Source organism: Astyanax mexicanus, chromosome 11 (assembly GCF_023375975.1).
Source record: "Astyanax mexicanus isolate ESR-SI-001 chromosome 11, AstMex3_surface, whole genome shotgun sequence".
NCBI classification, from domain to species: domain Eukaryota; kingdom Metazoa; phylum Chordata; class Actinopteri; order Characiformes; family Acestrorhamphidae; genus Astyanax; species Astyanax mexicanus.
Genome location: NC_064418.1, coordinates 17,073,601 through 17,217,779, shown reverse-complemented (window position 1 = coordinate 17,217,779; position 144,179 = coordinate 17,073,601). Strand labels below are relative to the sequence as shown.

The 144,179-nt window shown below is 39.2% G+C and overlaps 1 protein-coding gene across 5 annotated transcripts; it reads right to left on the bottom strand.

Annotated features, from left to right (window-relative positions):
• Positions 1 to 29,649: 29,649 nt before the first annotated feature.
• gypc (glycophorin C (Gerbich blood group)) lies at positions 29,650 to 127,151 on the bottom strand. Of its 5 annotated transcripts, XM_007230037.4 has the most exons (8): positions 126,889 to 127,150; positions 104,211 to 104,290; positions 103,946 to 104,061; positions 48,107 to 48,139; positions 45,932 to 45,964; positions 44,098 to 44,130; positions 38,244 to 38,273; positions 29,650 to 33,681 (listed from the first exon to the last, which is right to left on the bottom strand). In XM_007230037.4, the coding sequence occupies exons 3-8, from the start codon at positions 104,022 to 104,024 to the stop codon at positions 33,485 to 33,487; spliced, it is 405 nt and encodes a 134-aa protein (XP_007230099.2). In that variant the 5' UTR covers positions 104,025 to 104,061; positions 104,211 to 104,290; positions 126,889 to 127,150; the 3' UTR covers positions 29,650 to 33,484. The 5 variants fall into 5 exon arrangements, with proteins under 5 accessions (XP_007230099.2, XP_049340707.1, XP_007230098.2 ...); XM_049484750.1 differs by lacking the exon at positions 104,211 to 104,290 and having other exon boundaries at positions 103,946 to 104,120; XM_007230036.4 differs by lacking the exon at positions 104,211 to 104,290 and having other exon boundaries at positions 126,889 to 127,149.
• Between the last annotated feature and the right edge of the window lie 17,028 nt (positions 127,152 to 144,179).

Genomic DNA, 144,179 nt, shown 5'->3' with positions numbered 1-144,179 from the left:
AATTGAGTGAATCAAGAGATCAAGCTGATCTTATGAGAAAACGTCGCTGCTCACATTCTGCCTTCCCACTGCTTTCTGTAATGACTACACTAATAACACAGTACTGCACTTCAGTACTACATTTTACTATAAACTTCTTGCAAAACCTAAGTACAAAAAATGTTAAATACTTTCATACTTCCATCTAAGTGTGTTGCTTAAAGAACACTTCAACTTCTACTCAAAGTCACTTTTTTGATAGAGCACTTGTACTTTTACTCAAGTCTGAGTCTCTACTACTTTATACATACATATTTGTTCAGATACTTTTAAGATATAGTCCACATTCTGTGGTAATCATTTAGTGAAATCTTTGACCAGTTTGCTCTATCACACAGCTACCTCCTTCCATTTGAAAAAAAAAAGGTAAAAGAAAAGATTGCCACCTTGTTATTGGCATGGCCTAAAGGTTCCGCCGTCTTCAACTTATTCTACCACTGGATCACCTCCTGAAGAACAGTTTTAATTTATATGGCTGTTTTCTTACTTTTAAAACAACTTTGGAAAAAATAAGAGACCACTTAAAAATTCTGAGTTTCTTTGATTTCACCAAATTGAAAACCTCTGGAGTATAAGAGAAAAGATGATCACAAGCCATCAAACCAAGCTGAGCTGCTTGTATTTTGCACCTGGAGAGCCACTGGTTTAAAGGGCATTAAAAGCACTCATATTGGGCTTATTTTAGATGCTGTTCCAAAGATAGTTTTATTCTGTGTAAATCTGACTGCAAATACTGATACTGAGTCATTGTTAAAAAAACGGTCACTGGCTCTGGTGTAAAGGTACTGTCTGATATGTTACAGCCTCTGGAGCATGACGTTCCTCAGCACTGCATCTTCGGTAGGGGCCTTGGGCACACAGCCAGTTCAAAGCAATTTCCAGCTAAATATGGTTCTGATATGGATACTAAAAGGGCAGCGGATAAGCAGTCCAGAGCCACTTGTCTTCCACAGGCTGCTTCCCCCTCTAATGAAAGGATTCAGTGCTCAATGGTCCGTCGGTGGCCGAAGTGATGGCTCGCCGTGATTTGGAGAAAACATTGCCGCTCCTGAGATTTATGCCATCACTGCGCTCATTGTTACAGGCTCTAAGAGAGCCTCCCACACAAGAGAAAGCATGGATAAGACTCACTGCTGCTTCCTGCTGCCATAACCTGAGGGCTTATGATGGTAAAACATTGGTATTTAACACTTTGCACAATGAGTGATTTACAAATGTTAAATATTTACTGGATGCTGTCCCTGATAATGAAATCATCAATTTATGTGTGGCCTATTTCATTGCAATTGTATGAAAGAATCAGACCCAAACTCAGACTACGCTTCTCTCAATTAAGGGATGAGAGTACCTATAAATTCAGCATTACAAAAATAAATTAAACCAAAGAACGTGGAGCTATCCCAAAAGGATTGTTTAACTAAATGAACAGCAGATGGAGTGTGAGGTTAAAAAAAATAATAAATTTCAACAAAAACAGAAACAAAAAAATAAAGAAAAGGAAAGAGGTTTTATTGTAATTTGGAGGTTTAGAATTTCAGCTGTACCTAATAATGAGAAAGCTTTAACAAGTTTATAACATTGTGCATCAGACACACTCCATAAGTACTCCAAATAAAGAATGAAAAAAAATCACAGCAAACAAATATCAACCAATATGCATTTCCATCTATCTACTAGTAGAACTCAAACTCTCTTCTCTTGGGACAGCACTGAAGACATGACACTTTGATACAATGTAAAGTATTCAGTGTACAGCTTATATAACAATGCAAATCTGCTGTGCCCTCGAAATAACTCAACACACAGCCATCAATGTCTAAACTGCTGTCAACAAGTTAGTACGGCCTCTAACTGAAAATGGCCAAATTGTGTCCATTTAGTCATTTTTCTTTTCTGGTGACTCATTACTGTTACAAGGTGTAAGGTGTGAATGGGGAGCAGAGCTGTTAAATTTGATGTTTTAGGTACAACTCTCTCATACTGACCACTGGACATGTAACATGGCACCTCATGGCCAAGAACTCTCTGAGAAAGTGAGAACCAAGCAGTTTTCCAGAAGAACAGGCCTCACCAGGATCGACCAAAAAAGTTTAGAAGTGTTCAGAATAATATACAGAGATAATAATATACAGGCTTTAAAAAATAGACCCACAAGTACTGCCAGCATTGCAGCAGAGTTTGAAGAAGTGGAAGGTCAGCCTGCAGTGCTCAGACCACACAACACACACTGCATCAACTCTGCACGTCTGCATGGCACTCTCCTAGAAGGAGGCCTCTTCTGAAGCTGATGCATAAGAAACCCTGCAAAGAGTTTGCATAAGCAGTCCAAAAGCATAGATTACTGGAACCATGTCCTGCGGTCTGAGGAGACCAAGATAAACTTGTTTGGCTTAGATGGTGTCTTGCAGTGGTGGTGGTAGCATCATGGTCTTGTATGAGTGCTTTTGGCATTGAGGAGCTGAATGTACTTTGACTTTGACAGTCCCAACATAATTACCTCAAACAAAACTTTAAAATGACAACTGCCTTGCAGAGGAAGCTAAAGATAAAGGTAATGGACTGAAAAGTTTGTCTTCAGACCTAAATCCAATTAAAAAGCTCTGAGGCATCTTCAAGCTCCATGGTGTTGTCATGGAGAAGTGGATGAGTATTCCAGTAGCAACCTTTGAAGCGCTAATGAGTTAAGACAGTGCTGGAAAATGTTGGTGGCCACAAAAATATAGACACTTTGGGTACAACTTGGCAATAGTTCTGGTAATGCCTGTACATCTTACATAGCTCAAATTGTACAAAATGCATGTACTAATTATTTTAAATAATCATGGCTGTGTTTTGGGCGTAAAATTTAATAACTCAATCAGTGCGTCACTTAACTTTCACAGCAAGGTGCGCTCTGACTTTGGCAGATTGCTATATTAGGGGCGCAGCTATTGTGTCTGATGCTTCTCAGCAGAGGAAACTGACATCAGATTCATCAGAAGTTCACATCAGATTCACAATGTGTTTATAAAGTGCAGAACTGTTCACAGCTTGTATGCATGTATACTGATGGTTCCCACTGTTCTTATGAAAATAAATAATATCACACAAAACATAGACAGACGCATAAAGGCACCAGTTATATCAGAGGCGGATGACAGACACACAAATTCATCAGTTAGATGCGGCGAGAGACAGAAGATGAATTCCCCAACTGCGCTATATTATCACAAGGATATTAATTACAGAAACATCGATTTGTCATGCACGTTCACCAACCCCAAAAGGGTTAAGAGCCAATTTAATTACAGATTATATGTTTAGTCATGCTGTATGATAAAATGGTTATTCTAGTCCTGACTTTACATTATATATTAAAGTTATTTCTGTATTTTACTATCTGTGCTAATACGCATATTCTTGGAAGTTCATTAAAGTTACAGCAGTAGCTGTAAAATGCTGCGAGCAGCTCCCATCTCAGTTTCCTGTTCTAGATTTTTGAAATCACTGTTGGTAAAACTGATGGACCCCTTATAAAAGCTACCACAAAGTGTTCTGTGAGTACAATTTGCCACAATTTGGACATGTTCTGAAATTTGTTGGGATATTTGACAATAATAACCTTCATACTTCATTATGAAATTGACAAAATCAGCCTTTCATAAATATGATAAAACATTAAGAGCTAATGCTAATTATAGCTATCATATTTACCAATAAATGCATGCTGTGAAATACTGTGCCCTCAGGCATGAATACTGCATATATAAGTCAAAAGTTTGGACATCTACACTGAAAGTTAATAGTGGATGATACCTTTACAACATAAGGAATCATGTAGTAATTTAAAAGTGTTAAAGAAACCAAAACTCTGTGAAACATTTACAGTAGGTGCTCTTATCTGGGGAGCTGTTAACTTTTGGATTCTGAGGCTGATAACTCTGAAGAGTATATCCTGTGCAACAGAGGCGTGCAGACATAGACATCAGCACCACCAACTCTGCCCTTTATCAACCAAAGTGCCCTTTTGAAAAAAAAAATATATATATACAGTATATATATATTATTAAGATTTTACTGAGGCCGGTTTGAAATGATGTTTTGAAAACCTGAGCGATTAAAAACGAGTGAAAACAGAATGCCCTGAAATCAGCTCGCACACACCCGACCTCTCTCTTCCTCTGTCACGTGACCCCGCGCGGTCGCGGCAAGGCACACTAGATGCGCTGCAGCAGCAGTTCAGTTCAGCGAGTCTTCAGCACAGCACACACTGCAACAGATAGGCTTCTTCTCCCCGTGTCCCACCAGCCAGGTAACATACACATCAAGTAAAGTCCTACTGTTTGCCCTCTAAACCCAGCCTGAAATCAGTTTGTTGTGCAGTAAAATGTCTCATACATCACCAAACTACTAAGCATCTTTAGCCGACTGGTCACCAGATAAACTAGCCGCTCTAGCCCAAATCAATGATAGATAACGTGAGGACGACCACATACAGCCCCGGTTCTGGACTGATTTGCTCTGAAATGTCTGTGCACGCCACTGCTTTGCAACAAAGGTAACTCTCGCTCTTTCTTGCCCAGGGCAGTCCTGATAAGAGCCAGTTTCAGAATCATTTCTGTAATTTATAGCATATAATAAAACTCTGAGATAAGGAGAAGCTCTGAATATGTATTAATTAGCTAACCAGCTCCCATTTCAACATTGAATCAATGTTGAATTTGGTGTTGATTTTGAAAAGTGAATCAACATTGATTTGGCAATGTTGTTTCAACATCGTATGTTGAACCTTTAACAAACCATAACTCACATTTGGGATGCTCAGAATTGTATGGAAAAGGGGTAAAAACTGTATGCCATGATGAAAAATTAACATTTAAAAAATTATCTCTCTCTAAATATACATCTCTGAAAAGTAGGATGCCAAATTAATAAACAATTACTGCAACTGGATAAAGAGAGTTATCTGGGTAGGGTTTTTTTTTTGACCGATGAGAAGCCGGAATGAAAACAAGATGAAATGAAATAGGAGTAACGAGGCTAATTTTAAAATACAAGGAGTAGAACGTTCAGAAAATTATGTGAAAATATAAGGAGTAGAATTAAAAATCATTTTGAAAAAGAATTACTTCAGTAACTTATAGATATCTAAAATTTCACCTTAAGTGAAGTTATTTTATTCCTCTGCTCTGAGTGCTACACCTAGTCTACACAGGTACAGAATAACTGTCTCTTGGTCCCTCGTGACCTTTGGACAGAGTGTGGGGGCTTGGCTGTGTTTGGAGGTGAAGCTGCTGGAGAGGGCAGGCTGTGGTGTCCTGCTGCATTACTGAGGGCATCAGGGTCTTCTCATGTCATGGTCACCTTCCAGATGAACAACCTTGCTGTGAGGATCTAAATATAATCAGTAGTAGAGTTCTGATGGTGTGGTCCAGCACACCCCACTGCGTCCAGATGTCCACCTCTGTGCCACTGCACTGACCCCTCCTCACACAGCTGGAGCAGTGGACAGTGAGTGGCTGAGGCTGGGCGTGTGCTGCAGGTCGCACTGATGAACACTGTTCTGGATTTCTGTAAGAGGAGGGGATGGTGGCTAAACCAAAAACTAGAGACAGAAAACTGGGTTAATAGAAACAGCCTCTCTCTGTATTTCTCTCTCTTTCTCTCTCTCTTTCTCTATTTCTTTATAGTGGGTTTCCCATTAATTACATTTTGTCGCTGTCCAATGAAAAACACTTATCCCCAAAAATAGCAACTTTACAGGTGAGAGAAAAAACCTTGTAAACTTTCAATTAAAGTCAATGTAAAAAGAGTTTGTTTCAGGTAATTTTGAAGTGTTTCTATTGGTCCGTTCATCAAGAAATCTTAGCACAGTGTAAGGGAGAGTTTGTCTGTTCAAATTATGTAGTAAACAAAAATCGACAAAAATGGACAGTGACGATTTGTGCTAATTTTGAAAAAAAAAAGATATTTTGTCTATTATATTTATATTATAAGACTTCAGACTACAAATAAATATTTACCACCTTAATCACTTTTTCAGGCAGAGTTCTTGTGTGTGAAAACAAACCAGACCAATAATGCAATAATGAGCTCCTCCAACAAATGAAACCAGCATTGGTCCTGGGTGTAAATTTTTTGAAAACCAAAATGTTTTCCAGTAAAGTAATTTTTGGAGTGAAGATAATGTTTCATGTAAATGATATTTACATCAGAGGAAATCAGGGCTTGGAATTTGCAAATAGTAATATACTGTATGTTAATGAAGAACTGGTGCACGGTTAATTGTTTTAATGCACAGGAGCTGATCCATCTACTGGATTAAAACCTCCATTCGTGTTGATGCTGTTCCACAGTTTCCTGAATCAGACGTGCAGCAGTTCGTACATTCTTCCGCTCGCTCCAATTTGCAATTGTTTGTGTGTAACTTTGATGAATCAAGGCAATAATAATTCTCTCTCTCTCTCTCAAACCCGCACTGTTCACTCGCCCAGAAATGAAGACTTATGCTTTCATCATCATGCAGTTCCTAACTGGATTTACTGGCGAGGGAATTGAATCCAGCCCGGGCTGCGGTTCTGCTGGCAGCTGCTTAGCCAGTTGTTCTTCTCTCTGAGTGCATTTCATTATGGAAATGTAGTATAGAAACAATAGGACAGAGCAGGGTAATGGGTGCTGCGCTTCAAAATGAAACGAAACAGGCACTGTGTAATAGAATGGCATGCTGGGTACGTTGGGTATGTTTGGTCTGTGGAGGACTGTGATCTTTTCCTCTTTCCCATCACAAGACAACTGATAGTATTGATACTCACACGTAAGATGTATGTACTGTATGTACTGTCACTATAATGATTTTTGTTTATAGATTATAGATTAATTTTGTTATTTTGGGATAATTTTGATAAACTTTCTATGTCACTGATATATTGACCATAGAAAATAATAATAATTCAAATAGAGTCTTTTAAAAAGCAATGGGCATTTGGTAAATCAGAATATTATAAATACATAAGACAAAATACATTTTATTTTATTTATGTTATTTTTAAATGCATTCTGCATTGTTGGTTAATACTAAAGTCATCCAAACCATTAAGAAAAATATATGAATATATGTTAAACAAACAAGAATATGTTTTATATTTCAGATTCTTCAAAGTAGCACCTCTTGCTTAGATGATCAGATTGCACATCTTGTCATTTTCTCAGAAGGCTTTATGAGATAGAGTCACCTGGAATGGTTTTCATTTACCAGCTGTGTTTAATGTGTTTGAGAGCATCAGTTGTAAAGTAGTGTCACGCCTGGCCCTGTTTCCTGTCTGTCCTCGTGCCTGTGTTGTCCCACGTGACCCGTGCCCCTGTGTTCTGCCTGTGATTTTCCATTACCTCATGTCTCATTTGTAGCTCCACCCCTTCCCCAGGTGTTTCCACTCCCAGTGTGTTTCCTGTTATGTTAAAAAGACTTCCTCTGTTACTTGTCCTCTGTCGGTCTATGCACTGTCCCCCGTTGTCTGTCCCTCTGCGTTTCTCTGTCTCTCTCTGTGTTTCATAGCCTTAGCCCGAGTCCCTTGTTTTTTGTTTATCTTCTTGTGTAACTCTTGTTTTGTACAGTTCTGTTTTGTTTGTCTAGCTTTAGTTATTAGTTTATTTCTGTGTTCCCTAGTCACCTAGTGTTTAGTCTTTTAGTAGTTTATTCCCTATATTTATATATCTCTGCCTTGTTTAGTTTTGTATTTATTCAGTTCTTCGTTTATTGCTTTGTTTATCTACACCCGCTTTGTTTGTTAGTGATTATCTATCTAGTTTAGTTCCTTATTGTTTTCCTCGTTTGTTTTTGTCAGCCTCCCTAGTTGTTTGTAGTTTATATTTATCTTCCTGTTTATTCTGTTATTTTCTAGTTCCCTGTGTTTTCCCTAGTTTATTCCCTTGCCCTGTTTTAGTTTATCCTGCCTAGTTTTATAGTCTCCCCGTTTGTTTATCTTTAGTACCTCTTGTTTGTTTGTTAGTTTTAGCTCGCCTCTCTTTCTTGTTTTTCTTTGTTTCTTGTTTACTTGTCTCTTTGTTTAATAAATTCGCCATACCTGCACATACGTCCGCCTCCTCGTCTCTCTGCCTGGGTCAAACCCTGACAAGTAGTGAGGAGGTAGAGTTGGTATACAGTGAATAACTCTATTTGAGTAATGTTGTAATCCATATTATGGTGAGAACTACTCAAAGAAAAAAGAACAAAAACTTTGAGAAATGAGGGTCAGTCAATCTGAAAAAGTTTAAGAACTTTGCACTTGAAGGGAATACCTTTAAAGACCATCAAAAAGATTATGATGAAACTGGCTCTCATCAGGACCACCCCAAGACAGAAAGACAAGAGTTTCTTCTGCTGCACAGGATAATTTTATCAGTTATCAGCCTCAGAAACCACAAGTTAACAATACCCCAGATAAAAGAACACCTAATAGTATTTTGGTTTGTTTTACACTTTTAAGTTACTACATGATTCCCTATGTGTTTCTTGTAGTCTGGGTGACTTCAGTATTCATTAACAATGTAGAAAAAAAATGAAAAGATGAATAGTGTAAATTTTTAACCTGTACTGTATATATATAGTATATAATATAACTGAGGTGTTTAAAAACTCCAGCAGCACTGCTCTGTGTGATCCACTTATATAAACACACCTCCACCATGGCAGTGTCACTGCAATGCACTGCAGTGCCACCCTAATAATAGCTGCTCTGTGGTTTCTCTCCTGTGGGGTCCTGAGAATTAAAGAAGAGGATTAAGGAAAAGATAATAATAAACTACAGTGTGTAATTATATAATTACAAAGTGTCCTATATAATCAGTGGAGCTGATAAGAAGGATTATAGGTGTTCATAATATTATGCTTGATCAGTCTGTATATTAAATACATTATATATTATTTCTCAGAGCCCTTGTATAAATCATGTAAGTATTAGTGACTCATGGGATTTTGTTGTTACCATTCACACAGACAGTGTGTGATGGTGATATGGATTATTATTGTAGTCCAGGAGGCTCTGAGCACCATGATATGTGCATGCTGCCACAGTTTATCCCCTACTGCCACACAGCCAGCTCCCTGGTTCACCATTCAGGATAATTCTGCCTTCCAGCTCTCTCACCTTTATTTCAAGGGTAAAAAATTTGGAAAAGGAAATAAAACTCAAAAATCTCTGGTTTGTGTACACCCCTCAAATAGTATATGTTACTGACAATGTTGGCAAAACATACATAGAACTGTTGTGCCAGTTCACATTTCAAATGAACTAGTTCAAAGTTCAGTTCTGAATAATTTAAATTAACTAGTTCACATTCATATTTCATAAAAAATATGCACAGTTAAAAAAAAAGTTAATTTGTTTTTTTTTCCTCTATTGCTAATCTTTTTCAATAGAATCCATTTCCACACATCAATTACCATCCAAAATCATTGCTACCCAAAATTAAAATATATCATATACTGCGCTGATTTGTACTGATTTGGTACTCATTTCCTCAACACAGAACCATATCAATAACAAGTTTCACCACAGCATATTTTTTAAAGCTATTAAACTCCAGTTATAAACCTTTATAACCCATCAGAATCAGCTCACAGTAACAGTTATTCTTTGCACCTTTACAGCCTAAAACATATCTGTAGAAAAAAACTAAATATACCTGAAATATACAGATATGTTTTCCTTGCTGTTTAGCAGATAGCACAATTCTGCTTTCCAAAATTTAAAGGAATATCCTGGTTAAGTGGTTAGTTTCTATTTTTAGTTTTTAATTCAGCTACATTCACCCCTATACAGTGTAATAAAAGATTTGGGTACCCCTAAAAATTGTCATGATTTTTCTTTATAAATTATTGGTTGTTAGAATCAGCAATTTCAGTTGGATATATCATATAGTAGATGAACACAGTGATATTTGAAAAGTGAAATGAAGTTTATAGGATTTACAGAAAGGGTGCAATAATTATTTTAACTAAATTAAAAATTAAATGCCTTTACTATTAATTAGTAAACAAAATTAGTTTCTGAAGCTCATTGGCCCTTGACCTACATACAAACCAAATAAAATCAAATTTATTTGTATAGCGCTTTTAACAACTGATGAGGCAAGGAAAAACTCCCTCAGAGCTGTAGGAGGACCAAGACTCACATATACGGGGGGACCATCCTACCACTGGTCTTTATACATCCACATAGATCTTATATATTCAGGTGTATAGCAGCGCCAGTAATGTAAGCAGTTAGAGTTCATACACAGGTGTATCCAATTATAAGAAAGGGTTAAAGTGGCCAATTGCAAGTTTTTCTCCTCTTTGCATTTTATCTAAAGAGTGGAAACATTGGAGCCTGAAAACACAACTCTTATATGACCTGAAAACAAATATTGTTGAATATCATGGTTTAGGGGAAGTATACAAAAAGCTATTTCAGAGATTTCAGGTGTCAGTTTCCACTGAGAGAAACATAGTGAGGAAATGGAAGATCACAGACACAGTTCTAGTTGAGGCCTAAAATGGCAGAACAAGAAAGTAATCAGATAATCAGAGGAGAAGGATGGTAAGAACAGTCATAGTCAACCCACAGACCAGCTCCAAACACCTACAACATCATCTTGCTGCAGATGAGTCACTGTGCATCATTCAGCTATTCAGTGCATTTTACACAAGGAGAGGCTGTGCAAAAGAAGCCTTTTCTGAGCACACGCCACAAACAGAGTCACTTGAGGTATGTAGTGTTGTACTCTGAAAGTAAGCGGATAGTGTATTTTATAGAGCTGACTGTTCCGTTTGAAGACGAGGTAGATGGAGCTTATGAAAGGAAAAGGCTGAAGTATACAGACTTGGTGGCTGAGGTGAGAGAGCGTGGGTGGCAAGCGTATATTAGACCGGTAGAGGTAGGTACTAGAGGCTTTGTTGCGAAGTCTGCCACAAGACTGCTGTCTGAATTCGGAATTAGAGGTCGTGTGCTAAGGACTGTAGTGAAGGAGTTGTCAGATGTAGCTGAAAGATCTAGTCAGTGGTTGTGGTTCAGAAGGGCTGAGGCTGTGTGGGGAAGGGAGTGAGTTTGTGCTTCTACGTCAAGCTTGGAGGGGGGTGGGTCTGGGACGCCAGACTTCACTGTTGAGCCTTCTGGAGGTGTCGTGGGCCTAATTCAGCGAAACACTGACGAAGGAAGGTGCCTACCTGATGACCCCTGAGAAGAGCTTGCACTGAAGTTTGTGTTGGAGTTGTTAGATGTAGCTGAAAGATCTAGTCAGTGGTTGTGGTTCAGAAGGGCTGAGGCTACGTGGGGAAGGGAATGAGTTTGTGCTTCTACAGCAGGCTTGGAGGGGGGTGGGTCTGGGACGCCAGACTTCACTGTTGAGCCTTCTGGAGGTGTCGTGGGCCTAATTCAGCGAAACACTGACGAAGGAAGGTGCCTGCCTGATGACCCCTGAGAAGAGCTTGCACTGAAGTTTGTGTTAGAGTTTGGATGAAGGGGATTGGTGTGGTCCTGCTCTTGTAATAATTTGTCTCATGAGTTTTTGTAGACGTCTGAGTACTTGGCAGTTGAGGCACGGACCATGAACATAGTTCGCTATGCTTCTGGATTCTTGTCGAGCCAGTATCGGATGGTAGTGGTTGCTGTGTTCTGCTCACGCAACTTATAATGTGATTTATTGTGTGTGATTGTGCTTAGGTAAGTGTGTTGTTGCCATAGTTAAAGGAAGTGAGCTTAGATTAAGGAGGGATTCTGTGTGTTCATAGGTTATTTTTTGGTAGGTCTGTTACTTGGCAGTTGAGGCAATGGACCATGAACATAGTGTTAGGCTGTGCTTCTGGATTCTTGTCGAGCCAGTATCAGATTGTGGTGGCTTTGCTATTATTGTTAGTTGAGTGAGTAGTAGATCCTGGCTGAGCCCTATGCATAACCCCAGCTGTTAGGTGCAGGATTTGTCAATTTCCTGTATTATATTACTTGATATCTAGTTAAGCTAGTGACTGCTGTGAAGAGAACAGTTGACAACAGAGGAAAGACCCTGTGACAGCATGGAAAGACAGCTGACAAGAGGGAATAGACCCTAACGGTGCTGCCATGGGCTGGCAATCCATGGTAGCAGCCACCATGGTTAACCATGTGTGTGCAACCAAGCAAGCTACATTGAAAAAGAAAAAAGCAATACCCCAGGAGTCAGCGAGAGCAGGGGTGGAAGATGACTCACAGGCGGATAACATGGTTACGGACTCTGGAACGGACATGACTACGAGAAGTGGGTTAAGCATAGAGGCAGGTGGGATGGTAAGTGGAAAGGAGTTGCTGACCTGTGTGTGTGGGTGGAGCAAGGTCACATCAGTGAGAGGGCTGAGGATACACCAAGGAAAGATGAGGTGCTTGAGTGAAGGAGTGCAGGGGCCCCGCATTGAACAATACTTTGAACAGAATTGTTTGAGTCAGTCGGCTGAAGTCCAGCGGCAGGTTACGTGCCACAGTCCGCAGGATATCAATACCTTTGATACTAGGGAGGCTAACTTAAGCACAGAAGGAGTGGAGGATGAAGGAGGTGTTGATAGGTCAAAGGCTAAGGGAAAGCAGATGGGTAGGGAGAAAGGAATCGGTCAAAGATCCAAAGTTAAATGGCCAGGCACAGGAGACAAGATGGCATGGAGGAGTATTAATGATGATTTGAAAGGTATGCTTGAGGGTTTGAAGGGAACAGCAGAGAGTAAATTGAACAGGCTAGGTAAAGTCATTTATGATTATGGAATGGCAAGATTTGGTGTTGTGCAGAGGAACGTAAAGTGTCAAGATGTAGTTAAATCAAGGCGGCAGGTAGAAATAGAAAAACTGGTTAAGGAATCAAGGTTACTCAGAAAGAAGTGGAAGAAGGGGAATGAGGCAGAAAGAGAGGGCATTGAGTTATTGCAGGAGGAGTTGAGAAGTAAGTTGGTAAAATTGCGGAGAGCAGAGGCTATGAGGAAAAGGAGGAAGAAGAAGGAGCGTGCTAGGATAGAGTTCTTTAGAGATCCATTTAGGTTTGTTAAGAGTCTGTTTAGTAAGGAGAAATCAGGAAATCTAAAGGTCGGAAAGAGGGAGTTGGAGGAGCACTTTAAGAGTGTTTACACAGAGAAGGAAAGGTCTACCGACCTGGACCTACCAGAAGACATGCCGCCGTTAGGTGATATAGAGTGGAAAATGGATGTTAACCCCCCTAGGTGGAGTGAGGTTCAGGAGGTGGTGAAGGCTGCAAAGGCAGGTTCTGCCCCAGGGCCAAATGGGGTTCCATATAGATTATATAAAAGTGCACCAGATGTTTTGAAGTTTCTATGGAAACTAATGGCTATAGTGTGGAAGAAGGGGATTATTCCAAAGGAGTGGCGCAGAGCAGGTGGTGTTCTTATCCCAAAAGAAAAGGATTCTGTGGCTATTGATCAGTTCCGTCCCATAAGCTTGTTGAATGTGGAGGGTAAGATCTTCTTTAGTGTGGTTGCACGTAGACTAGCAACGTACCTGAAAAGAAATAATTTAATTGATACGTCTGTACAAAAGGCAGGAATTGCAGGTTTTTCTGGTTGCATAGAGCATAATAGTATGATTTGGCATCAGATTCAAACAGCAAGAGCCGAGAAAAAGGATCTACATGTGGTGTTTTTAGATCTGGCTAATGCTTTTGGTTCGGTACCGCATGCATTGTTGTGGAAGGCATTCAATTTTTTTAGGGTTCCAGAAGAGATTTCAAGGTTAGTTAAAGCCTATTTTGAAGACATACAGTTTTGCTTTAGTGTAGGGGAGTGTGTCACATCTTGGCAACGACTGGAAATAGGTATAATGGCAGGTTGTACAATTTCACCGCTAGCGTTTACGATGGCAATGGAGGTGATTATTAGGGCTTCTAAGTGGGTCGTAGGCGGGGAGAGGCTGCATGATGGCACCCGGCTCCCACCAGTTAGGGCGTTTATGGACGATATGACAACATTAACGACCACGGTGCCATGTACCCGGCGACTGCTAGGGAAGTTAAATGATAATCTTAGGCTGGCTAGGATGAAAGTTAAACCAAGCAAGTCTAGGAGTGTATCAATCGTTAAAGGGAAATTGATACAAGAAAGGTTTATGATGGAGGGAGAAGTCATACCATCTATATTGGAAAAGCCAGTTAAGAGTTTAGGTAGGTGGTATACTGCAGCACTGAATGATAAAGAGCAGGTGGAAGGGTTGAGGACAGAAATGGTGGAGGCCATTAATAGAATTGATAAGTCTTTTCTGCCAGGTAAATTAAAATTGTGGTGTCTGCAGTTTGGTTTGTTGCCTCGTCTAAGGTGGCCACTTACAGTTTATGATATTCCGATTTCTGAGGTTGAGAGGTTAGAAAGGGTTATGAGCAAGGCTATAAGGACATGGTTGGGGGTGCCGCGTTGCCTTAGTAGTGTGGCGTGGTGTGGGAGAGGGATGCTGGAACTGCCGTTGACGAGCTTGGTTGAGGAGTTCAAATGTGCTAAGGTAGGACGTGAAATGCAGTTGTTAGGGTCAAAAGACGGGCTGGTTAAAGCAACAGCACCAGTGACTAGGTCTGGGAGAAAGTGGAATGCTCGAGAAGCTACTCAAGCCGCAAGGAGGGCACTGGAGCACAGGGATGTTGTGGGGCAGGTGCAAAATGGGAGGGCAGGATTAGGTTTAGGTGATTCTTGGAAAGCATTCGGCAAGGCCACATCACCTGAGAAAAGGCGTATGGTTACAGGGTTTATTCGTGAGCAGGAGGAGGAAGCAAGGAGGGCAAAAGCAGCAGGGCAGAGTAAACAGGGGCAGTGGATGAGATGGGAAAGTGTAGAGAAGCGGAGAATCACCTGGCGAGAGTTATGGGGATTGGATACAGGCCGTATAAAGTTTCTTTTGGGAGCTACATATGATGTTCTGCCAACGCCACAAAACCTTGCTCAGTGGGTGGGTGAGGATCCAAGTTGTAAGCTATGTGCAGGAAGTTATTAGTGGATGTAGGTAGTAAACTGCAGATCCCAGAGTGCATTCTGGTTACAACCTTGAGGCCGGATGTAGTGTTGTACTCTGAAAGTAAGCGGATAGTGTATTTTATAGAGCTGACTGTTCCGTTTGAAGACGAGGTAGATGGAGCTTATGAAAGGAAAAGGCTGAAGTATACAGACTTGGTGGCTGAGGTGAGAGAGCGTGGGTGGCAAGCGTATATTAGACCGGTAGAGGTAGGTACTAGAGGCTTTGTTGCGAAGTCTGCCACAAGACTGCTGTCTGAATTCGGAATTAGAGGTCGTGTGCTAAGGACTGTAGTGAAGGAGTTGTCAGATGTAGCTGAAAGATCTAGTCAGTGGTTGTGGTTCAGAAGGGCTGAGGCTGTGTGGGGAAGGGAGTGAGTTTGTGCTTCTACGTCAAGCTTGGAGGGGGGTGGGTCTGGGACGCCAGACTTCACTGTTGAGCCTTCTGGAGGTGTCGTGGGCCTAATTCAGCGAAACACTGACGAAGGAAGGTGCCTACCTGATGACCCCTGAGAAGAGCTTGCACTGAAGTTTGTGTTGGAGTTGTTAGATGTAGCTGAAAGATCTAGTCAGTGGTTGTGGTTCAGAAGGGCTGAGGCTACGTGGGGAAGGGAATGAGTTTGTGCTTCTACAGCAGGCTTGGAGGGGGGTGGGTCTGGGACGCCAGACTTCACTGTTGAGCCTTCTGGAGGTGTCGTGGGCCTAATTCAGCGAAACACTGACGAAGGAAGGTGCCTGCCTGATGACCCCTGAGAAGAGCTTGCACTGAAGTTTGTGTTAGAGTTTGGATGAAGGGGATTGGTGTGGTCCTGCTCTTGTAATAATTTGTCTCATGAGTTTTTGTAGACGTCTGAGTACTTGGCAGTTGAGGCACGGACCATGAACATAGTTCGCTATGCTTCTGGATTCTTGTCGAGCCAGTATCGGATGGTAGTGGTTGCTGTGTTCTGCTCACGCAACTTATAATGTGATTTATTGTGTGTGATTGTGCTTAGGTAAGTGTGTTGTTGCCATAGTTAAAGGAAGTGAGCTTAGATTAAGGAGGGATTCTGTGTGTTCATAGGTTATTTTTTGGTAGGTCTGTTACTTGGCAGTTGAGGCAATGGACCATGAACATAGTGTTAGGCTGTGCTTCTGGATTCTTGTCGAGCCAGTATCAGATTGTGGTGGCTTTGCTATTATTGTTAGTTGAGTGAGTAGTAGATCCTGGCTGAGCCCTATGCATAACCCCAGCTGTTAGGTGCAGGATTTGTCAATTTCCTGTATTATATTACTTACTTGAAAATTATGGGGGGTGCCCATTTTTTTCATATTACTGTATATGTATTCAGCAAAGAATATAGCTTGTTATCAGTGCACAGTTCAAAAGCCTGCATTTCTGATAGTTTAGATAGCATTAGTGCTTATGGTATGGACAGCTAACACTCTTGGTAAGGCTCTATCAAAGCTGAACAAAACTATAAATGTTTTAAAACAACATATGCTCCTATCTAGACAATTCTTACTTCAGGAAAATTCTTATTATTATTAATATTATTATTTAAGCAGGACAGTGCCAAACCAGGAGTCCAGGTTAAAATTCTCCAATTTTACAGTTCATTTTGAAACTGTAAAAGGCGGACATCAATAAATAATCTTGTATAAATTAATAAAGAAATGTGTCATCTTAAACTAAGATCAGTTTATTTTCTACTCACTTAACTATGCACACTAACAGAAATTTTGATCAGTGGTACCCAGACTTTTGCATGCCTCTTCTTAGATATAACAAATATCTGTAAAAATGTCAATAAGCAGCTGACAGCAGGTCGTCCTCTTGTTTGTAAAATGACTCTATTCACCTGTAGTGTCTCTGGGTAAACACTGTGCCAGTCCCCGAGCTCTTCCCGCTCCTTCATTGGCGATTCAGCGTGGAGCTACACAAGTCATTATTTTCAGCAGGGGTCAGAGAACAGATCACCCAACGTAAAGCCTGCACTCCTCCTGGCATCCTGCCCGTGCCCTCCCATTTCTCCAGGCGACGACATCCATTAAGATTGAGCATTGGCAATCTCTTTTGAGATTCCGTGGAGCGTCGCGCCACACGCTAAAGACAAATTGCTTTCTTGAAGTTTATGTCAATGTTTCTAAACCCTCCCCTCACCCCCCTCAGAAATAAAAACGGGGTTTGTGATGTGCGTTAAGGACGGGTGGAAGCTAAATGTGCTGAAATGTTTGGCCTTTGTGTTGAATGCTCAGTGAGCTGTTTGATTTGCACAAGTGCTCTTCAGTGACACGGCATGCTGGTTATTGGCATATGAAAGGCAGGCATCTGCGGAGAGGTGTTTACGCTTTCCAAGCTCATTTTATAAGTTGATCTCCGTGGCAAAACATTACAGAATGCAAAAAAGATTTATCTTGAAGAAGAAATATTTAGGTAGATGTCACAGGATACCCTTTTATTTCAGAAACGAAATGGAAATTAAATGAAAGGAAAATGATGTGCAGTATCTGAATACATCAGCAAGTAATGGGTGAGGGGGCCAATACAGGGTTTGTACAATGAAACTAAAACACCTGGTTTTAGACCACAATAATTTATTGTATCGACGGACAGTTCTGGTGGGAACAGGAGAGTTGAGGTGCACATTGAATTCTGCAGTGATTTGAGCAGCCGTGGTTTTATGTTTTTTGAATGCAATCTGGGTTAGCGTCCGAACATCCCTTTCAGAGAGCTTCCTCTTGCGTCCACAGTTAATCCTGTTGGATGTGGTCCGTCCTTCTTGGTGGTATGCTGACATTACCCGGGATACTGTGGCTCTTGATACATCACAAAGATTTGCTGTCTTGGTCACAGATGCGCCAGCAAGACATGCACCAACAATCTGTCCTCTTTTGAACTCTGGTATGTCATAATGTTGTGTGCATTGCAATATTTTGAGCAAAACTGTGCTCTTACGTTGCTAATTGAACCTTTACACCATAGGTCGGCAATAGGCGGCCCGCGGGCCAGATGCGGCCCGCAAGCAAGAAACATCTGGCCCGTGAGGTTGAACTATAATGAAAAAAAAAATCGGACTGTCCGTCTCAAAAATGCTCTTTATTTAGAAACTTAATTTTCCAAAACAGAAAAATTTATTAAAGATTTTTTGATAGAGCCACGGGCTGTTAGATAACTGCTAGCTTCTTTATTCTGTTATTTTTTTTTTATTCGTTTGTTTTTTTTTATTTAACAAACAGGTATATCATTAATAGCGCCCCCAATGGTCAGTCCACAGATTTCACCCACATCAGCCCCGCCAAGTGCTTGTGGCCCGCCATGTAATGGCTTGGAAAAAATCTGGCCCGCGGCCAAACTTAATTGCCGACCCCTGCTTTACACTCTGCTCTTACTGGTGCAATGTGCGATTAATGAAGATTGGCCACCAGGCTGATCCAATTTAGCCATAAAACCTCCCACATTAAAATGGCAGGTGTTTTAGTTTCATTGTCCAACCCCTGTATATATAAACTACATTGGACTCAAAAAATACATTGGATATCAAAAAATACTCCTTGCACAGATCGAAACACTCAAAAGGCATGTAATAATTATTTTAATTAATAAATGGGTATGTTTTGAGCGTAACATGAAATAAAATAATCAGTATGTCACTTGCAATTCCTTTTAGGAGCCCGGTGCACTCTGACTTTGGTGGATTGCTATTTTAACAGTGCATTGCTTTTCAGCTAGAATTTCCCCTTGGGAGTCAATAAAGTATCTATCTATCTAGCTTCTCAGCAGATTGAAACTGACCTGCTCTTCTACTCTGTGAAGGTGCATGAGCAGGTCATTTACAGGAACTGCAATGGTATTTTGTGTTTTGTTCTGTTTATTGTTGATGTTCGGGGGGTGTATGCGCATTAAGCATGAGCGGTGCATCTGCAGTGCCAAGATAGCAATGAATGTCAGACGGGTGACTGTTTTCAGGGCTCCGAAATGTCAGTGGTGCACCTGTGTTTTCTGTTGCCAAGATGGCAATACGCCAGAAATTTAAGTGAACACACCTCATTTCCAGACCACCAAGTTCTGGTTGCTAAATACTGTTGCTATTTAAATGATTCAGGCAGAAGGTGTGAAAAATAAACTGTTGGCGGAGTTTAAGATAGCAATGAGCATCTTGGCATGCTTTGCGCTGGGTGTAAGAGTAAGAGTAAGAGTCCTCAGTGTCACTGATGGATTGCATCCTGTGGGGACCATCCTGTTCCTACTGATAAAGGACTAGATGATGACCAACTCAAACTGTGCAGCAACAGATTCAGAGCTTCTGTCTCTGACTTTACTTTATCTACAAGGTGGAGCAGATATGGGTAGGAGTGTCTAATAGAGTAAAGGACAGTAAGTGGACACAGTATTTAAAAATCAGTATTACAGAAATTAGTCATTCATTTGGGTTTTTTATTCTATTAATGGCAAGAAAATAATTTCTTCCACAGTCAGAAATTCTACCCACTATGCCTCTGCCTTATGCACATAACCTATAATCACCCAGCATCACATCAGGATTTAAACAGCCCCTTTCACCACGCGGCACTCTGGAGCGAACTGTATGTCGCACTAGATCACTCTACAATTTCCTGCCGGTAATCAAGAGCAGTGTGAGAGGTGGGAAAGAGGGGTGGAGCTCTGGGGCACTGAAAGATATGCCTGACGCACATTTTAACATCATCCTGGTGAATCTGTAAACATTAAAGCAGCATTACCCTAGTTTTTGCACTATAATAATAAATCCTTTAATTTTCCCAAAAATCATCAGCCTGTTTTATAATTCGTTGTCAGGTTGTAAGGAGCAGTAAAGCCACTCTGCTGAAGTACAGCTTAATACAGGAGTTTCAGTTTAGTTCTTCAGCACCGAGACTCGAGAATGGAGCAGTGTTAACATTAGTCGCTAACTGTGCTAAGTGAGGTGAGTATTATTGGCCTGTAGCTTGCTGCTAACCACAGCTAGCATTGCTGAAGCAGCATTGGCATTACCTGCTAACCCCACTTAGTGCTAGCTCTTGTACCATTCAGAGATGAGCATTATCGGCCAGCAACCTGCTGCCAACCCTGGCTAGCACTGCTGGAGCAGCATTAGCATTATTCCCTAACCGCGCTAAGTGCTAGCTCTTTTGCCATTCAGGAGTGAGTATTATTGGCCTGTAGCCTGCTGCTAACCCTGGCTAGCACTGCTAGCTCTTTACTCACCCAAATAAACAGTTTCAGGAATGAAATTTGTGTAGATTAAAATTCAGCGCTTAATTGACTGTTACAGTTTTGTTTACTTACCTTAGCTTAGCTTTACAGGTCTGTACTAAATTAGATGGAAATCATGGCAATGCCCCTCTTTCTTACTAGTGTCGCATAACATGCCTTATAATACTGAAAATAGACGTTCACTTATAGTGCGCCTTATAATCCAGTGCGCCTTATAGTGCGAAAAATACGTCATATACCATTTTTACCTTACACGAAACCTAGCTCATTGGCATCAGCAGGCGGAGTCCGAGGCCACAATTGGCCATGCTCTCTCCCAGTGGGTAGATGGCGCTCTCTCCCCACTTCAAAGGTGAACCTTTGTTAGCACAGGTGTCAGAGCCATGAATCAGAGGAAGCACTTGGAGGCTAGTGATCATTTAAGTTAAACCTTTAAGTAAAAAAAATTGTGAAAATGTAACACTCAGTGGCCTCAGGGGGCTTTTGTCAATTTATAAATTTTTTTTGTAAGTGTATGTGCGAAAGTCATACCTGTTTTCACCGGGAAACTATCGTATTTTACCCCTCTTTCCTGCCGTCTTCACAGATTTTTCCACTCATTCTTAACCCTCCTAAGTAAAGAATGAGCTTAAGAACTACGTAGTTTACGAAGTTTTTCAAAAATGCTTCTTTGTAAGTATACAGTTACGAAGTTCTAAGCCTTAAGAACATTTGGGGAAACGTACTCCAGACTCCAGGGCAGGCAGCTCCCAGAGTTCCCAAAGTATGTAACACCAACCTGTTTCAGACCAGACATGGCGCTGGCATCTACTTTGTCTAAGCAAGTCCTACTATTGGAATTAACAGTGCCCTGGGAGATGCCAGGTCAGATGCTGGAAATCCTGCTGTGAGCCAGTAGAGGTGGGATATCGAGACTTTCTGGCCCACTCCCTGTGCAAGATCTACATGACAAAGAGTCATCAGGTCCACCACAAAGGCTGCAGAGAGAGCTACTATGTGGATGTGGATTAAAATGTCTAACTGGGTTCCTTGAGATAGAATGTCTGATGTTGAAACACCCGAGGATCTCAGAAAACATCCCTGATGATGTCTCCCAGTGCATTAACATATGTATCTGTACACAATTTTATTCCACGTTATTTTGGATCATGCTTTAGTATCTAATACTGTTGGAAAGGTGATATATGGAGGCAGTGTTATAAGCAGATAATAATAAGCTGTCATGAATGAGAAAACTGTCTGCTAATTCATCTCAACAATCAACCTGCCAGTTTCCAATCATTAATGTTCTGGCGTCAGTTTAGCTCTGACAGATGGTTACCAAAAACAAGAACAGACTCTATAGTCCCATTTATTAATGGGACTCAAACCAAGATTCATATCTCATAATTGTGAACAGATGGTTTAATAAACAGATGTTTTAGCTGGGGTTACTTTTTTCAATATTTAGATATCTTACAACTGCGATGACTTACCGTGACAAAGGACATGCACACCTTTGTTTGGGGAAAACCATTAGCTTTGAAGGAATAAAAGTCTAAATTTCATGCAATATGTTATCAATGAGTTTTGTGTCATTGGTTTCAAACAGTCAGTAGGAAGTTTTAAAGCTTTAAAGAAGAATACAGAGTTATAATCAATCAGAGCTATAGATGACATTGTATTACATTATTACATTGCATTTATTTTTATACATTCTTGTTCTCAATTCATAGTCACATATTATGATCACCTCCTTGTTTCTACACCCTTTATCCATTTTATCAGCTCCACTGATTTTATAGGACACTTTATAGTTGTATAATTACAGACTGTAGACTGTAATTACAGACGTCTGTTTCTCTACATACTTCATTATCCTCTTTTCACCCTGTTCTTCAGTGGTCATGACCTCACAGGAGAGAGCACTACAGAGCAGCTAGTATTATTTGAGTCTAACAGGTGTTCAAAGGCACTCTGCTAGACTGTAAAAGGGTATTTGAGTATTAGTTGAAGTAATGTATGTAGAACAATGTTGTTGTCAGTGGGGTACATACGTTTTTTGTGTGTTTCTTCTTCCCTTTTCTCTCTCATCTCTCTTTACTATATTTTCTACAGGTTGTGTTAACCTAAGGAATACTGCATTGCGGTTTATCTGTGCCTACCGTCCAATTAAAATTGCTGTTGGTTGCTAAGTGGCATTCTTTGGTGGTGGTTTTACTAGTGAGATTGTTCTAGCGCTCCGGCTTTTAGTTTTCTTTTTTTTTATCTCACATTTTATTGACCCACAGCGATGGTGGACAGGTTAGACTGGGTGTGCATGTACACAACACAAAGATAATTATTTGTTAGACACACCAGGTAAGGGGCAAGTGCCATTGCTTGTATTTGTATTTCTTGGTTAGGTTAGTCCCAGCTAGGTCCGTTGTCCGCCTTCGCCAGGCGGAGAGTAGTTTATTTATGTGCAGACCATAATATGTCCATTCTTCCTCAAGCAATCAAATCATGCATAGCTTTTTCGCTGTACATTGTATCCATGTCTCTATCAATTTACTGGCAGACACCCGTCATTAAAAATATTAAAATAACATTGTTTAGAGCTGTAATTACTTTTATCCTGGTCCATCCCTTCCATCCACCACCACACACCTTATGTTACTCCCCTCTACCCCTAGTTACATCTGAGAGGAACTTAACATTTGGGGGCTCATCTGGGTACCTCTCATATGTTTTTTGACTCTGCTGCATTTCAGTTTAGAGTTGCTCAGCTTTAAGTGAGAGAGAAAATGGATAAGTTTAGTTGAAAATATATTATAATATACAAACTTACAAAAAAAAAACACACACGCCCCACTGACAGGTAACAATTGTACAATTGAATTGCCCTACTTCTTGAATCAATTAAGTTGTGATAACTTACTACTAGAGACATTTGGGATCACTTAACATGATTAGACCAGACTCAAACTCAAACTCAAAAATGTATAGCTAAGATACACAATTTACAGTTCTTTTCTATAAGATCAGTGTTTTGACATGTTTTTTATGAGTTAAGGTGGGTTGATTCACTTGAGTTGTACTGACTGCTGTGATTCATTTCAATGAAATAAGGTGTCTCTTATGTTTGTGTAGTCTATTAATGCATTAATGAGTAAAGCACCATTCCCATTGGCTCCTGCGACCATCTGTTTGCATACTGGGCATAGCCTTTACCTTTACTCACCTTCCATTAGCAGTGATTCCCCCAGGCTACCTTCTCTTATGTGGTCTATTTAAGTATATAAGGTGGTAGAGCAGCCTGGCCTCAGGGTTGAAGGCTGTAAGAGCCAGTACATTATTTCTTAGCCTTATGTTGGATAAAGATGTTCTTTTTCTAAAATTCATTTTCATTCATTCTTTTGTCTTGTCAGTCTGCAAAGTCCTGGGAATCATCAAGATTTTTTTTTTTTTGGTCAGCAGTGGTTTTCACCTTGGAACTTCTTCATGAAGGCCATTTTCAACCAGCCTCTTTCTTATTATTAGATCATTAACACTGACCTTAACTGAGATGGTGAAGCCTGCAGTTCTTCAGATGTTGTTTTGGGTTCTTTTGTGACCTCCTGGATGAGTTGTCCATGCCCTTTTGAGGTCATTTTGTTAGGCCTGTCACCCCTGTTCCTGTTCCATGTTTTCTCCATTTGTGAATAATAGCTCACACTGTGGTCCACTGGAGTCCCAATGCTTTAGAAATGACTTTCAAACATTTTCCAGATTGTCCAACAATTCTCTTTTTTCACTGTACAACAAAACTAAGGATCAAAACTGGATCAAAACTTTTAAAGCTGATCCCTGATCCCTGATTTACCGGCTTGGAAATGGGGCATCCCTACCTTATAAAAAAAAAGAAAACACAAATAATTGAACCTAAGGTTCTAATTAAAACCCATCTGTTATCACTGGCCTTGCAATATATCAGCACACCCATTCTGTAACATGGCTTATAGTGAATGTTTCACCCTCAAGGCAAAAAATAGAAAGTCATGGGACTTTACCACCCCCACCATCCACTCTGCAGGCTGCACTTGTGACCCAGGATACTCAGTAGCATTCGGACATCCATTTACACAATTTTATTTCTGTCTTTCCCCGAGTCGGGCATGATGCCTGTCTCAGATGGAATATTTATTATTTGCTTTTAGTTTAAATTACCTCTCTGCAATGAATAAATAAATCATTTGGGCATCTGAATGATGCGGTGACATTAATTTTTCAGATGTTGGAGCACATATGTGATAAAAGGTACTTGGAGATGGCTCCATTAGAGTGAGGTCCGAATGTGCTGAAGAAAACACTTTCTACTTAAAGTTGGGACTTTAGGATTTTAATGGTTGTAGTGATGTTTTGTTGACTGTGTGCTGGAGCTGAGCTGCTGGAACTTTCCTCTTAGTAATATGACTCAACTGTACTGAGAAGACCTGAGAACATCCTACTGGGGGAAAGATATATACAGACCTATCCCTCGTATATTTTGTGTGTTTTTCATAAAATACAGCAAATGATCTTAACTATGATGGTGCATGCGCTTAATAACTGATTTAATGAGGTGCCTGTCCCAGCCTATCAAAAATGCTTTACATGGTTCATGTGCTAAAATCAAATGCTTCAGTATAGCTTGTGTGCTGTTATTAACCCCCAGCAATAAATCATCTGGGCATGTTAATTGTAATCTGGACAAACTACGTGCAGGTACACCCTAAAAACAGTACTTTTCATCCTTCATCCTACATTTTATGATAACTCACTTTTTCACAAATTAGGTTTTGTGATTTTAACTAGAGTTCATGTGTTGTCAGACTTTTTTTAAGTCAGGTTTTTAAGTTAGTTCAATAAAGTGGACATTTGGAATGAGTTAAACTTTAAATTGTTAATGAACTTTATGTCACCGGGGAAAAGACGCACAACAAATGACAAAATACTTTTTCGGGTATTTTATTCTGATAGATCCCACTCTAGGGATTTTTATGAAATATTGAATATAAAATGTATATGAATTATAAAACAATAGGAAATAAACAAACAAAAATAAATCACTGGCTTCTTACAGACAACGAGCCTCAAATATGAAATAAAAGCAAAATAAAGACAATCAGCACTTGCTGATTAGAAATATTAGTCTCAATGCACAACAACACTGCACCACCTATCTTTGACTTTCTGCAACTGCAGTGTACAGATTTATAGACTTTTATCAGAGCTGATTAAATTGTTCTCAAAATAACAAAAATAAAATGAATACACTGTAAAAACCCTAACTTAGAACACAGCACAGTATTTGGTAGTGGCACTAATTACAGAAAATAGATAAATAACATTAATACCACATTAATACCATTAACAGAGCTCTTTTTATATTTGTTTTTAAGCTCACCTCGATTTACTCAACAAGATTTGAGCATTTCATCAAGAGAACTTGGACAAACAGCTTCTTATATTTCATTAGGATGGCTCTGGATGGATCCTAAAATGGAGCACCACCATTCACTGCAGCTTGAGCCTCCTTCTCTACCATGCTCTTAGCTCCTCCCTTTCCTCTCTCAGGGTGACAACACTTCTGATTGTGTTTCTTAAAGTTACAGACACACATTTTAAAGGTGTATTCTCAATTCACCACCTGGCTACATTTAAACTAGTTTTAGTTCTGTCTCTGTGTAAAAACTTATTCATATAAATTGTCAATAAACTATTTTGAGTTAGGTGAACAATTTGTCATTTGACAATTCTTCTAAATGAATTAACTCGTAATATGAATTTAATGGTTTATCACTGGCAACTGGACAGTGAATAGCTCAGGCACGCATAAAAAAAAAACACAAAACCACAAAAACAATGTACTGATCCCATCATTAACATAAAATACTTGATTTTTCCATACTGGGTGTTACATTCCCCATCTTCACTCACTATCAGTGTGTAGCAATTTCTCCCAGGCTACTTTATACTGTGTATTCTAATTTATTTTATACTATGTTTGGTTGCCTGTCCTCAGTTTTAAGGGCTGTAGGAGCAACTTAACATTTCACCCACTTTAGAAGTGATGTGTGGTTTTAACTCTAGGTGTTAAATGTTTTTCATGGATTTAACTTGAAATAACATATTTTTAACCCCGGTGTAAGGGAGGGGTGGGCATAAGGCGTTCCCTGTTTTCATACAGTATGCTGAGGACGTGTATCAGGCAAACACCTGCTCTCTGATTGGACAGACGCATCCCATTGGACGGATTCATTTGCATAAAGTTCAGCTCGGCTTAAAGGCACCGTAAAGGTGCTTGCACACTGCACGCGGTAAGTGCACTGTTGTATGCTATCCCCCATTGGATTAAATTGTTTCTGCCATTGAGCGGTGTGAAATAGCGGTGCATTTCCACACCTATAACCATGCCTCCGCCGTACTACCGCTCACCATGGTCAAAATTGTGGCAAGCGGTACCGCAGCAAAAACGTGTGATGTGAACTCATGCGACCAGGGAAAAATTGTAGTCCAACCAACAAAAAAACACGGATGAGAGACTGATATTAACAATCAGTGAATCCCCTCAGCTTTACAGCACTTCCCTACACTTATATAGAGATAATAGGAGGAAGAGCAGAATCAGAGCTTTATTCTGACGTTGAGAGACAGATACAGCTGTACAGAACTCCAAAACCCTCCTCGCAGATGTAATGAGTTTTAGAAAACCCTGCCTAATGCCAGCAGGCAACTGGCCAGCATCCAAATAACTAGAACAAGTTAATAGAAGTAATTTTAGGAAGTTCTTTGTACTGTAAACTTGGATAGCTAAGTTAAAACAACATGTACTGTGTAATCAAATAAACTTGCCCAAAGTCCAAAGCAAGTCTAGACATAGAATCATGAGTTAAAGTAAATTTATTTTGATTTAACATAAAACTTTAAGGCAGCAGGTGAACTTAAGTTTCTAAGTTTTACAGTGTACTTTGTCTGTATATATTGCTTTACGCAGTGTTGTGCCAGTTCACAGCTTTTCTGAACTAGTTCAAGTTCAGTTCATACATGCTCAAAGTGAACAGTTCACGTTCCAAGTTCACAATTTTAATTCTGAACTAGTTCAAAGTTCAGTTCATTTTACTTTTTTCGTGAGATATTCAAATAAATACTTTTTTTCACACTACAAGCTAGAAATCACTATACGTTCTTTGAAACTGCTCATTGTAGACATTTGCTCATGACACTGCAATTGTGGGTTTCTTACCAGGTGATGAAAATGTGCCTTCACTTCCACTAGCCATTTTTTTTTAAATTGCAGCGCTTTCTTTCACTCTCTGCTTCTCTCTCTCTCTCTCTCTCTCTCTCTGTATCTGTCTCTCTCTCTCGCCCTCGTGCTCTCCAATCTCCTCGTCGTTGCTCCTCTCTCTCTCTCTCTCTCTCTCTCTCTGTATCTGTCTCTCTCGCCCTCGCACTCTCCGCGTCGTTGCTCCTCTGTCTCTCTCTTTCTATCTCTCTCTCTTTCTCTCTCTCTCTCTCTCTCTCCTTCGCGCTCCGCGCTCTCCGCGTCGTTGCTCCTCTCTCTCTCTGTTTCTATCTCTCTCTCTCTTCTCTCTGTTTCTATCTCTCGCTCTCTCTCTCTCTCGCGCTCCGCGCTCTCCGCGTCGTTGCTCCTCTCTCTCTCTGTTTCTATCTCTCTCTCTCTCTCTCCCTCGCGCTCCGCGCTCTCCGCGTCGTTGCTCCTCTCTCTCTCTGTTTCTATCTCTCTCTCTCTCTCTCCCTCGCGCTCCGCGCTCTCCGCGTCGTTGCTCCGCGTCGTTGCTAGTATGTCATTAACCAGCCAACGTTCATTTACAGTGATGTCTGCCGTTCATGACACACACTGTGAACTAATTCACGTTCAATTTCTTTATTAAAAAATGTGTTCAGTTCAACCTTCACGAAAAAATGAGCATGTTCAATGAACGCGTTCTTTTGAACTTGTTCACGCACAAAACTGGCTTTAGGTACTATATTCTTGCATACAGAGTATGTACAGTTTACATGTTCAAGCATATGTAAAGCAGCGTTGTATAAAAGCATTTTACAAAGGACATGCTGTACACATGCATTTATGGACAAGCTGAGAGAAACAGAACTGGCACTGAAAGAAATGAAAGAAATATGTGGAGGCAGAATACTATTACAGGCTAAACAGTGTTGTGGAATGAATCTTTGTTATTTCATGCTTGTTTCACTTCAAGCTCCCTTTGTGTAACTGATTTCTGAAGGCTGAGTTCCCCTTCCGGGAGCAGTTTAGCTGGGATGAAAGAGAGGATACAGGATACAGAGGAGACCAGAGGCCACTGGCGAGGCGATAATTGCGTCGTCTTGTTCGTCTGGTTTCTCTTTTCAGAGAGGTTAATCATGAAGGTGTCAGCTTGTGTTAGCAGGACTCAAGTGATGACAAGTAACCTAGATGATGCTCAACAGGCAGAGCTGGGCTTTCTCCTCCTTCCTTTTATTTTTAATATATAAAAAAATAACCGAAAGCAAAGGAGATTTAGTAAAGCGGGCTGGATAATAAGGGGCAGAGGTCAGTAAGGTGAACTGTGAACTCCAGCTTTGGGCTTATTTTCATCCTGTATCCCTGAGGCGGTGAATTAATCACAGGGAAAAAGCAGTCATGACTCATTTTGGGTTTGTAAGATGTAGTTTTGCTGACTTTGTGTGTGTGTGTGTCTTGCAACAGTTTAGTCGCATAGAAAATAAGAAATAAGCATTTATTTGTACTCCAGTTAAGCTGCTCGTAAAGACATCCTCACATGACTCGCATCAGCATCACATGAGATGCATCATGAGATGATTTGCTATGCTGTTCAGTAGGAGCTGGAGCTGTGTTGAGTCTGTAGATCCTTTAGGCAGTACGATCAGCAACCCATTGTTTAGAAATTTTAACCATCTGACCCCAATTGAATATTGTAGCACTCATTCTCCCTCTCTCTCTCTTTCTCTCTCTCTCTCTTTCTCTCTCTCTCTCTCTCTCTCTCTCTCTCTCTCTCTCTCTCCTAGATAGTCTGTTTATGTGTGCCATCAGATACTTCCAACTCATCCAGAATGCAGCAGCATGACTCGTCTTTAATCCTTACTCATGCCACTCCATTGCTGAGTACTCTTCTCTTAATTTAAAGCAATGATGCTCACAGACTGTAGATCATTAGCAAGTCTTTACATCTGGATGTGATACACATTTCAGTAGATGCCACCTTCTGTCTAAAACCACCAATTTTTCTTGTGGGCAATTCTGAAGTATTTGCCATAGGCAATACAACCATTTGGAATGTCCTGAAGAAGAAAGTCATCACTGGTATACTAGTTAAATGGTATCGAACAGATAGATAAAGGAAAACAACAGAGAAATTGTGACAGAAACATTGTGAGTGTTAGAGGCACCAGTAAAACCTCCAGAGGGCAGAAGTGAAGGTATCACAATCTACTGTTTATAGAACACTTCATAAACAAAAGTACTGAAATTTGCCAGGAAATTCAAAGAGCAGTCTTTATCAAAGATTAACCTTATCTATTGTGATGGAAGGTTTGAAGAAAAAAGGATTTGCTCATTATCCCAAACATACCAGCATATATGTGCAACAAGGTGGAGGTAATGTCATGACTTGGGCTTGCATTGTTTCTCCTTTTTGTCTGTCAATTTAAAGAAAGATGCAGCAGGATAATGACCCTAAACCCACTGCCTGGAAAAGCCTCATAAAAAAAAGAATCAAAGGGTTAAGTGAAGTCAATGGGTCACAGATTGATGCTGTTTTTGCAAGCAAAGATTGAAAGATAAAAAAAGATGAAATTAACTAAATATTAAATATTATTCACTTTAATTTACTTTGGATTATCTGTTCCAATAATTTTTCTGTCAGGAAAAATCAGTGGGTGAAGATAAAAGATGATATATTTTGAACTGTGTATAAGATCCAGATGCAAATACCTGGAAATAAAAGCTAAAATGTAGATATTTTGTCTCATACTCAGCTTTTAGGATGCTATCCTACACCCTGCGCATGTCAGCAGTCTATTTTCATCCCTTGCGCCCGTGCTATTAAAAGGAATATAAGTTTAGGAATATATCTGCACTGATGTCTATATTTAATAAGTTTAGGGATATATCTGCACTGATAGGTGTAGTGATCTGGAAGTAAGGTGTGGTCACATGACACCCCTTAAATCAAGCTGCGCAATGTGCAATTGACCTGTGCGCTACAGATTGTGAAAATAATGTCGGTAACACTTTACTTGGATGGTCCATTTTATGGCCTTGTTGATGCTCAACTGACATTCATCTAACACTGAATTGAATGTCCATTAAATTTAACTTAACCCTATGTTGAATGTAAATGATTCAAAATAGAACCTAACCGTACACCTAACCCTAACCTTAAGCCTTAATCAACCATAAATTAGAAACCTACACCTAACCCTAACCTTAACCTAAGCCTAAAATCTAAACCTAAACCCAATCCTAAAATATTAAGATAAGCGTTTGGGTTAGAGTTGAATGTAGGGTTATATTCAATAGAGAATCATTTACTTTCACCTTTCAGTTCATTTGCATTTAATAGACATGTAGTTGATCATGTTAATTGAATGTCAGTTGAGCATCAAAGAGGCCATCAAATGGACCATCCAAGAAAAGTGTTACCGAAATGTCAAACCCAAATGTTTCCAGTTTACAGCAGAAATAAAGGGATTGGCCTCACTGGTCCACTACTTTTATAGGATACTGTATACAGGTATAAGTGTCTTCAAGCCATGCCCTGTGGCAACACTTCATGATTGATTTACATAGTGATGTCCCATGACATTTGGCATGTCTGTGTATACTTCGCACACCTCAGAACTCAGTAGGTGGTTCTCTGCATCGCTGCAAGGCAATGAACAAACATTCTGCCAAAGCTACAACAGTCTTTTATTTGGAATGTCTCTGACCGTTAAAGTCCATGACCCAACTTGACCTCGACTAATCCAAATGAAGGCTGGGAGAAGGTGGAAATGAACATGTCCGCAGGTCTGTTAACACTTGATCAGGGAAGATACTCCACATCTAGTCAGATTCTTAGATCTCAGTAGATTTCAGACAGCTTCAACTGTTTAGCAACCAAATCATGTGATTATAATCAAACAAGATATTAGACACACAGATAACGCTTTACATTAAGGGTACAATCATCACAAGTACTTTTGATAGAACGTTCCAACTAATTATTTATTGACACGTATTAGGATTGTATTAAACATTAAAAAATTTTAACTATTGTCTCACTATTATTTACAACACTCTTTAAAATGTAGTTTTAATTAATTAAATGTCAATTAAAGAGGACAATTATAACTGATTGTACACAGGTTAGAATAGGTCTATGGGTTACACAAAACATGTTCATTAAGTTATTTGCACAAAATCACTCTCACATAAAGAGATCTCACCAGCTCTATTCTTACCAGTTTCAGTCCTTTTCAGAATGAGCCATTTAAGGGCTTTGTTGGTGTTATGCAAGTATGCTACTGCTGGCCACGCCATGTATACAAACATGTAAAACAAACTAGTTTGTGCTTAACTGTGAAAAAAACACTAAACTCATGAATTGAAAGGACTTACATCTCCCTCATCTGCTGACTTGCTATGGACAGTAGGTACAGATCCCTCCCTCAGACGATCCCTCCTCTCAACCAGCAGACAGAACTGGTGAATCTTCAACTGATCTAGGCTGCATCCAGAAACCCCAAAAGTGTCTCCTCTTTTCTACTGATCCTCCTCCTCTACTCGGTGACCCGGAAATTGATTTTGTGACGCCATCTTGCCACCTGTCCCAATACCGTAGGAGATGAAAGAAGCCGCTTAAAATCCTCCTGTAGTAGGCTTCCAATGGACGGTACATAAAAGCATCCTACTCCGGAAGACTTTTAAGGATTGTTTAATAACATCACTGCATCCACGCCCACAGAACACGCAGAAATGGAGAAGGCAACGCCCAGATATACGTCATAAATGTATTAATTAACTAGGTTCTTATCTAATTAAACAGCCAGTGAAGCAGAAATATAATTTATAGTTTAGATAAGCTGTATGCTCAGTAAAACTATATTAATGACCCTATTTGTAACATGATATACATATAAATACATATATTATTTATACATATATATATACTTTTAATTTATCTATTTATATATAAATTTTTTACTGATGAGGGACTGATGAGGAAACTGAAACCCTCATAAGGCTGAGGTCAGACAGGGCTGCATGCTTCACTGGCCGGAGATGCGGCCAAAAATGGATGTTGGGTGTTGCCAAGGTGGTTCTAGGAAGGTTTCCTTGTAGTGACACATATGGAATTGCATTTAATATAGTATTAAATATTACATTTACATGTAAAACATCATAAAAAGAAAGAAAACACATTGAAGAGGCGTTTACAGGGTTAATTACACTTACAGAAAGTGGCACATCTACAATCCAGTTTTACAACTTGATAAATGTGAATGGTGAATATATTTGGTATTGTATTAAGATCATAAAACACATTACACACAATCAGCTGGGTAATTAATAATGTAATTATACTTGAGTAGTATAGCAAAATGAGTCCCAGTGTCTGCAGGTTCGTAAATCCTGTGTGCTGGGCTTTCAATTTAATACAGACTCTTATATTTGGTTTAATTTCAAGGCGAGACAACACTTGTTGTCCTGTCAGCAATAACCATCATAAACAACAACAACAGCAAACGTCTTATTTGCATTAGAAGGACGTCAGATCCTCTCTGTAACCCTGCCGGTGTGTAGCTCCTCCTTCTCCCCTGCTGGTTTTTTTTGTACGATTGTGTCCCGCAGAGCTATTTGACAGTCATTTCATGCTTTGGCCTGGCCGTAGAGCTCTTCACACTCGTACGGCTGATTCGTGTCAAATAAGTGCGGTTCCTCTCTTTGGGTTTGGGTTAACTGGTTTGGCGCCTGCTGGTGTTGTTCAATTCCTTTCTAAAAAAAAAAAACAAGCGGTGTCCGTTTCTGACCGTCTGGGCTCTCACACAGAACACAGTCTGCAGGTTAGCATGTAATACAGTAGAGATACAGGCACATATAGGCTTCAGGGATGAACCGAACCATGTGAAATGGTCTAAATGACAGTGAGATAGTCATTCCAGGCTTCCGTCTGCCGTGACAAACAGGATGCACGCTGTTCTCCATGGCTGGGGATCCAGGTTCTGTACAGAAAGGCCTGGAGATTGTGTGGCAGTGTGACAGTGAATCAAATGAAGTATTCTTTCTTGTTCTCGTCCATGGCATCCTGCAGCGCCGGGTCGCTCCGGAGGGCAGCGTCGGCCGTCTCCGCAAACTCCGTGCCCTTGGCCTCGTTGGTGTGGTAGGTGCCCTTGTACCGGTACATGTAGCGGATAATGACCACAAACAGGCAGATGAAGACCAGGACCACCACAGCAATGACAGCTGAGGAGGAAATGGAGAGACAGTGTTTATTCCACATTAACCCTTTAACAGGCCAGGATTTTTGTCAATTTTCTGTCTGACCTTACATCCCTAAATCTCGAGAATTTCTATTCAAGCATTACATAAAAGCTTTCATGTTTGATAAGGAACGTTACTGAAAGTCATAATTAGGGTTCAAGCACCGAAGGTGCGTAGAACCCTATTGTTTCTGCTAAGATTTTTCTTCTTATTATTAGGGTTCAAGCACCGAAGGTGCGTAGAACCCTATTGTTTTTGCTAAGATTTTTCTTCTTCTTCTTCTTCTTCTTATTATTATTATTCTTTTTCTCCTGTAAAAACAGTTGTGCAGCCTAAACCGTAAGTCATAGAGAAATGAAACTTGGTAGGTAGATTGACATCTAATTGTTTTTGCCATATTTAGTACAGTGGCTCTGACAAATTTCTCAATACAACTATGTTTAAAAAGTGCTTTGTTCATTCATAATTGCTAATTGTTTGAAAATAGCTATATTGAAACTACTCTCTGGATATTTGGCCTATCACCTCCATTTCAGTCTTGCTGCACACTGTAGAGTCTCTAGGTAAATGTTCATTAAAAACATTTGTGAAAATTTCACATACAATACTCTCCAGGCATCAAGCAATCTGTGCGTCCTTGGAATTTCTAACCTAAATTGCTGTAACTCTGCAGTATTTGCTGTAATCTCACAATGTTAAAGACCTCTGTACAATATCACTCTGATGAAGCGCCATTTAATACAGAACTAGATTTAGAATAACTTTGTAATTACATGTCATGTCAGAACATTCACTCCTTTGTGCCTCTTCTCAACATTAATAACAGGTGAAAGACTTTTGATCATTTTAAATGTGACAGAATGTCTCCAATTGTGTTAGACCTTCTTACACATCACCATCCTATGCTCTAGTAGACACCATTGTGCTAGTTGGTGCTTGATGAAGCGCCATTTAATTCAGAACTAGATTTATAATAACTTCGTAATTACATGTCATATCAGAACATTCACTCCTTTGTGTTAATTTAAACTTGTTTGGTCAAACATTTCAGCTTGTTCTGCAAAGGTTCAAAGGTCAATCTGAATACCACTTTGTGAACATTCTGGTTGAAGCCACCTGATCAATACCAATAACATGTAGACACCTTTTGACTAGTTCTAACTCACTTAATGAATATCCTACAAAGTTCACTAGATTTACATGTGAATTTAAGCACTGATCAGGTTGAAAGGCCTCTGCTCAACATTAATAACAGGTGAAAAACTTGATAATTTCTAAATGTGACAGGGCATCTCCAATCATATTAGACCTTCTTACACATCACCATTCAATGCTCCAGTAGGCACCATTGTGCAAGTTGGTGCTTGAACCCGATGATTGCCGCTTGCGGCTATATTTGTAATTGTAATAGAAAGTATAGAAAGATATTCAAGTAAATCTGCAACTGTCAAAATATAACGATTAAAATCAAATAAAATCAAATAAAATTGGCTCTTTCCGTAACTTCATTTGGAAATACAAAGCAAACATTTAATTTCCCCTAAACCTTTAATTTCGTTATGTTTGTCTAGTTCTTACATCAATTTTCAAACATGAAGAATTTAAGTTGAATTCTCAATTGAAGTACAGAGAAAACAGGCAGCTTTTGCAAGTGTCCTGTAGGAGATTTTAATGGCCCTTAAAATTTCAGAGTGTATATGACTTTATTTAATGCGGAAAAGAAGGGATTGTGATGTTAATATGTTTAACCATGTTTAAAGGTCAGTGTATTATTTATCCTTTAAATTTTCAGACTGTTTGAGCATCACAGCGTGGTTTGGGCTGGGTTTTAGAGAAGGCTGTAAAAAATATTTTTTTTTCCATTTAGTATAATAAAGAAGAAGTTTTTTATTTCTGCCGTTGGCATATTTCACGAAAAAATCAGTAAATCAGTTCATCTTTATTTGTTTTTCAGATTTAAAAATGTGTACACTAAAAATCTGATTGTATAATCCAAGTTAAATTCGTTATAATATGCAAAAAAGGAGAAATCAGAAAATTGAGAAAATATTATTTATTTTTATTTTTTCTAAAATTCTAATTAACCAAGAGGTACCAAGATGAAAAAGTGCTAATCAGTCCTAAAATGAAGGACCCTTGAACAATGAACAATCCCCACAGTTGGTGTTATTTCTTAGAGTTCACCTTCAACTCTCTTACCAGATCAAAATAAAGTTTAAAGTTCCCTCTCTTACGTAACAATGACGTTGTACAATGTCTCACTTTCCAGATCTGATAGGTGATGTTCTATTGTAAATAAAATATGGCTCCATGAAATTTGTAAATCATTGCATTCTGTTTTTTTTTTTATTTACTTTTATTTACATTTTGCACAGCGTTCAAACTTTTTGGGAATTGGGGTTGTACATCAGTTATTAATCAGCAGCAAAATCAGCTCTGCCAATCCAGGGGTGAGCTTCCCAGAAATGAAGTTCTTTGGGAAACACTCCCAGAAATGGCTCGTTATTGTTGTAGGTCATGCGTTAGTTCACTCATTGTTATTCACTAAGATTGATTGTTTTCCTTAAACCCAACCTAGAACTGAAAACCCTAAATATTAAAACACTATTACTGCAACTAATGACACATTCTGGAGCTACAGTGTTGGACTTTCTGAATGAGTGACTCCTGAGTGTATATTCTCCTTGTTCAATTTAGCATTAGCGTCTTTCCTATAAACCGATAGCCTTAAGGAAGTTTTGTAGAGCACAGTTCCGCTGATACTCTGCTGATGTTTACTATATCTGCTATATTATAATACCTCCAGTACAAGCTACACATCCACTTACTGAACATTCTTATCTACTGTAGATAGAGACTGGAGTCTCACATTGACGCTAATTCTAATGCAAACGCAAATCTTCCACCTTCTGTAACCTCCAGCATGGGCTAGAACTTTACTGAAGCTTCTTGTTCACAAAAGACTTTAACTTCCTGGCAGCAGCCCAAGCTCTACTGCAGCAGCAACATAACCACAAGTGCTCAGCGGAAAATTGGACGCGTTAGGTCAGGACGGATCACGCCCAGAGTCAAGCACCTTAATGTTCTGGCACGCAGACACGGCCTTTATGAGTTTCTTCATCAGAGAGTGACAGCATTTTATACTGCCTCTCGGACTTCATAACTCTGCAGTATCTACTATAATAGCGCTGTAATATCCCAATCTGGAGCAATCTGACTGAGCAGCTGTGCTCAAAAACAAACATATCTGCATACCTCCATAATTCATAATGATCCATCATGCTGCTGTAATAAATCTGTGATTTAATGCACTTAGACACCAACAACAACAACAACATTCTTGTTAATAAAGCCATTTTTATATAAATCTGTATTGTATTTTTTTATTTTGTTTCTTTCACAAGGTTTAGGAGTGTGTTTATGGGATTTTTTAAACCATTTTTTCGAAGGTCAGACACTGATGTGGAGTAGGCCTGGCTCACAGTCTACACTTTAATTTATTCTAAAGGTGCTCTTTTATGTTCACGTCAGGACTCTTACACCAAAATCACTCATTCATGTCTTTATTGATCTTGCTTTGTCATTTTTACAAAAAGTGGCCATCCCCAAACTGTTCTCACAAAGTTGGGAGCATAACATTGTCCAAATCTCTTGGTATGTTGAAGCATTTAGAGTTCCTTTCACTGGAACTAAGGGGTTGAGCCCAACTCCTGAAAAACAACCACCATAATCCCCCCTCCACCAAATCCCCCCTCCACCAAACTTTACATTAGGCACAATGCAGTCAGAAAAGCACTGTTCTCCTGGCAACCAAAACCAAACCTAGAGTCGTCCCTCGGATTCCCAGACAAATAAGTGTGATCATCTTCACTGCTCCATAGTCCAGTGGCAACTTTGCATTGTGCTTGGTGATGAAATGCTTAGATTGCAACTTCATGGTCATGGAAATCCATTCCATGAAGCTCTTGCTTAAGTTTGAAGGTCTGTAGCGAAAGTTGATGACCTTTGCACCTTGTGACCTTCTCTGTCATTGTGCATGGTCTCCAACTTTGTGAGTTGCTGTCATTTCTAATAACTTTTATTTTGTTATAATATCACTGACAGTTGACTGTGGAATATTCAGTAGTGAGAAAATGTACCGACTGGATTTTTTCCATGAGTTAAATCCTATCATGGTACTAAGTGGGAATTCACTGAGCTCCGGAGGGCAACCCATTCTATCAATAATGTTTCTAGAAACATTATTAAATAAATTGTGTGAGAATTTTTTAAGCTGCGTGGGTTGGACTATTAAGGGGAGGACACCATTAAGAACCTCTACAGCTCCATGCTGAGAGGTCTGGTATGTTGCAGCATTACACATGGGTTACACACTATTTCTATATATGTAGCACAATACTGTTGTAATATTGTAATATTGTACATATTGATATTGATGTTCAATAATTTATTGTTCCGGGTAACATTTCTTTGGGTGCAGCTATGTATTTTTTAAGAAGATGAGTGTAATTTTTGGCATTAATTATAACTATATTGTAACTTACCAGCAATTATGGCTGTAAAGAATCCATCATCTATAAAAAAACATAGAAAAAAGACTATTAATACATAATTAATGAAGAATGACCTGTCAGTGTATCAGTTATCACCCCACTGTTGTGCTCTCAGTCCCAGATTTTATAGCTTAGGACACTCGTCTCTTGTTTACCCCTCAGCCTTCATAAAAACACCTGTGGGCCCAATCTGGACCAATCAGAATAAGTGTAAAGCAGGGATTCGACAATGTTCTTCCGCCTGATCACCTCCCCACTCCCAAAACGCTGCACTCGCCGCGGCCTAACCCCTATTAAATATTTACTTTCCTCTGACTTTGTTATTATAACACGGGTGAATCTTTCATAAGGCTTTTGTTTTTACAGACAGCTGTCTCCGCGGCGCTGTGCCTCATTGTCTCCGTCACCGTTGGGACAAAAACCTCGTTAAAGGAGGCGATTGAAGATAATCATGAATTATTGCGCGGGTAACATCTGCCCGCCTCCACTCGACTTTCGCTGAAGGACGAAAGGGAAAGGAAGCCCATCGCTCTCCGCAGCGGGACAGGGCTTGGGATAAAAAAAAAGCCTTTAACCCCTTAAAACCCTGATCTGGCCCAAATCCAGAATCATGCAGTTTATTCTTTACTCCTGATTACAGCCAATCAGGACGCGTTTGGATCAAATATTGGAATTAATGATCGTATAATAGACACAACTCTATCTGTACTTGGCATTTACATGTGTTCTGGGTGATCTGATCATAGACGCACCTAATCACATTATTACTGTAGTGTAAACACAACAAAACAAAGTAGTGGCTCAATGCATCCCAGACAGTAAAGCACAACCCACATTAACAGCAACCTACACTTTGTATAAGCTGTGTCACAATGCTCATTGCTATCTTATACCAACATGCCAACAGCCTGCGTTGTTTTAATAACAATGGTACATGTGAATATATCTACACTGGTGGTCTGAAAATGGAGTGTGTTCAGTGAGGTTTGTTCCTCTGGTGTGTTGCTATCTTGGCAACTGAAAATACAGTTGCACCACTGACAGAAAACAACCTATACAGACATCAAAAATCAGAGGTTCATTGCTATCTTGCCAGTTAATTTTCAACATAGATGCATCCCCAATGCACATACAGCTTCCTGACCCAGGTCAGTTTCCTCCGCTGAGAAGCGTTGGACATGTCCAAATAGCTGTGCCCCTGAAATAGCAATCCGCCAAAATCAGAATGCACCTGACTCTTAAAGGGAATGGCAAATGACATGCTGATAGGTTAACTGCATGATGTCATGTCGTTAAACACAAGTGTATTGTAATTTAGGCATGCAGCTGGTGTGATGCTAATTGCTAAGGTTGTCCACATCGCCTTGTTTCTCGTGGTGTGTTCCATTTGAATTAGAATGTTGTGATTTGTATGTTCAGAAAGTAGGACATTTTAACTGTAATGTCCCATGGGTCAGATTTCCTACTAGGGAAGTCAAGAGAGCATCAAAAACCTTGAAGTCAAAATCCAAGAATGTTTATATGGAACTTGGTCAACTGAGGTGTGACCTACAATACCAGTACACTTTTATTTGTTCTTCATTATTTTGAAATATTTTACATTGTAGATTAATACTGAAGTCATTAAAACGGCGAAGAAAAATGTGTAAATTATTTAGTAAACAAAAAAGTGTTAAACAAACCAGAATACATTTATATTTTAGATTCTTCAGAGTAGCATCTCATGCTTAGATGACATCTTTACAGATTTTGGCTGGATTTTCTTATGAGGTAGAGTCACCTGAAATGGTTTTCAGTTAACAGCTGTGCTGAACTTATCAAGAGTTAATTACTTAATTTTTTTCTACTCTTAATGTTAGTTTGAGAGCATCAGTTGTAAAGTTGTGAAGAGGTAGAGCTGGTATACAGTGAATATCCCTATTTGAGTAATGTTCTAATCCATATTATGGATATTAAGTTACACATTACTATATAAAATAAGGGTTAGTCAATGCAGAACATTTCAAGAACTTTAAAAATATCTTCCAGTGCAGTCACAAACAACATCAAAAACGTTATGATGAAACTGGCTCTCATCAGTAACACCCCAGGGAAGAAAGACAAGAGTTGCCTCTGTTGCACAGGATAAGTTTATCAGAGTTACCAGCCTCAAAACCTACAAGTTAACAGCACCCCAGATAAGAGCACCTAAATGCTTCACAGAGTATTTTGGTTTGATTAACACTTTTTCGTATGTGTTCCTTCATAGTCTGGATGATTTTAGTATTAATTTACTAATTTTTGTAAGACAAAAAATAAAAAACTTTTAATAAAAGGTGTGTCCACACTTTTTACTGGTACTGTATTTTTTTAGAGGTAAATGGAATGCAGCATTAGATGGTTGTACTAATAATTCTGTAAAATCAACAGTATATATACTATGCATAAACTGCATTGGCTTTTTAGCCTGTGTCCCGTTCTGGTTTGTAAATACACCCACTTCTTACTACAGGCATTTCATATTTTAAACACACCCACACTAATTTCTGGTTTTAGCCACACCCATTTGTGAAACCACAACCTTATTTCTGCTTTAAGCCACACCCACTCTTAACACTTGAGACTCAAATTCTAGTTTTGGCCACACCCACTCTTTGCATCTCACATTCATTTCTGCTATAAGACAAACCCAATGCCAGTTAAAGAGCCTTCACTGTATAATAACTATGGGGTAGAAAAATGTAAAAAAAAAATACACTGTAAATTTATATAAAAAGTATTTAAACTGTGGACTATTAGAAGAGCGCATCATTAGTGTCTAATCACCTGTAAAGTTGAGCTGCATCGGCCATCGTTAAAAGCTCATCAGACTGCAGTGTTTACAGTGTGACACAATTAAACACACATTACTGAACATGATCAGTAGGGAGAGGGTGGAGGCCAGTGAGGGCATGAGGGTTAGTTTATGGTATCTCAGCCTGTCCTATAGTGTTTTTTAAAGTGTGAATTGCACTTCCTGACTGCAGGGGGAGCCCAAGAGCCAGAAATGTTCTTTTTTTCTTTTTTCATAATTTTTTTTTTTACCCAAATTTTCTCCCAGTTTTAGCAGAGCCGGTAAATCCACCCACTCTTTCACTCTCTCATCACTTGCAATGCTCCCAACACTAGGAGGGTAAGGACGAGTGCACGCCTCCTACAAAATATGTGAAGTCAGACCCTGCCCCTTTTCCAACCAGTGGAATCCAGTTAGTCTAGTTCTGGACTAGTATCCAGAAAGCACCGGATCCCCAGCTATAAGGGGATACACACTTCCTGTGTTGCAGTTTGAGATGGCTGCCTCTTCAGGAGCTTCCTTTGGCATGAACCTGGGCTCTGTTAACAGTGGCAGAGAAGAAGACTATGGACAAACTACTGAACATTACGGACGCTGCTCGTCATCCTCTGCACACCATCATCAGCAACCAGTGCAGTCTCTTCAGTTAACTTCTGCTCCTTCCCAAATGCAGAACCAACAGATATAAAAACTTCTTTTTTCCTTCATGCAAATATACAACTCTTTTTTCCAGGGAGGGGGGGTCACAGGAGGACAGAGAATGGGATGAAGCAGTAGACTGAGTAGACTGAAAGTAATATGACTATATAACTGGACTTAAATAACATGGAACAAAGTGAAATAATAATGTTCAATACCTCTCCTACTGGACTTTTTAGATTTTTGTGTATTGGAATATTTAATTATATACTTTCCCTCTGTTCCTTGTGCGTGGGACCTTAATTTCGCTGAGGGAAATCTATCTGTCTGATCTTTATTCATCCCCTCTATTTATTCCCTATCTATCTATCCATCCATCCATCCATCCATCCATCCACCCATGAATAATCAGCCAACAGCCAACAATGGGTGTGATGAAGGAGGAGAGAGTGCCACCTACTGTACCCACCCAAAGAGAGCATGACCAATTGTTCTGTAACACTTTATAATAACTTTCATTAATATACCATTAACTAATAATTAATACGTTAATAAGTTATTTTTCACATTTTTAGAAACTAAAACTCTGCTGTCATTTGTAAATACTAATGAATGCATTGGCAACATGACTGAACTGCAATTTATAAACATTAAAACTAAGCAAAGACCCTGTTATGTTTTCTGTTCTCTTTTATCTTGCATCTTCACCAGCTCTCTTTTGTTCTTTGGTTTAATAAAGACAGACTTTGCCCCATTCTAATATCTCCATGTTTGCAGTAGTTCTTGTAGTAGTGCCGTTAGCAGTGCCACTGTTGGTCAGATAGACAGCACAAGCTGTTGTTGCCAGAAAAAAAGCTCTTGGGACCTACCAGACACCCTGTATTTAGAATTAATAAATGTGGCTTTGCAGGAATGGTAGCAGAAGCACACTGATGCCATTTATTGTAATAATTTGTCCTCTCCCCAAACAGGAACCCTAAAATCTACTAAATGACTACTGCTTTAAGAAAAGTGTAAATGCTTCCCTCATTTTCCCTGACCTTAATGCCCAAATCAGACTACACGATTTTAGCCCGATTTTGACCCGATTTTTTTACGGAAAGACTAGCACGTCAGAATTTTTTGTATTTTATTGCCTAGTTTGACATGCTCTGCGACCTGCTCCCTGGCTCTGACCAATAGGAAGCCAGAGCTTTCTGTGGTGCACAGATGTAAACACGGGAAAAGAAAGCGGGGTGGTGCTCCTGCAGTTCTCTGGACCAGAGAAACAGAAGAATAATCTAATAATCATCTAATAATCTACTTCATCCATGAGATATTCTATTTACAGGCACTGAAACCTAAGTAGCTACATTTTTACCATACCTCAAATTCTCTCTGGAGTACAAAAAAGCATGTAATGTCCATTTGGGTCACCCAAAAAATGAGCCCCCAGTCGCTTTCCCCCTTTTTTTAGTTTCTTTAGCACAAAAGCACTTCTATCACGCAAAGGGCTTCTTTAGCCGTGATTCTCAGATTCTATGCTTCTCCCCCACGATGACCAACGAACTCATGCGAGGACGCGGACGATGATTGGTCGGTGACTAACGTGTAGTGTTGCCAGTCCTCCGAGAACGACGCAAAACGAAATAATTGCTTAATCTGACATACTGAACATTGTGAGGGACAAAAATGTTGTGTAGTCTGAGCTTGGCAAAATGCAGATTGATACATTCACACTGAGTCCAGGGTGTAGTCTTTAAGAGTGTTGTATACAGATATTCTGTTTCCCTTTGCAGTTTAACCGTGAAGGTGGAAATATCCTTACAATCAAGCAGAGAAAAAAAGCAAAACAAAGTTTCCTCTATTCAATTTGTGATGCATTCTTTATTCCAGCCCCCCTCGTTGGTTTTATAGCCCCTCAAACCTACAAATATATACTAATATTTCAAATGATACCACTAATATAAATATAATTACACATTTTATGATTCTACATTTCTTTCATTCATTCTCTTATTTTAATTTCCACTATAAAACTTCTGTCTTAAGAAAAACAAATGCAGTTAATCACAGAATCCTGTTGCGATTAATCTGATTACATTTTTTTGATCACCACTAGTAGTTACATTTCTGGGAAGGCTATGGAATATGGTACGTAGCTAAACTAAACACAGGGTATGTGTATACAACAGGGCAGGTGCAACATAGAAGCATATATGGGCCTTTAGAGTGACATACAGTAGCTGGGATTATAAGGGGTTAAACAAGGTTGTGGGCCTGTGGCACAAGGTTACATACACTGTTAGGAAGATGGTACATATGATGGCCCCTGGGTTCTTGTTAAAGTGAGGGATTCACCACCAGAACCTGGAATACAAATTCCCTGATATGTAGAACAAACATAGAACTTACCAGCTCTGGTCGTCTCAGTGCTGTGGATTGTACCTGAGAAGAGAAAAACAATGCATTGTTAATTTAGGATTAGGGCTACACAATTGTACAAGATTTACTTAGCACAGTACTGCACACATATTTGTAGCTAAATATATCTGTATTATTGTGCAATAAGAGTTTTAGCAGCAGTGAGATCGACTATGTAGCATTTAACCATTTAGCTTGAAGGTTTCTACAAAAATCCAGCTCAAAAGCAGATTTAGCTGGTTACTGGTCTTTGGTAACCATGGTAACGATGGTTGGCAGCTCTTAACCAGCATGGTATGTGTTCATTTGATTTTAGTTATGCTGGTCTTGCTGTATGACCAGACAACCATCTTAACAATGGTGGTGGTCAGGTGGGTTATATCTGTAGATTAGCTAAACCTTCAGATTTAAACAAACACATACTAATTTATGCTAAACTTGTGTAAATTAAAAATTTCAACCATCTGTCTAATATTGTGTAATATTGTGTATGTATATGTGATCCCCATCAATTCATCAAAACACTTGTGACCCATACATACAAAGACTCTGAAGGCGTTCTGTGGTATCTAGCAACAAGACCCATACTAGCAGGTGTGGCCCTTGGGGGCCCTTGACCCTGCCACTGACTATTGCATACCAGTATCCAGCTAACAACTTTTGTTTAGTGGAACATTTTCTGAATGTAACTATCAAAATGTTGCTAAACGTTCTTATATCATTCTCTGATAGCTTCAGATAATTGAGCACTATTTTAAAGCGTTCCCTAAAAATGGTTTGAAAACCACTTATCAATGTTTTTTCTGAGTCTAAATCAAATATGTTCTATTTTCTTATTACTTTATGTCCCTTTTTTTGCATTGTCCCAGGTTAGCATTGTTAGCAATACCAGTTGGTACTGCTAACAACTGATTTAACGAAACACCAATTTAGCAGTAATAAACCGTATAATACAGAGGTATCAGGTAATAAAGTGCAAACATTTTTGTCTTACTTAAGTGGAAATTTTGATTATCTATTCGTTACTGGAGTAATTTTTTTGATGACGTTTTACTTCTACTTCTTACATTACATACTTTCACACAGTTATCTGAACTTTCTACTCCTTACATTTTAAAAACAGCCTTGTTACTCCTATTTCATGCAGCTGAAACAGGAGGCCTAGTGCATCCCAAATTGATCAACATTAACATTTTATAGTCACTATGGCTTTTAGAAAAATGTTTTGGGGAGTGGATTAAGTGCACTGTAGGCTCTTGTGCTGTGGCCTAAACTTTTGTCCTTAATGGCAATTTTTCCCCAATACATTATTTTTACTTTTGTACTTTAAGTAGTGTTGAAACTTTTGTACTTTTACACTTCTACTTGAGTAAAAAACTTTGAAGAAGTTGATACCTCAACCTCTACTGAAGTATTTTAATCTCTACTATCTATACTTCTACATTAGAAATTAATGTGTATAATTTTTTACACCTTTGGTATAAAACTACTGTGTTTACTACTGTTGATGTGTGGTCAGCCATCTTGGATTCTGAACTCAGGGTTGGGAAGTTCAAGTTGAACAATAGTACTTGGTACTAGGAAACGCTGACATATGACCTGAGTTTAAATGGAATGCAGCATAACAGTGTGTGTGTTTAAAGTGCAAGCTTCAGTAAATAAATGCATAAAACATTGCAGACTACATTCATTCCTGTTGTTAAGAGACCAGTTCGACCTGCGGATCTGCTGAGTTCGGTCTCTGGGTTCTTGTTAAAGTGAGTGATACACAGTCGCGAAGCCGAAGGCCAAATCCCAGGTGACCCAGTACAAGCACACAACTTACCAACAATGCTTCCTACAGGGGTTTGGGCTGTACCTGAGAAGACAGGAACACAAACACAGCGTTAGCTTAGCAACCTCAGCGATTCAAGGACAAAAGCAGGCCTTTTTTTATTCACATGCTTTTTTTTTTGTCCTTCGCAAAGTAAATGGGGCTTTCAGCTGGGAACTGTTGGAGGCAGGCGATGTGTAACGAGAAGAAGATTTAGACATCGTCTTGTGATTTGGATGAAAAATGCACTTTGTCTTATGTTCATTCTCTATGTTCAAAAACTGTGTGGAGGAACGCTGCAAGGCTCAGGAGGATCATACAAGTTTGCGTTGCACCTGTGCGGTTATTTAGTCACTTTATACGCTTATGTAATTTTAATGGCATGAGGAAATTAGAAACTGTGCAAACAGTAAAAACTATGTTAGGCCTAACTGCAGTATAATTGCAGTATACAGTGGTGCTTGAAAGTTTGTGAACCCTTAAGAATTTTATATATTTCTATATAAATATGATGTAAAATTATACTTGCTCATTTATTTATTGAGATCCAACATAACGTATGTGAGTCAGATGTTTTTGTTCAATGGTATGATGATCAGGTGTGAGTAGACAGATTCTTCTTTTATTTAAAGAACAGAGATCTATCTAGTCTTAGTCTGCTCTTCACAACACGTTTATGGAAGTGTATCATGGCATGAAAAAAGAAGAGGACCTCAGAAATTGAGTTGTTGATGCTCATCAGGCTGGAATAGGTTACAAAACTATCTCTAAAGAGTCAGACAGTCAGACAAATATTGAAGTGTACAAATGGAAGAAATTCAAGTCCTTTTTCTCCATCCCCAAGAGTGGTCAACGAGCAAAGATCACTTCAAGAGCAAGGCATTTAATAGTCAACAAGGTCTCAAAAGGCCCAAGGGGAACTTCTAAGCAACTGAAGGCCTCTCTCACATGGGCTAATGTTTAGGAGTCCATAACCATCAGTTGAACTCTAAACAATAATGGTATGCAAGGAAGGGTTGCAAGGATAACGTCACTGCTCTCCAAAATTAACATTGCTGCTCGTCTGCAGTTTGCTAAAGATCACATGGACAAGCCAGAAGACTATTGAAAGAATATTTTGTGGACTGACCAAAATAGAAAACTTTGATTTAAATAAAAAGAAGAGTTATGTTTGGAGAGAGATAAACACTGAATTCAAGAATAAGGGCTCATCCCATCTGTGAAACATGGTGGTGATAGTGTCATGGTTTTGACCTCTTTGGCTGCATCTGGAAAAAAAAAATAATAGCATCAATGAATTCTGAATTATATTAGAGAATTGAAAAGGAAAATATCAGGATATCTGTCCATGAGCTGAATCTTAGGAGAAGATGGGTCATGCAGCAAGACAATGACCCTAAGCACACAAGTCGTTCTACCAAAGAATAATTAAGTCATATTTTTGATCTTAATCCAATAGAAATGTTGTGGACGGACCTGAAATGAGCAGTTAATGTAAGGAAACCCACCAGAATCCCAGATCTTCCCACAATCTTCTGTAAAAAGTAATGGGCCAAAATTCCTCCAAGCCGGTGTGCAGGACTTATCAACAAAAAAGTTTAGTTGCAGTTATTGCTGCAAAGGGGGGATGGGTTGCAGAGTTACACCAGATTATAAAAGCAAAGATTCACATACTTTTGACACTCACAAATATATCATATTGAATGATTTTGCTTGATAAATAAATGATCTTTTTTTTTTAACTGGGTTTTTTGTATTTTGTTTTATCTACTTTAATACCATGTGATATTTATGCAGAAATCGAGAAAAAATCTAAATCATTTACAACCTTTCAAGCACAACTGTATATTGTGCAACCTGATTGGTATTTCATTGTCAGTTCCAAAAAAGAAAAGAAAAGTGACGAGTATAAATATCTTTTTGATGATGGATCAGAGACGTTCACAGCACACAAGAAACTGTACAGAGTAAATATTACATACACATATATGGTAAGTGTAGCATAACAATAGTAATGAATAAAGTTACACTTATTTAGCACACATGCCACCACCATGCTTCACGGTGGGGATCTGCAGTGTTTGGTGTATTCCAAACAAAGCATCTAATGTTATAGTCTCATTAGACCAAAAAATCTTCCTCCAGTTGACCTCAAAGTCTGATATGTAGTAAAAACACAAAACTTACTAGCCATGGCCATCTTAGCGGTCTGGATTGTACCTAAGAAGAGAAAAAAACACCACATTGTTAGCTTAGCATTAGGGATACATAATTATACCAGATTTACTTAGAATAGCACAGTACTACATGCTGAAATTTAGCAAAAACATATGTCTATTCAGGGGGAATAACAGTTTTAGCAGCATTGAGAATTACTAAAGTAGTATTTAGCCATTTATCCTCAAAAAATCAATCTTAAAACCAGATTTAGCTGATAGCTGGTCTTTGATGGTAACAATGGTTGAAAGGCTGGTCATCTAGGTGACAACATACCTTACACTGGTGGGATAAGCATGTCTTAACCAGCATACTGTAGTGTTTGTTGCTTTTGATTATTAATGCTGGTGTTGCTGGATGACCAGATTATTTATGCTGGTGTTGCTGGGTGACCAGATTGTTTATCTTCTTCCAGTTGACCCTAGAGTCTCCCACATGCCTGTATAATATATTGATGTCCATTGAAAAACAACTCCATTTTTCATTTTTAGTTTACTAATATCATTGCGAGACCGGGACTCAGACACGAGGGTGGTCAAACAAGCAGATCAAAATCAACAGCCCATATCCAAGGGCAGGCAAAAATCAGGGTAGAGGTACACAGAAAAAAGCAGTCATACATGAGATTAAACAAGAGCAGGGGAAAACCGCTTTGTAATGCAGGACCAACCAAAACAATGCTCAGCAAGGAGTGTGTGTTCTAGTCCACAAGTGTTCAGAATTCCAGTGATTGATGATCCGATGATAAAGTACCTAATTTAAACAATTTGAACACAAATGTTCCTTACACTGTTTCAAAAATTCTTGAGGAATGGACTGATAGAAATTCTGCTAAATGACCTGAAATAAAAAATGATTCTATTGAAAGCTAAGAAGGTTTTATTTCTCTCCAATAACGCTAATGCTGTTTTTTTTTCATTGGACAGCAATGATATAGAAATACACATAAGATACACAAAAATACACAAAAGTATTTGGAGACATGCTCACAGTTGCTTATTATGAAATCAAGACCAGATCATACCAGATCATGTGCTGTGCACAAGATTTGTATTTGATAAAAAAAAAAATAATAATTTTTGTTCCACTTCACAATCATGTCCTACCTGTCCTACTATTTTCACACTATCCACCTTTAATCTAATAGCATTTAAATAGTGAATTTAAATGCTTGTGAATATATCTACACCGATGGGTGTGGTGGTCTGGACATCAGGTGTGTTCAGGTAACTTCCTGGTAAATTGCTCTCTTTTCAATGAAAAACACAGGTGCACCACTTACAGAAAACAACCTGGGCAGACATGAATGGTCAGATGTTCATTGCTACACAGGAGCATCCCCAACACGTGTACATTCCTGCTTGTTATGCATACATAGACACCCAGTAGTGCACAAACCAATAGCACATGCTCGTTGACAGCTATGCAAACTTTTACATCAACAATAAACAGCATGAACAAGCATTTTAGATTGCTCTGCTGAAAAGTGTTGGACACGGACAGTTAGCTGCGTCATTAAAATAGCAATCCACCAGAAGTCATTTAATGGACGTTACTCTCAAAACACTCCTATGATTAATTAAGACAATTAGTACAAGGTGTACTTTTCCCATTGTTATGATAGCAAAGACACGCTAAAAAATCAAGCTGCACTGTCCGCGGATGACTGGGTGGGGTAATTGGCTAAGCTAATTTAGGGAGGATTTTGGAGGAAATGATGAAGTGTCTGCTTTATATCCGATTTATCTAATACATTAGATTTGCCTTTATTTTAAAAATGTATGTCACTCCATCTTTGAGTTACAGATGTTTAAGTGTGACAAAGTGTGTTCTTTTATTTCCCAGGACTGAGCTTGAAATGAAATTGTCCTTCAGCACAACATCAATTCCAGTGTTAACACTTCTTTAAAAAACGGTCTTGTGCTGCCTCTGGGGCCCTGGGACGTGCGAGCGTTCAGGAAGGCCCAAATCCCTGCTAAATTTGCAGAGCAAACACCGGGGAGCCTGTCTGGCCTGGAGGCGTCCCCTCGTTAGCCTCGTTAGCGAGATCCGCTAGCCGCCACAGCACGGAGGAGGACATCTGTGCAGCTCAGTCAGATCTGAGGAACCGGGATTTTTTTTTTTCTCTCACTCAAACTGCTGCTGTGGAACCCAAAGGGTCCGGGCTGACAGCGAGATCGGGGCCAAAAGGCATCGGGATGCCAGGGAACATTACAGCCGCCGGCCCTCCATCCTTCTCCCTCTCGCTTTCGCATGTTTCAGCCGCCACCACACACACGCACCCAGGGGAACAGCCAACCCAAGGGCGAGGCTTTTGCTTTCATCACCTTCCCAGAAGTGGAGCTAATCTCGCCCAAAGCCGGCTTTTTGAAGCACTCTGGTAATTGTCTCCCGATAGGGAGGACCGGTGGATCTCGACGCCAGGAATGAATTCCAGCTCTCGTCAGTGCCTGGGTGGAGGGAGTGCATGTGGCTTGATATTTGCTAACTCAAGTCAATGCTGATTTCCCTTTGTCTCCTTGCTGTGCGCTTTTTCAAATTTTCATTAGACATAAAACCAGCTTTCCGAGCGTCAGATGTTCTGCCACACTCCCCGGCAGCCAATTTAACCCGGTAATGCGGCTAACATCAGATAGACGTGTAAAATATGAGGAAAAGCCCAGCTGGAGCTGTGATCTTTTGTTCACTGATTGTACTTTCTTACCTAAAGTTCGAACTGCTGCGTCTGCTTGGGTTTCAGTTTTTAACGACATTACAATATAGTCTGCCAACTTTATATATATAAAGTGTCTCCTATTATCTCGACCCCATGGATTCTTGTATCTCAATACATTTTAAAGACCATAAGAATATATACTAACTTATTATAGTAATACTGGGGCTCTGTGGAGCTCTGCCAAACTCCTAAACTTTTAAAACCTAATGAGAAAAGCAGCCAACATTCAGCACAATTTGGAGGACACAACTGATGTATCCTTTGCAGCCCTCATTATTTACAGTGCCCCAACAGGCTGAAAATGGCAGAAAAAAAGCCCCCAGAACACAGTTTGTTTTAAAATGTTTCTAAGCTTTATGCAACTTTATGTAGCATTTTTACCTTCAAATAGCAAATTCAAAACCATGTTTTTGTGCAACTTCCTCCACTACGTTACTCTGGTGAAGCGCCAAGAACCTGGAACTGTGTAACACTGTGCAACACTCCTTTACCACCTCAATCCATATCCTTCTTTCTTCTAAATTAAGGTTTTGAAGTGGCCTGGTCAAAGTCTGATTGGGATGCTGCGGCATGGTTTCTAAACACACTGTTCATGCTCAAAAACACTGAAAGTGGATGAATTAGAGCAGAGACTGTAAAAAAGATGGACGCCGTGTCGCCGTTCCCATTCATTCAATGAAGATGAAGCCAAAATCTTCCTCCATGTTGGCGATCCTGAAACCCGAGTCTGCGCAGTAGAGTCCAGAGGAGGGAGAAAGACTGTGGAGAGACTGCCTACTCATTTAAATAACCACGCCCCTGAGGGCTGCCTCACGGTCACAGGCTGCAGAGCGGAGCGGAGCGGAGCTGACGGTCTGTTATTGGTCCCGCCCATAACCAGCCCTTTTACAATAACCACACCTTTTTTTAAATAGAGCTGAATAACGTTTTAAAAAATGAAATCTGTGGGGATATAAATATTTGACAATATAAGCAGAGGTAACACTAGCTGTTGCATTTAAATAAAGGACTTAGAATTACAGTATATTGGAAAAAAACATGATTGAAAGATGTCTGTTTTCCCATTGAAACCTATGGGGATGGGTGGGTTTACACAGCTTACTGAAACCGAACGGCAGGGGGCGCCAGACCTGTGGTGGCTTCACTTTTGAGAGACGATGCTTTTTTAATGCTCTGTATCTTCACATATAATATAATGTGATCCTGGCACGGAACCCTTCTGAACCCAATGAACTAATGGACCCACGGTTGCTCTATGAGCTGAATGATAGATCATGTGATCTCCTTACAAGGCCTGCATTACTCACACTCATTATATATTATACTGCAAGCCCATTACCATTACATGCAGTTGCCTCCCATGAAGACCGCATGTCACCTTGTCACGGGCATTGAAATAATAGTCTGTGCATAGAGCCACTGGCTACTGAACCCATCATTAGTTCTGTCATTAGTACGGTCATTGGTAAATGTCATTAGCACAGCTGGGCAGCGTGATTGTGATATAGTGGCAGCCTTAAATGCTCAATAAAATATATCACGTCGAAAATTATTTACTCTGATGGTGATCATGATGGCATCTTTGAAAATAGAATAGCGAATAGGGTTTAAGGCGAGGACAGGTCGCTCATGATCTGAGGGGACGTATTTACTCAAGGTGACTCCTGGTTCTGAACCATGGAGAGATTTTAGCTACACAGCGTCTTTACTGCGTTTGGTTTGGCATGCTCATAATGTGTGTCTGCTCTCTGTGTAATTGCAGCTTTGTGGGCATTAATACAGTATCGATTTTGCGCTTTATCGTAGCCCTACAGCATCACACAGCTGGAGATGTGGTGTACAACAGCACAAATTACAGCGATTTTTAACAGTGTATGATCTGTGTATGGTCGTGCCTCTGTGTATGGCCTCTGCGTTCTCCAGCTAAGAGGTTATCGCACCTCTGGATATTGGCTGACCCGGCGCTGATGGGCGACGGAGGTCCTTGGGCGAAGTCTGAGGAGATGAAATGTCAGGAAAGGCCGTTATATTTCATGTCGAGACGGCCGAGCCGGTGAATTAAGCACACTTCCGACGTCCATCAGCCGCGCACTCAGCTGTGGCCCATTGCCTGCGTTAAACTGAGGGTGAAAACAGCCACTAAACGCTTCACTAAACCCCCTCTCTCGCTCGTTCTCTCACTCTCTCTCGCTCGTCCTCTCGCTCTCTTCATCTCTCAGAGAGATGAACGCCTGTCGTTTATTATTAAACACGCCGAGGGTCCCTGGAATAGCGTTCTGCAAGAAAATGGACAACCACAAGTGCACTCAAAATACAGAATGCATCGTTAAAACGTGGTGGTCTCTGGAGGTGTTAGTGTTACTGTGGTTTTCTTGTCTTTTATGGAAGCACATAGACTGATAATGGACAGATTTGTCAAGTGGAAAATACCTTTACTACCATACAGTAGCTACTGGCCTTCAGTGCAGTTGAGTTCATATTTTTCAAATGTTTCCTATCTCTTATGTGATTTAATGCTTTAAATTAAGGCATATTCACACCTGACAGTTCTGTCAACAGTCCAAACCAAGAGTTGTGTGTGTTTGTTACATTGTGTATACAGTGCTGTGAAAAAATATTTGCTCCTTTTAGATTTTATTATTTTTTTTTCAGATTATCAAACAAACTTTATTATCAGACAAAGACAACCTTAGTAAATATAAAACGCAGAATTAAAAAAAAGCAATCCAAACCAACCAACATGGCCAAAAAATACCTAAAGTGCAGACATCATTCGCCTCAGTTAAGGTCAGTGTTTATGATTCAATAATAATAAAGAGACTGAGCAAAAACGGAAGAGTTCCAAGACAAAGTATTCTGAACAAAAAGAACACAACAGCTTGTCTCACATTTGCCAAAAAAACAACATCTTGATGATCCCCAGGTATTTGGGAAAATATTTTTCAGACTGATGTGACAAAAGTAGATTTTTTTTTGGAAGGCGTGTGTCCCGTTACATCTGGCGTAACACTAAAACATAATTTCAGAAAATAAGAACATCATACTGAATGTAAAACATGGTGGTGGTAGTTTGATGGTCTGGTGCTGCTTTGCTGCTTCAGGGTCTGGACAACTTGCTGTACCCGATTGAATTCTGCTGTTTACGAGACAATTCTGAAGAAGAATGTCTGGCAATCAGTTTATGACCATAAGCTCAAGCCTACTTGGGTTCTGCAGCAGGACAATGACCGAAGCACAACAGCAAGTCCACTTCTGAATGGCTAAAAAAAAGAAGTTTTGGAGTGTCCTAGTCAAAGTCTGATTGAGATGCTGTGGCATGTTATTAAACATGGAGTTCATGCTGGAAAACCCTCCAATGTGGCTGAATTAAAACAATTTTGCAAAGAAAAGTGATTCCTCCACAGGAATGTGAAAGACTCATTACAAGTTCTTAACACCAAGGGTGGCACAAGATTTAGGGGGCCAACATTTTTTCACATACTGTCAGGTTTAAGGGCTCTCTTATTAACTGAAATTATTATTTAAAACTGCTTTTTATATTTACTCAGGTTAAATTTATCTGATATTAAAATGTGTTTAATAATCGTAAAAATGTAGATATGATGAAAAAAGCAATAACAAAAAAAATCTTTTTTTCACAACACGATATTACTATTAGGTTGGTAAATTGTAATTTTACACTGCAGTTCAGGAAACAAACACACTAAAAATATATTGCTACATCCTGTTGACATAACCTACATGGGTGGAATCTCCCTGTACTACATACTGATGATACTGATGGTTTTAATATTTATGTTGACAGTTTGAAAAGTTGACATTTCAGGTGGTGTGCTGAAGTCTGCCTCCCCAAAAGAATCTGATTCCCTTTGAGTGCAGGTGTGTCCTGCAGCATATTGATTGTAATAGCGTCCCATCAGATTCCTTTATTTCTGTTTATAAATAAGGGTTAATCTACAGTTACAGCAGATCCAGGAATCAACAGCATAATTTGTTGCTGTGTGACTCACCTGCATGCCAAAAGGAGTCAAATTGTGAAATAACACCATTTACCAGTTACTTCCTAAAAAAAAGAACAGACCATGGTTCAGTAGATCCAGACTGAGACCACCTTGTTTGGTTGAGCCAAATTCTTGTGACCATGGTTTGCAGTATTGTTTACACCTGCTATTTCAGTTTAGTTTAGCTAAAAAGCTTGAAGGTCTCGCCCAAACAATGCAGGTGTGAAAGCACTCTATTTCTTGATCCATTAGCTTGTGTTAGTGAGTACGCATTGACAAGCCGAAAGGTTACAAATCAATTACACAAAAAATTAAAACCATCAACAGGTGAAGTAAACAGAACTGGCAGCTGGGAAGAGGTGATCACTGCTATAGTGGCATCTCTGCAAAGACAGTGGAACTTATTTTATCAATCTATAAATAAGGTTTGGTGGAGGGGGGATTATGGTGTGGGGTTGTTTTTTCAGGATTTGCATTTGGCCACTAAGTTTCAGTAAAAAAAAAACTCTTAATGTCTCTCTGTACCAAGAGATTTTGAACAGTTAATGCTGCTAACTTTGATGAAACAGCTTGGGGTCGTCCCTTTTCTGTTCCAACATGACTACACACCCGTCCACAAAGCAAGGTCCACACAAGTGCACTTCTAAAAGTATGCTCAAGAATTCCAATAAACACATTCCCAGCCTTCCCAGGTGAGTTGAAGCTGCTTTAGATGCAAAGAATTAATGGGATGTCACTCGAATTCCTCTGTGCAAGGCAGATGAGCGAATACTTTTGGCAATATACTGTATGCAATCCCAAAATGCCTTTGTGAATAAACACTTCAGAACTCTGTGCAGGAGAGATAAGCTTCCAGCTTCATGCTTGAGCTGCTTTGTGCTATTACGCAACCTCGGCTCCAGCATCAAAGTCTGCTATCGCCAGGGATGATGGTACAAGAGGTATGAACATCAAAAAGTGCAGATGGCCCCATGCTACAGCATGCTGTGTCCACAACCACATTAGGTATGAACCTGTCTCAGAGTTAAAGCATCCCCAAAACATCAGGCAGGTCTTATGGGGTTTTTCTGGTATGTAACGGTCAGTACCTGCCAAAAATGTGATCGATGGAGGTCCCACCTCACAACTTACAGGACTTGAAGGATCTAATGCTAACATGACCTTGGCGTGACATACCACATACCTTCAAAGGTGTTTCTTTCCCTTGTCAAGGGGTGTGACATTCTAGCAATATTTCAATATATTTTACCATTTTGATCATGTCATATCGATACATATCTGTAAATATTGGGAAATGAATTGAAAACGTAGGCGTTCTAAACTTTCTAAGACTCACTTCCCAATTTACCTTACTAAAATTATTGCTTCATTACTCCACTAGCAATTTCCACCGATATAGAACCAGCACTGCTCTGGTTCGCGAACCAAATTTTTCCACCAACATAAGTAGGTTCTGGAACCAGTAGCGTTTGTTCGAAGTGGGAACCAAAGAATATTAGGTTTTTCAGCATGAACTGTGATGACATCTGTGGGCATGCCTGTTGGTACAGGAGCACCGCCGCTGTGCAATGCCCTCTGTTGACGATGTGACGTGTTTTCAGTTCCACTAAAACTGGTGGAAACATGCGCTGGTTCGCAGAAAAGCACCACAGTTCATATAAGCCTGGACGAAATTGGTCGAAGAACCAGAGTTCTTTTGGAAGAAAAGCGCTGCATGTGGGGGAGCCAATCAAATTAATAGGGTAAGCCTGCAGTAAAGAAAATTGGTTCTGAAATTGTGTGAAATCCAAAATTTCTGGTATTTATTTACTTATTAAGAAGTATTGTATCCTCTTCAGTAACAAAGATTCCGTGAAGTACTGTAGAGAATTATCTCTACAGTCTCTATTCTCACCCCTACCATTTCCATTAATTCCCCGTCTCAACCAATCAAAGCAGTTTTTGTCAACCAGGTCAGACACATGACAGACAAATGCAGATACAAATCACAGTCTTTATTAGAGGGGCTTAAAAGGGGGTAGAGAGGGACAGGCAAGATCAATATCAACAGGGCAGTGGAAACAAACAACATACCAAAAAGTGGTCAGGTAGTCCAGAGTCATACACAGAAAATCCAAAAAACAGAGAGCCAGCTGAGGCAAAGTAGATACAAACAAAAGAGGTCTGTAACTAGACAAACAAAAGAACAGGCAAGGCAAACGGGAAGTAAAAAAAAAAAAAACAGATCAGTAACAGAGGCTTTTATGGTGGAACTAGTGTGATTACTTGAATATAACAGCAGTTTTTAGGGTGAAAAAAGTGTGATTGTGTAAATATAGCAGCAGCATTTACGGTGGATCTAGTGCAATTGTATAAACATGGAGGCAGTATTTAATGTGGAACTAGTGTGATTTTGTGGACATCCAGGCAGCATTTAAGATTAAACTGGTGTGATTCTGTGAGCAATGCTGTATTAATAAATAAAGCTTTTCGAACTGTTCATCTGGAGCCTATGTTGTATTGCTTGTATCTCCAGAATTTATGAGATCTGAAAAAATCTCATAATCAGTCAGATTTAGTTTATATCATTGAATTTTATAGAGACCATAAACAAAATCATAATGGCACTGTTCTGTTTCACACAGAGTCAGATTATAATTTCATTAAATCAGCAACTGGATTAATCAGTCTGGATTAATCAATAGTAGATCAGTCTGTTGTTGGTAAAGTGTGAAGAAACTAATTTGGAATGAAGGGTTGAGAGTCCCTCTCTGCCTGCAAACGCAGGATGAAACGGCGTGTTATTATCAGAGGCTGAGGTCACCTGACAGCACCCTTGTGCTGCTTAAATGGATCGGGCTGAACCCACGCAGCGTCCCCCACATCCCATTCAGCAGAGCAAGCAGAGCAGAACCTGGAACTGCGGCCGGCGAGAGAAGGTGCTCGACAGCCCCACTAGATGAAGCCATTGCTGAAGACTATAATGGGAATAGATGATAGCCTTTGGGGGAGGGGAGCCTCGGATTCTAATAAAGCTCTAACCATCCACGCAAATGTTCAGCCACAGTTAATCAACACCTTTTAATTAGGTACATTTTTCATTGCCACGCTGCAGCCCGACGCTGAAGAGCCGGAAACGGGGCAGGAGTGCTCGTGCTGCGTTATTGTGCAGAGGAAAAAAAAACAAAAAAATGTCAGATCAAATGTGTGTGCGGATTTAAAAAAGAGAGGAATCAGATGACAGGTTGAGAGATCATCCAATGGATCTTCTTCACAAGGAAGAAATATAATAGCCTGAATATTAGGGCTGTAAGACAATATTACAATATAAAAATATTGCGATATTTGGTGTTCCAATACTGGAGCAAATTTCAGAAAGCACACTAACAGTTTACATATAAAGATTGGTGTCAGAAGTGGTTAATTTAGTATTTTGTTCTCCATAGATATAAGTGTTGTACGGTTCTATTGCTCAGATTAGATAAAATTGTACTTTATCTTTACTCAGAATTTTTTATACTATGATAGCTTTTTTTCTAAAATCATAATATAATGATTTTGCTAAGAAGGAGTTTTTAACGTGATAGTTGACAGTGAAAGATGATTTAAGTGATCTTTCTCTATCTTACTCTAATATGTTGTGCTGTGTCAAAAATAGTAATAGAGGAAGCAGTTATTACACAGTTATCTGTGTTAACATATAGATTTTTGACATACAGATTTTTGATCGCTGCACAGTTTTAATAAAACCTTCTGTTTCTGTTTTTTTTTTCATTTAGACTGGATGGGGAACAAAGTTGCACATCCACCTATTGTACCTTTGCTTGACCGATTCACATAGTGAATCAACTAGAAATCAATAGTTGGTTTGAACAGCACTCATTTATTTGTCATTTCATTTCCATCCCTCTTTCTGCCAATTTATTCCCATTCCTGTTTTGACCATACCAAATCCTAGTCGTCCTTTTGCCCAACAGCCACCAAACTGCATGCACTCCTTCAGGGCAGATCCCCAAGCTATGACTCATTCACTCGAAAAAAAAAAAAAAAAAAGATAATAAACTGGGCCACAAATACTTTCTTTTTAACTAAATACAAAACCTTCTTTATCACAATACTTTAAAATCAGGAAATTAGTTTTTAACAGAAAAATATCAATAAAAATGGTAGCCTTCCAAAAGACAATATCTGAGCTTAGTGTCCATTGTGATTGGGGATTACTGAAAACTACCTAAAAATGTCCAGCCAACCTCACAAAAACATCTCCAACAACATTAAAGGACCAACAGTCATCATGGGAACCGTCCATTGTCACAAAGCTTTAAAATCATGAAATATACTTTTTTGATACAGAAAAATACTGATTAAAAAATAGGTAACTTTTTTGGCAGCTGGGATGTCAGAAAATACATCTGTTCATATATTTTTCTCAAAATTACTGTTTCTTCCCACATTTATTATTCAGTGCCTGGAAAGGGGCGGGTGTTCTCGTATTGCATTACTGTGTAGAAAAAAGCGTCAGATTTTAAATGAGTCATTCACACAACTTCCTCTATCTTTTACTATCTTCCTGTGTGTCCAATTAGGGCAGTTCTAAATATAAAATATTGAGGAAGCAGTTATTACACTGTTATCTATGTTAATATTGCTGTTATTATTATTGTGGTTGCTTTATTCACTATGTAATATATATATATATATTAGCATTGTGAAAGTGGTTTAAAATATATTAACAATTCCGTGAACCAATTAAGCAGAAGTACAATAGATGGGCATACACTTTTGTAAAATATATATGTATATATATATATATATATATATATATATATATATATATATATATATATATATATATATATACATATATATGTAAATATATATGTATATATATATATATATATATATATATATATATATATTATATATATATATATATATATTATATATATATATATATATATATATATATATATATATATATATATATATATATATATATATATTTTTTTTTTTTTTTTTTTACAAAAGTGTATGCCCATCTATTGTACTTCTGCTTAATTGGTTCACGGAATTGTTAATATATTTTAAACCACTTTCACAATGCTTTAAAATCCTTAAATATAACAGGACTTTTCTGACACACAAAAATGTTGCTTTTACATACATTTTCCAGAAAATTGCATTTTTCCCTCACATTTATTATTTTCAGAGTCCTTGTGTTGCGTTACTGCGTAGAGAAAAGCGTCAGGTGTATTGGATTTCCAAAGAGAGGAGTCATACAACATACAACAGTTTGAAGACGATTGAGTGGATCTTCTTCTTGAGGAAGAAAAACAGCCTGAATATGTTGCAGTGCCAGTTACTGTAGGTCCATTTAGAGCTGTCCTAAACTAAAAATATAGAGGGACCAGTTATTTACTACTGTCGCACTGTGGACCGGTCGCATCTCGAAATTGGCCAGACAATGGCCTCTTGTGAAATTGTAAAGGCCCACTGTAAATCCATCAGTTATTGGTGGGAGGCTGTCTTATGGACGGAGCTACGAGACGCCTATACACCGCTGAGGATTTTACAGGCCTTTATTTACCCCCTCCTCCTCCCCAACCAACCGCTTTTACTATCGCCTTTTCTATCAAACCTGGAAGAAGAAGCGGGGCCTGTATTTCTCACAGCTGCCAATGTGACTGCAGAAACGATCCTATCAGAAAATTGGTGCTTGAGGGAGCTTGTGTCAAGGCCAGAGGACATTGGTCAAGCTATCCATGTGTGAAGACAGGGGTGATGTAGTGATTTTTTTTTTAACCGTTGGGAGAAACGAGGAATGTGTGCTGCTACAGCAGCTCTGAGAATATTCTACTGAATTATCTGATTCAGTATTTGATGAAGTTTGGGACACCAGAGAACTAGAGAGCCCACTGTAATATCTACACTGATTTTAAAGTCATTGTATTAGTACTTTGGGTACATGTGGAGAAATGCTTGGCGTTGTCTTTACTATAAATCCTTGGGTTAACTACAGGACGTTTAGGGTGGTATCAGGTTATAATCAGACTGGATATCTCACATTTTTATGGTAAAAGAAAATCTCCATCACATCAGATCATGCACTAGACCAGCACCCTCTAATGGTCCGCAGGCTCAATTACATGGGTTATCGATACTTGGCGTTAAATATCTATATTTTTCTAGGCACTCTAAACTCTCTAAACCTCGCCTCCCATTTTAAATTACTACATTTACTGCTTCGTTACTTCATGTGGTGGTGGAAATCAAATTAATAGGGTTAACCTGCAGTGAAGAATACTCATTGTGAAATTCTGTGAAACTGACACCAGTAAATCTGTAATTCCTGGTATTTACCTACTTAGGATTATTTAACCTCTTCAGTAACACAGATGCCCTGAAGTATTGAAAAGCATTGTATTGTGATATATTGAGTATCACAGAATCACATAAGAATCATAAGAAATATGTTGTGATGGTATCATATTGTGAAATGCCTTAAACCTAAATGTCAATGTTCAGTAAAGTACATCTTAAAAATTTACTTTCAGAATCTAATAAATCTACTTTATTTCACCAACGGTCTAATAGTGGGCCAGGCTGACATTAGCAGAATTCTGACCAATCACAAAGTAAACATAGCTCCGCCCTGTCTTCAAGTCTAAGCAACCAGAACCAGTTAGCTGGCGAGACATAGCTTCGCAACCATCTAAGCTAGAAAAGCTAAAAAAAAAGTAAAGGACAAAAAAGACTGGCACGGCTTCTCCGTCTCAAGGCTGAGTGTTGTCATAGTGATGTCAATAAGTAGGGGTGTACTGATTTTTGTATTCTGGGCAGATATCAGATATTACACATGTATATACTTGCCGATGCCAATATACACATCTATAACTTACAGAGAGACTACACATTCTGGTGTACCTTAAGAAACAAATATAACATATATTTACCTTACATTTTAGCTTTTAATCAACTGAATACAAACAATAAAATAAAAGGCTGTAGCCTCTGGCCCTGCCCACCACCATTCCCACCGAACAGTGTGCTGCCATGTAAATGCACAGGCTGGCTAATTTCTGATGAACAGGTAATCACTAGGCTTCAGTAAGGTTTGCTGCGAAATCATATATTTACTGATCAGCTACAAAGTAAGACTTATCATTACATGCCTCTGTGTTTCAATCTGGCAACCTGTGTGAGCAGGTGGGGCAGAAAACTCTATACACTGTTTGTACATTGAAATCCTGTAGCCATTGCACACACAAACTTACATTTATTACTGAGTATTTCTTTATAAAATAATTAATCACAATTTTAAAGTAGCATGGCTAGTGTTGGCCAATTGTAGTAGTACAAGATTGTACATAAGCAAGTATCAGTTTGAAATATTAGCCAATTACTTCAAAACAGATATTAGCTGATACCAATATAATTAAATTGTTTTATTCATTACTTTTATTAATTGCCAACCTCCTCTACAGCTCAGCTTTCTCTACAACCTCTGTACCAATCATGCTTAATTTCCCTCTGCCCAGCTGTTTTTGAAATGTATAACAGGCCTGTAAGGCAGGAGTGGATGAATATTAATAAATACAATTAAATAGAGCAGAGAGAAAATGAAGGGTCTGCAATCAAACAAAAGTAAGCATAAATGTAACACTTTTTCTGCTTTGGGTTTGTACATAAATCCCTGTTTTTGTAGTTGTAGGCCTTTTAAGTTGGACTTCAGAACATCTGTTCATACCAAAGTTTTGAAATGCTGGTGCCAAAAACCACCTCTGTGAGGGAACTTTCCAGACATGTTTTGAACCAAAGCAAGTAATGGCATTTCGTTTGAATCAGGATATAACCCAGTTTTCAAGCATCAGTGCAATCTGGGGCAGATATCAAAAATGAAACCTGGCTGTCTGTTAAGTGCAAAACCTCTGTATTGCAGCCCATCGTGTTGTTGCATCGGTTTACATCATACAACATAGAAAACATCCTGCAAGGCCTGTGGTGCAACCGCCAACTGCCCCAAATACGACCGCTATGGGAAACCTTTGAAACGGTACGAATGCACAAGTGCGAATAGTGTGTCGTGGCCAAACATGTCAGCGGTGATTATGAATATGAATTCTCAGCTGCAGGGGAGGAGGGGGGCTGAGATTAAACACTAGCTGAGGGGTGGAACAGGGGAGCGAGAGGGGAAACCTCACCATATTTCTCTCCAAGAAACAAATTAATAGGGGTCTGAAGGGGACGTAGGGATTGGAGAATGGGTACAATAACTTGTATACAGAGATTTTATATATAGAGATAGTTGCCCTACTCATACCCTGAGTGCGCTCTTGCACAAGGACAATGCCTGTGCATACACTGCTGCCATTACCATGTCAGGAGCTTGGCTAGACCTAAAGGGGTTGGACAATGAAACTGAAACACCTGTCATTTTAGTGTGGGAGGTTTCATGGCTAAATTGGAGCAGCCTGGTGGCCAATCTTCATTAATTGACCAGTAAGAGCAGAGTGTGAAGGTTCAATTAGCAGGGTACGATCACAGTTCTGCTCAAAATACTGCAATTCACACAACATTATGGGTGACATACCAGAGTTCAAAAGAGGACAAATTGTTGGTGCACGTCTTGCCGGAGCATCTGTGACCAAGACAGCAAGTCTTTGTGATGTATCAAGAGCCACGGTATCCAGGGTAATGTCAGCATACCACCAAGAAGGACCAACCACATCCCTCTTCTTGCTTCTTCTGTAATTTCTCTAAAGAAAAGGCTTATTTTTTAATAGTTACAGAGTTATCTGTTTGTGTCTTTTTCTAGTTACTATGATGAAAGTATGAATGTAAACCCATTTCCAATGCTAAAATTATTATTATTATTATTATTTTGTTTTTAGTATTTTTTTTTTATTAAAAACCCTGGCAGTTACCATTTCTGGTTATTGACTGGACCTGAAAAGCTTAAATGAAAAAAAACTAAACAGAAACATATATAGGTACCACTTTAAAATAAGAGTACCTTTATAAAGGGTTTATGAATGGTTTATTAATGGTTATTAATTAGGTTGCAATGTATGTTTAATATGTTTAAATAGTATGTCTAACTATTTACTATAAATTAAATGACTAAGTTGAATTAAATGACTGAGCAAACAACGGATCACTGTTGCCATTTCAATTGATGTGTTGTAACTGCTTATCAATGGTTTTTAAAGCACTTACAACCTAATCAATAATAATTCATAAACCAATTTATAAAGCATTTAAAAACCCTTTATAAGGGTAGTCTTATTTTAAAGTGGTTCCAATATATATACTAAAACTTTTCACCAGTGGTGTATGTCATGGCCAGTTGCATCGTCAGACCTTTCTCTGATAGAGGGCTGTAAGGAGACATGGGGATTGGATGATGGGAGCAGTAAGATTTTACCAGGCCTTGGGGGGCGGGGCTGAGGAGAGACTGATAAAGTGGTGCTTGGAAGGAGAAGATACTCCTGTTTTATGAGACAGAGGGAAGGAGAGAGGGAGCTGGGTGGGGTGTGATGGGGGGAGAGGAAGAGATATATCCGGCTGGGCCAGAACACAGCCAGAACGAGGCCACAACTGGGCTGTTTCTTGTTTATGGGGGAGAGATCAGTAATAACACATGTGCAGCCCCCCTTCCCAGCCCACTCCTTCACAGCGCTAGCTCATTACACAGCATCTCAGCTATTTGGCAGCCAGACCCAGCTTCACTGATCTATCCTCCCACTCGCCTCACTCTGGTCCTCTCGCTGGCCTTATTAGGAGAAGAATGACGTTCCTCACTGCACAGATGGGTAATATGGGAGAAATATAACATCACAATACCTGAAAACTTCCAAAAATCCCCAATATATAGAACAACCTCTACATTTTCTGAGGTTTTCAAACAATTTTGATGTTTGCAATCAAACAGTTGATAAAGTATTTTGCTACCTAATGTCTTTATTAGTCTGTAAGCTAATAAAATGAAACATATTTCCATTTTTTTTTCCAGATATACAGTAACTTTACTGATTGTGAACTTTACTGATTGTGCATTCTCCTGACTTATGGGCATTAATCACTTATTTACTTTTAGAATTTAGACAGTTACTTAGAAGTCTATGTTTAGTAAGTGTTAGTAGTAAGTGTTTGTCAATTTAAAATTTGAAATGCTTAGGTTGTCTTAGGTTGTTTTACTACTACAAATTGGGAAAATTGGAAACACCTGGAATGGCTTTTAGTTAACAGCTGTGCTGAACTTGTCAAAGAGTTAATTACATAAATTTCTTTTCCGCTTAATATGTTTGAGTGCATCAGTAGTGTTGTAAAGAGGTAGGGTTAGTATATAGTGAATAGCTTGCTATAGCCCGATAAAACTGGCGCTCATCAGGAGCGCCCCAGTTTAGGAAGAGCAAGAGCTACCTCTGTTGCATAAGATAAGTTCATAAGTTAACAGCACTCCAGATAAGAGCACCTAAATGCTTTACAAAGTATTTTGGTTTGTTTAGCACTTTTAAGTTACTACATGATTCCTTATGTGTTCCTTTATAGTCTGGATGACTTCAGTATTCATTTACAACGTATGAAAAAATAAAAACATTGAATAAGAAGGTGTGTTCAAACTTTTTACTGGTACTGAGAATATTTGAGCCATTTTTTGATCTACAGAGGGATTTTTTTTCTAATAACACGGGTTACTATGGGTTACCAAGCTAATTTAATTTGACACCCTTTGGAGGGGAGAAAAAGAATGAAATGGCATCACAACAAAATTAGCAGCCCCTCTTCATTTCCATATATCAATCTTCACCTCGGCCCTTCACTCGCTGTTGAACCTCCGGTGAACAGCTGCCATTTGCCCTGGTATAATTACCTGCGTCCCTTTCAGCAACAGCACAGCGAATCTGAATCAGCGCTACAGACTAGATGGCTCCATCCGTCACTGCGAGACGCCACACAATACCTCGCCTTGTAATCAAAGCACCGGGCCCTCGATTATGATCCTCATTCCTATAGATGCTGCTTGCCCTCGTCAAGGTCATTCCATAATCACACAGAACTAGACATTTAATCTTCCGGAGTGGCGAAAGTGCAAGGGATGGATTAGGAAATCACTGGGAAATAGGTACCGAAAGGAAATTGCAAATGACCCCTGGGTCACCTGGCCATAGATACAGTTATTCAGTGACCTAGAAATCAGATTACTGTGCAGAGGGAGAGGGGAAAAATCAAATTGAGGAATAGAGCCAGAGGGGGATACCATGTACCTGTGAAGATAAAGATTCATATCTCAGAGAGATAACTGAAGGAATTTGAGGACAGGTGCACGAAAACGCTCTCAAACTTTGGGCACCTGGCTGACGGTGAAAACAAGTTATTTTTTGGTCTAGACTTCGCGTACATCTGGTGATTTTGACATGAGCAGTGCTTCTCTTCGTTCCTATGCTGTGTGTCGGCGCAACATCTAAAGATAACTTCAAGGGTTGACGGGTTATTTCAGGAATGGGATGCAATACACTGAGCACACATGTCTTCTGTCTTCTGGTGAATGAGCAGACAGTGTATGGGCAGTCATACACTTACCTGACATACACTACAGGTAAAAAGTTTTAGAACACCTCCATCATTTGTTCCCTTTATTTTAGATACAAAAAAATGCACTTTAAACCCCGATGAAGGCCTGAGTGCCAAAACGTGTTGGTTATTTTTTGTATCTTTCAGTCATTTTCCAGTACTGCTGGTTTTTATCTTTTTTTTTGATCATTGAATTTAATGCCAGGTACCTTGTTGTGCAGTGAAGTTGCCCCAGATCCATCTACTTCTTTCCCTTTATTTTGGGCATTAAAGCTCTCCAGGTCCAGTCAATAGTGTACAAAATTTAGCAGTAAACTGCCAGGGCCTTTAAGAAAAACAAATGAAAAAACTAAAATTTAATTTATATATTGTTTTAAAAAAGGGGATGTTTAGCAAACAATTAATTGGTTAACAGCTTACAGCTGGTACATAGCAAAATACATAATTTCAGCTTTTTGGAAATGGATTTTAAAAAGTCAATTTACAAAGCTGGAACAGATTGTGTTACTGAACTCTCTACTGCAGCATTTACACACTTACACACAGCATATTCACACTTTCATCATAAGAACTAAAAAAAATAAACACAGAAACAGAGAACTCTGTAACTATTAAAACTGTAAGTCTTTTCTTTAGAAAAATTACAGATAAAGTCAGAGAGCGTTGAGTACTGTTGAGTACTACACCTTCAAAGATTCTTGGAAACTGGATAAAACTGGTACAGGAAGAGTCATGTCTGGCTAAACCACATGGCAACACTTTTATCTCAGCTTAACATTAGACTAAATATCAGGTTCAGCAGTGAAGAGAAAAATTAGAGGTCTCACAGGTGAAGAACTGCAGCATTAAAGTCATTGGTAATATAAGAAAAATAAAAAAACAGGTTTGTCTAAATCATACAGCACTGCTACAGGACTACTAAACAACAGGGATGTTCTAAAACCACCATGCCAGTACAGTCACTGCAACGCTGAGAATGATAATAACCCACCACCAAAATAATAATAGCTGCTCTGTGGTGATCTCTCCTGTCTGTTTAAAAGAGAACAGGGTGAAAGGAGGATAGTAATAAAGTACACAGAGAAACAGATACAGGACTACAGACTGTAATTATAGAACTACAAAGTGCTCCATATAATCTGTGGAGCTACATAAATGTATTATAGGCATAAAAACAAGGAGTTGGTCATAATGTCATGCTTGTTGGGTGTAGACACATATAGGCACACATTTTAAAGACCACATCACTGTATGTGAAATCATCTTCCACCTAATTATATAATCATCCTTCACTCTGAACATAGAAGGAGGGGCATCATTAATCATCTCATTAAAAGAGGATGTGTCTGAGAACAACCAGAGGCGAGCTGACCCTTCCAAGAATCAGGCAAGGGTTCCTCCGAGTATTTGGGGGCTACTTCATGCATGGCCACCTTATTTTCTTTAAGTAGGTCAGATGGAACCTTAAAATAGGCTGAGAAATGTTTTTCTTTTTGTTTAGAGGAAAGTAACAAGTGAAAACAAGTTTGGGGTAAGTTGCTTTTGAGTAAATCATTTTTTTTTTCAACCTTTTATCCAGATGCTTTTTCACACAAAGTACCAAAAAGTTCCAAAATTTGGAAACCAATTTTCTGTATTTTAAAATATTGGGCACAATATATTAATACTAAGGACATCCAAACAATGAACAAACAAAAGTGTTAAATAAACCAATTTGCTTGTTTAGATGACAGATTTGCATATCTTGGCTGGATTTTCTCAGTCAGCTTTATGAGGTAGAGTCACTTGAAATTGCTTTCAATTAACAGCTGTGCTGAACTTATCAAGAGTTTATTACTTGAATTTCTTGTCTCTTAATGTGTTTGGGAGCATCAGTTGTAAAGTTGTGAAGAGGTAGAGCTGGTATACAGTGAAAAGACCTGTTTGAGTAATGTTCTAATCCATATTATGGCATTAACTAAGCAAAAAAAAAAATTACTCAGTCAGTCATTTAGAAGGTAGTCATTTGAAAGTATCCTCAACTGCAGTCGTAAAGACCATCAAAAACATGATGATGAAACTGGCTCTTATCAGGACCACCTCAGGAAAGGATGAGTAAGATTTACCTCTGCTGCACAGGATAGGTTCATCAGAGTTACGAGCCTCAGAAACAGGTTAACAGCACCCCAGATAAGAGCTCCTTAATGCTTCACATTTTGGATTGTTTAACACTTTTAAGTTACTTCAGGATTCCTTATCTGTTCCTTCATAGTCTGGTGATCTCAGTATTTAGAATATAATGTAGGAAAATGGCAAAAAAAAAAAACATTTAATGAGAAGGGGTATTTAAACTTTTGACTGGTACTGTAAAGCCATAATCACAGATTATAACTGAAATATGTGAAAATGTGCTATCTTGTAAATGTATTATCACTCTGTCAATAAATGATTTAATTGATAATATGATGATATGGACATTATTGTGGGAGGATATGCAGTGAAAGACTGTCATTACAGCCAAGTAAAACTGAAAGTACAGCAGAAACAGGAACTTTATGAGATTTAGAGCATGAGTGAATGGTTGAGATCAGCACGCATCAAATGCAACCAGATGAAAAATTGCAATTTGCTATTTCTGTTACTAACAGACTCTTCATATGGTACAATTTTCTTTCCAACAATCAAAGCAAGATTTAAAAAAGTGTATTTTTGCCAGATTACTTTGCACTGACATTCCACCCTGCAAAAACTCATTTCAGGGAGGTATCTCCAAGCCACTCACCCCAAAAGAAACTCCAACCACAGACTTATTTGTAAGCAGTTGAACAAATGTAACACTAAAGTATGTACGGTAGCTTTCAAAAGTATTTAAACCCCTTAAACTTTTTCACATTTTTCACATCACCTTACAACCACAAACTTAAATGTATTTGTTTGAGATGGTCAATTACCCAACCCACTCATTAGGACTCCCCCTATCACTAGTGATTCCCCAACACCAGGAGGGTGAAGAATAGCACATGCCTCCTCTGATACATGTGAAGTCAGACTCCACCTCTTTTGGAGTGATGCAGCATTGCTGAGTAGCATCACAGCTCACTTGGAGGAAGGCGCAGCGACTCGGTTCCGTTACATCAGCTCACAGACGCCTTGTGCTGATCAACATCGTCCTTTGGAATGGTGTGGGGATCTACCCACCCAGAGAGAGCAACGCCAATTGTGCTCTCTCAGGGCTCCTGTAGTCGAAGGCAAGCTTCATAAAGAGGATTCGAACCAATGATCTTCTAATCATAGTGTAAGTGCTAAGCCTACTGGACCTCTCAGAGCCCTTTTATTGAGATTTTAAGTGATAGATCAACACAAAGTAATACATAACTGTGAAGTGGAATGAAAATGATATATGGCTTTCAAAATTTTTGTCAAATAAAAATCTAAAAAGTTTGTTGTGTAAAACTATTGGGCCTCCTTTACTCTGAAATCCCTAAATGAAATCCAGTGCAATTAACTGCCTTCAGAAGTCACTTAATTAGTTAATAGTGTCCGGTTGTGTGTAATTTTCCCCTTAGTATGAATACACCTGTTTTGTGAAGACCTCAGTGGTTTATTAGAGAACACTAGTGATCATGAAGACACAGAACCTCACCAGACATCTTAAACAGCAGCAACAATATTGGTTTCAAGGATGTAAAAAAAAGTATTAGGTTCATTACTCAAGTAGAAGTATAGATACTGGGGTTTAAAAATACTTTTGTAGAATTTGCAGTATTAACCTAATCTTTTTACTTAAGTAAATGTATAAAAGTATTGCTTTTAAAACTACTTCGATGACTAGTTGACTATAAGAAATGAAATGGTGCTAAAAAAATGTCTTTAGAGATTCAGAGGGATGTTATAAAAATCTTGGTACCACTTTAAAATAAGACTATCTTTATAAAGGGTTTATACATGGTTTACAATTAGTTTATTAATGGCTGTTAATTAGGTTGTAAATGCCTTATAAATCCTTAATAATCAGTTATAACACATACATAGAAAGGGCAACAATGACCTGTTGTTTGTCAAATAGTGAACCCACAGTCATCTGTATTGTTGCCCTTTCTATGTATGTTCTAAAATTGATCATTAATGATTTTAAGGCATTTACAACCTTACTAGTAACCATTAATAAACTCATTGTAAAGCATTCATAAACCCTTTATAAAGGTAGTCTTGTTTTAAAGTGGTACCAAAATCTTTTACAGACAGATTTACACAGACAGCATCATACCTGGCCTTACTACATGCTTTACCAACCAGCTGTAGACTGTAGCTTTGCACAATGAACTTACAAATATTGCATATAGCAATAATCTAAAGTACCAGTCAAAAGTTTGGACACATTTAATTATATATTTTTTCTACAGATTAATATTGAATCATTAAATATATGGCATATACATTTACAGAGTTATGAAGTAAACAAGAAAAATAGTCAACAAAATATGTTTCATAAAGTAGAAGCTTTTGCTTTGATGCCAGTGTTGTCTACTCTCAACACTCTCTTATCCAGCTAGAATGGTTCTTTAAGGATGAGCCAACCTACACGCAGCTAAAGGTGGGTAATCCAGGTCCAGAAATTAAAAATCTATCCCAGGGATTAGATCCAGTTAGCTCCAGAGCCAGCCAGGCAATGGAAGCGAAATCCTGAGATGGATTTTTACTTTTTGAACCTAGATTACCCCCCTCTACACCTAAACTCATAAAATTCACAGCGTACACATGCTCTCCAAACAAATTTACAACCCTGAATCCATAGCCTAGACCTAGCAAGCCAACCATGGCACGTTTTAGCGTGTACCAAGCCATGGCAAACATCACAAATTCACCATTAGTGTGGGATCTCACTTCTCTTCTCTAAAGTCTCTTCCATAAGGCTACATGCATCTGGCGTTTGACGTGACGTGCAGGTGGGATGGATCAAATACAAACCAATAGAGGGTCTAATTGGTATAAGTTTATACTTGTTATCCAACAACAAGCTTTCCAGATGGCACAATTTGTCTGTTTTTTATCTTTTTATGTTGACCTGCCAGAGTCAAATGAAGCTGGAATGAAATATGAGTAACGAATCTTTTCAAAAAATGTAAGGAGTAGAAAGTACCGATAACTGCATAAAAAATAAGGAGTAGAAGTAAAAAGTTGTCTAAAAAATAATTACTCCACTAAAATATAAATACCCCAAATTTCTACCTAAGTAAGGTAAGGAAGTATTTCTACTTCGTTACTTGACACCTCTGATTGTTTTTTGCTGCAAAAACTACAGGCTTATGGCTTTTCTAAGCATAACTACTGTGGCACTAGTATTGCTACCACACCAATAGCATCTGTACTATGCTGTTACCATTGTAACCATGTCCATAGCATCGCAAGCATGTCATTAGAGCTACTACTATGTCATTAGCATTTCTAAAGTGCCATTAGCAAAGCTACCACCATGTAGCAGCATCACTACTGCAGCATTAGCCTTGCTAACTCTAGCAGTAATTGGAACACCATTCAATTGATGCCCACAAAACAGGAGCTAGCAGAGACTTTTAAGAAGAAGATTTTTCAGTGTTTTTCAGGTAGTTGAACATAATTAAGAAATGACCATTAAGGAATGGTGTAAAGTAAAGTTAAAATCTCAAACTTTAGCGATAACTTCTCACAGGATTACTAGAAAGACAACTCAAAGCCCTTGATTCGCTGCAAAAGACCTTCAGGAAGCATCACAACCCAAACATCACATCACCTGTAAACACGCTGAAAACAGACCTCGAATTTTACAATGAACCTCTCCTACAGGAGCAGTCTGAAGGTTCTGTCACGGCCTTCAACAGTCCTTTGACCTGAATATCATCAAGCATTCTGTGGATTGAGACCTCAAAAGATCAGAGCAGCACAATCACACAAAAATCCCACAAAACTAGAAACCTTTAGCAGACAGAATGAATAAATTCCCTCCAAACAAGAAAACAAGATTATTTCTGAATCCAGTAAAGGTAAAATCAAATATGAGAAAGGGTTAAGGTGCCAACTGCAAGTTTTTTTTTTCCTCTTTGCTTCATCTTCTCTAAAGAGTGGCAACATGGGAGCCTCAAAACACAACTCTCAAATGACCTCGAAACAAAGATTAATCAACATCATGGTTTAGGGGAAGTATACAAAAAGCTCAAATCTCAGAGATTTCAGCTGTCAGTTTCCACTGTGAGGAACATAGCGAGGAAATGAAAGACCATAGGCACAGTTCTAGTTAAAAATCTCAAATAATCAGAGGAGAAGGATGATGAGGACAGTTAGTTAACCCACAGACCAGCTCCAAACACCTACATCATCATCTTGCTGCAGATGGTGCACTGTGCATCGTTCAACTATTCAGCACACTTTACACAAGGAGAGACTGTATGGGAGAGTAATGCAGAAGATGTCTTTTCTGTGCACACGCCACAAACAGAGTCACTTGAGGTATGCTAAAGCTAAAGCACATCAGCACAAGTCAGCTTCATTTTGGAATAAGGTGTTGTGAACTGATGAAACTAAAATTGAATTATTTGGAGGGCAGTATGCATGGAGGAAAAAAAACACAGCATTCCAAGACAAACACTTTACTGCTCCCCACAGTAAAATTTGGTGGTGGTTCATCATGCGGTGGGGCTGAGTGATCAGTGTAGGTACTGGGAATCTTGTTAAAGTTGAGGGTCGCATGGATTTCAGTCAATATCAGCAGATTCTTTAGAACAATGTTCAAGAATCAGTAAGAAAGTTTAAGTGGCTCGGGGGCTGGATACTTCAACAAGACAACGACCCTAAACACTAAACTCTCCTTACAACCTACTAAAGCATTCATGCAGAGGAACAAGTACAACATTCAGGAATGATCATCTCAGTCCCCAGACCTGAATATTATTGAAAATCTGTGGTGTGATTTAAAGCGGGCTGTTCATGATCAGAAAACATTAAACCTGACCTAACTGGAGATGTTTTGTAAAGAAGAATGATCCAAAATACCTTCAACCAAAAGCCAGACTTAGAGTTATAGGAAGTGTTTAAGGGCTGTTATTTCTGCAAAAAGAAGATCTACTAAATGTTGGGGTGCCCAAATTTATGCATCTGCCTAATTTTGTTTAAAGAATTATTGCACATTTTCTGTAAATCTTTACTTAATTTCACATCTGCTGTATATTACTTTAATATATCTTTGACTTTGTGCTTTTAGAAGAAAGTTAACTTAGCAAAAACAACTATAATTTTTTTTGTTGTTGTTTTTAACAATGGGGGAACAGCTGCAAATTGAATCCGCATCACCTCTTCTCGACTGCCTCAGGTTTCTGCGAGGCTCAGATCAACACCCCCAGATTTCTCACAAACTGTCAAAGTCTGTGAATAGACACCAGACAGTACCATCAGCTGTGTGCTTGAAGCCTAGAAGATTCGGGTTAGAATGTGTTGGGTTAAGTTAGGGTGGATTGGGTGGGGTGGGTTGTGGGCTGGGTTGGGTTAGTGGCATTTTGGGTTGAGTTGGGATGGGTTGGGTTTTTAGGGTTTGGTTGGTTTAGGTTTGGATGGATTGACTGGGGAGTGTTGAGTTGCTGTAGGTTGTGGGTTGAGTTGGGCCTTGGGGTTGTGTTGGTTTAGGGTTGAAAGGATTGACTGGGGAGTGTTGAGTTGCTGTAGGTTGTGGGATGGGTTGGGTTTTGGGATTGGGTTGGTTTAGGTTTGGGTGGATTGAACGGAGTGGGTTGATTTGCTGTAGGTAGTGGGTTGAGTTGGGCTTCGGGGTTGGGTTAGTTTAGGTTTGGGTTGATTGGACGGGGTGGGTTGAGTTGCTGTAGGTTGTGGGCTGGGTTGGGTTCGGGGTGTGTTGGGTTGGAATGGGATGGGACAAAATAGGACAGATTAGGTTAGGTTAGGTTGCATTGAGGACTGGGTTTGGGACTGGGTTTTGGGGTTGGGACTGGGTTAGTCTTGGTTGGGTTAGGTAAAGTTTTTGTTTCATTTGGGTTGTGTCAGTTTGGTTTGGAAGTTTTCTGAACATACAGTAGCTATTATTGATGCTTTAAAACTGCCAAAAAATTACATAGACAGCATTATCATATCATCACTGTACATATACTACTGCCCCAATACCTTTTTTCTATGTATTCAAGAAATGTTTGTTTGTTCTTCGACTTTGTTCCTTTAAAAGAAGCAAAAGTTAACTTCGCCCAAACTAATGAAGTTCTTTTGTTATTAACAATAGGAGGAGCTGCAAATTGAATCCCCATCACTTCTGCTCAGTTTCCTCGGATGTCTATGAGGCTCACAACAATGGGATATATTCAGGGTAACACGCAACACTCCCAGATTTCTCACAAACTGTTGAAGTCTGCTAATAGACAGCAGACAATGCTATCAGCCGTGTGCCGATGTCCGTCCACGGCGGCCTGGCTTTCAAGATTCGGGTTAGAGTGCGCAATGGAGGGGTTGCTTGTGAGGTTTTTGGAGTGTTTTGGATGAATGATGGACACACACACACACATATTGCATCACTCTCTCACCCCATGAGGCTAATAGTGAGCCAGAAGACGCTGGAAAGACGCTTACAGCCACATCTTTCCCCCTCAGTCCCTCTTCTTCCCCCTGCTCTCCACAGTCAATTTCTTCAGACAATGCACTCCTTCACTCCTTCTCTCCTCCTCCCTCTGTCACCCGGCTCACCCAACCCATCTCTCTCTCTCTCTTTCTCTCTCTGCTGCCTGAGGTCACATCTGGTTGGGAATTTGAAGCCAGAGTGGAAACTCGTTCCTATCTCGCTCAGCCATATGTCCTCCGTCCAGCCTTGGCAGAGCCCTCGCCCCTCCATTTTTTCTCACAGTTCAGATCGAGGGTCTATCACTGTCTGGAAGCAGGGCGTGAAGAGGGCCGGTGAAACAGATTTTTCTATGAGAGGACAGTGTTAGATCTTATGATGAGGTCAGGTGACTGCCCGGCCCGCTGAGACCGATGAGTCCCATGTCTCGCGCTGTCTACTGACGGAGGCATTAATAAACGTCTGTTAAAGCCGCCATATCTAACATTTATCTTGTGCCTTTTGTGTTTTTCCCCCCAGAGTTCTGCTTATGATGTCTGTGTGGTTTTACTGTATGTACTGAACGAGAAGCACAGGCTCATATATAAACTTAAATATGAAGATTTTCATTTTCATGCTTCATGCTCACATATCTCTAATGCAATCAGGCTTTTTATACTATATCATGCTTATATAGTGCTCTGGCCTTGCTTAAAGAACCATGTGCACTTATGTTTATGACTAAACTTCGGTAAGGTGATTTTATGAAACATCAAGCCAACTTTGCAATTACAGGCATAAGCTGTTAAAAAACTCAAATATTGCTTTTTATCGCAGTCAGTCTTTATTTGTCTGATAAATTGGGTTTCATGTGTATCTGGCTTTTGTTCTTCTTTACACTGTGTACAAATGTCAGGATAAATGACTTAATAAACTGGAATAAAATTGATTTATTTAGACTTTCTTTAGAATTTAAAAGGCACATATTGTACGTCTTTGTACACAAGTTAGAATAGGTCTATGGGCTATACAAAAAAACATGTTCATGAAGTTCTTTACACAAAATCACCAGCTTTATTCTTACCACTTTCACTCCCTTTCAGAATAAGATGTTCAAGGGCTCTGTCACTTTTACGCAAATAAGTTGTTGTTGGCCACGCCCCCTGTGTATGCTGAGCTTTTGCTACACATTAGTACTAGCTTGTGCTTAATGGCAAAACACAAACAAACATGCTAATTCTTAACTGCACAGAAGCACAAAACTCATTATTTGAAAGTGCTTGCATCTCCCTCAGCTGCTGACCTGCAACAGACAGTAGGTACAGATGCCTCCCTCAGACAAAGTCTGCTGGCTAATCCTGTTGTGTTCTGTCTGAGGTTCTCAATCATCAGATAGAAATGAGAAACCTTCAACTGATCTAGTGGATGGGGCTCTGGTGGAGGATGGGGGTTGATGGTGGCAGGGTGGTTCTATGCTGGAAATACAAAAGCCTACAAAAAGAAAGTTTTGCATTTCTTCAAGTTTCTTCTTCTGAAACCAGCTACAAGTAAAAAAATGTAGCTGCTTTTAGAAGAAGAAAACCTGTTTTAGTCAACCTTCTTGGTCTTGTTGGTTTTGGTGGTAATGTTGGTTAACATTTGACCATTGCTGGACAATATTTCATTACAATGCTTTTCACAATACAATATTATCTTAGTTCCCACGATAACAATGGTATCATGATACTGTGATTCTGCAATACTCGATATATCTCAAGACAATTATCTACAATACTTCACAGCATCTGTGCTATTAAAGATAATACAATACTCCTAAATAATCAAATACCATGTACTAAGGATAGAGTTACCCTATTCATTTGATTAGCTCCACCACATGGAGTAATAAAGCAATATATTTTAAAGTCAAATTTAGGGGGCAAGTCTTTGGGAGTTTAGAGCACATATGTTTCAATAAATATATCCATATTTGATGCCACATATTGATGCAATACAATACAATCGAAACAATACAATATATCACAATAATGATATATTGACCACCACAACTAAAATATAGTGTTACAATTAGGCATGAACAAGGAAAAATACAGCAGCAGTCAATCAAAACTTTTTAAAATGTCACAAATAAACAAAATTGAATAAATATTAACAATAATCTGCACATTTTTTGACAGACATGCCAAAAGTCATGGAATAGCATTATGTAAATAGATAATGGAGTTTTGCCTTTGGAGATGGTTTGGGAACACACACACACACACACACACAAAACCCTGTTGTGAGGTGTTATCATGTAAGTGATGTTGAACACTGGCCAGCTGGAGGGAGGTCCAGTGGGTGCAGATGAAAAGGGCGTTCCATTTCTGAAGTTGTGCGAGTATTTAACATTCCTTAATCCACAGTGTCCTGTGTATTCATTAATACTGCAGTCTATGTCTATGTTTACATGTATATATTATATTTTTTTGTTGCTGTTGTTGTAAAGGTGTTGTTAGTCATCGACAAAGCCTTAGTATATGTGTTTCATCAGCTTGGTGGAAAAGTGTTCCTAGTTGTTCTTCATGAAGTGGCAGAGTAAAAACTTTTTTCCATTGATGATGAGCTGTCTATTGACTGTCAAATCACTGTCAGTCTGTTTTGGACATCTTACATAAACACAGCTACTGCTGCTGAGGACTGATTCCATTGCATATCATCTTGTGTTTTTTATAGATGCAAATCAAATTTAAATACAGCTTGCAGACAGGCACATCTACTGTTGTGTAATACTGATAGTTTAAATGTGTAAAGATCTGTGGGTATTTTCACAATTATAGTGTGTTTGTTCTGGTCTGAATGAAGATCATTTTCCTCCTGAGTTGGTTAAGTTTGGATTGAATTCATGTTGGTTTGGTTTGGGTTGTGGTTTGGATTGGGTTCATGTTGGTTTGGTATAATTTTGTTTGGGGTGTGCTGGTGTGGTTTGGTTTGGTTGGATTTGGCTTGGCTTGGCTTGGTTTGTTTAGGTTGGGTTGGGTTGAGTTGGCTTCCCAGCTGGCATTTCAACGTTGAATGAGCGTTGATCAACGTAGATGTTATGGTTGAATCAACGTTGTTTTTGAAAAGTGAATCAACGTTGATATAGCATACGTTCAACCTTTAATAAAAAATTAGAAAATCCTATGATTAACAAAGTGTTAACAATACACTTACATCATTGTAGTAAAGCTGAGTATAACAAAAGTTACCCACCTCTACCAATCTGATTCAACATGATATTAAAAACACTAAAACACTAAAACTAAAACTAAACCTATTACAACATGAACATATGGTTAAATTAAAAAGCAGTTACTGAAAATATAATAAAACAGTTTTTCATTTCTCCATACAACCGTTTTTAGATTTTTTTAGGCTTAGTTTGTTTGGGTTGGGTTGGCTTGGTTTGGTTTGGGTTGGCTTGACTTGGCTTGGTTTGGTTTGGGTTGGTTTGGCTTGGCTTGCCTTGGTTTGATTTAGCTTGGCTTGGCTTGGCTCGGCTCGGCTCGGCTTTGTTTTGCTTGGCTTGGCTTGATTTTTCTTGTCTTAGTTTAGTTTAGTTTGGTTTGGCTTGTTTTATGTTGGTTTGGGTTGTGTGGTGTTGTGTTGGATTTGTTGGAGGTGTGTTGATTTGGCTTTGGGTTTAGATTTTAGATTTTCTCTGGGACCAGACCACAACTACTACATTGTTTTGGTTCAAAGAGCATGATTAATATATACACACCCGTATATACCCAATATATAAACGCACCAAGGGTTCCCTTGCTTACCTATTAAATCTTGTAAAGGTTACTTAAAAGTATTAGGAATTCAGATGTATGGTAGATATCATCAATACAAAGAACATTACAGAGAAAGCATTAGTCTTGTTTTCTTCATGATTTGACCAAATAGATGTTCCTCACCTTGCTGTTGATAATATTGGTAAACATGGAGATTTCTCCATTTGGAAAACTAGGAAAAATTAAACCTGGATATTTTGCATAACAGTTTAAAAATACTTTACAATTTTACAATGTTCTGTGGAATCTTTTGGAATAAATGTGTATGGATGAAATTATTTAATAGTACGTGACTTGAAATTGAGTTCAAGTTTGTACTTTTCTTCTCTCATACTGTCTCTCTCCCTTGTTAATTTTAGTTCTGTCCATCTCCTTCCACCTTTCATCCACTGTTCAACAAAACAAAAAAAAAATCTTAAAAAATAATTTTTAATATGCTGCAAACTAGCTATCCAGCTAGCAAGCTACTTGACAAGTTTCAAAACACTTGCACAATAATATTGTAGTTATTGTAGAATATATTTAGAATTTTACAAAAGGTTTCAACAGAATTATAGCACATGACCTGTCTTCTGTAATTCTAATGTTTATTTGCATTGCATGCTATCTGCAGCCTGGTTATCCTATGATGCTGCATTGATTGGAAGAATGCTCTAGTCTTCACCCTTCTATTGTTGGGAGCATTAATAGTTATAGCAGAAACTCATACTGGCCTTCCTAATTGGGAAATAAAATTAGAAGTCCTTTTATCTTCCTTGCTTTAAATATTCGCTTGGTTTAATTATTAATTGAACATAGTCTTCTGACAAAAACAAATGGCGCATCTTCACAATGATGAGATTTACTCCTGGGTGGCTGAAAGAAACTCAGGATAGATTTAAAGTTGAAATGTAATTAGCCAACCATCGCAAAGTACAACCACTTCATTATCTACAGCGCCGTGCTGACAGCTATTAAAATGAATCTCCCCCAGACTGTTTGGTCTATGAAGCTTGCAGCAACAGCCAAACAGCATGGCTTATTAGCCAGGCTAGCATTACGGAGTGAAATTATGAATAATCAATCAACATCATAAACACAAGAAACTTAAAAGTTGGGCAAACTCTCCACACAGTCCTGGGGGACATAGCCTAATACTTTTCTTAAGGCTATGTTCAGGAGAACATACATACTCCAGCAGAAGCACAAGTATCTTTCAAATAAACTGACTGTAGAACTAAAGCTGGATGTTTATCAGATCCAAAACTAGACCTCAAACGGTGGTGCAGTGGCTGACGGACTGGTGCAGAACCAACAACCTATCACTAAACGTGGATAAAACCAAAAAAATTGGTTGTTGACATTAGGAGAGCTCCAGGTGTCCACCACCCACTGAACATCAACGGCTCTGCTGCGGAAATTGTGAAGAACACCAAGTTCCTCGGTGTTCACATTGCAGAGAACCTCACCTGGTCCCTCATCACCAGCTCCATAACCAAGAAAGCCCAGCAGCGCCTCTACTTCCTGCGGAGACTGAGGAAAGCACATCTCCCACCTCCCATCCTCACCATGTTCTACAGAGGAACTGTAGAAAGCATCCTGCTCCTTCCAAAAAACTATAAACTCTCTACCTCAGTAACTGCTGTGATTATATATGTTCTATATGTTACAGTATGTTACACATCTCTGCACCTTATCCTCACTAAACACATTATTATTATGTATCTGTACTGCACTGTCCTGTCTTTAAATTGTCTCGTCTTTTGTATTTATTGTATTTATTGTTATGTAGTGTTATAGTTTTATGTTGCACTGTCGTCACTCCTGCACTTTATGTTGTCTATTGCTTGTTGTTCCATGTTGCACCATGGTTCCGGAGGAACGTAATTTCATTACACTGTGTACCTGTACTCAGATGTAATGACAATAAAAGCCTCTTGACTTGACTTGACAAATAAAGGGGTTCTTAAGCTTTTTTTTACTGTGTTACCCCCTTTTTAGGGTTTAAGGCCCCCCAACTCACCAACCCAAGTCAAACAACAAATGATTGACACGACCGTTTTCTAAAATTAAGAGAATAATAATTCTATAAGTTTACTAGCTAGGGATATTTTCAGTAAATAACAACAGATTTTTGTTAAGAACATGTTAGTAACGTGTTAAGGACCCCTGCTGTATTCGATTTACTTGCAGTGGAAATGCTCAGTCTACTGTACATCTATCAGTATGTGCAGGTGACATCTGTGAGACTCTGTTCTCTTCTAAAAAAAATGGTGTAGCTGGAAAGTGAAAGTGAAAGTGTGAGGAGCAACAAAGCAGTCTAGGTGCTATCACCAGGAGAACTCAAACACCTAATAAGAGAAAGTCTAAAATGGCATTGAGTTCCTCACAGAAATAACAAAATTATTACATAACATCCTTATTACAATATAATGTCATATAATTTAGTGACAAGATCTATCTATCTATCTATCTATCTATCTATCTATCTATCTATCTATCTATCTATCTATCTATCTATCTATCTATCTATCTATCTATCTATCTATCTATCTATCTATCTATCTATCTATCTATCTATCTATCTATCTATCTATCTATCTATCTATCCAGCCCATGTTTATTTATCTTCTCCAGGGAGTCCTAATCAATTGGCAGACAACAGACCATTACCATTACCAACATATCATCTCAGTGCTAACCACAGTGCCCCCACACTTGGATTGGTTGGTCATCTCAACCAAGACAAAGTTGGCCATTCTGAGTCATTTAATGACAGTTTGATAAGACACCACTGCAATGGCAATGTTGGTGTGGTGATAAGGGTAACTATAGTAATGGTTTGTGTGCATGTAGTCTCTAATAGGATGTGGTGGTGACACTAGTATGATGATTCATGGATGGCATCACTGTTGTCTGTAATGGTGGCTGTTGGGTCAGTTTGCACTGTTGGTCTGTTGGCTGTTGGTCATCTGCTGGTTTTATGGTTCATACAAGTTTCCTGCCATGCTTACATCACATATGCATGCCTGAGCATAAAAATCATTTTAACTCTAACCACCAAGTTGGCAAGTGGCATTGGATGCCTTGGGTACCACATGGATGGGTTGGATGCTGCATTTTTAGCTGTGGATGCCACATGGATAGCATGGATGACCATGCATGCCACAAGGATGGACCTGGATGTCACATGTATGGCATTGGATGCCACATTTTTAGCTGTAGTTGCCACATGGATAGCATGGATGACCAAGCATGCAACAAGGATGGACCTGGATGTCACATGTATGGCATTGGATGGCACATTTTTAGCTGTGGATGCCACATGGATAGCATGGATGACACAAGGATAGACTTGGATGTCACATGTATGGCATTGGATGCCACATTTTTAGCTGTGGATAGCATGGATGACACAAAGATGGACCTGGATGCCACATGTATGGCATTGGATGCCACGTTTTTGGCCTTGCATGCCACGTGGTGGCCATAGACGCCATATTTTTGGCCTTCATTCAATAGTCATCCACAGCCAGGGGTCACCAAAAGAATGACGTATCTTACAGTCTTTGGGTGGCCCTCGATTATTAAAAAAAACATAAAGAAAACCTCAAAGAAAAGATTAATTCAGATTTTCATGAACTGAAATGTAAAAGTTGTTTTGGATACTTTTCCTGCCCTCAGTGTTATGTGGAGATAGTGGAGAACTTGCTGAAACTGACAGTTTTGTACTTGGCTATGCTCGGCTGCATTCACTTTTTTGAAGTCATTACTGCACAGAGTTAGAATATTTTTATTTCACAGCGTGGGTTTAGGCTCCGCACTCCTCCAGTTTGAGAGGGAGAGCAGAAAACGCTGGAGCAGGAACAGAAAAGTACCGTTCTGTGTTCCGGACACACTGAAATAAAATCTATGTTGTTTGTATGCCTTGTTCTGGTGCCAAATCACGAATCTCTTCCGCCTTGTGCAACACGTGCATTACACTTTCGCTCTTACATATATATTGTATAATCGTTTTTCTTTTTTTTTTTACAGAAACACAATGACGTATGCTTAAAGGTGCTAAATCTGACATTTCAAACATTTATAGCAGCAAACATCTCATCTAAAGTCATTACATGACAGATAGAAGCTGGGCTCAGCAGAATTGTGGTTTAGCTGCGATGCTAACAAAAACAGCACAGGGGCATGGCTAGATTTAGCAGTTTAGCGTTTAACTTGGTGCAGGTTAGTCAGAATGCTAACAGCAGGCTTCACATTGGTTAAAACCATGATGATGAACCTTATTCACTCTGTGCTCATGTTGAAACTAAAGTGATGCTGAGGAGTATGCTTATATACCGGAAGTTCCAAGGCAACGAAGGAGCAAGCAGAATATCCACCAAGTTAAAAAAAAAGCCAATGCCTGTGTGGACAACTAAGCTCGTACACCTCCCTGAATTAACGGTAAAAGCAGTCGAAAAATGGGCAGGTACAGTGCAAGATTAGGCTACAGAAAGGCTATAGATCCATGGACTCAGGGCAGTTAGCTGAACGCAGAGTCCAGTTCAAACATGGAGAAGCAACGTTTAGTTACTATGCTGCATATAACTGTAACAGACTGCCAGAAAATATTAGAAATGCCCCAAATGTAAAAGTGTTAAAAACCAGGTTCAAAACGTTTTTCTTGTGCTTTTAACAAAACACTTTACTTCACTGCACTTTTTATTTTTTACCTTATCTTATTATCTTAATTTATTTGTATGTTTATTATTGTTGTTTTAAATTTTAGTTTTCCTTTTTAATGCACTTTATTTTTAATTTTATTATAAAAATTGTTCTTTTAATTTTTTTATTTCTCATGTAAAGCACTTTGAATTGAAAGGTTTGAAAGGTGCTATATAAATACATTTGCCTTGCCTTGCCTTGGCTTACAGCAACTGGATTGAGAGTTATGGACACGGTGTGGAAGGTAGCAAGGTAATTGCCCTTGTTTGCTGTATTAAAAACTTGTGTGTTAGCTAACATGCTAACTTGTTAGTTAGTTACTAACTAAGTGACTGTAGAAAAATAGTTTGTAGTTTGTCTAACTACAGTACTCCATACAGGCTTCATCTCTCCTTCTTCAACTTTTGACTACCAGTATCTTAAATAAACACTCTTTTGTAAAGAGTTCTGAATTTACTTTTGTGTCTGCATTAATCTGTAATATCAAATCAGACATTAAATTAATGTTAATATGACCGTTAAATGCCAAATTCAGTCCAGCTAAGCATGCAAGTATACACTCCCCATGTTAGGATATGGTTAACTAGCTAAGTTAATTATGCAAGCTACTAAGAGCTATGGCTTGACGTTAAATTGAGAAAATAACCAATTCAGGGTTAATCACGTCATAGCCAGAAAACCGGTTTAGTTTAGTTGCTTGCTGTCTTTCTGCTAACGTTCATCTGGCTAGATTGCTTGGCTGGGTAATATTAATAGCTAGCTAGCTAGCACAGTAACATACATTTTAAATTAAGATGTTGATCTCTACTGATTTAGCGAATCTACTCATGGTGAAGTACAGGATTTTTGGGGAAAATAAGAAAGGTTTGACCTTTAGCAGTGAGGCGGCATTGCTAATACCCAGTGGTCCACAGCCTCGTTTTGGTAGATGATGGTGATGTAGGTGAATAAAGCGTAAAACAGACACATCAGCAAGGCTTGGCAATTTTGGGGCTGCTTAGCAATAATGCTAACATTGCTACTTTAAGTGATGTTCCTACATATAGTACTTCTTAAATATGGTGTTATATATTTATCACCAAATAAAGTTCCACTCTAGTAACTAGTTGAAGAACTCTTTTCTGTTCTATTTTGAAGAGCATGAATGTTTTCTTCTCCTTCAGTAAAAGTATGGTGGCAAGTGCTCCAGTTGCTCCATTGTTGAGGTGTCTGCCCCCACCTACACAGGTTTCTGGAAATAGTGCCTCACAGTAGGTGGTGCATCTTCATAAGCAGATGTGGATCTATCTCCGCGCATCCTATTTGCATAGGCCTGTGTCTGTGCATGTGTCTGTGCTTTTACGAGTTTTTTTTATTGGGAAATTCGAGCTACAGAAAACAAATTAGTCGGCCACACAACAGCTGTGCCCGGCGTAAACCCGAGCAGCAGGTACGATCACACCCAGCAGCTTCACAACCTCAGATCTCCACCAGCTGACTCGGAGACGAGCGCTTTTAAGGCTTGAGATAAATCAACACGGTTTGGCATGCTGGGCTGCTCCTTCAAAGCAGTCGCACACACACACACTTGTACACACACACTTGTACACACATACACACAGGAACCTCTCCAACCCCTTAAGGTTCCTGTCTGTTTCTTCCTGTTCCAAGAAAATGGGAAAAAGCACACTTCTTTTTCTCTCATTGTTGTGTTTTTATCTTTTCAGTCAAGCTCCCTGACTCCCTCCATTCCTTACCATCGATTTTCCCATCCACGCTATCTTCTATTCCCTTCTTCACATCCCTGTTTCACCCCTCTGTGTCACGTTTTCTCCAGCGCTTCAGTTTTTCTCTGTTGGCCACGGATTGGCCAATAATACACATGATTTCAAAGTATATTTTCAGCTTATATATTCTCTTTATTTTTCTTCACTAATTTATGTAACCATTATTCTAGGTAGACTCCTCCTATGGCTGTGTGTGTCTAGAGTATGTTTAAGTGTTTCCAGATGTATACCATAATACCCTTTTTAAGCATGTCCCCAAGTCTGGGGAAGAGAAAGAGCAGAGAACTTTGAATTAAGCAACATCTCTCTCCAGGGCTGGCCTAGGACCGCCTTGAATATATTGTCTTAGTCTTTGTAATAAATAATTGTATTACACCTAAGGCAATGTCTGTGGTGTCTTCTTCCTCATCTTCAAGCATCTTCACAGCAAAGAGACAGTGATAAATATCAATATCTTTCCAACTAATGTAAAAATAAATATATTTATATAAAAAAAATCTTTTTCTGCATTGTAGATTATTAATAATAAGTCATCCAAACCATGAAGAAAAACATACATAATTATTTAATAAACAAAAAAGTGTTAATTAAACCAGCTATAAAACAGTTAATCTTGGCGCATCTTGGCATATTCTAACGGTGCGCGTCCACTGGCACTTTTCTTCAACACATGTCACCGTGCCGGATCTCTCGGATCTCTCTGCGTTTTTGAATTCAAATGAAGCAACAGATGTAGTCAATCATAAGTTTAAGATTTTACATTTTTAGTAAACCTCACTGTGATCTATAGTTGTATAAATCCATATTCCACCATTTTTAGTCTCTCTTCTGTGTTTGAAATGTGCCTGTTCTGTGTGTGTGAGGCTTGTCTGTGTGTGGCGTAGCAGCCTGCTGTTCTCCGATTGGCTGGACGCAGCGCGGTGGCCGGATTCATTTAAATAAAGTTGAGGTCTGCTCAACTTTCATGCCGGAGAGCAGGGCTGCGCTCATTGCAACGCAACCCAGTATGCACCCCGGCATCTGGCGGCTCTCTCCATTGAAATGAATGGGATGTGTTGGGGCTTAAGTGCCAGTGTCATCTGGAGTGGCTTTTATTTAACAGCTGTGCTGAATTTGTCAAAAGTTAATTACTTAAAACGTTAATTTCTTGCCCTCTTAATGTGTTTGTGGTGTAAAGGCGTACAGTTGTCTACAGTGAATAGCCCTACTGTATTTGAGTAATGTAATACTCATTATGGCGAGAACAAGTCAACTTAGTAAAGAGAAAAAAAGGACTTGAAGGACATTTCAAGAAAGTATTCTCAAGTGCAGTTACAAAAACCATCAAAAACTTTGATTATGATACTGGCTCTTATCAGGACCATCCCATGAAAGGAAGAGCAAGAGTTATCTCTGTTGGGATAACTTCACAGTAATCTGCGTCCGTAGATCTCTTATTACAGTTTCCTTCAAATAACACGGTTAAGGCTTCTGATCGCCTTAACCGTGTTATTTGAAGGAAACTGCAATGGAAACTGTGTGCATATGTGCTCCCTTAATCCATCACTCTCTCATCTAGTGCTCTTCAAGCCTAAAAGCATCTTTTTGCACACTATCAAAATAAGAGTCCCATTGTAAAAGTTAACTAATTACTAAATTAAACTGACATTATTGTTACTTTAATGTAATAAACATACACACATGACAAAAATACTCATACACAAATAAAACAAGTATGAAATCTTGTCTAAGGCTCTGAACACCTGAAGAAAACCCACATGGACACAGGGAGAATATGGAAACTCTACACAGATAGGAACTTGAACCCAAGACCCCAGCAGCTGGCACCCCTGGCACTGCAGGGTAGGAGCTTTTAGAAGGTAAACCGGGCACTGTTAGTTAGCAGTCAGTAAAGGTTAGTGATGGTAATGTAAGTATGATATCTGCAAAACTAACTTTTTTTTAAAATATGAATTAAGCAATAATTGATTCTATTCACAAGAGTTTGTAAGTAGTGTGGTCAACACTGGTAGCAATGCTACTCTGCTGTAGTGGTGCCAGCTGCTGTGAGTGTTGTCTTTCTTCCACTACCTAATCGAGCCTCAGAGTTGTCACAGCAGGAATTCATCAATTAGCGTCGAGATCAAATTTCCCACGCCCCTCTTTGGGGATACGGGCAGCTTTCACGCTTATTTAAACACCACCCGAGCAAACAAGCAGCAGGTGACCACCCTGCCGTCCCTCTGGAATTGGTGCCAGGCCCTCGGCATCCGGCACGCAGCACTTCCCCGCAGCTTAACACGATAAGCACTGTTCCCACAACTCACTCTGAAAAGCAGCTTGACGTAGCGTGCTCTCTGGGTTTTTAGCGAGGGGGACTCATAACAAACTGCGCTTAACACCTTTATAACACCCCAGGGGACCACCTTCACAGCTACAGTGACCAAAAAAGGACACGCAACACACACACACACAAAAAAGAACACCAACATCAAGTTTCCAGCGTTCCTGCAGTGGAGAACCGGCAATTTGCCCCAGCGTGGCCAGGGGAAGTTGCTGCAGCAGCCGTAGTAAAGCTGGGGCTTCAGAAATGTATCACAGGGGAGGGAAAAAGCCAGAGAGGCATGCGACCCGGATTAGACAGCTTTATAAATAAAATGCATCTCCGCGACTTTTTACTCCGCTGTTTTTTTTCGGATATCGGGCTTTTCTCCGTGGCTTGCTTGGCGTCACTCTGAAGGGAAGCGACGTGCTGCTTTGTATCCTGGCGCTCGGTTCCTGTTTGAAGCGACTCAGGGCTCTCGGGAATTAAATGGAGAGAATAAAAGGGAGGGGAAGCAAGATGACTGGGAAAGTGTGTTTAGGCCATTTAAATAGAGCCTCAGTGTTTCTCTAGCAGAGACTGTTTCTGGCTGTGGGCTGCCTTGTGTAAAACAGCTTCAGTAAATCATGGAGAATCAAAGTGCTTTTAACAATAAGGAAAAACAGAGCTTGCCCAGTCGCACAGTGCTGCCGCTACAGTGTTATAACTGGGATTTTACAGTGGTTGCATACAGGGAACAGCAAATTCTAAAAAAAATTAAATAAAAATTAAACAGATTAAAAGTAAATTTAAGCTTTAGGAATGTCAGAAGATAATTTCTGGCAACATGTTATAATAACGGCATAGCCAATAACTGTTGTAACTGAATGTAATGATCTAACAATGCACTGTAGCTTTAATTCTCCAATGAATCCTCCAATGAACGTCGCCTTGCTTTGCCAAACATTCACACAAAGCAATCCAGACTGTTCTCATACAGAGTTCCCCAATGCTGGAACAAACTACCTTCCACTACCAGATCAGGAGAATCTCTCACTATCTTTAATAAACTCCTGAAGACAGAGCTCTTCAAAGAGCACTTACTCTCCTAACACCTCTAACTAACTACCTTCCACTACCAGATCAGGAGAATCTCTCACTATCTTTAATAAACTCCTGAAGACAGAGCTCTTCAAAGAGCAGTTACTCTCTTAACACCTCTAACACACTACCTTCTACTACCAGATCAGGAGAATCTCTCACTAGCTTTAATAAACTCCTGAAGACAGAGCTCTTCAAAGAGCACTTACTCTCTTAACACCTCTAACACACTAACTACTTCTAACCTCATTTCCTTCTTCCCCTCCTTCACTCCTCTATTCCATTATTTCCCTTTGACCTCCTTTAGGCCCTATCTAATTTTTTTTTATCTTTAACTTTCATTATTTTTGTACTTCACTATTATAAGTCACTTTGGACAAAAGCGTCTGCCAAATGTAATGTAATGTAATGTAATTCCTACTTTGTCAGACTGTCAGGAGCAGGCTTTTTAAAAACTTCTTAGTACAAATTGTTGATGATTCTTAATTGGTCAAGTGATTTTCACATTGAGCATTCTCTCTTTTTTCTTTCTCTTTTTCTTTCTCTTTTTTAAGATGTTCTTAAAGTCGCAGCCTGTATTATTTAGTTTCTAAACTGAAAGCAGAAGCATTCCTGAAAGGAAAAGGGATAAAATATTGTGTTTAATGGTATCAGTGTGCTGGAACGACCATCCCTGCTAATCCTAATATATTCATTTTAAAGAATCTGGTGTTAGGTCGCTTTTCGCAGGAGTTCTTCTGGCCATGTCACATGTCTTCATGAACTGATGTCGCACGTACAGCCTCTAAAAGAGGATCCGGCTCAGTTTTACTGAATCCGAGCAGCTGGTGGAGCAATGGAGACTTCAGAAGGGGAAACTCAGAGCTCAGGAGCTCATTCACCCATAGGAAAAACAAGGAAATCTGCGCTAAAATCAGGATTGTTTTGTACTGCCGTTTGAATGGTGGAGAGAGAGAGAGATCTGTGACCTAAATAGGTTTGAAAGTGATGCTGAGTTTTGTCTTGCTGGAGAGGCAAGAGCTATTTGAGTTGTTTGGCTTTTACTACTAGCTAGCTTCTAAAACACTGTGGATTTTGTGTGTTGCTGCCATAGTTAGCTTGCTAGATACAATTGCAAGCAATATAAATAGCTACAGTCTAACTGACTGTCTATTTACACTTTATGCTAGTGTTTTATCAACTGCTTAGTGAAGGAGACTGTTTATTACTTTCACATGATTGCTCAGCAAAGAATGCCTTTAAACTGCATTTCGCCATATTTAGTTTTTTAGCTAACTGTAAATGCGCTCTACACTGTGACAGTATTTCATCTAAAATGTATTTCACACTGCAATTTATTTATCTACATTAACCTGCATTACAAATGCTTTTACCCTAAACTAAAAATCACAATGTGTATCTAAATTAAAAATATTTAAAAATAATGTAGAGTATTTACACTGACAAAACTGAAAATGTATATCACAACTCTCTTGAACAACATCCTCTGAAGACAATTCCGTCTGACTGAGCTCTCTCTCTCTCTTTCCCTGTATTTCTCTCTGGCTGAACATAACCTGGAATCGGATTCATCTGCTCTGAAAGGAGACCGCATCGCACCCGCCTAGTTTAAAATGATTCTTCCACATGCTCGGTGCAATTTCTTATTCTCACTAGAGAGGGCTCTAAATCCCCCAAATCCCAAAATGTACGGACATCAGTTTAAATGTTAATATGCATTCAGGAAACTTGGCCCAATTTGGTTTAAAAATAGTAAAAAAATGCCTACATTTCGCCCAACCCAAAGAAGTGGTCTCATTCCGGACCTACTGAACAAAGATCTAGGTTTGTTTGCAGGAAGTTAAGATAGATTGTCATCACTCATTAAACAATAAAAAATCCAACTCCCCTTAGCATGGATGGGCATCATGCAGTACAAGAGAAGTATGGGTACTGTATCTATTGTAACTGTAGATTAACTGTTATTTATAAGCCAAATTAAAAGGAATCCAAGGGTTTGCACATGCACATGCATTTAAAGTCCACAACAACCAGACCTGATTACTGCAAGAAATCACTTAAATATAACCTGACTGACAACATGAAGCAGCTAAAAGATCTCAAAATACAAAACGTCATTGACATCTATCAGTCTAGAAAAGGCAAATCAAAGTAATTTCTAAAGATTTTGGGACTCCAGTGAACAACAGTGAGAGCTATTATTCACAAAAATGGAGATAACATTGAACACTGGTGAACTGAAATTACTCCAAAAGGGCGTGGACAACTTATATGGGAAGTTTGATTTGAATGGATTTTAATTAATAATTTAATTATATTTGAAAACTGCCTTTTGTATTTACTCTGGTTATAACTGTCTGAAATTAAAATGTGTTTGTTAATCTAAAACAATGTCTAATATAAACATGTGACAAAAAAGCAAACACAAAATAAATCTGTAGGAGGGAAAATACTTCTATAATTTTTCACAGCACTGTATATGAAGTCAAAGAAACGTATACTGTACCAGAGGAAAAAAGACAGTAAGCTGGGTGGCGAGGGTGTTTGAGGTTCTTGGTTATTCTGTGTGGTTACCCATACAGTCACTCTGTGTGTATAGTATATATTATCCAGTATAGAAAGTTTTACAACCTATAATTTGTGGTGCTCTAATGATAATTATGATAATTATTTCTTGATTATGTATTATATGCAATAATGTGTGCCCTACTTTTACCTACATCCTTTCATGGCCCAGTGGTAAAAAAAAACAGTAATAAATGTATGTATTTCCAAAAGCAGTAGATCTTAATCCTGGTTCTAGGAAACTACAGTGCTCTGTAGAGCTTTAAGCTTTTACTAATTTAGCACACCTAATTCAGGGTCAGCTAATTACCACCCCCTGGTGAGCTGGCTGTGTGATCAGCACTATTGAAGGTGGATTAGTTTTACAAGAGAAGGGTCTGTACTGTAATTTGTTATGGATTTAACTGACTGATGGGATAAAGTATTTTTTCAAGTTCTCTTAGGATGTATTCACACCTGCCTTTGTTGGTCTGGTCTGAACCAAAGTGAACTACGATTCGGACCAAATGACCAGAGTTTGGACCAACCAAAGAGGTGTTTAAATTCACTCTAATTTAATGGAGAGAATTATCTGGATAGGGTTTTTTTTTAACGATCAGGGGTGGGTTTCCCGAAAGCTTCCTAATGCTAAGAACTTCGTTAACTCGTACTTAAGATTGATCGTTAATTAAAGAGTGTTTCCCAAACCAGTGCGTAACTAAAGTACACAGATTAACGAGTGCTCTCACCCAGTCGTTATTTTTAGAGAGCTTCTTTAGGGGATCTCGACTTGCAGTTCAGCACCTTAAACACCAGGGACCGCCAATTTTGAGGGAGAAAAAGGTTAATTTCCGTGGTTGAAGCAATTATATTATATTACTATTAATTATAATCAATTATATTATATTATATTATATTATATTATTCCCCGTGCCTGCGAGTGCTCCGGTTTCCTCCCACAGTCCAAAGACCTAATTGGATGTCGGATAAAAATTAAAAACTGCCCCTTAGGTGTGAGTGTGTGAGTGGATGTGTCTGTGTGTCTGTCTGTGTCTGTCTGCCCTGCGACGGATTGGCGGCCTGTCCAGGGTGTATAGCCTACTGCCTTCCACCCGATGCCGGCTGGTATAGACTCCAGCCCCCCCGCGACCCTTAAAGGATAAAGCAGTTGACGATGAGTGAGTAAGTGAGTGAATGAGTTATATAATATTATATTATATTATATTATAATGCCAACTTTGTCTGTGGCTTGTAGTCTAACTGGGAAAACCCACGAATACATTATTAAAATCCAGATTCCTGCAGATGATGCTCACGGTCTAAGCAAAGCTGCAAAGTCACCAAGTCCGTGGATTCTGTAATCAGGCTGTTACTGTGGAATACACGCAACTATACACAATTCCCACCAGCCCGGGAATTACAGCACAACACAATATATTTCCATGCTATTGGGAAAATCCCTACTGTAGGTCCGGTGCAGGGGACGCCTGCGGTGTCTTTAATCACACCTACACGTATTGTAAAGGGTATCGGTGAATGTGCAGGTAATATTTAATATTATTCCTTAATCAGGTGCTTCTAACCAACATTGTGGCCGTTCATCTGGGCAAACTCTGGGGTGTGTCAGCTCACAAATATATAAATACCAGTAAAAAGTTGGACACGTCTCATTCAATGTTTTTATAAAAAAAAATTACATTGTCGATTAATATTAAAACCATGAAAACTATTAATTGACGCATATGGAATTATCTAGTAAACAAAAAGGTGCATGGCCTTCACTATCCCCTAACCTAAACCCAACTGAGATGGTGATTTAGGATGAGCTGGAGCTTCACAGAGTGTATAAAGTATAAAACATACTCCTATTGTTTTAATATATATATATATATATATATATATATATATATATATATATATATATATATATATGTATATATATATATACACACCGGAACATACGCATATGTATTATTATACTATTTTTATATTATTAATAATTATAATAATAATAAATTAATATTACTATCAATTTATATTAATATATTAATATTAATATATAGTATAATATCTATTAATATAATATATATATTAACAATAATAGTTTTAAAAAAGTAAAAAAAATTTAATGTTTTAAATTAGTATAGATTTTTGAGTATTTATTTAGTCATATTTATCTTTAGGATTATTTTATTAATGCCAAAATACATCCTTTTGTAATTTAAATTTCAGAATATGTATAATGTTGATGATTACAACACATTTCTACGTTTTTAGGGTGTAATAGTGAATAAATACTGCATATTGGCAGTGTTGAATCGATATTTGTGGATCGATTGAGTTCGCTGTTTCGGGGGAGGAGTCAACAAAGACGTTCTTTAACCTCCTTCGTTAATTTTCACTTTGCGAAGCTCTTTGGGAAACACTCGCAGAACTGGCTAGTTCTTTACTCACGTCATTCGTTAATTCGTTCGTTATTCGCAAAGATTGATCGTTTTCAGGAAACCCACCCCTGAAGCCAGAATGAAAAGAAGCTGAAAATAAATAGAAGTAACAACGTTTTTTTTAAATGTAAGATGATGTAAGTAGAAAGTTCAGATAATTGCGTGAAAGTGTAAGGAGCAGTGTTGGGAGTACTAACGTTACTAACGCCGTTACTTTTTTCAGTAACGAGTAATCTAACTAATTACTCTGACTGTAACTATAACGCCGTTACCATTTCCGACACCCCGTTACTGCACGTTACTTTAGCCGCTTTTTTTTTGTTTTGTTTTAACTTTGCTTTGCACTGGTTAACCCCTTCTCTTTCCGGTGAACTTGAGCTTCTGGCCGCTGTGCCTGTGGTTTGGCGTGGTGAAGTGAGGCACAAAAAGTGTTGATTTGCGTGCTCTAATTAATTCAGTGATTGCCGTGGACAGGCCAAGTACCGATTTAAGGACGTTAAGCTCTTTTTAGCTGCTCCGGTTTTTGTGGTGCTGCTGCTTTCTCTTTTAGAGCTTAGATTCTCTGCCCGAACCCGACCTGACCCAAAGACCGTCCCAAAATCGGGCTCCTATTTTTATTTTATATAAAGCTCTGGTGTGATAATTACAATGTTGCTAAGTAACCAATTATTATTGTTCACTAAAGCGAACGAAATAGTGAAAACTGAAAGTGAAAAAACATTTGTGTTAACTGAATCTAATAAAAACGGTAATTAAAAGGAAAAAACATAACTATCTCGAGCGGTATTTTGTGTTTATAAAACTAACTAAAACAAACTAAAATTACTGATAGAATACCCTCATTTTCGTGTTTAATTTATTTATAAGCGCTGTTGTACAGCGGAGTTGTACAGCAGGCGGTGTTGTGCCGAGCGCACGGCACCTCGTGGTCCGTTAGTTCTTGTGTGAAGCGCTCGCGCTAGCCACAAAATACGACAGAAAACACTGAGAAACTGCAGAACTATGTATGAGATTACAATATGAGCGCCAGGCAGATGAAAGAGAAACAGGAGATTCAGTATGTGAGAACATTTACCTGTGAGTAGCTCATTCCAGAACAAGCAAATATCTCTCTCTCTCTCTCTCTCTCTCTCGTTTCTTAGATTGATCTCTCTGATGAGATGTGTGAAAACTAATAAAAACTAGCAAGCCCACCCTAAAAACGTACTGAACAGAAAAAAATAAAAACAAAATAAAATTAAACTATAATAAAAATAAAAAATGTAATCACGTAGCTCTGGGCACACGTGAACTCCTCCGCGTCTGACTTGCATTACTGTGTGTAGCTGTTCTTAAAAATAATTTTAATTAAATAATAGTTCTATGCTTTTATGTTACAGTGTTAATTAGCATAATTCTGATTATATTTTGCTCATTCAATCAGCCCGAAAACAGACAGTTCATGGGTCGGGCTCGGGCAGAACGTGCACGGGCTCCGGCTGTGTTGGGTCGGATTTTTTGGGCCCGATCTAAGCTCTATTCTCTTTTGGTGAAGCTGTTCTGTTTTTTTCAGTATTACAAGTTTTAATAATTTTCTTTGGTTCTGTGAAGAATTTCGTTTTTTTTTTTTAAATTCGTTAGATTATATTTTTGTCAACATTTTGGGTTTATTCTCGTTTGTTATTTTTCTAATAATAATAGTAAATGCATAATTGATTTCCTTTTTTTTGACGGCGAATAATAAAAGTAACGGGATAGTTACTTTTACTGGTAACTAGTTACTTTTATAGTGGATTAACTCTGTTAGTAACTCAGTTACTTTTTTGGAGAAGTAACGAGTAACTATAACTAATTACTTTTTCAAAGTAACGTGCCCAACACTGGTAAGGAGTAGCAGTAAAAAGTCATCTGAACAATAATTACTCCAGTTAAGTATAGATAACCAACATTTCTACCTAAATAAGGTAACAAAGTATTTGTACAGTGGTATTAAAAAGTTTGGCCCCCCCTGATAATTTTCATGATTTTATTTTATAAATCATTGGTTGTTCGAATCAGCAATTTCAGTTAAATATACCATATAGCTAACAAACACAGTGATATTTGAGAAGTAAAATGAAGTTTATAGGATTTACAGAAAATGAGCAATAATTATTTAAACAAAACTAGGCAGGTGCATTTTATTGATTTGAATATCTTAAGCACTAATTATTGGAACACAAAATTAGTTTGGTAAGCTTATTGACCCTTCACCTACATATACAGGTGAATTAAATTATGAGAAAGTCTTAAGAGGTTTTTCACCTCTTTGCTTCATCTTCTCTAAAGAGAGGCAACATGGGAGTCTTAAAACAAAACTCTCAAATGACCTGAAAACATAGATTGTGGAACATCATAGTTTAGGGGAAGGATATAAAAAGCTATCTCAGAGATTTCAGCTGTCAGTTTCCACTGTGAGGAACATAGTGAGGAAATGAAAGACCACAGGCACAGTCCTAGTTAAGACCTGACGTGGCAGAACAAGAAAAATCTCAAATAAGCAGAGGGGAAGGATGGTGAGAACAGTCATAGTCAACCCACAGACATACAGAGCTCCAAACACCTACAACATCATCTTGCTGCAGACGGTGTCACTGTGCATCGTTCAACTACTCAGCACACTTTGTACAAGGAGAGGCTGTATGGGAGAGTAATGCAGAAGAAGCCTTTTCTGAGCACACGCCACAAACAGAGTCGCTTAAGGTATGCTAAAGCTAAAGCACGTTTGGACAAGCCAGCTTCATTTTGGAATAAGGTGATGTGGACTAATGAAACTAAAATTCTAGTTATTTGGAGGGCGGTATGCATGGCAGAAAAAGAACACAGCATTCCAAGACAAACACTTGTTACCCACAGTAAAATAAGGTGGTGGTTCCATCATGCTGTGGGGCTGTGTGATCAGTGCAGGTACTGAGAATGCAGCCTGCTTAGTACTTTGTATTGCTTGTGGTGTGCATGCCTGGTTGAAGCTCGACCATTAACTTTACCCCCTTATATTACAGAACCTCCTGGTGTAAAAGCCTCCAGATTGGAGGAAACACAAAAGACTTACAGAGCGTGAGGAATCACTGGTATACACTGCGCTGATTCCTCAGACACACTTTTAACGGGGATTAAGCACTGAAATCGTCACCGTGTCTCAAGTCAGGCAGAATCTTCGCTTAATCTTGGCAGAGCGACGCACTGCACGGATGGCTGCGTTCCTTTTCTTCGGGCTAATCCTTTAAAATGCAGCCGTGAACCTTACAGTCCTGAACCTGAACCGTGCGCTCGCTGCGTTAGCCGAGCTTTGAGCTTGCTCACTGGTTTTTCACAGCTGGCAGCACCTGGACTGTGCCACGCCGTTTCCTACAGCACTCGCTCTGAGCTGCTCTTCCTCCCTCAATCAGAGGAATCACTGCCTGCAGTTCCTACGCTCCCCAGAGGTGAGGGGGAAACTGGCACTTATCTACGTCCCCCTGCAGTGCGCCGCCAATTTTACGCCTGCTGAGGAACTATTGTGGAATTACTGCAGCTGACACACATTATCGATGAATATTGATCGTTTTCTCTTTGGATTTAGGGCTGGAAAAGTATCCTGCTGTCAGCTAGATCTATAACACCACTGTATGTGTGTAATTAAGGTGGCTGCCATTGGATTACTTACTTCATTTAACCCTTTAAATTGCCAGAAAATTGCAGTGGTGGACGAAGCATGCACCCAAACCATGTACTTAAAACTCTGAGGGTAAAACTCTTTTTACATTGATTCCATTGAAAGTTTACAAGGTTTTTTGTAAAGTTGCTGTTTTGGAGACAAGTGTTTTTCATTGGACAGCGACCAAATGTATTGTAAAAGTATCCAAAGTAACAGTACCATGAATTATTATGGGTCTAATTAATGACCTCTTATGATTTTTATACGTAAATGCTTATTTAAACAATTTCTATTACCTAGAACCAAGAAATAGAATACATTTTATATAGATTTATAGCTCTATTAAGAAGTTTTGTTTCAATATTTATTTGTAGTATAAGTTTATACTCGATTCAAATAATCAGCTTATTAACAAACCCTTTGTTTGTTTAAACAGGGAATCCACCAAAATGTGCAGGCAGAACAGGATGCCTCCAGGATCAGGACTGAGAAACACTGGAGCTGTGTCATAATTGTGTTCTCCACATTAACACATTAATATTATGGGCCCTATTTTAGTGATCTATAGGCGAACCATCAACTGTGCACTGTGCAGCTTGATTAAGGGCATGTCAATGTATATTTGCTATCATAACAACAGGAAAAGTACACCTTGCATGGCTCGAAACATACAAAAGTCATATACTAGTTCTCTTAATTAATCATGGGTGTGTTTTGGTCGTAACGTGAAATACATCAATCAGTGTGTCACTTGCCTTACATTTCCTTTAAGAGCCAGGTGTGCTCTGACTTTGTCAAATTGCTATTTTAATGGCGCAGCTACCTGGAAGCAGCTAACGCTTCTCAGCAATGGAAACTGACCAGCTCGCACACTTGAACTCAGCATGAATGAGCATTCATACAGGAATAGCAATGTTATTTGTTTGTATTCTCATTCGTGACACAGCTGCATCGCAAAGATAACAAAGAACATCTCAGTGTTGATGTTTATCTAGGTTAATTTCAGTCAGTTTAGCACCTGTGGTTTCTGTTGCCCAGATAGCAATACACCAGAAATTGACCTAAACAAACCTATTTTCGGGACCACCACGCCCATCATCATGGATATATTCACAAGTTCTGTCGATATTTAAACGAGGCAGGAGGAAGTAAGGTGTGAAAGTAGACTGTTGGCAAGGTGTAAGATAGTAATGAGCATTCTGACGCACCTAGCACAGGGTGTAAGATAGGGTCCTATAAGGTATATATGATATATTTCTTATAGTGTGGGTTTAGAAGGTTATTAAACTTCATATGAATCTACTAACCTTGTACTAACATGAAGGGATAAAGCGTTACTATGCTAATATACTATCACTGCATGTTCACTATCTGTATCACTATGAACTATTTTTTTCATAATATTATTTCAGACGTGAATAGCTCCTCCCTTTTAATTTTGAATTGAATTGTGAGATACCAGTGTCCATCCAAGTATACTGTCCATCCTAAGTATCCACAGCCAAAATATTGAAATCCACATATTAATAATTCAACTGGGCCTAAAGGGGACTAGATCAGAAAATATGGTGTATCTAAAATGGATCTGTCTGTCCGTTTATGTCTGTAGGTGTGATCTGAGATTTACAGATTTTGGTGTTCTGCAGATTTTCTCTGTATAAATTACAGAAAACATAGACAGGCCTGTTTCTGTTATTATGCTACTGGCATAGCCAGAGGGGCTGGCCACCCTGTGTGCCACTCCATAGCTTCTTCATGGAACTGCTTGATTATAATGCTACTGTCCTCCTATCTGGGAGAAAGCAGTGCATAACCTGCAGTTAAACTCACTTGGCATTATCAGATACAATTAAAAGACCCAAAGCTAAAGAAAGACACACAAATTCTAACTCAACTGTAATGTTTTATCCATCTACTAAAAGCAATCTTATATGTTTGTCCATTTCCAAGTGTATGGAGTATACTGCATATCCAATCTGTCTGTTAGAAAGTTAATGTGTTGTTTTGTACTGAAAAAAGAATTATTTTACTTAATGTTGAAGTGGTATTAGTGTTCAGCGGTCAGCTGTCTTTAACACTACTTCTGTTATAGAGCTTAGATCGGGCCGAAAAAATCCAGGCCGACCCGAGCCCGTGCACGTTCTGCATGAGCCTGACCCGACCCGCCCTATAAACTGTTATTGTGAGGCCGTGCTCCAATAAAACCCGACATTTTTTAATATGTAGAGTGTTAAAACTTAGAGCTTTTTAAAAACATTTTTGGGCTGTTTAAATGAGCGAAATCTGTTAAATGATGGTAAATAACAATGCACCCTAAAAAAGTATAGAACAATAATTTAAAAACAATGCAAAACTGAAGAAGTATAGACCTATTATTAGGAACAAGGCAACACTGAAGAAGCATAGACCTATTATTTAACAACAATGCAACACTGAAGAAGCATAGACCTATTATTTAAGAACACTGCAACACTGAAGAAGCATAGACCTATTATTTAACAACAATGCAACACTAAGGAAGCATAGACCTATTATTTAAGAACAATTCAACACTGAGGAAGTATAGACCAATTATTAGGAACAATTCAACACTTAAGAAGCATAGACCTATTATTTAAGAACAATGCAACACTGAAGAAGCATAGACCTATTATTTAAGAACAATGCAACACTGAAGAAGCATAGACCTATTATTTAAGAACACTGCAACACTGAAGAAGCATAAACCTATTATTAGGAACACTGCAACACTGAAGAAGCATAGACCTATTATTTAACAACAATGCAACACTAAGGAAGCATAGACCTATTATTTAAGAACAATGCAACACTGAAGAAGTATAGACCTATTATTAGGAACAATGCAACACTGAAGAAGTATAGACCTATTATTAGGAACAATGCAACACTGAAGAAGTATAGACCTATTATTAGGAACAATGCAACACTGAAGAAGTATAGACCTATTATTTAAGAACAATGCAACACTGAAGAAGTATAGACCTATTATTAGGAACACTGCAACACTGAAGAAGCATAGACCTATTATTTAAGAACACTGCAACACTGAAGAAGCATAGACCTATTATTTAAGAACAATTCAACACTGAAGAAGCATAGACCTATTATTTAAGAACAATGCAACACTGAAGAAGTATAGACCTATTATTTAAGAACAATGCAACACTGAAGAAGTATAGACCTATTATTAGGAACAATGCAACACTGAAGAAGCATAGACCTATTATTTAAGAACAATTCAACACTGAAGAAACATAGACCTATTATTTAAGAACACTGCAACACTGAAGAAGTGTAGACCTATTACTTAAGAACAATGTTATCATAAACCGATCTCCCTGTCTACTCTAATATAATTAAAAATGTCTAAGAATATAAAATACTTTCAGAACGAACAAGTTTTTAAACATATAGCCAGTGTTGGGCACGTTACTCTGAAAAAGTAATTAGTTATAGTTACTCGTTACTTCTCTAAAAAAGTAACTGAGTTACTAACGGAGTTACTCCACTATAAAAGTAACTTACCAGTAAAAGTAACTATCGCGTTACTTTTATTATTCGCTCGTCAAAAAAAAAAGGAAATGAATTATGTATTTACTATTATTAGAAAAATACCAAACGATAATAAACCCAAAATGTTGACAAAAATATAATCTAAAGAATTACAAAAAATAAAAACGAAATTCTTCACAGAACCAAAGAAAATTACTAAAACATATAATACTGAAAAAAACGGAAAAAAATGAAAAACGCGTCTGGGGATGTAGTTAAACAAACCAAGCCACACTCAAAGGAAATATGTATATAAACAAAACAAAATAATGAACAAAAACAACAATCTAATGACCGTTAAAATAGTATTAATATAACAGTTTCACCAAAAGAGAATAGAGCTTAGATCGGCCCAAAAAATCCGACCCGACCCAGCCCCAGCCCGTGCACGCTCTGCCCAAGCCCGAACCATGAACTGTCATTATCAGCCCGAGCCAACCCAAACCATAAACTGTCTGTTTTCGGGCTGATTGAATGAGCGAAATATAATCAGAATTATGTTAATTAACACTGAAACATAGCATAAAACTATTATTTAATTAAAATGATTTTTAAGAACAGCTACACACAGTGCTGCAAGTCAAACGCGGAGGCGTTCACGTGCGCCCAGAGCTACGTGATTACATTTTTCATTTTATTATAGTTTGATTCAGTAAGTTTTAATTTGTTTTTAGGGTGGGCTTGCTAGTTTTTATTAGTTTTCACACATCTCATCAGAGAGATCAATCTAATAAACGTGAGAGAGAAAGAGAGAGAGAGAGAGAGAGAGAGAGAGATATTTGCTTGTTCTGGAATGAGCTACTCACAGGTAAATGTTCTCACATACTGAATCTCCTGTTTCTCTTTCATCTGCCTGGCGCTCATATTGTAATCTCATACATAGTTCTGCAGTTTTTCAGTGTTTTCTGTCGTATTTTGCGGCTAGCGTGAGCGCTTTACACAAGAACTAACGCCACAGACCACGAGGTGCCGTGCGCTCGGCAACACCGCCCGCTGTACAACTCCGCTGTACAACAGCGCTTATAAATAAATTAAACACGAAAATTCAGTAATTTTAGTTCGTTTTAGTTCGTTTTATAAACACAAAATACAGTTCGATATAGTTATGTTTTTTCCTTTTAATTACCGTTTTTATTAGTTTCAGTTAACACAAATGTTTTTTCACTTTCAGTTTTCGCTATTTCGTTCGCTTTAGTGAACAATAATAATTGGTTACTTAGCAACATTGTGATTATCACACCAGAGCTTTATATAAAATAAAAATAGGAGCCCGATTTTGGGACGGTCTTTGGGTCAGGTCGGGTTCGGGCAGAGAATCTAAGCTCTAAAAGAGAAAGCAGCAGCACCACAAAAACCGGAGCAGCTAAAAAAAGCTTAACTTCCTTAAATCAGAACTTGGCCTGTCCAGGGCAATCACTGAATTAATTAGAGCAGCAAATCGTCACAATTGTGCCTCACTTCACCACGCCAACCCACAGCCACAGCGGCCAGAAGCTCAAGTTCACCGGAAAGAAGAGGGGTTAACCAGGGCAAAGCAAAGTTACAACAAAAAAAAGTTCATAGAGCGGCTAAAGTAACATGCAGTAACGGGGTGTCGGAAATAGTTACAGTCAGAGTAATTAGTTAGATTACTCGTTACTGAAAAAAGTAAAGTTTTAACGCCGTTACTCCCAACACTGCATATAGCATATAGAAAAACACAAAAAAACAACAATAAGGCTACACACTGCACACTCATTAAACTGAAATAGATCAAGAACAATAACATAATTTACAATTACTTTCGTCATGTTTAAGAATATAAAACACTTTCTGAACAAACATTTTTTTTATTTCAAACATATAGCCTTAATTTAAAACACATAAAACAGCAACAAGGTGTGAGCAGTGCTCACTGCAGTTCCAGAGCTGTGTGATTATAACATTCTAACGTGTGCAACCTTCTGATCTGGTTTGTTACTTTACTATACTGTTAATATCACCCAATAGCTTTATATAAAATAAAAATTGCATGAAAAAACTGAGCCCGACCCGACCAGACCCGGCCGAGGAAAGTGGGGAGAACTCTCGGGTCGGTTTGTGTTCGGGCAGAGATTCTAAGCTCTATTCTGTTACGCTACATCCTAGTCAAATCAGGCTAGTCCTTAGAGTCCAAAATATACATACACATGCATATATACAGTACAAGTCAAAAGTGTTTGTTCATTATGGAATTATTTAGTAAAAAATCGTTAAACAAACCAGAATATGTTTTATATGTTAGATTTTTCATCTTGCTAAGATGACAGCTTTGCACATCTTGGTATTTTCATTCAGTTTACAGCTGTGCTGAACTGTGCTGAAGAGTTATTTATTAGAATTTCTTATCTCTTAATGTGTTTGAGAGCATCAGTTGTAAAGTTGTGAAGTGGGAAGAGTTGGTATACAGTGAATAGCTCTATATGAGCAATGTTCTAATACTACTCAATTAAGTAAAGAAAAAATAAATCTCAGTCAATAAAAAAAAAGAATTCAAGAAAATTATGATGAAACTGGCTCTCATCAGGACCACCATTCTAGGAAAGGTAGAGCAAGAGTTTCCTCTGCTGCACAGGATACGTTCATCAGAGTTACCAGCCTCAGAAACTGCATGTTAACAGCTCCCCAGATAAGAGCACCTAAATACTTCACATAGTATTTTTTTTTACGTTACTACATGATTCCTTTTGTGTTCCTTCATAGTCTGGTAAACGTCAGTATTCATTTACAATGTAGAAAAAAAAATATTGAAAAGATGTGCTTTTTTCTGCTGCTGTATATGTTAGTCTATCTGTGCCATGCAAAAACCTTATATGTCAGTTTCCTTTATATGTCCTTTTTGCTGTAATGTGAATCTGGCAGTTGCACACAACAATGTACAATTTGTTGATCATGATAAAAGAAAAAGAGATGTAAAAAGCTTTTATCCATTGTGTTTAAATGTCGTAATAAACCAAAAATCTACAAAAATATTAATGCATTTTTTTATAATTAATCTCTACAGAAATATCTCCTGAAAAATTATGAGCTTTTGGTTGTTTTGTCCAGAAATGAAATAAATAAAGGGCATTCTCTGATGTTTGTACAGTGTGGGTTAAGAGCAGGAAACCTGATGTTACTCACTCGAGTTGAGGAGCACGTTATATCCAGAAGAGCTTCCATTATTTGCCATTATTGCTGCAGAGTGTCCGCTCACCAGCATGTGTGGAAACGGCCGTGCGAGTGATTGAAGGGAGCAGCTGAGAGAGAGAGAGAGAGAAAGAGAGGGAAAGAGAGAGTGATATAGATGATACGGTGTCTGCAGAGAGGAAAGAAAAAAAAACAAACTTGGATGACTTGGATCTCAAATTACAATGAAGCCTGAGAGAGGAAATGGCTGAAAGCTTACGTTACACTGCTCCTTCCCAAGAGCTGTAAACTCTCAGATCTCTGAACCCGAATCTTACCCACATCTGTTACTCAGAAATGCTGGGGAAAATAAATATAGCAGTAAACAACCAACAAACGTTCAGATTTTCTCTCCATGCGCACATCCTGGAACATTATTTAATTAACATGTTCAATCACAGATGAGTGAGCATTATACATTGACCATGAGTCAGTTTGATCAGTTTGTTCTTAGCTGGTGAAATAAGTAAAATTCAGCTTTATTTTAGGGGTTATCTTCAAATCTTCTGGTGTACCTCAAGGGTCAATTCTAGAGGCTCTTATCTTTTATATGTAGACATATGACCTCATTGCTTTCATGCAAAAATCTTGTATTCTGTATCACATTTTTACATTTTTTGACAAAGTGAATCTGGTAGTTTACATTTTATCTCAATGTAATTGTATCATTGTATCATTGTAGTAAATCTCTTTGTCAATCATGGGTATGTTTTAAGCATTACATAAAACATAATCAACGAGTCACTTGCCTTCTGACTTTGGCAGATTGCTATTTTAACAGTGCATTGCTTTTGCTTTTTCGCTTCTCAGCAGAGGAAACTGACCTGCTCATTTACGCTGTAATGGAATGTTATTAACAATATAGCAATGTTATTTTTAGTATTCTGTTTATTTATTCAATGTTGATGTAAAAGTTGAGCATCAGTATTAGTCAAAATATGCGCATGTATAAAATAACGCTTACAAAAGTGAAACAATTTCCAAGAAATGTTCTTTTGACATCTATTCAGAGGTGTTCTTAGGCCAATTGATGTGATTTAGATCAAGTTTACTTTGCAAACAACCAAACAATTGATAGCCAAAACTGGAATGTGCCAAAAGTCATGGGACTGCAGTAATTCAAATACAGCGATTGGATTAGAAGCAGAAGTGCTGCTGTAGTTTTTAAACACCTCAGTGTCACTGCTTAATTAGGAATAGTCAGTCCTGTGGTCATAATATGCCAAAATTCTGTTTTTTTTTTCATGAACAATAATAATAGTTGGTGTTGAAACCCACAATTTTAAATGCGTACAAAAATTTCCGCGGGACGGAAATGAATTGTTATTGGCGGGAGCGGGAGTCTAATCAATCCAGGCGATGCGGGTCCCGCTAACATGTGGTTAAAATGTGGTCCTGCTCCCACAAATTGATAAGTAGTTAAGAAAATTTTAACAATCACGCTATGATTCCCATGCAAGCAACAAAAAAGAAAAATCTCAAAGCGGAATATGGACCGACGCACACACACACACACACACACACACAAACACCAATGGGGGATTTCCAGCATCTTCAATTTAGAAGCCAGCTCGGCTCTTTTGAACTCTGGTATGTCACCCATAATGTTGTGTGCATTGCAATATTTTGATTTTGAGCAAAACTAAAATAAAATTTGAAAGTAGTAATTTGCAAATGTCATAAACCATATCAGATGTTGAAAGTCAGACATTTTATATATGCTTACATATACACTCCTGGTTAAAACATTAACTTTATTCTTCTTTATCTATTCTTCGGTAGAGCAACTTGTGTGATTAGGCTTGTTGTCTTGTTGCATGACCCACCTTCTTTTGAGATTCAGTTCATGGACAGATATCCAGAGATATTAGAGATCCAGAGATATTAGAGAATTCATTTAGAATTCTCTAATATACTTCAGATTTCATTGTTCCATCAATGAAGGCCAGCCGTTCTGACCCAGATGCAATAAAACCGGCCCAAATAATGATACTACCGCCACCATGTTTCATATATGGGTTCTTGTTTTCTCCAAACATAATACTTTTTAATACTATTTCGCCTTTATATGCCCACAAAACATTCTTCCAGTAGCCTTCTGGCTTGTCCATGTGATCTTTAGCAAACTGCAGGAGAACTGCAATGTTCTTTTTTTCTAAGAGCAGTGGCTTTCTCTTTGCAACCCTGCTGCCATGCATGCCATTGTTGTGTTCTCCTTGTGTTCTCCTGATAGTGTACTTATAAACCTTAACATTAGCCAGTGTGAGAGAGGCCTTCAGTTGCTTAGAAGTTACCCTGGGGTCCTTTGTGATGTTGCTGGATATTGCATGCCTTGCTGTTGGAGTGACCTTTTTGGTCGACCACTTCTGGGGAGGGTAACAATGATTGGTCTTGAAATGGTCTTGTATTGCACATCTACACATAGGTTATGCATAGAAACATAAACTGCCTCATCTTTTGGGCTATGTTACCTGTTAGTGATAAAATGTGCCATACAGGGGGCCAAGCAGGGTCGTTTTTATTCACCTCCATCACATTATAGTGACCAGAACTGTAGTGCTGGGTCATTTAACTTGTTTTGCAGCACTAAAGTTATACATTTCTAGAACTTCCCACGGCCCCAGTTCCCCTTACATATGAATTAATTAATTTCTGACCGGAAGGTGTGAATACTGAAAATCACAGCGCTAGCAACTGTAATACATAAAAAAAGTCATGGCCTGAGGGACGTCACAAACGCCATAATTGGTTTGTTTATTCTATTTTCAAGCTCTTTATTCCCTGTGTGTAGAGGAGGTGTTAAAATCAGCATGGTGCTGTTAATGGAGCACTAATTATTCTGCAGGCAGCGCTCTACACCTAATGTAACGGTCGTTCTTTAGACGCCAGCTCGGCTCGCAGTTCTGCATCTGAACACATCCAGATAACCTGATCCCGTCCGTCTTTTTTTCCGGCCGACACTGCAGAGTCTAACAGCAGCTAATAAACACTGAGAGATAGGAAATTAGACTGAGTGTCTTATTTCAGTCAGTTCATCTCAGTCTGTTCATTTCCTTCACTCAGCGCTTCACCATCTCTCTCAGCCCCGTGTTCTGATTGGCTTGAGAGTTGTAGACGAGGCTATGAGTGGTCTGGCAGACTGGGGTGCTGCCACTATGATTCAATTATCGGCGGTTTGAGTCCTGGTTCATGATGCTTGTCATCAGCAGCCGGAGTCTGAGAGAGCACAATTGGCCATGCTCTGTCTGGGTGGGTAGGTGGCACTTTTTTCCCTTTATTGCTCCCAAGGTGATGGTGGTCAGCACAGATGTCTGTTAGCTGATGTATAGGAGCTGAGTTGCTGCGCTTTCCTCCAATAATACCCGGATCCCGGTAATGCTAAATCAGCAGCAGCTCAAAAAAAGGTGGAGTCTGACTTCACAGGTATCAGAGGAGGCATGTGCTGGCCTTTATCCTGCCAGTGTTGGGGCATCACTAGTCATAAGTCAAGTAAATTGGGTAATTAGCCTTCTAAGTTGGGGAGAAAACAGGATAAATTAGAAATAAATAAAAAAAGGGGTTGAAGATGCTTAGTAAGGCTTAGATGTTTTTGACAGGTTTTTACTGTGTAACTCTCTATGTCCTATGCCTATGTTTTTTATACAGCTCTTAGACGTTTTATCCCTTTTTCTCTATAGGATCCAATATGTTATTTATTTAGCCACAACCATCTGCTATACTTCTGCTGGAGCAATACACTTCTTACACTATCTGCAATACACCCTGCAAAAGGCACCTTGGGATGCTCCTTTCAAATATATCTACGCCGTTGGGTGTGGTGGTCTGGAAATGAAATGTGTTAATTAATGTGTTAAGGTAAATTTCTGGTGTATCGTTATCTCAGCAACAGAAAACACAGGTGAACCACTGACTAAATACAACCTAGACACATGTCAACATGTCCATTGCTATCTTGGTAATGCAGGTCATGTTGCTGTGTTGGTCATGCAGCAGTGCACAGACACAATAAACAGAATACAGTGTTAGAATGCAGCTTTTTAACAGTAAAGAACTTAATGATGTTTAATTCTTTTTTTTTTTGATAAAGGCAGAGCTATTACTTCCCAGCATGCATGTGCACTTAGGAGCACTGTAAGGACACTGCTTGCAGGTGAAGCGAGATTTCAGGAATTTGTTAGAAGCAGAGCTGTTAAGATGCTCCTGCTCACTGTAGAATTTATCTTGCTGCTGCTGTCGGCAAACACATCACCAACATAGACAAGTGGAGGGGGATTTCCAGAACCAGAACAATGGAGAAATGTGTCGCTACCCAATTACTTACAGACTCCACTGCAACAGGACGCCAGACGGCTATTTGTCTTCTGGGGTAGTTTACTTTCTTCTATAGTAGTGTTACTATAGTTAGACCATTAGAGAGGTAGTTCTACAACTGGTGGTAAAAAATTAATCAAATATTTATCATTTCTAAACCCTAGTTTGGATTTGGTAGTACACTCAGAAACATTGCATTTGTTTCTTTTTAGCTTTTTATGGCGTCACATCAATGGCAAAAGTCAGGGACGCAAAAATACCAGGTGCAAAAAACATTTTGGGTGTGTAAATTAACTTCTCACGAGCGCAAATGTGAAACTCGTAAGTAAAAAAAAAAAAAAAAATTGTGTGCGCGTTGAACAGAATATTGTTCTCGAGCTTCATTTTTCTCCTTTTGGTTGGTTATTTTCCTCTGGAATTCACAGTTCTCCTCGCGCGCTATGCGAATTACCTGTGGCAGCTGTTTTTGCTTGAGTGAGTTTTTTGCATTCGAGTTTTGAAAGGGGTGGTTTTGACAGTTTGGGGGCATCAGGGTCAGGGTCACCTCCCTCAGCAAATGCCATTGGCTGATATCTCCAGAGTTTGTGACAGATTGCCTACCTCCAACAGCCAAAGGAGGGCAGAGAAAGAAGGACAGCAGGAGAGTTAGCGAACTAGCTATGCTAAAATCCAAACAACTCTCCGGAGCTGTTAGCCTGGGTTTAGTTTACACCGCTGTAAATCACTTTTATGCATCAAGTGATACAAAGCACCATGTGAAAGTTTTGGGCTGCAATGCTAACAGCTAGGTTTAGCAGGGTTGGAGTTGGGATGCTAACAGAGAGTTAAACTGAGATTATCAGGGATAGAGTTGGGTTGCTAATAGACACAACAGCTGGGCTTAGCAGGGTTGGAGTTGGGATGCTAACAGACACAACAGCTGAGTTTAGCAGGGTTGGAGTTGGGATGCTAACAGACACAACAGCTGAGTTTATCAGGGTTGGAGTTGGGATGCTAACAGACACAACAGCTGAGTTTAGCAGGGATGGAGTTGGGATGCTAACATACACAACAGCTGAGTTTATCAGGGTTGGAGTTGTAATGCTAACAGACACAACAGCTGAGTTTCTTAGGGTTGGAGTTGGGATGCTAAAAGGCACAACTACTAAGTTTAGCAGGGATGGAGTTGGGATGCTAACAGACACAACAGCTGAGTTTATCAGGGATGGAGTTAGGATGGTAACAGACACAACAGCTGAGTTTATCAGGGATGGAGTTAGGATGCTAACAGATACAACAGCTGAGTTTAGCAGGAATGGAGTTGGGATGCTAACAGACACAACAGCTGAGTTTATCAGGGTTGGAGTTGGGATGCTAACAGACACAACAGCTGAGTTTATCAGGGTTGGAGTTGGGATGCTAACAGACACAACAGCTGAGTTTATCAGAGTTGGAGTTGGGATGCTAACAGACACAACAGCTGAGTTTAGCAGGGATGCAGTTGGGATGCTAACAGACACAACAGCTGAGTTTATCAGGGTTGGAGTTGTAATGCTAACAGACACAACAGCTGAGTTTATCAGGGTTGGAGTTGTAATGCTAACATACACAACAGCTGAGTTTAGCAGGAATGGAGTTGCGATGCTAACAGACACAACAGCTGAGTTTATCAGGGATGGAGTTGGGATGCTAACAGACACAACAGCTGAGTTTAGCAGGGTTGGAGTTGGGATGCTAACAGACACAACAGCTGAGTTTATCAGGGTTGGAGTTGGGATGCTAACAGACACAACAGCTGAGTTTATTAGGGATGGAGTTGGGATGCCAACAGACACAACAGCTGAGTTTAGCAGGGTTGGAGTTGAGATGCTAACAGACACAACAGCTGAGTTTAGCAGGGTTGGAGTTGGGATGCTAAGAGACACAACAGCTGAGTTTAGCAGGGTTGGAGTTGGGATGCTAACAGACACAACAGCTGAGTTTATCAGGGTTGGAGTTGGGATGCTAACAGACACAACAGCTGAGTTTATTAGGGATGGAGTTGGGATGCCAACAGACACAACAGCTGAGTTTAACAGGGTTGGAGTTGGGATGCTAACAGACACAACAGCTGAGTTTAGCAGGGTTGGAGTTGAGATGCTAACAGACACAACAGCTGAGTTTAGCAGGGTTGGAGTTGGGATGCTAACAGACACAACAGCTGAGTTTAGCAGGGATGGAGTTAGGATGCTAACAGACACAACAGCTGAGTTTAGCAGGGTTGGAGTTGGGATGCTAACAGACACAACAGCTGAGTTTATCAGGGTTGGAGTTGTAATGCTAACAGACACAACAGCTGAGTTTATCAGGGTTGGAGTTGTAATGCTAACATACACAACAGCTGAGTTTAGCAGGAATGGAGTTGGGATGCTAACAGACACAACAGCTGAGTTTATCAGGGATGGAGTTGGGATGCTAACAGACACAACAGCTGAGTTTAGCAGGGTTGGAGTTGGGATGCTAACAGACACAACAGCTGAGTTTATCAGGGTTGGAGTTGGGATGCTAACAGACACAACAGCTGAGTTTAGCAGGGTTGGAGTTGGGATGCTAACAGACACAACAGCTGAGTTTATCAGGGTTGGAGTTGGGATGCTAACAGACACAACAGCTGAGTTTATTAGGGATGGAGTTGGGATGCCAACAGACACAACAGCTGAGTTTAACAGGGTTGGAGTTGGGATGCTAACAGACACAACAGCTGAGTTTAGCAGGGTTGGAGTTGAGATGCTAACAGACACAACAGCTGAGTTTAGCAGGGTTGGAGTTGGGATGCTAACAGACACAACAGCTGAGTTTAGCAGGGATGGAGTTAGGATGCTAACAGACACAACAGCTGAGTTTAGCAGGGTTGGAGTTGGGATGCTAACAGACACAACAGCTGAGTTTAGCAGGGTTGGAGTTGGGATGCTAACAGACACAACAGCTGAGTTTATCAGGGTTGGAGTTGGGATGCTAAGAGACACAACAGCTGAGTTTAGCAGGGTTGGAGTTGGGATGCTAACAGACACAACAGCTGAGTTTATCAGGGTTGGAGTTGGGATGCTAACAGACACAACAGCTGAGTTTAGCAGGGATGGAGTTGGGATGCTAACAGACACAATAGCTGAGTTTATCAGGGTTGGAGTTGGGATGCTAACAGACACAACAGCTGAGTTTATCAGAGTTGGAGTTGGGATGCTAACAGGCACAACAGCTGAGTTTAGCAGGGTTGGAGTTGTAATGCTAACAGACACAACAGCTGAGTTTAGCAGGGATGGAGTTAGGATGCTAACAGACACAACAGCTGAGTTTAGCAGGGAGGAGTTGGGATGCTAACAGACACAACAGCTGAGTTTAGCAGGGTTGGAGTTGTAATGCTAACAGACACAACAGCTGAGTTTATTAGGGATGGAGTTGGGATGCTAACAGACACAACAGCTGAGTTTAACAGGGTTGGAGTTGGGATGCTAACAGACACAACAGCTGAGTTTAGCAGGGTTGGAGTTGAGATGCTAACAGACACAACAGCTGAGTTTAGCAGGGTTGGAGTTGGGATGCTAACAGACACAACAGCTGAGTTTAGCAGGGATGGAGTTAGGATGCTAACAGACACAACAGCTGAGTTTAGCAGGGTTGGAGTTGGGATGCTAACAGACACAACAGCTGAGTTTAGCAGGGTTGGAGTTGGGATGCTAACAGACACAACAGCTGAGTTTAGCAGGGTTGGAGTTGGGATGCTAACAGACACAACAGCTGAGTTTAGCAGGGGTGGAGTTGTAATGCTAACAGACACAACAGCTGAGTTTAGCAGGGATGCAGTTGGGATGCTAACAGACACAACAGCTGGGTTTATCAGGGTTGGAGTTGGGATGCTAACAGACACAACTGCTGAGTTTATCAGGGATGGAGTTAGCATGCTAACAGACACAACAGCTGAGTTTAGCAGGAATGGAGTTGGGATGCTAACAGACACAACAGCTGAGTTTAGCAGGGATGGAGTTGGGATGCTAACAGACACAACAGCTGAGTTTAGCAGGGATGGAGTTGGGATGCTAACAGACACAACAGCTGAGTTTATCAGGGTTGGAGTTGGGATGCTAACAGACACAACAGCTGAGTTTATCAGAGTTGGAGTTGGGATGCTAACAGACACAACAGCTGAGTTTATCAGGGATGGAGTTGGGATGCTAACAGACACAACAGCTGAGTTTATCAGAGTTGGAGTTGGGATGCTAACAGACACAACAGCTGAGTTTATCAGGGTTGGAGTTGGGATGCTAACAGACACAACAGCTGAGTTTATCAGAGTTGGAGTTGGGATGCTAACAGACACAACAGCTGAGTTTATCAGGGATGGAGTTGGGATGCTAACAGACACAACAGCTGAGTTTATCAGGGATGGAGTTGGGATGCTAACAGACACAACAGCTGAGTTTATCAGGGTTGGAGTTGGGATGCTAACAGACACAACAGCTGAGTTTATCAGAGTTGGAGTTGGGATGCTAACAGACACAACAGCTCAGTTTATTAGGGTTGGAGATGTAATGCTAACAGACACAACAGCTGAGTTTAGCAGGGATGGAGTTGGGATGCTAACAGACACAACAGCTGAGTTTATCAGAGTTGGAGTTGGGATGCTAACAGACACAACAGCTGAGTTTATCAGGGTTGGAGTTGTAATGCTAACAGACACAATAGCTGAGTTTATTAGGGTTGGAGTTGTAATGCTAACAGACACAACAGCTGAGTTTATTAGGGTTGGAGTTGGGATGCTAAAATGCACAACTACTAAGTTTAGCAGGGTTGGAGTTGTAATGCTAACAGACACAACATCTGAGTTTATCAAGGATGGAGTTGGGATGCTAAAAGACACATCAGCTGAGTTTAGAAGGGTACGAATTGTGATCCTAACATACATCAGAGCTGGGAGGATGCTAACAAATACAGCAGATAGATTAAGTAGGGTCGGAGCTAGGATGCTAACAGACAACAGATACGCTTTTCAGGACTGGAGTGGGTTATCTATAATGCTAACAACTGGGCTTAGCATCATTGGAGCTAGGATGCTAACAGACACAATAGATGGGCTTTGCAGAGCTGGAGTTGGAATGCCAACAGACACAACAGCTTTGTCCTGTTCATTTAATGGTCGAAAATGTCAATTAATAACATAGTATTAATAGGGCGCTACACATGGAGGCATAATCAGGTACTTAGATCTCTTGCAGGTGCACTTGATAAGAAACGGTTAGAAGTTAATAACATGCCCGTGGTAGGTTGCAGTAGGGTAATCACGTTTGTGCGTGAGGGGCAGCATAGTGGAGAAACAGCACAGTGCTTGACAACTGCTGGTAAGTGGGCCAATGCACGAGATTGGAAGTTATTAGTGGATGTAGGTAGTAAACTGCAGATCCCAGAGTGCATTCTGGTTACAACCTTGAGGCCGGATGTAGTGTTGTACTCTGAAAGTAAGCGGATAGTGTATTTTATAGAGCTGACTGTTCCGTTTGAAGACGAGGTAGATGGAGCTTATGAAAGGAAAAGGCTGAAGTATACAGACTTGGTGGCTGAGGTGAGAGAGCGTGGGTGGCAAGCGTATATTAGACCGGTAGAGGTAGGTACTAGAGGCTTTGTTGCGAAGTCTGCCACAAGACTGCTGTCTGAATTCGGAATTAGAGGTCGTGTGCTAAGGACTGTAGTGAAGGAGTTGTCAGATGTAGCTGAAAGATCTAGTCAGTGGTTGTGGTTCAGAAGGGCTGAGGCTACGTGGGGAAGGGAATGAGTTTGTGCTTCTACAGCAGGCTTGGAGGGGGGTGGGTCTGGGACGCCAGACTTCACTGTTGAGCCTTCTGGAGGTGTCGTGGGCCTAATTCAGCGAAACACTGACGAAGGAAGGTGCCTACCTGATGACCCCTGAGAAGAGCTTGCACTGAAGTTTGTGTTGGAGTTGTTAGATGTAGCTGAAAGATCTAGTCAGTGGTTGTGGTTCAGAAGGGCTGAGGCTACGTGGGGAAGGGAATGAGTTTGTGCTTCTACAGCAGGCTTGGAGGGGGGTGGGTCTGGGACGCCAGACTTCACTGTTGAGCCTTCTGGAGGTGTCGTGGGCCTAATTCAGCGAAACACTGACGAAGGAAGGTGCCTGCCTGATGACCCCTGAGAAGAGCTTGCACTGAAGTTTGTGTTAGAGTTTGGATGAAGGGGATTGGTGTGGTCCTGCTCTTGTAATAATTTGTCTCATGAGTTTTTGTAGACGTCTGAGTACTTGGCAGTTGAGGCACGGACCATGAACATAGTTCGCTATGCTTCTGGATTCTTGTCGAGCCAGTATCAGATGGTAGTGGTTGCTGTGTTCTGCTCACGGAACTTATAATGTGATTTATTGTGTGTGATTGTGCTTAGGTAAGTGTGTTGTTGTCATAGTTAAAGGAAGTGAGCTTAGATTAAGGAGGGATTCTGTGTGTTCATAGGTTATTTTTTGGTAGGTCTGTTACTTGGCAGTTGAGGCAATGGACCATGAACATAGTGTTAGGCTGTGCTTCTGGATTCTTGTCGAGCCAGTATCAGATTGTGGTGGTTTTGCTATTGTTGTTAGTTGAGTGAGTACTAGATCCTGGCTGAGCCCTATGCATAACCCCAGCTGTTAGGTGCAGGATTTGTCAATTTCCTGTATTATATTACTTGATATCTAGTTAAGCTAGTGACTGCTGTGAAGAGAACAGTTGACAACAGAGGAAAGACCCTGTGACAGCATGGAAAGACAGCTGACAAGAGGGAATAGACCCTAACGGTGCTGCCATGGGCTGGCAATCCATGGTAGCAGCCACCATGGTTAACCATGTGTGTGCAACCAAGCAAGCTACATTGAAAAGGAAAAAAGCAATACCCCAGGAGTCAGCGAGAGCAGGGGTGGAAGATGACTCACAGGCGGATAACATGGTTACGGACTCTGGAACGGACATGACTACGAGAAGTGGGTTAAGCATAGAGGCAGGTGGGATGGTGGAAAGTGGAAAGGAGTTGCTGACCTGTGTGTGTGGGTGGAGCAAGGTCACATCAGTGAGAGGGCTGAGGATACACCAAGGAAAGATGAGGTGCTTGAGTGAAGGAGTGCAGGGGCCCCGCATTGAACAATACTTTGAACAGAATTGTTTGAGTCAGTCGGCTGAAGTCCAGCGGCAGGTTACGTGCCACAGTCCGCAGGATATCAATACCTTTGATACTAGGGAGGCTAACTTAAGCACAGAAGGAGTGGAGGATGAAGGAGGTGTTGATAGGTCAAAGGCTAAGGGAAAGCAGATGGGTAGGGAGAAAGGAATCGGTCAAAGATCCAAAGTTAAATGGCCAGGCACAGGAGACAAGATGGCATGGAGGAGTATTAATGATGATTTGAAAGGTATGCTTGAGGGTTTGAAGGGAACAGCAGAGAGTAAATTGAACAGGCTAGGTAAAGTCATTTATGATTATGGAATGGCAAGATTTGGTGTTGCGCAGAGGAACGTAAAGTGTCAAGATGTAGTTAAATCAAGGCGGCAGGTAGAAATAGAAAAACTGGTTAAGGAATCAAGGTTACTCAGAAAGAAGTGGAAGAAGGGGAATGAGGCAGAAAGAGAGGGCATTGAGTTATTGCAGGAGGAGTTGAGAAGTAAGTTGGTAAAATTGCGGAGAGCAGAGGCTATGAGGAAAAGGAGGAAGAAGAAGGAGCGTGCTAGGATAGAGTTCTTTAGAGATCCATTTAGGTTTGTTAAGAGTCTGTTTAGTAAGGAGAAATCAGGAAATCTAAAGGTCGGAAAGAGGGAGTTGGAGGAGCACTTTAAGAGTGTTTACACAGAGAAGGAAAGGTCTAGCGACCTGGACCTACCAGCAGACATGCCGCCGTTAGGTGATATAGAGTGGAAAATGGATGTTAACCCCCCTAGGTGGAGTGAGGTTCAGGAGGTGGTGAAGGCTGCAAAGGCAGGTTCTGCCCCAGGGCCAAATGGGGTTCCATATAGATTATATAAAAGTGCACCAGATGTTTTGAAGTTTCTATGGAAACTAATGGCTATAGTGTGGAAGAAGGGGATTATTCCAAAGGAGTGGCGCAGAGCAGGCGGTGTTCTTATCCCAAAAGAAAAGGATTCTGTGGCTATTGATCAGTTCCATCCCATAAGCTTGTTGAATGTGGAGGGTAAGATCTTCTTTAGTGTGGTTGCACGTAGACTAGCAACGTACCTGAAAAGAAATAATTTAATTGATACGTCTGTACAAAAGGCAGGAATTGCAGGTTTTTCTGGTTGCATAGAGCATAATAGTATGATTTGGCATCAGATTCAAACAGCAAGAGCCGAGAAAAAGGATCTACATGTGGTGTTTTTAGATCTGGCTAATGCTTTTGGTTCGGTACCGCATGCATTGTTGTGGAAGGCATTAAATTTTTTTAGGGTTCCAGAAGAGATTTCAAGGTTAGTTAAAGCCTATTTTGAAGACATACAGTTTTGCTTTAGTGTAGGGGAGTGTGTCACATCTTGGCAACGACTGGAAATAGGTATAATGGCAGGTTGTACAATTTCACCGCTAGCGTTTACGATGGCAATGGAGGTGATTATTAGGGCTTCTAAGTGGGTCGTAGGCGGGGAGAGGCTGCATGATGGCACCCGGCTCCCACCAGTTAGGGCGTTTATGGACGATATGACAACATTAACGACCACGGTGCCATGTACCCGGCGACTGCTAAGGAAGTTAAATGATAATCTTAGGCTGGCTAGGATGAAAGTTAAACCGAGCAAGTCTAGGAGTGTATCAATCGTTAAAGGGAAATTGATACAAGAAAGGTTTATGATGGAGGGAGAAGTCATACCATCTATATTGGAAAAGCCAGTTAAGAGTTTAGGTAGGTGGTATACTGCAGCACTGAATGATAAAGAGCAGGTGGAAGGGTTGAGGACAGAAATGGTGGAGGCCATTAATAGAATTGATAAGTCTTTTCTGCCAGGTAAATTAAAATTGTGGTGTCTGCAGTTTGGTTTGTTGCCTCGTCTAAGGTGGCCACTTACAGTTTATGATATTCCGATTTCTGAGGTTGAGAGGTTAGAAAGGGTTATGAGCAAGGCTATAAGGACATGGTTGGGGGTGCCGCGTTGCCTTAGTAGTGTGGCGTGGTGTGGGAGAGGGATGCTGGAACTGCCGTTGACGAGCTTGGTTGAGGAGTTCAAATGTGCTAAGGTAGGACGTGAAATGCAGTTGTTAGGGTCAAAAGACGGGCTGGTTAAAGCAACAGCACCAGTCACTAGGTCTGGGAGAAAGTGGAATGCTCGAGAAGCTACTCAAGCCGCAAGGAGGGCACTGGAGCACAGGGATGTTGTGGGGCAGGTGCAAAATGGGAGGGCAGGATTAGGATTAGGTGATTCTTGGAAAGCATTCGGCAAGGCCACATCACCTGAGAAAAGGCGTATGGTTACAGGGTTTATTCGTGAGCAGGAGGAGGAAGCAAGGAGGGCAAAAGCAGCAGGGCAGAGTAAACAGGGGCAGTGGATGAGATGGGAAAGTGTAGAGAAGCGGAGAATCACCTGGCGAGAGTTATGGGGATTGGATACAGGCCGTATAAAGTTTCTTTTGGGAGCTACATATGATGTTCTGCCAACGCCACAAAACCTTGCTCAGTGGGTGGGTGAGGATCCAAGTTGTAAGCTATGTGCAGGAAGTGGCACGCTGAAGCACATTTTGTCAGCATGTAAGGTGAGTCTATCCCAGGGGCGCTACACATGGAGGCATAATCAGGTACTTAGATCTCTTGCAGGTGCACTTGATAAGAAACGGTTAGAAGTTAATAACATGCCCGTGGTAGGTTGCAGTAGGGTAATCACGTTTGTGCGTGAGGGGCAGCATAGTGGAGAAACAGCACAGTGCTTGACAACTGCTGGTAAGTGGGCCAATGCACGAGATTGGAAGTTATTAGTGGATGTAGGTAGTAAACTGCAGATCCCAGAGTGCATTCTGGTTACAACCTTGAGGCCGGATGTAGTGTTGTACTCTGAAAGTAAGCGGATAGTGTATTTTATAGAGCTGACTGTTCCGTTTGAAGACGAGGTAGATGGAGCTTATGAAAGGAAAAGGCTGAAGTATACAGACTTGGTGGCTGAGGTGAGAGAGCGTGGGTGGCAAGCGTATATTAGACCGGTAGAGGTAGGTACTAGAGGCTTTGTTGCGAAGTCTGCCACAAGACTGCTGTCTGAATTCGGAATTAGAGGTCGTGTGCTAAGGACTGTAGTGAAGGAGTTGTCAGATGTAGCTGAAAGATCTAGTCAGTGGTTGTGGTTCAGAAGGGCTGAGGCTACGTGGGGAAGGGAATGAGTTTGTGCTTCTACAGCAGGCTTGGAGGGGGGTGGGTCTGGGACGCCAGACTTCACTGTTGAGCCTTCTGGAGGTGTCGTGGGCCTAATTCAGCGAAACACTGACGAAGGAAGGTGCCTACCTGATGACCCCTGAGAAGAGCTTGCACTGAAGTTTGTGTTGGAGTTGTTAGATGTAGCTGAAAGATCTAGTCAGTGGTTGTGGTTCAGAAGGGCTGAGGCTACGTGGGGAAGGGAATGAGTTTGTGCTTCTACAGCAGGCTTGGAGGGGGGTGGGTCTGGGACGCCAGACTTCACTGTTGAGCCTTCTGGAGGTGTCGTGGGCCTAATTCAGCGAAACACTGACGAAGGAAGGTGCCTGCCTGATGACCCCTGAGAAGAGCTTGCACTGAAGTTTGTGTTAGAGTTTGGATGAAGGGGATTGGTGTGGTCCTGCTCTTGTAATAATTTGTCTCATGAGTTTTTGTAGACGTCTGAGTACTTGGCAGTTGAGGCACGGACCATGAACATAGTTCGCTATGCTTCTGGATTCTTGTCGAGCCAGTATCAGATGGTAGTGGTTGCTGTGTTCTGCTCACGCAACTTATAATGTGATTTATTGTGTGTGATTGTGCTTAGGTAAGTGTGTTGTTGTCATAGTTAAAGGAAGTGAGCTTAGATTAAGGAGGGATTCTGTGTGTTCATAGGTTATTTTTTGGTAGGTCTGTTACTTGGCAGTTGAGGCAATGGACCATGAACATAGTGTTAGGCTGTGCTTCTGGATTCTTGTCGAGCCAGTATCAGATTGTGGTGGTTTTGCTATTGTTGTTAGTTGAGTGAGTACTAGATCCTGGCTGAGCCCTATGCATAACCCCAGCTGTTAGGTGCAGGATTTGTCAATTTCCTGTATTATATTACTTAAACAAAGCATTTAGCTGTGAATTTGTACACTCACACAGAGTTAAATTATTATTACTACCATATCTGAGGCAAGCTGTTAGAAGAGCCTTGCCTGCAGTTCATCTGAGTTCATCTGTTATTTCCTGGATGAGTCCTCGCTGCACTATTGAAGGAATTTTTGTTTGGCGGGACTCTTCTGGAAAGATCCAGAGGTGGCCTCTGTTCCAGATTTTTGTCATGTGGAGATATTGACTCTCACAGAGGTTTACTAGAATACCAGAATCTCAGAAATTACTTTGTTATACTTCCCAGACTAAAGAACACTTATGGAGTGAATTTTGTGCCAAAAGTTTTACGTAAAAAAATAAAATCCACAATCAAAATTTTAAGAATCAAAAGTAAAACATGTATGTTGCAAATTCAAAAGAGAAAAAATATATATCAAATATATATATTTAAATATACTTGGTTATTTTATTATTCTTTGCACTTATTTGAAAATTATTTTAGTTTGGATTTTGCCAGTCTTTGCTTTCATTTTTGGATTTTTTTGGATTTTCTGTGGATTTTTGTGGATTTTGCTGCTAAAGACTTTTGCTTCTGGAATCTCTCCTTTGCTTCTGCTTCATTTTTTTGGTTCTGATTTTTGGCACACTTTTCACGGGTGGGCGGGGCTTAGAAGAAGGCGTTCCCCTTTAATCTCTATTGGTCACCTACCCTGAACCCTCGTCTGAGACAGACCACGCCCACCCCGCCAGCTTCAAGCGCTCTTCCAAACATGGCGGAGCGAACGGGGTTCAGCTCACAGCAGCACCAGCAGGTACTTTTCCAATTAAATTTCATACAGACGTTATGTTTAATGTTATATTTCTTTTTTAAGTAAGTGTTTAACTCTATTAAGATGCTCATGTTAGCGGGGTGTGCTAAATACCTAAAGTTAAGCTAAATAAATAAAGTTAGTGGGTTAGCTAAGCTAGTTAGGTTACCTAGTCAGTGAGCTAGTGGGTTAGCTAAGCTAGTTATTATGCCCCAGGGTAAAGCCAAGTAAGTGCTGGTTAAGGTTACCTAGCTAACTCACTGACTAGGTAACCTAACTAGCTTAGCTAACCCACTAACTCACTGACCAGATGACCTAGGTAAACTAGCTAACTCACTGACTAGGTAGGTTAGTGTTCACTAACTAACTAGTATAATTTAAGCATGGATATTTAGCACACCCCGCTAACATGAGCATCTTAATAGAGTTAAACACTTACTTAAAAAAGAAATATAACATTAAACATAACGTCTGTATGAAATTTCATTGGAAAAGTACCTGCTGGTGCTGCTGTGAGCTGAACCCCGTTCGCTCCGCCATGTTTGGAAGAGCGCTTGAAGCTGGCGGGGTGGGCGTGGTCTGTCTCAGACGAGGGTTCAGGGTAGGTGACCAATAGAGATTAAAGGGGAACGCCTTCTTCTAAGCCCCGCCCACCCGAGAAAAGTGTGCCAAAAATCAGAACCAAAAAAATGAAGCAGAAGCAAAGGAGAGATTCCAGAAGCAAAAGTCTTTAGCAGCAAAATCCACAAAAATCCACAGAAAATCCAAAAAAATCCAAAAATGAAAGCAAAGACTGGCAAAATCCAAACTAAAATAATTTTCAAATAAGTGCAAAGAATAATAAAATAACCAAGTATATTTAAATATATATATTTGATATATATTTTTTCTCTTTTGAATTTGCAACATACATGTTTTACTTTTGATTCTTAAAATTTTGATTGTGGATTTTATTTTTTTGCGTAAAACCTTTGGCACAAAATTCACTCCATAGACATTCTCATCTCCTTAAAGAAAAACTTGAAAATATACCGTATTTTTCGGACTATAAGGCGCACCGTATTATAAGACGCACTATCAAAGAACGCCTATTTTCTGCTATTTTTCCATACATAGGGCGCATCGCATTATAAGGCGCGTTAAGTGACACTAGAAAGGGTGCCTATATCAAAGTGAACAGGGGTGGCGCCATGTTTCCCTTCCCCCACCGGGGGTGGTCGCTTGCCGGTGGAGCGTCTCAGTATATATAAATCTAGCTCTTTCAAAGTCAAACGAGTGCTGGATATTAATCTACACAGATTCCTCTCCTGAAAACTGTTTATTTGGGTGAGTAACGTGCTTCAGTTTATTTACAGTAAGCTTAGATTTCCAGATGTCCACTAAGGCTTGCTGCACCAGCGTTAGCATAGCTATCCGCTAGCACGCTAGCTAGTCACCTAAACTAGTAAAGTTAACCCAAACTTAAACGACAGCGTTACACTGAGTAATCCTGCGTGTTCTGGTAAGACAGTGAGATATTAGCTAGCGATTCGTCCCCCGTAGCTTGTTTTAACACGGTAAACAAGCAGATTACAGGCTGATAAAACTCACCTCTGAGAGAGTTAGCGCTTAGCATCTAGCTAATGCTAGCCAGGCAAAGCAGCACAGACTTACAGGCCGATAACTCACCTCTGAACGGTGAACGCTTAGCGATTAGCATCTAACTCTAATAATACTGCTCCAGCAGTATTAAAAGTGCTAAATTTAGAAAATACTGATCTCTGAACAGTGAAAAAGCTAGCTAGCTAAGCGGTTAGCATCTAGCTAATGCTATTGCTGCTCTGCACGGAGTGTGTGTTTACTGCTCCTTACACCTGACGGGTAAAATTTAGATAATACTGATCTCTGAACAGTGAATAAGCTAGCTAGCTTAGCGGTTAGCATCTAGCTAATGCTATTGCTGCTCAGCCTCGGAGCTGCACGGCTCTGGACTCTGTATAGCACTGAAACTCTCTATAACGCTGCACGGAGTGTGTGTTTACTGCTCCTTACAACCTGACGAGTAAAATCCATACAAAAGGCGCACCGTATTATAAGACGCACTGTCAATTTTTGTGAAAATTAAAAGTTTTTAAGTGCGCCTTATAGTCCGAAAAATACGGTAAAAATAACAGTTGTTTTGTCTAGCCTCAAATATGTTAATAGTTTTGGTACCTTAAGGAGCATCTTTCTCTCAGATAAAGTTAATAATATATCTTTGTTAAAGAAAAAAAACTTGTCATTCTCAGGGACCAATCTTACTTTTCATATTTAACTGTTATAGTAGGATAGAGTTCAGTTTCTTAAGGCTCTAATTGTTCTATTATTGTGTACATGACTGTTCCTTTATTTTTTTATTATTTATTTTATGTTGCACAATTGCTGTTTTAATAGTGCACACTGCTGCTACCAAAAAAGCCACTAGATGGCATTACATATATAGCTTAATTAAATTATTTAAATTTGACCATTAGTGCCTAATGTGGTGTATTACAGATCACTTGTATCACTTTGCATCACTTATATCAAGCCCACCTTTTGAAATAATATATTGTAAATTTGATGAATCAAACCAATGACTGACCATAGACTGCTCTAAAACTGGCATAGGCCTCTCTGCTGTAAAAAAAAAGAAAGAAAAAAGAAAATCGAGAATCGATTCGAATCGTGACCCTAAAATCGGAAATAAAATCGAATCGAGGATTTAGAGAATCATGACACCCCTACTGTTTGCATGGAAATTCTAGTCAGATGCCAACAGTCACAATCATTACTAGTCACTGCTCTCTATTTTGTCAAGAGAACATGCGAGATGTAAGTGCATGCGAGTACTATGGATTCAATGCAGAAGAAACATTGGTTGATCATGTGCTTCTCTCTCTACGTGATCCCATTGGCTGTAAGTAGTCACTGGTCTACATATTAAACCTGCTAGACATCTGCTGGAAGTCTGTAACTCGGCTGCAGTCATTTGGTGACGGCTCAGCAAGCGACTTTCAGTAGTTCTCATTAAACAAATAATCAGGCACAGAGTGAGAGATTTTGTCACTGATCTACAAAAAACACCATATAAGGTGATACCACCCACAGTGGACAGAGCAGTGAGTGGTAATGATTGTGCAAACTGATCCCACAGATCAGTGCATCATTAGTCTCAATGCCTTAGTTCCTGTCCCATGACATTTGGCATACCAGTGTACTAAAACAGATTTTTAATCAGGACACTGCATAGTCTCCATAGCTTCAGGACTGGAGTTTTTAGCTCTAATTTTTAGCTCTGGGAAGTTTAAACAAGGCTGCCTGTAATCAAGCCTGGACTTGTGTAGCTTAATTGATCCCAATTATCAACTAAATTGGGTTAATTCATCCATTTAGAATCTAAGCAGCCAGCTGGTGTTGGACAATGTTTCTTCTACAGTAAACATTCACAAAAAAAATACAACAAATTCCACCACACTTCATTATTCTTATATCGAGCCAGTCTAGTAGAAAAACAAGCTCCACATTATAACAAAAATTTACACCAATTAAACTTTTCCATAGAAACCCTCACAAAAAGAAGTTTAATCGAGTGTGCTGTTAGCAAACTTCTTTCAAACTTAAAACAAGTGTGTAAACTTTCACATTAAAACTTTCACATTCACAGTAAAAAGTTTAAACACACTTTAAATTCATGTTCTGCATTATAGAATAATACTAGTCATCACAACTATGAAGAAAAACATATAGTAAAAATAATTATTTAGTAAAAAGTGTTAAATAAACCAGAATATGTTTTTTATTTTAGATTCTTTAAAGTGTAGCACCTTTTGCTTAGATGGTAGTTTTGAGGTAGAGTCACCTGGAATGGTTTTCTGTTAACAGCTGTGCTGAACTTGTCAAGAGTTAATGACTTGAATTTCTTGCCTCTTAATGTGTTTGGGAGCATCAGTTGTAAAGTTGTGAAGACGTAGAGTTGGTATACAATGAATAGCTCTATTTGAGTAAAGTTCTAGTTCTTATTACGGCAAGAACTACTCAACTAAGTAAAGAAAAATACTTTTTCAAGGACTTTGAAAGTATTATTAACTGCAGTTGCAAAGACCATCAATGTCAAAGAACAAAATGTTATGATAAAACTGGCTCTCATCAGGACCACCCCAGAAAAGGAGGAGCAAGAGTTACCTCTGTTGCACAGGATAAGTTCATCAGAGTTTCCAGCCTCAGAAACCGCAAGTTAACAGCATCCCTGATAAAAGTCATTTATTGCTTTTGGTTTGTTTTAAGTTTAATTCATGATTCCTTATGTATTTCTTTTCTATTACACAGCTTAGGACACTATTTACAGTTTAGGAACAACATCCAAATGTTTGACTCATAATCTGGAGTGTGAGTAATATCTGAAGAAGTTGAATGTTAGATTTAAATAAATATTTATATGTATAAATGTAATGACAGTATACAGATCTGCAATAAATCTGGCAAGCAGGTCAAGCTAGTGTTCCAGTCTGTTGGAGATATTCCTAGAAAACCCTTGCTCTGTGTGGGTGAGCATTATCCTGATGAAAATTGCCAGTTTAAAGCTCTGCAATGAAAGGAAATACTTATGGCTGCAGAATATTTTGCACATATTGCTGAGCTGTTAGTGTCCCTTTTATCACTACTAGGGGTGACAGACTGTTGTATGTGATCATCACACCAGCAGTTGTGGCAGTGTGTTGGTCCACAGCCAGGGCATGTTTTTTTATGAAGACTGGGCCCATAGGGAAATTCTTTTGCTGAAATGTTGATCTTTGATATATCAGGAGACAGATTTGGGATTCTTACTTTTTTAACCTTAATTACAGCTATGTAACCCTAATTAAACACATTAATATGTTTAATTCAAGCAACACAAACAGCTCTCTAATCAGTTCACACATCTTTATGCTTTTGTTTGTTGTGCAGAAATAATTTTGTATAGTAAAAAAATAATGTGGCAGAAAAAGTACCTGTGTTGGTACAGTTTCTCATACTAACACAGCTAAATGTAAAATGTACAACTGAATCACATACATGATTAAAAAAGTAGTACTCAATATCAGAACTAAAATGGCTTAGTCTGTGAATGAGAAATAGTTGAGACCATATTGATACTCCTGTCTTTAGAAATCAATTGTGTCCCAAACCAACAGTGGCAACCCCACCAAACATATGAGTATTGAACCCAAAACCTTGTCACCTATGCCCTTGTGCTCTAACCACTGAGCCACCACTACCCCAAATGCTAAGCTACCACTGCCATTGAAATCTATACTCAATCTCTACTAAACCTCAAGAAGAGACATGTGAGATTACTGAGTTCTTTTTTTCAAACACATTTGAGCAGCAGGAGACTGAACTAAATGGTGCTCCCTTACAACCTGCTCATTACTATCTTACACCCCACCAACATTCTATTTACATACCTTCCACTGTATCGTTTAAATAGCTTGTAAATATATCCACACTGATAGGCAGGGTGGTCTGGAAGTGAGGTGTGTTCAGGTACATTTCTGGTGTATTGCTATCTTGGCAAGGGAAAACACAGATGCACCATTGAATGATTGGAACCTAGATGACAGTCAACCTTTAGACGTTCATTGCTATCTTGGCAAAGCAGGCACACCAACACACCAACACCCCTGCTCTTTATTCACACACAAACACACACACACACACACACACACACTCACAAGGACATGCAGCAGTGCACAAACCCAACTTCTACATCAACAATAAACAGAATGCAAAAAAAAATTACATCGCTGTTCCCGCCAAATTTAAAGCTCATATGGCTTTTAAAGAGAATGGCAAGTGACATGCTGCCTGGTTTATTGCATGTTATGCTCAAAACACACCAAATATTAATTTACAGAATTAGTACATAATGCAATTTTGTGCATTTTGAGTCGTGCAAAACATACTTCTCCCATCATTATGATAGCAAAGACTCAATGACACCCCAAATCAAGCTACACAGTGCACAGTTGATGGCTCACATATAGATTGATATATATATATTTTCATGTTTCAAAATCCTGACTTTAATTAACTGCAGCATGTATTACAAAAGTATGCAATAAGCTATCAAAATAAAAAAGTTATTCCATAAGCTTAATCTTTTAAACTTGTGCAGATATTCACACACACACACACACAAACTTGACACAACTGCCCAGACACATTACATTAGTTCTCCAAAAGTTTTTTTTTAAGTGGCAGAACAAATGCCATACCCAGCTGTCAGCAGTTGTGTGCTGAATAGGCAGATTGTATCTAGCTATAGTGAGCAGCACAGTATGTCACTTCAGATACATTCCTGCAGAAGCCCTGTCTGCAGTTTCAGCTGCTCCGTTAGACGTTTACACACAAATTTGCTTGTCCATTTCATAAAAAGCATGCTGTGTATGAACAACGATAGCATGGATTTGCAGATCAGCATCTAAATATATATACTATTAAACATGTACTGCTGTCACAGTATAACATCAGCACTGCATTAAAAATGCTATACATCAACTAGTATGAAATAAGAACCAACATACCAACTTTCCCTCAAAGTCCTGCAACAAGTCGTCCGTCTCCTGCTCTGACCCGGTCCGCTCTACAGCCAGGAAATGCTTCTTTAGACAGCTGAGAGCATAGGAAGTTGCTTTAAGGGAAAAAAAAAGAGAGAGCAAAACTCACTGCTGAACTCTTGCCACCACTGCATTCGTATGTGGTTAGGTCAGATGAGTTGCACGTGAACTTCCATTTTTTTCTCTAACACTTTTTGCTCCTCCACCCCCGACTTATTCCCCTGTGAATGATCCCGGCCCTCCTAACCAAAAGATCAGCAGACCCCTCCCTGTGGCTGTGTAAATAACCCACAGCTGTTGTCAGAACATGGTCTGGGAAAGTGTGGAGGGGACAGGAAGAAGAGAGAGAGAGAGAGAGAGAGAGAGAGAGAGAGAGAGAGAGAGAGAGAGAGAGAGAGAGAGAGAGAGGCTAACTGTTGAGCACAAACAACAGTTTAGTGTGGATTAAAAACTAGAACAGATATCTGTGTGGAACAGTTGTATCATAGGAAAAGTTCCAGCTAACAGAGAACGTTATAATAATGTTTAGAAATGTTTTGAAAAGGTCCAGGAAGCTTAACCTGTAACGATACAGAAATAATGTTATGGGAACCTTATAAAAACATGTGACATAATACTGGTTACCATCACAATGTTATAATAATGTTTCTCACGTAACGTTCCCAACTAGATAAATACGAACATTATGGAAATGTTAAAACTAGCATTCCCATAACTAAACATTAAAATGTAACACTGTTACAAGAAATTTTACAAGAATGTTTGAATAAAAAATATCGGAAAATTTAACAGAACTGTAAATGAGAGAAACAGGGAAACAGTAAAAGTCTAAAGGTCTAAAACTATGTTAAGACTGCAGGCAAATTAGATTTGATTTTTAAACAAGGTATGTAAAGGATTTGCCTGTCTGGACATCACAAACATCCAGTAACAACAAAGATGAATTTTAGTACAATTATTTAAAACAAGATCATTATTAATAAAATAAGCAAACATAACATCACAATTGCATTGTTATCAGAGGAAAAAAAGATTTAATTTCATGTGTGGAGAGAAAAAAAGTATTTTAGCTTTAAACAAACAATATCGACAAAAAGGAACACCTTTAGTATTACTGAAATGCATCATTTGTTTGACTATTTTGTTCCATTAATAAAAAAAAAATCAGAAAACTTAACAGAACTGTAAATGAGAGAAACAGGGAAAACTGTAAAAGTCTAAAGATATGTTCAGACTGCAGGCAAACTAGTTTTGCTTTTTAAGTAAGATATTTTAAGATGACTGTTCACACTGTTATTTGAAAGTGATCAAATTGGATTTGCTGGACACCACAAACATGCAGTAATAACTAAAATAAAAGATATTAAATTAAAACTTAAAGAAACATCAAATTTGAGGCAGCAATTTAACTCCAGGGGTTAAAAAGGACAAAAGTGGATGCCATCTTAAAGCATGTACTCTTCAGGGTTTACCACTTGACTAAGACTTGCACCTCAGAGACCTGAGACTTGAACTGGTCACAGGTCACCAATAATTCACTTAGACCTACCCTTCACTGGCTTGTGACACCATTGGGTTTGAGATTTAGGACTTCCAAAATTCCAGCCTAAGAACAAAACATAACCAAACCCCGAAAGACTTAACTCAGAATTCAGACTTCCATGAATTTAAGACTTTGCTTAGACTAATATTTCTGAACTCAAGACTTGACTCAGACTCACACTCTAGATGCTTGGACTCAAAGACCAACTAGCTTGACTTGGATTCAAAGCTCAGAGACTCAGCTCAGACTTACATTCCAGAGACTTTAAACTTGACCTGGATATGCAAAAAAAAAGACACTCAAGAAACTTGAGAATCCATTTCAATCACAACCCTGAAACTGGAAACTTGACACAAATTTTCACCACAGAGAACTTGGCTTGATTTGGACTCACACACTACTGGACTCTACTTTTAATTTGCATCCAGATACTTGAGACTAAACTTGGACTAAGACTAAAGAAATTTGAGACATACCGAAGCGACCCTAGAGACTTGATTTGGACTTGAAGAAATTATAGAAACTCTAGACATGACTAAGACTCAAACTTCAGAGATGTACAGTAAGACTGGACTTGGACTCACTTTAGAAACTTTAGACATGACTTGGACTCACACTCTAAAGACTTGAGAGCAAATTAGACTTTAAATATAGAAATGTTATACATAACTAAACCACAAACTCCTGAGACTTGAGACCAAGACTTAGACTCAAACTATAGAAATTTTGTCCAGAACTAAAACTCAAATTCCTGAGATTCAAGACTAAACCTGGATCTAAATTGTTGAAACTCTAGACATGACTGAAAAGTTAAAAAGTTACGAAACATTAGACATGACTTAGACTCAAAGTACAGAGACTTCGAAGTCTTGACACTTGACCAACAGACTATCAATTTGCACCATAAATACTTGTGAATCAACTTAGACTCATACCCCCAAAACTCAAGATTTAACTCAGCCTGGGTTTGGCACCCCAGAGAGACTCAAATTAAACTCACACTCCAGAGACTAGATACTTGACTAAGACTGACACTTCACAGACTTTAAAGCCAAAATACAAGATATACATTCCAGAAACTCACAAAATAACTTAGACCCTCATCCCAAGGAATTTACACTCTAAGTGTAATTACACCCCGGAGACTAAAGACATGACTTCAACATTTAATGCAGAGAACAAAGATTTTTTGATCTTGATCTCAGGTACACTTTTGCTTTAAGGAATTCAAACTCAACTCAACATAGAATCACAACTCAGGGAATCAAGATTTTAAAAAGTTGGCAGAGATCTAAGACCCAACTAACGAGCACAACTTGTTTAAACAAGTAAGCAAGTGTTTCAATTAATCCATTTATTTTTAAAAATGATAATTGGTACATTCAAACCTTTTCGAAGTTATATGTAAACTGAGACATATCTATATTATGCCTACATTAAACCAAAAAGTCTGCAAATGGGGTAAACAATTTTGTCTAAATTAGATTTCTCAAAGTGTTTTGGCTTAAATTTGGACAAAATAATCAGAATAACTTGGCCGGCAACTTTTTTTATTTTGTTGTAGATTTTATTTTGAATTAAAATTACATAAAATAAGATGAAAATTCTAAGTAATACGCAAAATAACCTTAGACTTACATTGTTATCAGAGAGAAAAAATATTTATTATCTTTGAAATAGTTTAATAAAGTATATATTTTTTGCAGTGTCAAAAGGTTTAGCTGTACAAGGTTTATTTTCCTGTGTAATGGAAACACAAGTGTTCTAGCTGTAAAACCACAAAATCGAAAAGAACACCTTCAAGATTACAGATATGGATCATTTGTTTGACAATTTTGTTCCATTAATAGCAGGAAAGCTAAAAAAAACTGACCCAATCATCCTTAATTTAGCCCTTTTTTCACCATTCGATTTCTTCCAGCTGGATTGACTGGTGGCTAACAATAGCAGCAGGTTAAATGTTCCTCCTGCAATCTCTGATGCCTTAAAACTCCAACTTTTGAGTAATGAGTCGGTTACAGGTCTGTATATGGTGCTGATGAGTCCTTTTCAAAGTTAACGACTATATCAAGCGTACACTTTATCCACCATAACCGCATGTATGGATTTCAAACCCACTGAAAGTCGCTGTTTATGAGAAGTCAATGGGAGCAATCAGCAGAAGCATCAGCGGATGGTCCAATTCAACTGCTGATTTGAGAGCAGTACTGCAATAACCAGTGTTATCATTGTGTTTTATAGACTTATAAATGTCCCCTGCACTCCCCTGCAAGCAGGTACACACACACACATACACACACACTCGCACAGAAATAGAAACAGGTGGGGCAAAAACAGAAGCCCCAGCACTTTTTACCAGACTACAGAACATTTCTAATAAAAGTTTATAATTAGTTTAACTGAGCCCAAACTGACTCAGCATTTATCACTGTTTATGGTCCATCTGATTCAGAACATTGGCCAGAATTATAGCTCTGTGCAAAAATACAAGAAAACACTTTATTTAAAACATGAAAACCTACTTTGACATAACCAAAAGCATGACGTAAACATATCATGACCGAAATCATAGTTCATAGTTTCCTCTCAGTGCTGGTGCTTGCCATTTGGGTGCCCTAAGCACAAATGATTTGTGGTCAGTATGTCAAATTCTGGTTTATGCAAAACCAATGGGGATTTATCCAAAAAGTCACATGGCATTAATTCATACTAGAGACCACAACTAGACATTTTAAAATGAATTTAAAAATGATGGAAAGAGGCTTTTTTTATTTTTTATTTTTTTGAAAGTATACTTAACATAGAAAAGAACATACTTTTTAAAAATCTAAATATTGTGGTGTGGAAGGAGGACTCGTGAGACTCATTGCAAGTACTCAACAGCTCTTTATTAACAGGCTTGCCACTCACTTATAGCCTTTAACAAGGCTAGGAGAGCAAAACCCAACTGCTCACACAGCATAAACAGCCCTAAGGTCACTAAACCAACTAGGAATCTACCGGATGGTAGATTCAGAGTGGTGCCCACCACTCTGCATAACCCCACCTAAAAGGGAGGCCCCACACCTGACATCCACTCACACACAGGCACACAGAGGCGGGCACACAGAGACAGGCACACAGAGGCGGGCACACAGAGACAGGCACACAGCAGCCACACACACACACACACACACACAGACGCCACAATATGTACTTAAATACATAATAAATGTACTTTTTTTGGAACAACTTATGGCGACTTAAGTATATTTCAGTCATAATTAAGCTATATTTAAAGACAACATAAAATCATTAAATTGTGATTTTAAGTGTTTTTTTTTTCATATAACTTCTGCAAACTTGAGTAGATTTAAGTATTTGTTTTTTAAACACCTTTTTAATACACCTAAAGTGTATTGTAAATGCATTACTTTGTGTATTGATGCACATATTTTGTACACCATAATGCCACTGAAAAAAACACGACACTAAAGTGCATTTTAAGCAGTATTTAATGCCACTATATATATATATATATATATATATATATATATATATATATATATATATATATATATATATATTCGATCAACGCAATCTATAATTTAAAACATTTTGTATTAAAAATACAGTTCATGGAAGTACAAAGAAAGTATATTTAATGTGTATATTCATAAATTATATTGAATTGAAAGTGTACTTTTACCTAAATGAACATACTTTTAATGCTCCTAAGTATACTTCCTTTTCACAACCCCTGCTTAAGAAACCTGGTCTTGACCACACGGTATTGGCTAATTATAGGCTTATTTCCTCCTGTTCAATGATTGTGATTTTGGTGATTATGTGATTCTTGTCCTGCTGGATCTATAACCGCAGCATTTGACACAGTGGACAACAACATTTTACTTTCCTGTTTGGAGCACCTAGTGGGCAGCCGTGGTAGTGCTTTGGAGTGGTTTAGGTCCTGATCTTACAGACAGAACTTTGTGTTCTCCTTGTGCTCCTCTGCCATATGGGGTTTCACAAGCTCAATTTTAAGACCCTTTCTTTTCTCACTGTGTCTACTTTCACTGGGCTCAATTTTGGGAGAACATATCATTTAATTCCATTGTTATGCTGATGGAAGCCAGATATACATCCTGCTAAAGAAAAAAATGCCTTCTCTATTAAAACGCTTCTGTTATGTCCTAATGATATCAAAGCCTGAATGGCCTTAAACTTTTTACATTTTAAGGGAAAGAATACAGAAGTGATGTTGTTTGGTCTCTTTGGTTTCTTTGAAGACCCCTCATTGTTTTGGGCCCCTTGGAACTGTATAAGAAGCCAACAATTTCTAACTTGGGTTCTTGGGTCCAATTTCTGAATTGGAAAGCCAGATTGGTGCAGTTTAGTCCAGTTTTTTCTATTTGTGGCATCTGGCAAAGGTAAGGTCAGTTCTTGGCTGGGTTACAAGTCAAGTCAAGTAGTTTTATTGTCAATACTGCATATGTACAGGACATACAGAGAATTGAAATTATGTTACTCTCCTTCCCAATTTTACAGCAAGTACAGATAATAGATATAATAAAGGAGAATGGGAGACACTATGTGTACAATACAGCAGGGAAACAAATAGACATACATGAGACAAAAACAAGGTACAGTGGTGTGGGGGACAAATAGATATATAAATATAAGTAAAAAAAAAAAAGAAATAGATATATAATATAAAACAGTGGGAGACACTATATGTACAATACAACAAGACACAATAAACATACGTAAGACAATAGTGCAATATTGATGGTGATTGAGATGGAATGACAGTATAAATAGTATAGTACACTCTATTTTGGAGTCAGTCAGTCCTCCCTCAGACGCCTCCAGCTAGTGCAAAATGCTGCCGCCTGATTTTTAAGGTCATTTTAAGATTCTTTTATTTGTTTTTAAATCTTTAAAAGGACTTCCCCTGCCTTACCTTGGTGAGTTTCTCCATCCCCATGTCCCTGCTCAGTGTCAGGTCTTTTGTCTGTCTGGTTCTCATGTCTGTGTTATTCTCAGGTCTGTGTTTCTTTCCCAGTGTTTTTCCACTCACCTGTGTTCATTTGTAGCTCCGCCCCTTCGTCCCAGGTGTTTCCTGTTTCCTGTGTGTGTGCACCTCTATTTAAGGTCCGTGTTCCATTTCCCCGGTGTCGATCCTTGTATGTTTATCATCTGTCAGAGCGCCATGTTTTCCCAAGTTTCCTCAGTCCAGTTTTTCGGTAAATCCATGTTTATTTGGTATTTGTGTTCGTTAATAAATCCCTTTTTTGTTTGCATTTGTGTCCGCCTCCGCGTCCTCCCTGCACCCCGCACCTGACACTCAGTGCCTCAGATCAGCTGATCTTCTGGTCCTGGAGGTGCCGAGGTCAAAGCGCAAGCTCAGAGAGGACAGAACTTTTTCAACTGCTACTCCCAAATTATGGAACATCATTCACAAGTTATGGAACACCATTCACAAATTATGGAACATCATTCACAAGTTATGGAACACCATTCACAAATTATGGAACATCATTCACAAGTTATGGAACACCATTCACAAGTTATTCACAAGTTATGGAACACCATTCACAAATTATGGAACATCATTCACAAGTTATGGAACACCATTCACAAGTTATTCACAAGTTATGGAACACCATTCACAAGTTATTCACAAGTTATGGAACACCATTCACAAGTTATGGAACACCATTCACAAGGTATGGAACACCATTCACAAGTTATTTACAAGTTATGGAACACCATTCACAAGTTATGGAACACCATTCACAAGGTATGGAACACCATTCACAAGTTATGGAACACCATTCACAAGTTATTCACAATATGGAACACCATATTTATCTACCATTACACATTAGGCAGGCCTCTTCACTGTCTGTTTTAAAAACTAGTCTTAAAACCCATTTTTATTACTTGGCTTTTAACCCAAAATGGTAGTTTTTTTATTTTCTTATTTGTCTTTTATATGTTTTAGTGTTTGTTTTGTATGTTTTATAATTATCTATGTACACCACTTTGTTTCATCTGTTGTTATTTTATAAATACAGTTGAGTTGAGTTTAGTATATATTGCTAAAATAGGACCCCATGAGTTGTTGTGAAGAAATTAATGCAAATGGAATGAGTCTATGATTTCAATGTTTTACTTTGATTTCTGGTATGAATTTGAGCCCATCCCTATATGGGTTGATAATTTTGGTTTCTATTAGCTGTTGTTAATTAAATTAATTTGTATCAGTAAAGATTTCATCATTTCTTTCATCAAGGTTCAATGTGTGATTGAGGCATTCCTTCATTTTTCACATAAAACTTTGTAGCATCCATAATGAGACTTTTAACAGTTAATAATATCATTTGTATCATCTCCTTAACATTGTTTTAAATTGTAATATTTTCAGAACGGCTTAAAGTGGGTGACAAATAGATCTCACAGTGTGTACCAGACTAAAACACTCCAAGAATCAAACATATCTCTGCCTGTTTAAAGCTGTGAACCTTCTATGTGGAACTGTGGAAGAACCCCTTACAGTGCTTCTATGAACCTTTAAAAACAGGTTTTTAGTAGACAAGATTCCTCAAAGCACCTTCACAGTTTTAAACAGAATAACCCTGAAGATTTCCTCAAGGAAATCTTACTTTAACCCGTGTTCAGTGCAAATTAGCCAGTTTTGATTGGTTTTTCATTTACATATTGAATGTGAGAATAGCTTTAATTAATCAGATTGAGAAACAGGGGTAACACATGGTATAACTGTATTTTCTGACAATATGAGAACAGATGATCATATTTTTTCAGTTGTGAAGTTGGTGATAACACGCTCTCGACTGAAGATCTCACCCCTATCTATGAAATGAGACAATAGAGGAACAGAAGCCAGGATCATGAGACAGCGCTCTGAAGAATCAACATCCATTCCTGAGCAAAGCGTGATCTCACTCTGAATTCACATCACTCTGCAGCGCTCCGGGACGCCGACGCCAGCATTTGATTGACTGTGATGTAAGTAAAGCTCGTCAACGCGGAAGGAGAATGGCTTTTTAATTGCTGCCATTTTCCCTCTTCAAAAAATCCGGAACGACTTCTGGGCTGCTGGAGAGCACAGATGCCACCCAAACTGTTTTTTTCCCCTCCTTGCCGCTCGGCGTGGGCCAGATGTCGTTCCATTGTCTCCCCCCCAAAAACTCCATCAATTACTAGTGAGGGGGGAACAGAAAGGATGTTTTCAGACTGGGGCTCTTGGGGCAAGAAGTGTCTGTTCCCTGGTCTCTCTAATGAACCCATTCATTAGCATTGTAATTCAAACAAAAAGGAAAAATAATAATTTACTCACAGCAATCAGCATGAAGGATAACATTATGTTGGACATCCTGAGCTCACAACATATGTCCAGAAGTTCGTAGACACTTTACTCATTTACCATTTCCTCTGAAATCAAGGTCATCAACAGTGAGTTCACTTCTTCTACTCTGCACTGCAGTATCTACTAACTAATACTAACCATTTACAGTACTGTGCCAATGCTTTAGGCACCTGTGGGAATTTTAAGTAAAAAAAAGCTTCTTATCTGTTAAGTAAGTGTTTATTAGCTCAATAAAACGATCCAAATAACGATAATATCGATACCAAACGCTGGTATTGATATTAAGCAATACCAGTGTAAAAAGATCCATACTTAAGCTTTTTTTCTCTCCCACACTGGCCCCGCCCACTCAGCACTCTCTTCAAGTCAACACGTCACAGTACGCAGGGAGACATTTGTTTTTTTTATATTTTTATTTTATTTTATTTAAGAAAAAACAGAATTGCACTGAAAGGAAAAGAAAAGAAAATTTCTTTTTTTATTGTTTTTCCTAAGAACAATTCCATTCATAAAAAAAAAACAAAAAAAAAAAAACTAGAAAAGCTGTCTCGTGAGGGGAGAATTTTTATTTTATTTTTGTATTGTGGTTTCTCCGTTTCTACCTCAACAAAGGTTTATTTTCCCAATGTTAAGGCAAACTTTGTTTTGTTACTGTTCCATTGTTTCTAAACAAAAATGTTTATTGTGATAAAGTATTTTGTTGTCACGTACAATGTTTGGCGAAATTCTTTTTCAGGTATTTTGGATACTTTGGATCTATTAAGCTTAATTATTAAAAAGTATGGGTATCGGTATCAGTATCGTTATCGATATCGGCAATATTGGCCCTGCATTTACTTGGTATCAGATCGATACCAAAATTCCCGGTATCGCCCACCTCTATCAAACAGCAATTTTACAAAAAGCAGAGCTTTTACTGCACTGTTTTCCTTAAAACATTTCCTAATCTCTCCTCATCTTAATTTATTATAGTTATTTCTAGTTCTCATCATATTAATCAACACCTGGTTTGGTAAATTGGTGAATTTGGTAAATCAGGTGAGCTGCTGACGGAACTGAACATATGCACATGCTCGCTGAGGAGCATCCAGGAGAAATCTGGAATCTCTACACTTTGTTCTTCTGCTTGGCTCACAGGATATAACATACTTAATTAAGTTAAAAATGAGAATTCCTTGTTAGGTTTTACTGTATGCATATTTATTTGCATCTGTTCAAATCATAGGTGGTGTTTTTTTCAGGTAAAAACTCTCATATTGCTGAGATAAATAGATTAGTGTAATTTGCTTTAGTGCCTAAAACTTTGGGAACACTTTACTTGGATGGTCCATTTTATGGCTTTGTTGATGCTCAACTGACATTCAGCTAACACTGAATTAAATGTCCATTAAATTTAACTTAACCCTATGTTGAATGTAAATTATTCAAAATAGAACCTAACCGTACACCTACACCTAACCCTAACCTTAACCCTTAATCAATCAGAAAATCTAACCCTACACCTAACCCTTACCCTAACCTTAACCTAAGCTTAAAATCTAACCCTAAACCCAATCCTAAAATATTAAGATAAGCGTTAGAGTTGAATGTAGGGTTTTATTCAATAGAGAATCATTTACTTTCACCTTTCAGTTCATTTGCATTTAATCGACATGTAGTTGAATGTTAGTTGAATGTCAGTTGAGCATCAAAGAGGCCATCAAATGGACCATCCAAGTAAAGTGTTACCAAAACTTTTGCACAGTACTGTATGTAAGCTTGACACTATGGCCCAATCCCATTTCGAATTCATCACATAACATCCTGTTTGTGAGTGTCACCCTTTGTGGAACCAAATTTTATGGGGAAGTGGTTGAAAACCTCCCTTTAAGAAAGGGAAAACCCTTTAAGAACCTGAAATGTCAAAATGAATACATTAAAAGAATGCTGCTTCAACAGCAGCTACTAGTGGCACTCTGTAGTCCAGGGTTTCTCAACTGGTGCACCATGGACCATCAGTGGGCACTATTAGATTCTCCACATACTTCAGAGAGGCTGTAGTCCAAAATGGACTGGTACCAGTCCTTGATATACACTGTGCTCACTGTGCAAATCCCTGTGAAGATGCTGTCAACACCACATGGAATGGCATGGCACTTGCTATTAGTGGGAGGTGCTTTCAAGAAAGAGTCTGTGTATGTGTCCTGTCTATTTTTGAACATCTTAAACTGCTCATCTCTGACTCTTTCTTAAACCCTGTGCAAGGCTCATTGCAATGCTCATTGCTATCTTACACCTCACCAACTGTCTATTTTCACCTTGTACCTGTGTTGTTTAAATAGCAACAGTGCTTGTGAATATATCTAAACTGATGGGTGTGGTGGTCTCAAAATGAGGCATGTTCAGGTAAATTTCGGACGTATTGGTATCTTTACAACAAAAAACACAGATGCACCACTCATTGAATACAATTTAGACAGACATCAAAAGTCAGATGTTCATTGCTGTCTTGGCAATGCACGTGCACCACCACTTGTTACACACACATGGACATGCAGCAGTGCACAAACCCAACTTTTACATTAACAATAAACAGAATAATAAACAAAATAACATTGTTGTTCCTGTAAATTACCTGCTTGTGCAGCTTCACAGCGTAAACAAGCAGGTTAGGTTTCTCTTCTGAGAAGTGCAGAATCACTGCGCTATTAAAATAGCAATCCACCGAAGTCAGTGCACACCTGGATCTTAAAGGATCTTAGCTTTTAGCCTAGCATGGATACCCAATTAATTACACAGATTTTGCTCCCTTGTGTGTTGTGTGTTTTAACCTTTTTGTGTGGGTAAAGGGCATACAGATTTTTTTTACATTATCAGATTACCCAGGTGAATGTTGAAGCTGATGTCCGAAAGTTTTGGGATTTAGGGCCCTCTCTGGTAAGAACAGGTAATTGCAAAGAGCGTGCGAAAGAATCATTTTAAACTAGGCGGGTGTAATGTGGTCTCCTTTCAGAGTGGATGAATCTGATTTCAGGTTATGATCAGTCAGAAAGAGAGAGAGAGAGAGAGCGTTCAGTCAGAAACTTCACTCCTTCGTTTCTTTGTTTTTTGCTATGAGTGAATGAGCTACTGAGGTCTGAGGTTCTCCTTCTGAAGTCTCCATTGCTCCATCAGCCACTCACATTCAGTAAACCTGAGTCAGATCCTCTTTTAGAGGCTGTACGTGTGACGTAAGTACAAAAAGATGTGTGATGTGGCCAGAAGAACTCCAGCGAAAAGCGACCCGACACCCCAGTTTTTAGAATGAATATATGAGGCTTAGCAGGAAACTCGTTTCAGTACACTGGTACCATTAAACACAATATTTTATCCCTTCTCTACTCAGAAATTCTTCTGCTTTTAGTTTAGAAACAAAATAATATGGACTGCCAATTTAACCTGTTAACCTGTTAATTAATTTCATTCAAAGGAAAATACATTACCAGTCAAAAGGTTTGACACACCTCTTCTCATCTTCATACTCTCCATGTTTTTCTTATTTTTTCTTATTTTTACATTGTAAATTTAATATTGAAGATATTAAAGCCATACAGGAACACATGCTGAAGACACACCTGGAATAGTTTTCTCAGCCTCTTGAAGGAGTTCCTGGAGGTGCTGAACAATAGTTACTGATTTTTCTTTACGCTGTGAAGCTCCAGCTCATCCCAAATCACCTCAAATCACCATCTCAGTTGATCAGGCTTAGATCAGGGGTGTGCTAAATAGTGTGCTAAATAGATTTTCCATTTTTAGCATATTATTAAGATCATTAAAAACATGTTTAATTATATGTGATTTAGATTTTGTAATATTACTGTATTTTTTCCCGTTAGAATGCACACTTTAAAATAGTGCACAGAATCACAGCCAGTGTGCAATCCTGCTCTCCAGCCTACGCCGTCCAAAGCACTGCATTTCCCCCATTTTTAACTAAAGCTGTCACGAGACATCCCGGGGTGTCTCTCAGCTTCCGCAGCATCGCTGGACCTGGTGGTTCTCATCCATTAGCGAGATGGTTGTTTACTATAATTACCGAAAACACAGGCCCCTGTTCGTCCAGGCGGGCAGGTTCAGACTGATAGGCCTCCTCTGAGAACGCCACACACTCATGCACACATGTACCTACACACACACACACACTTACTAACACACGTTCACACAAGCACACACACACACACTTACACAGAAATCAATGTCAAGGAAAACCATGCAAACAAATTCCATTAACACCTCTCTCTGCTACAAGATGTTAATTATTTCGGATGGTGTGAGCTCTAATCTAAATCACCGGCCGTACACACGCCTGTAGGTAATGGCTTGCATTCAGAGTGTTTATTATCTGCGAACGTGGCGTGATAGGTAATTTAGCTAAATTACAGGAATTTTACACCCCCCCAAAAAATAAAGCTACTTAGTAATTGCCATCAAAGGACTTAATTCAGTGAGTTAATGCTAATGTGCTAAACTGATGCCCTTAAAGGAGAGGAGCATCGCAAATAAGAAACATGCGAAATTAGAACTTAAAAAATTCTCTCCGTTATGTAAAATCTTACATTTTAGTTCTGCTATTGATCAGAATGCAAGTTAGCTTTTGAAACAAAGCACAGAATCAAGTTCTTGACCTTTTTTGATGTGCTCTGTGTGAGATCCAACTGTCTGAAACAACTATAGCTATATAGCTATATATAATATTATAAATTCCTGGATAAGCCTTTAAAGGGAATGTACAAGGGTTCTTTGACACAAACCTTGTTAAATAATAGGTGTGAAAGGTCATGTGAATCACAGTCCAGACCAAAGACCAACATTTGGTCCTACCTAAAGACCATGGTCCGGTTTGTCTGTATTTAAAGCTCCACTAGGTAGGATTGAGATTTTGTGCTTGTGGGCTCCCCATACAGTTGTAGAGTGTAATAAATGTTTCAGGCGGATTAGTTTCTCTTTCTCGTTTTCTGGCTTTCTCAGACATATTCAGTCTCTTTCCAGCTTCTTCCAGAGTGTCTGTATGTTAGTTTGTAAAGAATGATCCAGTAGTCCTTGTAGAACTGTTAGAACTAAAGGTCGGAAAGCAGGTCGCAGTTCTCGTGCGTTGGTCACGGCCGCCTCGGAGAACTTACAGAGTCTGGTTTGAGCTCAGAGGAGCTCCAGCACAGACACGAGAGGACCGCTATTCCTCCTGTTACACCTCAATGCAGCGCTGCAGTGATTTTCAAGCTGTAATTTTACTTCTTTAAAAAGATCAAAAATTAAGGAAATCCTACCTAGTGCTGCTTTAACACAAAGAAAAAACATTTCAGCTGTAAAGCATGGGGGTGGGTGTATCATGCTTTGGCACTACCAGTGGCCTTGGCAAAACTGTGCAGTAAAAAAGTGTTAAATCAACACTATTAGTGTTTAGTTTTAGACTCTCAATGTTAATTTAACACTAACAATGGTTAATTTACTGTGTGGGTGGGGGGAAGAATGGATGAAACATAAAAAGGCTTATTAAACAGGCAAGCTTATCTTAGCTTGACTGCTATTTGCTCCATTGAAAGGCAAAGAAAAAAGGTATTGTGGCATAAAATGTGACATCTATTATGTTTAATTTAGGATTTTGTGTGACTCTGCTTGGTAAAGGACTCAAGCCTTGGTCTCAGAGCCTTAAGCTATAGGCGATATACACTCATTGTCAAAGAAATTGTTGTATAACAGTTGCATCCATAAGGAAGTGTCAAAAACAACGCTGTTCAGAAGATAAAGGAAGATAAATTTTACCAGGAACAATAAGTGATTACAAATTGAGACTGATATGGATAATATTTATTAAGGGACACATACAGAAGTAGTGTGTAATGCTATACATGCCAAATGCCTCAGTATAGAGTTGTAGAGGTTCCTAATGGAGTCATGTGATAATCCATTGTCATGCAGCTTCCAATTTCTCACAGAAATTTGATGGTATGAGTGGATAGAGTGTTAATATTGCATGCAATACCACACATTGTCAAGCCAAAGTACATTTATAGAAAGAAGGAACTTTTATTTAGTCAACATTTATTTAAAGAACACCTTTCAGTAAATTTCAGTATGGATTAGTGATAGGATGCCACCTGTGCAACAAGTCTAGTTGTTAAATTTCCTCATTACTAAATATTCCACAGCCAACTGTCATTGGAAGCAATCTGGAACAAACGCAACTCAGCCACAAAGTGATTCGGCACGTAAAATGGCAGAGGGTAGTCAACAGATGCTGAGATCACTAAAGCTCTGCAGAGTAAATCACCTCAGACCTCCAAACTTCATGTGGCCTTCAGATTAGCTCAGGAACAGTAGAGCGTAGAGAGATTCACTGAATGGATCATTCATCTATGGCCGAGCAGCTGCATCCAAGCCTTACATCACTAAACGCAATGCAAAGCTTCTCATGCAGTGTTGAAAAGTGCGCCACCTCTAGACTCTACGACACTACAATCAGGCTTCTTCGTCTGGCAATACAAAGGACAAGTCTGGGTTTGTTGGTTGCCAGGAAAAACAATACTTTGTTTTAAAGTTTTTTAAAGTGTTTGTAAAGTTTGGTAGAGGGAGGATTATGGTATGGGGTTGTTCAGGAGCTTTTCAGGAGCTGGGCTCAGCAACAGCTTTGTGGGAACTGTTAGTGGTGGCGCCAGGTGGCACGAGGCGTCTGTGAGCAGATGTATCGGAACCTAGCCGCTGTGCTTTCCTCCGAGCACGCTAGCTGCTCTGGCAATGATGCTTCGGCAGCAGCTCGAAAAAGGGGTGACTGACTTCACACGTGTCAGAGGAGGCGTGTGCTTGTCCGAACCCTCCTAGGGTCCCAGGCGCCACTGGTTATGGAGACACACAAAAGGTTGGGACATTTGGATAGCCAAATTGGGAGGACAAATATGTAAAATCTGAAACAAATAAAAAAACATATATGTTTTAACTGATATTACTGGAGCAATTTGGACCTAGGAAAAATGCATATTTGATTCTGCCTAAACCAGAATTTCTATAACACCAGTAAATCAAATTGTTAGCAAATGACACCATTAAATCATTGAAGAATACTTCTCATACTATACTATTGAAATTATATTATGATATTAGAATAGAATTTTCGAATAATGGGGGGGTCAAAAAAGGCATCAGGGCACCCATTTGGCTAGCCTCTGCGCTGCCTATAAGTACTTTTTTTGTGATCAAGAAAGGACTTCATTTAGTTTATATCATGATATTTTGCTATGTTATCTCACAAATAGTACTGTATAGTCTTAGGAAACACATTTTCTTCACTTCTCTTTATAACTGTGGGCTTTAAAGCATGTTAATATCTCAAAAATGAAGGAGCTCAAACTGTGCTGCATTTTTATGTGTCCACCCCATTTCTATCAGAGTAGCCACTCACATCTGCTGCCTGTAATGAGGGGGCAGCAAGTGGACAAATGAAAATTCCCAGAAATACACTGTGCCCGGTTTGGCTGAAGTGAGCCAGTGAGTTCTCTCTGAGCCAGTTCTCCTTCTCCAGAGAGACCCCTGCATTTCAGCGCCAGAGGAAATCTGGACTACCAGAGAGAGCTGCTGATGTCAATTGGCCGTGTACAGTCAGCGTTACATAAATAACTGGAAAGGTCGCACTTTAGAGGGTTATGAAAGCAAGAAAACACAACTCTGATGTTTTACATTACCATCCCTGCGTGTACTTAAACTGCACTGACTGTGTCTGCTAAGCAAATGTAACACTTTAAATACAAAACTAAACTTGCTTTTGACAGCAAGTGTTGTATAAATAATGATAATGGAGAACACTTTGTAGTTCTACAATTACAGACTGTAGTTCTGTATCTGTAGCTCCACATACTGTAGTTCTGTATCTGTATCTCCTCTTTTCACCCTGTTCTTCAAAGATCAGGAACCCACAGGAGAGAAGACCACCATAAAGCAGCTATGTGACAACTAAAATTATTGGTCTTAATTAGGCTTGATTTCTGGATCTTGGTCTTGATTCAGCATTAGTGGTCTTGACTACAACCACTTATATTGACTTTTTTTTAAGGTGAAGAGTCTCAATAAACACATTGAGGATACTTATTAAGACTAATATTTTTCTTCCTTTAGGCTCAACTACTAAAAGTCTTGATCTTGACTCTTGACCTTGATATGTCCCGGGCTTGGTCTTGACTCAAACCTGATATGTTCCGATCTTAATCTTTACTCACTAAAAGTTTTGGTACTTTACTCAGACTCAATATGTCCCGGTCTTAGTCTTGAGTCTCACTCAATTACAATCGCCTACAAGGTGATGACAGAACAGGCTCCTGCACTCACTCCTGAAGGCTT

Excerpts from the sequence above, each read along its gene's own strand:
- gypc (XM_007230037.4), bottom strand. The coding sequence starts at position 104,024 with ATGCTGGTGAGCGGACACTCTGCAGCAATAATGGCAAATAATGGAAGC. Across the intron at positions 48,140-103,945 it reads TAACGTGCTCCTCAACTCGA|GTACAATCCAGACCGCTAAG; the intron begins GTGAGTAACATC and ends TTCTCTTCTTAG. Across the intron at positions 44,131-45,931 it reads CCCTGTAGGAAGCATTGTTG|GTACAATCCACAGCACTGAG; the intron begins GTAAGTTGTGTG and ends TTCTCTTCTCAG.